Raw genomic sequence first — 144,179 nt, 5'->3', positions numbered from 1 at the left:
GTAAAAGCACACTCCCAGTGCTTCTAATTAGCTGATGTGTTCATTACCTCCGTCAAGAGAGGAGACATCCAGTCAATCAGGACGGCAGACTGAAACACGATTGTTAACGTTCCTTTCTAATGTGATTACACCAATGTTTAACTTGCGCAAGAGGCCCGAGACGTTCCTCTGATCATTGCTGCTGCTCTGCTGTTTCCATTTAAAGAAATGAAAGGTCAAGGCTTAAAAATCACTGTTTTCCTCCTTAACTTCTCCAACGTCACCTTGGTGGCTTCTATTTTTTTCTTTTTCCATGAAAGCCCGCGCAGCATTGTTTCCTTCCCACACATCATTTATAACCTTGTGGAACCAGGGAGAAATAAGAGACTCCCACCACTTAAATTCAAAAGAGGGATGTTTCAATAGCATCGGCAGGGAAGAAAAAAAAAGATGTGGCCCTCATGTATCCATGGTTACCTTGGCTTTATTGCTGTTTGTCTTGGGCAGCAGATGCAATAAAAGTGCTGGGAGAGAAATGACTGGGCAAGGGGTGTAATTGCAGAAGAAGGCACCACACAGGTGTTGGGAGGCTAACAGGAGGCTGGAATTGACCCGGAACCTTTTCTGCTCCCAAACCTTCTCAGAGCTATCTGGTTTACAAGGGCCTCATTAGCAATGATTGGACGGCCCCTGAATGTGCACTGTGCATCATATTTTAGTTTTCCAATTAAGATTTCGAGCTTCAAGGCTCTCAGATATGCTATTAAAAAAAGGGCAAATGTAAAATTAAGTGTCTCTCGCAGCAGGCTTGATCAGGCTCGGTCTCATTCGAGGAATAATGAAATATGGAGGTGGTAAGTCATGCGTGCATGGAGGAGTAGTAAAGTGGAAAAAAGAGGGAAGGAGGAGGGGAAGATTGAGTGTTGAGTTGCAAAATGTCTTTCTACAAATCATTTGTAGGTGCGTTGGAAGTCGCTCGTGTTGCACAGTTAGCCATTTACTGCTCGCTCCCCTTTTGGGCAGTGAACATGGAAAGGAAGTATCACCACCTTCTGTCACCTTGTTCATTTTTCCTCGTCGCCTCGTTTCATAATCGTACCTTCGCAGAGGGCCCGAGTGCTAAATGAAATAAAGACAGGAATCCATTCACACCTCTGTGGTCCTGATGGGGCAGCTGGGAGGGAAAGGGAAGCACATTATCTCCCATGGTGTGGCCGCCTCTGATAGATGGCCCACTGGGGCTCGGGATAGTATCCGACACACACACAAATCAACACATACACACTGACACACACATATTTGGCTTGGGCATGGGAGGATTGAACAGTCAGGTGTTGTCTGCCACTGAAATGACACTGTTTAGAAGAGACATCTGGAGAAAATAGAGCTGAAAAGGAGGGCTGTGAGGTTGTAGGAGGGAGAGATCAAACGGTTCCAGCAAATCCCCCCATACTTTTACTTTCTGCAGGGCTATAAATCATGGAAATCACTGGAGCCACCCCCCACACAGGGGGGCACGTCCCATGATGGGCCAGTTTTGAGCTGTGTAATGCTACAGTTTGCAAAGTCTTCACTCCAGCTGCTGCATGTCATTGACAGTTCCAGCGTTCTGAAACGACAGATGAATAGTGATAGCCTACACAACAGGGAATACAAAAAAGTAGACGGTGAAAAGTCAACACTCATTGAAAGATGGGCAGCTTCACACAATTAACACATTGGCACATAAAAGCCTCTACTGTCACAACTGGCGGGTGGCTAGTTATTGTTCTGGAGCTGGCTCATCAGGGAGAGTGTTGCCTTTGGGGAAGGACACCCATGGGAGCCTCAGAAGAAAGCATGATGATGACACACACAGTGCTCATCATTCAGGGACACCCCCCTGGGGCCCATAACTTCCTGATGTCGCAACAACACTGACAAGCCACCTAATCCACTTTGTGGGGATTTTTGTTTCGTACTGAACAAATATAGTTAATTAAAAGAAGTAGGGCTTCAATTTATGAGCATTATGTGTTAAAATCATCAAACCAATGTTAAAGAAAATCAGCAAACAAAACCTGCACTGTCATGGATTCAAAAACTGCATCTAAAATCCATCATTCACTCATTGACAATTCATCTTTGTAGATATTCAGTAGTTTGCTAGTAGTGTGCAGTAAATTGAAATTTTTTGACTGATGAATCGCTGACTGGTACAGGGCCACATAAATGTAATTAATGCATCTAATTTAATGAGAAGAATTGGATAATGGGATTGATCTCACTCCATTACCACTGCTTTTAATCCATTGTAGGAGGTTTTGAGAAAATTATTAAAAATAGTAAACAAATTAAACACTTAGGATTTTGGACACATAAATAGAATGAGTAAATACAGTGTGTTATATAGTAAAGAGGGAGTGATTTCGACATGACCACAAGAGTGTTTTCTGAGATCTCACCATGTTTTCATCAGTTTGACATGGCAGATGTTTAGACCTCATTCACCACCGAAAAATGTGGAAGAAGCCATAACTGTAGCAAATTCACAACAACATCGCAACTGGGGAATAAAATATTGCTCCATAGTTTCTAAATGCATCCCAAATAGACCCAGAAACTCAGAAAATGAATGCATGTTAACTGCTGCTATTTTGTCAGATTCCTACAAGGCATATTTTTGGGGTGCAGCTCGATGTTAGCGGCGCATGCTACAGAATTTTAAGCTAGTTGGTGAATGTTTCTTGCCAAAGCAGTGCTTTGAAGTTCTGGCTGGGTACTTGACATTTTGTACCTTTGGCAATACAACCCTGATTACAAAAATGTCAATTCAATCATTTGCAGCCAAACTGTGTTTACTGACCACAGTTTCACAAAGTGTTCCTGAGCCCATGCAGTAATCAAAATGGACGTAGTAAATGATCACTTTCTGTTTATTTTATGCTTTACACAGCGCCCCAGCTTTTTTAGAATCCGGGTTGTACATCAAAAAAACAGACATTTCGTGTATTGATGACACACGTTCTTCTCCATCTTAACCTTGGGAGTGTCCCTGCAAGTCACGTACCACTGTCTATGCAGAAGATCAGCATGACTTGAGGCAGTTCCTTAGACTTTGCAAATGTCCCTTAAACATTAGGACTGCTGATAGCTGCAGTAGCCTGCATCATTCATGTGAATATATTCTTGTGCGAGCTGCATCTGACAATGCGACACGTCTGTCATCTCTTAGTCTGAAGGAGTGTTCAACATATTGGAGTGGAAAAGTGTCGGTCCAATTATTTAGCAGAGTCTGAGCAGGTGCCATTACCAGCGACTGCATTGATCGCTTCAGTTCTCTTGCAGATATCAAATCAGACAAACATTGGCATCGCAGGCATACAAATGAGATGATGAAATGTGTCGGCACATCAAAATGTTCGAATCTGAGCAATCGCAGGAACAGCACAGAAATCGCTCAGGTCAATCCAAATCGGCTTTTGCCATTGATTGACTCGGGGAAAAATGGAGATTTTACTTTGAAATGAAATTGAGGAGGGAGAGTGAAAGACACAAGATGCTTTAAAAACCTCTCTTGATTCATTAAAAAGTCTCTGTCACCAGAGACGAGGGGGAATAGGCTTAATCTGTGCTCTCGGTGTATGTGTGTGTGTGAGATACAGCTGAGTGATTCTCTTCATGTCTCTGAGGGGTAATTAGCTCTGGCGTGGCCTGTCGTTGCTCCACAGGCCTCTTCAGTCCTGGGACTCGACTGGCTGTGTCATCAGAGCCGTAGAGCTCCGTCTGTGGGGAGAACAACATGCAGTGGACCTCTTTCTTTGGGGCCCGAGGGGTCACTCTCAAATAATCAGTCTGTCAGACGCCGCTCTTTGTGTTTCATACTCCCCTGTGATGTTTTCAAGTGTCCTGTTATATATTCCAATTCTTTCCCCTCGTTTTTTCTCTGCTCCTTCATTCTTTCCTATTCTTCTGTATTATTTTCTCTCTTTTCTTTCCTTTCCTCTCCTTTTCCTCTTTTCCTTTTGTTTCTGTCTTCCCTTTCCTATAATTTCCTCTCCTTCCTCTTATTTTTTCCTTTCATTTCTTTTTTCTTTTCTTCACGTCTCTTTTTCCTTCCTTCCCTGTCTTTTCTTTTCAAGTGATTAATTTAATTTTCATTTTATTTCCTCCCCTTCCCCGTCTTTTCCTTCCCCATACTATCCTTTCCTTTCCTTTTCCTTCCCTTTCTTTTCCTTTCCTTTAGCCATTCTGACAGTCACACCATGTCTCCTGCTCCAGCTTTCTTACCTTGTATTGTTGTCCAGTGTAACACCAGTGGTTGCTGAACATAACAAACCCTCTTTTTCTATCCTCTCCATCTTGTTCTCTTTTTCCATCTCTCCTCGTTCTTTTTATGACTCCTGTCATTGATTCTCCACAACAAGGAGCATGAAGCCTATCAATATTTCTAGCTGAAGAATGAAATCAATCAACAACGCCCTTCCACGAGTGGTTAAAAATGAGAGCCCACTGGTTTATTATTAAAAAGCCAGCTCCAAGCGTTCACCCAGCCATCTCCTCATGTTCTGCTTGAGCCCACGTTCACTAATGGCTGGCCCGTGACCCACCTCAATATACTCGATCGATACACTGCCTTATGTGCTTAAAGAGACAATCTACAAGTGGAGAAAGTGCTGCAGAACATCGACCTGGCCTCCAAACAGAAGGGAGTGTGTGTGTTTTGAATGAGGTATTTTTGCAGACATTTGGTTCTCTGTAGATTAAGCTAAATATAAGATATTTGTGTGGCCACCATGGAGTAGAGCCACTTACTGACAAACTAAATTTCTGTATCATATTGGAAAAACAGTTAATACCACAAAGACTCTGTTTTAACTTTTTAAAGTAGTTCTGCACTGATTGCCTTACAGCGAGCGATGGCGCTGCTCTGCCCTACCTGTCTCCAACCAGTCCATCCTCCATGCCTCCAGTTATTTACAAAACTGGATAAGTTTTTGTTGATACAGCAGTTTATTCAAGGTTGGCATTTTCTTCCACTTCTGGCTGCATGGTGCCAGCATTTTCTTCTGCTTCAGGCTGTCTGCTCAGTTGCTTTCACCTAAGAGAGGTTCCCACTAATCGCAATCGTCAGTCACAGTGTGGAGGCTCACAGAGGCCAACTGCTACATTATGGTGACAAATAAATAAAATAAATGATCTAAAAGTGGAAACGATATCTAAAAAAGAGTAGGTTACCAGTTTTGATTTTGCGGGCATTTTATGAACCATTAAAGGAGTCTTTGCTTCTCCTCTTCTGGCCACAGTGCTGCAACACTGATGATGTCTGCACAGTATCAACCTCTGAAGTGTTTATAATCATCAAACATCACTCCTTGTACTGCACAGCAGATGCCTGGAAATTTTGGATGGGCCACAGAAGTGGCATCACAGGCAACTAGCATTTCCTGTCCATGCATGTTCTGATGAAAAAGAGTGGATACCTGTTGTTTATTTTACAGGGAATGTTATGTGGAGGGCGTCATTTTTAGGAGAACGTAATGCAAAAATAAGCCTCAGAGGTCACTGAAATGGCACCATTGCTTCCTTGGTTTGATGTATTTTGTTTTGAAATGTTTGTTTTTGGTGTTGAGGGTCAGCCATTGTAGAATATAAACTAATAGAGTTTTAATCAGAAGTGCATATAGAAGAGGCAGAAAGGTGGGATTGCTAAAAGATTTGTGACGATTTTATTGGCTGGATTTTTAGCCATACAGTGATACTGATGATGAATGAATGATTGACATGTTGTACAGTAGTGTGCTTTCAACATTGTGGCAGCTGTTTGGATATGGCCCATTATTAAACCAGCTAAACATCCAGTTAGCCATAGTCATTGAGAGTGGTTTGAATACCTACATTAGCATTTACCTGAAATCACTGCTATACTTAATTACAGCCTCACAGCGCCTGTAGCATGGCAGTAGACTCTTAGTCTTGTTGTAGTTACACTTACTGTACCACTGCACTGTTTTCCAGGATGTAAGTCTTGAGTGTGCATCATATGTATGAGGATATAAATTTGCGTTTTTATAAATTAGTCTTGTGTTTGTGTCAGACACGTTCTTGCTGATCAGAAATACTCCGTTTGGTTTAGGAGCCTGGGTAGAGTCTGCAACGAAATGGAAAGCAAAATACAGGTAAGCAGAAAAGAGTACGAAGCAGCTACACGTGTTATGTCATCAACACGCGCACTCGCTGGCTGTGTGTCAGGGTAGCAGTGCGTACACTGTGACGGTGTGTAAATACGGCTAAGAAGGCTACACAGTTAAATGGTTTCTTTTTTTATCTGTTTTAATTCAGTTTATTGTTGATATATGACCTGGAGTCTGCACAGGGTGTTTTGAAAATTGACTGGATTCCATTGTATATGCCAGAATGCCGACATGCATTTGGGTATGTTCTGATATTTATGGATAAACCACAGGAAAAGTGAGGAATGGGATATGGTAGGAAAAATGTTAATTATTAGACAGTAGCGGGGTTATTGCAGTGCATCCTAATACAAGTGTTTGAGTCACGCTGTGCAGTCCTATTATTGCCCTGTGTGAATGTTAAGCCTCATTAAAAATGTGTGAGACCTTTTCTGTGCCCCACCCCTTTGGACAGATGGCATGGTCCACCATTAGAATGCTATTTAGATAATCATCAGGGCAGCACCCACATCTATACCCCAACCTCTTGATTATTGCCATACACACACACACACACACACACACACACACACACACACACACACACACCCTGCTTAAAACACACCCCACTTTAATCCATGGCATGCCTGGAGGGAAAAGGCCAAAGCTGTGGCTTTGCCAGTCAGACTCAACACAGCACCACAGGGAGCGCCTTCCTCACTGGAGAGATCTTAGAGGACCCTGGGATGGATGATGATGGGAACAGGAAGTAAGAGGGTGTTGGCCATCTGGCTGACCTTCTATGTACCGCTATCAATACTCAAAAAGTTCACAGGATTGAACTAAGCCGAACTTAACCAGAACACATAGCGTGACGATAGCTCATGTGGTTAGTTTAGCTAACATAAAGTGGACGTACATTTACGGATGGACAAGCTGAATAATCCCCTCCACTGTGCAAAGGGCGTTTGAAAAATATATGCACATATGCAATCCGTCATTACAATGGAAAGAGGAATAATTGGGCCAAATGCTGTGCATGTCAGCAGCACAGCATGAGAAATGGCAATGATCTATGAGTTTTCTTAATGGTTCCTGCTGTGGAGAGCTGCCGCGTTGAAGCCGTATAAACACCTTCAACAAAAACAACTGGAGAGGCTGTGAAATGATGGAGGAAAACCGCTCCTGTCAAAATGACATGTCACATACTGACAAACAGACAGCTGACATTTCACACTGCAGTCGACAATCCAGCCATTGTTCATTAGCGGCACAAGACTGAGGAAAAGGAAAAAAACTGTCTGCATAATGGGTTTGATGCCAGCACACACACATTTTTACATCTCTGCATGGACACATACACACACACACACACACACACACACACGCACACGCACACATACACACATACAGAAGGCTACAGTCCCGGAGGATGACCCCAGATTGGGGATCCCCGTCTCCCCTCACCCCCCTCCATCCAAGGCCTCCAGGCAATAGCATGTTCACTCATCTACATCCACTGCAAAGACAGAGAGAGGGGCTGTCCCACATCCAGACGGCTCCACATCCCTTAACGAACGTGACATTTAGCTGATATTTACATGCCATGCATGATGCTGAATTAGCATGCCAAACACTAAGCTTCAGATTAAACAAAGCTTAGCAATTACACACAATCTATCATGCAAAGATTTACTGCAGGTGACCCATGCATCTTGGCCAAGGCATTCACTTAGTAATGCCCCCCGACCCACCTCACCCCACCCCCAGCATTCATTAAAATGTTACACACACAGGGTATTTACATAGCAGTGAAGCAAAACACAGTATCTCTGCAGGGGGACTTTCAATCCTGTCCGTCTGCTCAGGTTGAAATTGCTCTGCTGACAAGAGGCAAAATATCAATCAGGAGTAATTTCTTCCTACTGCCTCGTCTGTCAGCGCCGCAGTCGAACGTTGACCCTCTGTCAAAATACATTTGTTTACCATTTACATCACTCACTACACCAACTCTAAAACGCAGAAAGATGTTATGGCACCAGCAGCAAGAGAATATAAAGCAGTAAAGGCATGGTGGATTCCTCACTGTGTCAGTCTTTCAGAAATGATCCCCCTCAACAAAAACTGCCCGAGTAAACAAGGCTGCATGCTGAAAAGGTAAATTATAAATGCCAGCTCAAAGGCAGACAGACATGTGAGGTGATAGTAAGTGCTTTTTACGTTAATCAGATGACAGTGACGGTAAGGTCCGCCATCAACACTCCTAATGGAGATGTTACCTGACTGACCGACAACTAGCGGCGGTAGAAGCGCTTATATCAGCAGGTTGGCTCCCAGACAGCCTTGTGAGGCCTGCTGGAGTGCATGTCAAGGCCTGAACTGATGGCTGTTACTGCCTGCCGGAGAATGAATGTCATTCCAGTCAACACGGTGTAAGTGAAGGTGCTTATGTATGTGTGTCTTGCGGGGTCTAACTTTTTATCCGCCTGCAGACAACAACATTGCAGCCCCTCTGAAATAATCCCCCCTCACCTCACTGTTAAACACTCTGGCAGCAGATTTGCATGGAGCCTGGATAGAAATGTCAGGCCATTAATTGCCCGTATTGCGGTTATTTCGCATTTTCTGCACCTGAGGCCCAGCAAGTCACGGTTACTTTAATTGATTTCTCACCAGGTCACCGAGGAAGGAATGCTTAAGGCCGGATGTGAACCCGGGTGACATAATTGACATTTGAAGTTAAAAGTCAAGCACTGGTGGCAGCACATTCCACAGCGAAAAAGGTAATTCTGCCAGCACAACTGTGTGACATTATAAGGATCATGTGTCATGAATAAGAAAACTGGGTGCCACAATGTGACAGCAATATTGTAAACAGCATCCCCTCGGCAAAATGCTGGAACAGCTGTCATTATATCCATTATTAGTTACAGAAAACACACTAAGTAGCAATTAGGCAAAGAAATGAGGTTTAGTCAGCCCCCGGCCTTTCATTTTCCCTGTCAGTCCATCTCTCTTTCTTCCAAATACACATATGTCTACTGTCACCTGTTTGTCTGCTTTCACTACGGCGTCCCTCAAGTGTATGTGAGTTTGCGTGTGCATGCATGTGTGTCACCCTTTCCAAGGTGTCTCGGAGCTGAGGGCCCATCTGTGGGTTTCCTCCCGAGCCTCTTGAGAGGGCCACAAAGGCTTCTAATTATCCCTGACCTTCTGGCTCTCCCTCTCTCTGCCTCCCACTCCAGGCCCCTGTGGCTCGCTCAGGTCTCCTCTCTCCCCATGCACTCCTTCCTCACTCTGTTTGCCCCCTCTCACGTTCAAAATAACCCCTCCGCTTGGCTCCAGCCGCTAATTGCTGCCATTTCAGAGACAAAGACGGTGTTTGGTGCAAGGCAATCCCGAAGGTCAGTCAAGGAGAAGGGCTCCAGTAACACCTGCGTGTCTGTCGAGGCTTGGTGGGTGTTTGGAATCACATTGCTTTGACAGGCACAACTCTTTGTTTCAAGGTGTTCCATTTGTGGAGAAAAGTGATGCTTCAAAACCGGTCATTAACAGCTGGCAAGGCAGAGAACAGGCGGGGATGACGTGGGCCCTGACAAGATTGCTTTTATTGCTAAAAACTTGTCATTTTGTGTTTACTTCATATCTATTGTATGAACACAATGCTTAAAAAAAATCTAATTACAAATAATGTTGCACGGTGGGTCTGTCCTCCAATGGGACTGATGCTCACAGTGTTTGCTGTTGGGTTACTATTGGAGTAATGGCTGGAGCAGTTGCCCTGAGTACATGGATTTACATTGAAGTGAGTGAAAGCCTGCTGAGTCTCAATGAGCATGGGTTGAAATAGCTGCCACTGTATAATTGCACGTTGTAGCGTTAAGACCTCCAAAATGGCGTTGCGGGGCCTAAGTGTTCACTTTCGTAGTTTAGCAAGTTAGCATGGGGTGCTTTTGGGGTAAAAACCAGTTGAGTTTTTTCTTTTTTCTAAATGCTTTAGTGAGCCTCAAGTACACTGCACCTGTCATATTTTAAGCATTTTTTTTTTTTTTTTTTAAATAGACAACACTTACCCGCTCTCTACTTTGTTTACAATTGTCTTGCAGTATGTAATTGTTAACCAAAGTTCACGAAATGTTTACTAATGACAGTGAACTAACATTGCCCTGGTCCTGACAGCTGATGATGTATGGGTTTGGGACAAGGTGAACTCCATTTGTTTCCCCATGCATGCTACAGCCGCTCAGAGCAGTCTCGTTCAGTTTGTGGTCATGGATGAATGGAGAAAGTGAACATGGGCGGTAATTAAGACCCAGGCTTATTGAATTTCACACTTTTCAAATTTAGATTTATCACCCAGTAAAAGGTGGCCTTGCTGCCTGCCTTGCCTCATTGTGAGGACGTTGAACCAACAAACAGTGATTAGCACGTAGAATAACTCTTCTAATTAGCCTTGAAACTCATATTCGCTATTGAACCTCAATGAGCTCTATTAAATCAGAAACTTTTGAATGTTAACATGTATTTTCTAGAAATAACAAACAATAAGGGATTTTTCTCTTTTTTCATAATAGATAATTGCTGTATTTCAAAATGTCCAGTCACTAACCTGACCAACAGCATCGCCATGGAGACTGTAATTATGTACGCCCTGATGTGAGGGGTGGAAATAGACATGGGAGAAAGGGGGTGACGCTGTAAAGCATGTCAGTGAATATCAGAGCTTGAGCCCTGCAGTAAATAATGACTCCACTGCCGCACTCTGTCTCCTGCTGAAACCTTGCTGGTCTCTCAGAGAGAGAGTTGCCAAGGAAACAGTGAAAGAAATAAATCTACAGTTTCATGTCAGAAGGTTGAGGGAGGCTTGGAGAAGCAAGACAGGCAGCCACGAGTTTACAGAGCAAATATTTAAATCTGTAATCATTTGTGTCCTGCATGCGTGTGCACATGCAGAAATAGTGATGGGTGGAAGAAGCAAAAGAAACCTTTTCTGTATGGGTAATAGGTTCTGCCATGTCATGGTACTGAGGGACAGAACACAGAACCATGATGAAAAGTAATTTTTGAGCATATTTTGAGAGATATTTTTCCTTGAAGTCTGCATCGTCTGCCCTGAAAACACAGACTCACATGGCAGAGCTGTGAGAAACTTTCTGTGAACCATGAGTGCTGGAAACCAACAACAACCTGGTTTGCTGAGCCTTGTTAGCATCTTGTTTGTGTTCAGTCGGTGTATCTGTCAGTTATCTGGCTTCTGTTGTTTTATGTCCGTGTTTCTAATTGACAAGTTGAAAGCTGTTGCCCCCGTCCTTAATCCTCCCCACAAGCATTAATTAAACATCCCTCCTCTCTTCTAATTAACAGAGCATTACGAGAGCAACAAAATAAATCAGTGCTCTGGATACATCCAACTGATAATGTATTCCAAAGTACTTATCAGGCAACACAATTCTCCTCTCTCTCTCTCTCATGTAATTAGACACTGATCAAAGTATTGCTTGATTTGATAGGATGCAAAAAAAAGAAAAAAAAAAAAAACAGATTTACCGTATAAATTATCAGCAAAATAAATGCAAGTCTGGGCTGTAGTTTGTCAATAAGAAGCATGTCAAAGAATTCCAAAGTCTAAATTTAGCAAAACACTTTGAATGAGCGATGAACCTTTCAGAACTCCTCTTTCATGTGTTCTTTGTTGTTGTTGTTGTTGCCTCCGCTGTTGCGTCAAAGTATTTAGAATCTGTCACAAACTATTTTCTAGTGGTGGAATTCTGGTTTTTGAAGAACGGCTATTTGTGGCAACCAGCTCGGCGCTGATCAAAGACGGCAGCGCCTTCCATCCCTCGCTGCAATGATAGTTCTGCTGGATCACATTTGTAATTTGAGCGCTTGCGTAGGTGGGGAGCTCTCAAACACACACACACACACACACACACACACACGCACTTCTTTTCAAAGCCCACGATTGTGCTTTAACAGCTGTAGATTTTTAGCCTTAAACAGTGCGTGATGAAAGAAGTGTCACTTTCTGTCATCCACCCACCTCTTCATGTGGTGGGTCCTGAGGAGGCAACCTGTATTGTTGTTCAGACCTCTGTAATGAAGTACTAAGATAAGATACTGTGTTTGTGTTTCAGTGGTTTAGGGTGTGAGTGCACCCTGTGTTTGGCATATGTTCAGAATGTACGCTTGTTTCTTCTTTATGCACCGATGTTGCCGCCTTGTTTCCTTCAATTACACGCGTACAACTTGCCAGCAAATTCCCAAGTTCATCTATAATGGATCAAGGGATGTTCTAGCTGCTAGTACTGGATCACCTCAGTAAGCGGGCCTCAAACAGCCCGGCATGTCCTGGCACTTGTCCCAGCGAGAGGAATGGGTACCCCAATGACATGGAGGGGGAGCTCAGACAGCGCCGAGCTGCTCAAATATTGATCAGTGCAGCTTTCTTTGAGCTGGTTAGTCTCAGCTAGTCAGTCACCCGTGGGACTCAGTGATGGGTTGAAAAGGCCACACAACAAAGAAAGAAAGAACTCACAGGCTTGTCTGACTTCTGCCACATTCGACTGGTAGATGCTGCTTCTACCACCGCAGAGATCCTTGGAGAGAAAGCGAGGAGAGCGTCACCTTTGTATCGACGTTCTGCTCAGCTTTGCTAGATGACACATCCCTGAGGATGGACCCAGGGTGGATGGTTGATCAGTGGGGGTCAAAAGGCCAAACAGGACCATTCTGTCCGGTTGCAGTGTTTTCAGAGAAAGCCACATATTCATAGAAACTGATATACTGAACTTGCCATAGTGATCAAATAAGGGATGAATGAGACACTCACAAAGTTGAAGGTTGTCCTGCAGTGCTCAAGATTGTCACTGAGTATGTGTCTATTCATCGGTTTTTATATGCATTTAGAATTTTTGGATCACTCACTTGAGTTGAAACACCAGGAAATCTACAAAAAAAGAAACACATGTTAAAGTGGGAAGTAGCAATGCAATGCCAGGATGTATCAGAGTTAATCTTGTCATAAATGCAGGTGATGAAAATATGGACTCATTTGCATTTAATTTAGCAGACATTTACAAAAAATTCTACGAAAAGTGCAGCATTTCTCCCTGTTCTGTAATATTTGCTGGATGTCATTTCAAATGACTGCCTTATCAAAAACGCTTTTTTTAAAGCCTGTGCCAAACTGCATAACAACTTCTGAACAACTGAAATAATGGAATGTGAAACGCGACATATGGATAGACCGACGTACAGGTGCAGATCAAACCAGCTGAGCCATGCTCCGTGGTGCTGAATGTTCAAAATACAACTTCTTTGGCACTGCAACTCACCTGGCTGAGTCTATAATTAAGCTGAACTTTTTGATGAGCTCTAACTTTTACTTCACCTAGGTAAGCTGTCCAGATGCCAAAGCCGATCTCGCTCGGACTCCTATCCATACTCTCAGATCCTATTTGGATGACTGCCACTGATTCCCTGCACGTCAACACAGCATCAGGTGCGTGGTTGTATTTCGACTCATCCCTTGCCCAACTTGCATCTCATCCTCATTGCTGCAGGCTGCTGAGTGGCAACGGCTGGCCGAACATCACGGCTCTGCCAGAATCCTGACACAGGCTGCAGATGCACAGAGTGGCACAGGGTCCCCTCACCCCACTGGCACTGGCCCCCGCCTGGCCATCTGGTGCCTCTAGAGCAGGTGCCAGTCACTCATCACGCCCGCCCGCCTGCCTGCAAGACACAGCCCTCCGCTGAGGCCCTCGGACCGGCTTCACAGCTCCCACTCCCACCCCCTCACCTCCCTTTCGCCAGCAGTCAGTTATCTGCTGCCCAGGACCAAGCCCATGGGACGTCGCAGCGCCAGCATGCTGTGGTTGTTCAAAATCCGTTCGCATACATGACGGGGAGCTCGTCATTTGGCTCGCGCAGAAGAAGCAGGAATGTTCGGAATAAGTGATGTGCGCTGAGACAGATTGTCACTTTGCCTGCTTGAGACAAAGAGGAATGTCGGGGGGAAAGTGCAACCAGGCAACCAGTCACTTTGTCTTGTCTGTTCAGAGCAAACTGTTGAAGAGGAATAGATGTGTCGCTAGGGCAGGCAAGCTCATGTAGGAACCCTCATCAATCCTTCCTCTGTCAATCAATGTTGGGCTGAAAGAAATCTCCCGGTCGAAGCAGCGGGGAGCAGAAGATGAAGGCGCTGATTTGACTGATGACATTTCAGTGGACATTAGCACTTCAGCCGCCTTCCCATACAGCCCATCAATATGACCGCCTCCTTCTTATAGACAGGCAGCAGTTTGCCTCAGTCCTAATTTTTTCTGTCTTTCTTTTCATTAACTCATATGTCAGCTGAAATGAGCAGCTGTTATTTGTTTGTTTGCTTTCTGATATTTCCTGTGACATGGACGATGCATCAGAGCGGCCATAATCTCTGCCCATCTAGATCGCTTCTATTTGAAAGGAGGCGCTGCTCATGATTTGACACGAGTTGCTACTAAATCCATTACCCAGCTTGTCACAGAACATCAGCGATGAAAGACTAAATGAAACTCTTCGAAATAAGGATGGGAGACGTGTGCGTCGAGAGGCTAAAATAATTCAGTTTGTGGTTTTCAACAAGATGCTTAAACTTCAATTAGTGACGGTCCTTTTGAAAGCTGATCACATGCTGTACCACTTCTGTTACTCATTGCCATACTTTAGTAAAAGACCTTTGCTTAGAAGTCTCCCAGCCACATCAAAACTTCTAAACAAACTAATTTGAGGCCAGATTGTAAACCTAGTCTGCCTGTTACACTCGGTGGTGTGTTTTGGGGTTGCGGGGAAGAGGCTGACATGAAGACAGATGTTGCTTGGGCTATGTAAATGCTAGAGTTGTTTAAGGGGTGAGCAGGAAGACAAAATGATAAATGTGTGTCAGCGAGGCACAGCATCCCTCACACAGAAGATTTTTTTGTCACGAGCGGAGGCTTGCTGCCTCGCGTTGTCTTCAAAGGGCCAAAGCGTGCCAGATGGCACGTTTTGCAAACCACAGCAGCTCTTATCTGGGAAGTCGTAAGCACTTCCAGAGGTCCTGTCTGTTTGCTGTCAGGGGTTTAATCATAAACTGGTGAATGTCCTTGTGCGCAACGGTGATCTAAGCTCTAGATGAGTCACCGTTCCATTTTTTTTCAGCTCTGGAACTTTACTCTTGCGCTGCTGCATTATTACAGAATGCTTCTGCCTTACCACATGAGCATCATAAAGGCTTCACTACACACAAACAGAAGCCTCCCTCCTCCATGCTCAGCAGGAAACCCAGTGAGATACCAGCATTCCAGCCGACATTACCCTCGTCATCGTTCTGCTGCTCTAACACCCTGTGTATCTGACCCGCTCTTCACAGATAAAGAGAAAGGCACGGTTTGCATGCACACAGTCGCTCACATACCAACACGCCGATAAATGTCACAGCACTCCCCGTTCCCCCTCTTAGATAAAGGCAAGCACAGATGAAAGCCCCAAAGAAAATATAACAGGGGGATGCATTTGTTATGTTTGATAGCATCGGCATGGAGAGGACAATAGAGATGCATGAGGAACGCTCGAGGAGCATTCACAGCAAATGCGTTACTTCAGAAGGAGCACAAACACACCACTCGATTCATCACGCCGGCAGCATCTGTGCTTCCGAGCTCTTGAATCTGAGGAAAAATCTAATCTTGGTACAGTTTAGAGGGTGTTTGCATCATTGAGAAAACACTCAAACAACTGGGTAATGTGGAACAGTCAGGGCGATTTGCAGATTTCATGGATCGACGAGTCATTCAAAGTCAGATCAGGTCGAGCCGCCTGAGTGGGAGGCGTTTGAGAAGTTGATATCAGTTTGATATTAGTTGAAGAATATGTTCATCTGTGTCTGAGCGTGATGGCACGGTTGATTCACGCTTCCACCTCAAAGCAAACAAGACTATGAAACTATTGTTCACGGTTTCCTTCAGTTTTGGTGGAGCGGAGATGATGAGCCAGATGAGCCATTTGAGAAACTTCAGCAGCCGTGCGCTGTGTGATGCCGGTGGCAGGAGTTTTCCTCTGTTCACTACTCCTGAGGTGATTTATTACTCCCTTAATAATGCCTCTTAACGCAAAATCTGAAGGAAGCAAACAAATAGCAGAGGTTTGTGTAGTCGAACGACTTCATGAATCACACTGACGTAGACACCCCCCCACCAACCTCTCCCTCGCCCCACGGGTAGTTTATTGAGCATTGGGCTATTACATTGTGGACACAGTGAAGGGCAAGCTTTTGCAAGTCGGCCAAGTTGTTATCTAATCAGATGTGATTTGTGTGTTTGCGTCTGGTAGAACTTATTAAACACTGTGAAGTCTTAATGAAAAGTGATGAGCAAAAACTGAATACAGATTGCAGGCGCTCACAGTGTGGAGAGTCAAGAGAAGCTTTGATCTCCCAATTACTCCATGAAATACAGACGCCAGCTCTCAAACATGCACTACTTACCTGTTTGTAAGTAAAACTTGGAATTGGTTTTGTTATAAGGCGAACTGCTTTATGGCTCAGCCAATGTGCTGTTGTAGTAGACAGGGTGCATGCTGGGGGGTTATGCGCCGGGCTATTGCTTGGTCAGGAACAGTAACTTGGCAACCTCACAATGACGACAGGTCTCCATGACGACACAGCAAGATTGCATGACAAAACTCCAGGAAGTTCCTCGTCTTAACTTCATATTTACCACATTAATATGAGAAGGTGTTGATGATCTCGCCTAACTGTTGATGAGACAGTGGATAGGTGCCTTTCACAAAACAATAAGGCCAAATATGTGTTGTTTCCACACTCTCCAATGTGAGAATTTGCTGGTTTATTGCTTTATGTTATTGTAATTTGAATGTGTGGTCTTTTCTGACATTATGCCCATGACAAGATTAGTCAGATGTGTTGTGTTGAGTAAAGATAGGCTTGTCTTTGCAGCAGTGGGTTTTTACAAAATTCCAGATTGTTCTTACAGCCCTTATTCCCACAATCTTTCTTGACTTCATCCCTGACTATAATTTATGGAGAGGATTATAGCCTGTGTTCTCAGTACATGTGTTTTAAAAACCAGGCATCTGTGCTTGCGTTCTTGACACTTTTAGTCATTTAACTGGAACTATCTGAAGATCTCAGCCTGACATAATGAGAGGAAAGAAGTATTTTCTATGCTCAAACCAAAAGCAACTGTTTTTCCGACTGGATTTAGAATAATTTACAATAAATTAGAGTGCTGAGGTTTAGAAGCTGATTTGTGCCCAATGAAAATGTGATACTTTTTGGCATTGCTATGACCTGAATACAGAGCACAGTCGATAAGGCTAGGAGTAGACCGAGTGAGTGATCCGTTCTTTCAGTCTACCTTTAACTCCTGGGTGATGTACATCCCCTGCCTGCTTATTGTTTTGCTTCACACTGCCTCCACAGATGCATGAAATACTGTGAGGCACTGACCACTGACCAGATAACCACATGCACTCATTCATATTCTCCCTGTATACTCCCCCGTTCGTCCAGACATATCTTACATTTTTTAGGAGGTCTGCATTATCCATGTGTACCACTGGAAACTTCAAAGAAAGCCTCCATTTGGGTAGTGCAAGAATAATAAACAGAGCAATGTGAATAAGTATAATAAAGGATTATAAGAGTTTAAACCATCATTGATTGTAATCATACTTAACAAATGCATTTTTAAGAAATGATAGCTCAGGGTGCTGTTCAACAAGTCCTAATACAATACGTAAACTACGTCTTTTACATTTACAAGCTTTTTCTGGGGCTTTCGGAAACAGAAATGCCAGAAACAGACAACATCGTCTGTCTGAGAGCACCAGGCCAAAACACAGAATTGACTAGGAAGTTGTCAGTGATCGACCAAGATCAATAACTGCCCAGAGAAAGATCAAGGAGGCCATTTACATCCAATGCCAAAGTCCATCTTTGTACATGACCAACTCTTAGCACATGAGCAAAGTTCTGCACTTAGTTCACATGCTGACATTATGTTGTCTCCCTGACAGCTGAGTAAGCTTTAGAGGTGCTGAGAGGCAGATTTAGTCGCCTTTAGACAGAGCCAGGCTAGCTGTTTTAACCTGTTTGCCATCTTCTGGCCCTGCCATCTTCAAAAACGCTCGTAATTGCCTCCAAATGACCATCCAAATATGATTCATGTCTCTGTTCTACCACCTCTGTGGTTAAGGTTAGGGAACAACAGTAGCTATGCTTAAAAGAGACCACTGTTGAGAGTCAGAAGTAGATGGATGAAAACTGCTTTGTAGGCTGCTTTGTACGGCCAGTCATCCACCACACTACACTGTACCTCATCCCTAACATGTGTGGAGCTTTAACAACTTCCACCTTTCTTCTGACTGCACATTCAGTCGCAAAATAAAAGCAGCATACATAGTAAGGACACAGTCCGCAAGCTCCTATTAAGCTTGAAAAACGTGTAGAAATATGTAAAAGGGGCAGACCTTCTTCTGAGCTCTCACAGGCTCCAAACCACCAGGAAATCATCAACATGGCTCATTTTATGCATTTTGAGAGTGATGTTGTTTTTCTGCTGAGGACACTTGTTCTGTCACAATCATATTTTGGATGAGAAAACAAAGTTATCATAATGTTTACGCATAGGTTCCTGCCAGTGGGTGATTGTGGGTGTAACAGCAATCAGCCAAGAGCCTTCTAAGTGTTGTGTTCTTGAAAATCAGCTAGCCTGTTACTTAGAATCCCTTTCATCCTTTTCTATGACAAACAACATCTGCAGAAAACACACTCAGCAATCAGCTTTTTATAGCCTGATCTCTTAAATAGCCAATTTGCTCTTTGTTTTCCCTCTGCTGTATATCAACTGAGACAGGAGTCAATTTGGTTTTCCATTTCGATCTTCAGCATCAGTCGAGAAGACTTGATTGAGCACGATAAATGAGGCACTTGGAATCATGATATTATACTTTGAATTATATTCCATGAATAAACATCAGTAGTAAACACAAAGAGGGTGGTCTCTCCTCTCGCTGGGTTTTAATTCTCACCTATTAAAATGCATAATCTCCTTTACCTCTTCACAATTGCAGCGAACAATTGCAGCCTGAGAGCCGTCTATTGTATCAACAGTATGATAGCGAGTAACAAAGGCCTAATTACTACCTGCTGGATATGATGAGGAATAATTAGCTCGATCGTGGAGAGCCACTGACGACAAGCTTGCAAGGAGCTCGCTGGTGCCCATTAATGGAGTGAAATAAATGTTTTATCGCTAATGTTTTCACATGAGTAGTCAGTTGGCTGTAAATCTTATCAGTATAGTTTGTTTATTTCTCAGGTGTTGCGCCAGGAAAACAGTTTGATTCTTTCCTAAATTGTTACTGAAACTAATTGTATTATGAAGTCAGCCGAAACACAGAACAAAGAGCTAAATAAACTCCTTAGATAACAGCCCGAGCTCCCCTCTAGGAGTCATGTTTAACAAGGTGCCATCCTCACTGCCTCATGGTAAACTACAGAGTCCAGCTGAGAGTTGACACTTGTCTCCCCCCACAGCCCTTACACACAGTCATTAAATAACTACTTCTCACTCTGCAACTGAGAGTTCAGAGCTTTTAGAGCTTCACGCTCAGGGTCAAAGTTTAATCCAGTGTGGTTCTATGTCAAAAGCTCTAGTTCCTCGACCCCTGAGGCCCTGTGAGGCCTTCCCTGGTGCTGGGGTTAACTCCCCTCCCTGTTGGTCCGTGCAACATTCCTGCTTTCTCAGGATGACCGAAGGCTGCCGCGGACCATTAGCATTGAACAAAGGGAGCAGACAAACGAGGGCTTCAGGGAGGGGGGGCAGAGTGGAGGCAGGTGTATGTCTCTGTGTACCTATGCATGTGCAGCCCCTGAAATACACTGTTAACAACTCCGACACACTGGTGTGGACGTGCTGCCATTTAGGAGAAACCTCCTCTCTCTCTCTCCCTCCATAGTTTCCCTTCCCAGATTCTGTCACGCTTTCACAGGCGGGTTTGACAGATTTTGTGTGGTTATATGTCAGTGTGTGGCCAACTATTTGTTTTCCCTCTGTGGATGTGTGTGGCCACCTCTGTCTCCTCTTTGTTACCCAAAACATTACAGATAGCTCCATAATTCAGCAGGGGCTTTAGTGTCTTTTTTTTTCCACAGTGTAATTATATTCTAAAATGCTTGCCTCTGCTCCTAATGGGAAACAGTGATTATTTCACAGAGAATTACCAAAATAAGTTATTGTAACTTATAGCTTGCACATTACCGCAAGAAAAATAAGCAACGCAATTGAATTGTGAAGGGAGACTAGCGCATGCAGATGAAATATGTTAATAAGCTGCCAAGGCATGAGCGCAACTTCTGGTTAATGGCACAACACTGCAATCTGGCCCTCCAGGGGAGAGAGAAATGAGCATCTTCATCACCACAAGTCCCCCATCTGAGAGGGAGGAAAGAGGCGCGCAGACAGACAGCATTAAGAAGCCAACGAAGAAAGACAGAGGGAGGCTGCATGTCCCTGCCTCCCATTCACATTATCCCTTCAACCAGAGGAGAGGGAATCAGTGAAGAGAGGACAATTTCTTTGAAATATCAGAATAAAGAGCACATGAAAGGAAGAAAAGGAATTAAAAAAGGGGAAATTAATTACACAAAAGTGGATAAAACATATAGCAGGGAAAGGATGTGAGGCAGTGCAGGGAATGAGGAATGTAGGATGTTAGAGAGAGCAGCGGGGGGTCGGTGTAAATGCAGTGCATCAACACAACTCAGGGAACCCGGCCGACAGATCCCATCCCTCTCAGCGTTGCATGTTGCATTACACGCACAAATGTTATGCTGTTTGAAACCCATCAGCCAGCACCTCAAAGATTCATGGTCGCCTCTCTTCTCCTCACGACTCTGCCAGAGTCCAAACTGAGAATACATTTTTGCTTTTTCTCCTCTTCCCATCAAAGGCATGACTGATACTGGAGCTATGTGAGAGGGGGCGTGACAGGCGTCTGACATCAACATCCCAACACTGTCCCAGAATGATATCACACAAGTGGGTGGGCTGACTGGGCCGCTGGGGGGTGAAAACCAGAGACGGGGCACAGCAAGGTCACGATGACAGCTCCAAGCATGATGCAAATAGGAGAGGCGAAGTTTCATGGCGGAATTGCAATCAACCAGCCAGTGTTGATTAAACCGCCACATTTGTTTTGCAGAGAGTTCCCAGCAAATGAAATGGCCTCATTAAACTGTGGTCTGTGCAGAGCTATCACAGCAGAGGAGTGATAGGGAAAAAAAAGAGAGAGAGACAATTTGACTTCCGTGTTCTTTAATGAAACATCTCACAACAACACAGAAGTGGTTTGAGTGGCAGGCTGTTTGTCAATTCAAATATTCGCACAATTCTGCAGGGGAGAATGAATGAGTAACAATTTCCCATCAAATATCCCGTTGCGATATTATATATTTTTCTTTTTGTCAACACGTCCAATGAAAAGACCGAAACCAACAATGAATTGATCCAACTAACAAGGACTGTGCGTCTTCATCCTCTGTGCTGCAGAGCTCCATTGTTGTTTAAAAAAAACATCCGTGAGCCACACTGTTGCACTGGCTGACATGTTCCTTCATTACCATGTACGCACACACACCATAGTTTATTTCAAATCAATCCCACATACACCTTCCTGTTGCCGGAAACACCCACTTGTGCGCCAAATGTGAATTGACGTGTCGTGTTTTTGCCTTCTGTTGCCTTGTTTCACAACTCCTACTCTGTGTTCCATGAAGTTTGTCCAAAGAAGCACAGAGCGCTCTTTTGTGCACAGCTGGAAACATGGCGAGTCAAAATTGGCACAATGATGTCAGTGCTGTCTGGAACAGAGAAACGGAACCTCCTCTGATCACCTATGCACATCACACAAGCTACAATTGGTCCAGGTCCAAACATGTGGTCTGCCGTGTCTCCTGGCAAGAAATTAGGCCTCTGTGATTATGCCTAAATTCTGACACCATCTTTTAAATGACGAAAATAATGAGTAATGTGTCATCTGGCATAAAATGTTGTTGGTTTTTGTCTTTTTATGGGATTTGGTCACAAAAAGAAAAACATAAAATAACACCAGCCTTATCCTTTAAGCTGTTATTAGCCAGGAAATCCCCAACTTTCTACACTTACTGCTCAATAGATGTTTTGTTAAAAGAGTACATTAGCTCTGTTTTTCAAGCTAAATTAAAGGTGAAACAAACAAAAAAAATACCTGTGGCGCTTTAAAACTCAACAACAGCCACACAGAATAAAAACAACAGAGACATCGATGCTTAGAGGATCTCACCCTTTAATTTTTGCTGTTTCCTTCCTCCTTCTATGCGCAGCCTGTTTACACTCTTACTCATTTGCACGCTTTGTTTATTTCACCCCACAGCAGCCCTCAGGTTGCCTGTGAGTGTGTGCATGCCTATTTTGCTCATGCGCATACGTGAGGGGACGCCTGACATGACAAAAAGGGTTACTTTCTGTCTTTCTAATAGATGTAGGAGATCATTTTGTCTTCCTTCTCCACAAGATAGAAGAGGCGTGCAGATGATGATACACAGCGAAGATTACAATCGCCCTGTGGATGCCTCTTCATTCCTCCCCACTTGATTGATAAGGGATGTCACCTGTGTGTGTGTGTGTGTGTGTGTGTGTGTGTGTGTGTGTGTGTGAGAGAGAGAGAGAGACAAAGAGTGAGAGCCAAGACAGTAAAAATCTAGGGCAAAAATGACATGGCTATTTAGCAGCTAGTTGTGCATAATTATGCTGCAAATGTGTTTTACGCACTTGAGTTGGCATCATAGACAATCACTTACCCATCTATTGAACACAGAGAATTACACACCACACACACACACACCCTCTCTCCCTTAATCACGTTAATAGCATTTGTTAGCAGGTCTGGTTGAAAGCGCTAGTGTTGACAAGAAAATGTTTTGCAGAGCTTTTAGAAATCAGCCTTTTTTCACTTAACGTTATTAGAATTCTATGCGCTGTCTATGCCCTTTTCCCTAATAACATTTCATGTACATGTTCTGCTACAAGGCACACGGTTGGGAATGATGAAGGGAGTGCTCCACCACAAACCCAGGCTGGCTAATCAAAAGATTTAGCAGAGCCCTGGAGTTGGAGCCCCACCACCATGTTGCACTAGTTGGAATGTGGACGTCTAATTATGTCCCGAGGACAGAGAGGGGCTTCCCTCTCTCCCACTCTCACATACTTTTCTCCTCTTCCCTCACAAATACACATGGACTGGTCCTGCTAACTATCACACACCCAGGGGTTAGACAGTTGGAGCTCCGACCCCAGCTTGTTTACCAACCCCGGACCCTCAGACAGCTCCACTCTTACCTCTTCGCACGGGAGCCAGTTTGGCCATTGAGACCAGGTGACAGATAAGCTGGTGGACACTCCACGTCCAGGGCTATAACGGCGCTGACCTTTGTAAACACAGATAATCGGTGACTCATGCGGCCCTGAATCCCAGGACCTCTGTTGTTTTGGAAGGTTATCTCCATTTTAAAATGGAGCCTGGACCCTGCAGGCATGTGGACAGGATGGCAAGCTTATGTGACCTTGTTTGCCTTTGTGTATGCACAAACCTCAAGCTGCCCCTGGTTAAAGGTTAACATTCAACATAATAAAACGGCTTTTGAAGTTGTTGACCTGTGCAAGCATGGATCTCATCACCCGTGTAAGTGTACAAGTATGTAAAGCCATGCATTCCACTGCCAAATAAGTGACAGGGAAAGCAAAGTGCTGGTTCTGTGCTGCTTCAGGGTTGGATTGTTTATATTTGGCCCCTGTACAGCTTCACAGCAGCCCAGATTATCATGACATGTAAATGTATCCAAGATATATTTTACATGCAAACAAGAACTCTGATTATTTGGAGAAATTTGTGTGTTTACTCTCACTAATGTTTGTGTTTACATGCAACTGGGTCATAATTCAGATTTCTTCGCTAGCCCTGACCTAACTTTGGAATCATGGTTTACTCACTTTTTACATATTTTAAAGGATACCAGATTGAGGCAGTTATGGGTTACTGTAAGGATTCCTCCTGCCCACACTGACGGGTGAAGTGAGCCCTTCCTAGTGCAAATCAGAGCAAAAGCCACCATCTTTGTTCAGTGCAAAAAAAATTAATCTGAAATTCAGCCAACTAATATGAGGGGTGAGCAGTCCGAGTTAGCCAAATCAAGTTTGTATCTTCCGAAGGTGAAGCTGCTCAGCTGAAATTTCTAAAAGAAATAATAATAATTTGTCTACAGTGGTGAGACAGCTCCAAAAACGTCCCAAGAAAGACACCTTGAGAGACGTTCCATAGTCACAGTTTGAGTGATGTCCAATGTTGCACATATTGTACAAACACATCCTGTTAGTACGATAAGATGCGATCAGCCTTTATTGATCCACACAGGGGAAGTTCAGTTGTTGCAGCTGCACAAGGACAGAAATAAAGACAGATAAGTAGAGAGAATAAATATTTCTCCAATAAGGACAGAATAGAAACCAAACAAGAGCATTTAAAGACAAAGTTACACGGCCAAAGTGACAGTGGTGTGATGTGATCATGTGATCTGTCAATCTTGGGACCCAGCCCCAATCGTCTGTTGACTATTTAGCCTCTGGGGGCAAGGGCCAATGTTTCAGGGCTTCCCATGTAGCCAGCAGATATCCGGATAACAGATAATGGCTATGCAGTCCAAGACTTCCTCTTCCGTGTGCTGGTCATTGTTTACAGTCTGATTCACAGCTTAAGACATTTCAGCTAATCTCTATAAACACACATCTGCATATGAATGCAGATACGTTTTACAAAAGCTAATAGAATTAGCATGAATTAGTATGGAGTATGGATTTGGGACATGCTGTGAAATTTTGGCAGATGCCCTTTCGATTTGACTAAGTCAGACAGCTGAAGCCTCACATTGCTGAACTTAATGTATTTTTGCACCGATTTAGGTATGAGGAGTTTGTCGCACATCTCTTACAGTATGCATGGAAGGAATCACTTCATGGCCAGTTTAGAGAGGAGAAGTGCAGACCAATAACTCATACTCATACGGTTTATTAAAAATTTCATAGCAATTTGACTGAGATGCTGTCTGAACTTGTCTAAACTTCGGTTTTGGAAGCTGCTTATTGTCATTTCAGATTTACAACCTTTATTCCAAAAAAGTTGGGACTCTGTGTAAAACATAAATAAAACAGAAAATTATAACTTGCTCATCTTTTTTGACATATACTCAAATGAAAACAGTGCAAAGACAATATATTTAATTTTTGACCTCATGAGCTTTCTTGATTTTGTAAATATATGCTATTCTGAATTTGATGCAAACATGTCTCAAACAGGTTGGCTCAGGAGCAACAAATACTGAGAAAGTTGTGGAATGCTCCAAAATCACCTGTTTGGAACATCCCACAGGTAAACAGGCTCATTGGTCACAGGTGATAGTGTCATGATTGGGTATGACAGGGGCATCCTGGAAATGCTCAGTCGTTCACAAGCAAGGATGGGTATGTAGCCAGAAACTCTGGTTACTTGAGTGCATGTACTGACTCCTGATTGACCAAACTCAGTCAGTGAGGCCAGATATGTGGCCTCAGACAGGTAGAACGCAGCTTTTGTATGTCTGTCTGTGACCTGCTGGCATTTCAAAATGTTGCTCAACTCCCCTGACTTAGACAGTTTGAGTGCAACATTTCAATATTTGCCCTGCCCCACAAGACAGCCTAGCTCTCTTTTCGGAGCTCTGAGTGAAATCGAGCACTCCAGATCCTATCTATTTGATTTCTCACAGTCCTAATATAACCTCTTCCACATGAGGCTTTTTATTACCGCTCAGGGAGACAAGCTTTATTTGCAAGCTGTTTGCTGTAGCAAATCGTTATTGCTCCATGGCTTTTCAATTGAATAAGATATCAAGTTATTGTGTCATTCACTGGGCCCTAGACGTGACTCCAATAGGACAATAAGATATTGAAATAGGGATTTTAATAAAGGGAGCTGAAGATATGATTCTACCTGAAGAGGGTAGGAAATATCCAACAATGGTGTGAGAAAAATAGTTTTCCCAGACTGATAGCTGTTAATCTTAAGTACTCAAAACTTCCACATGCAGAGATGGAGATTTTACTGAAAGCTCACGCACACAAATACTTTCATAACTTCACATTTCACAGTGCTCTCATGCTGTGATATGTTTAGGTACATATTTGACTATTTCCACATACTACCTTGCAACTGGTATTTGTGCCTTGTTTAAAGTTTCAGCTCATCCAATTTACCTTTTGTGGCATTTAGCTTTGCAGGTCGTTTTGACCTGTGACACCACTCCAGCACAATGGAGGTGAAATTTCATCTGTGCTGCTCAAAGCGTTGAAAAATGACATTTGAAAAAATTACTGGCAACATGCCTTTCCAGGAACAGTGGGCTTCATGCATCTCGTGTGTCACATGTGCAAACAAACTTGTTCTTAAGTGGCACAATTATGTAATATGCGAGAGCTCGTATTCACCGGTATTCAGAAGTCTCTCTTAGGCATGAAGGGAATTCATGAATGGTTCAGGTCTGTCCTCATGTACAGCTATTAGCATTATCTCTAAATGGAGTTTGATAATTTTTTTAAACTGTCCATTGTGAGTCTATGCTATAGAAGAGCAATGCTAAATCGGTGGAGTCCTCTTACATGACATCCTGTCTCAACTGTCCCAGAGTGTTTATGCATGTTGCAGTCCAGGAAAACATCCTGCATTTCATTTTTTTTAAGTCCTTTAACACCACTGTTCAAACAGCAAAATATCTTCTGATTAAGTCGGATCATTTCTGGCAGCAGGATTCAAAGCTCTGCAGGTCGTGGCTCTTCCTTTTACTTGTGGCTGTCACTTTTTGTTAATGAAACTTGCCCCCACATTGAGTAGACACAGCTAGCCTTGTAAAGCAATTTGGGGGTATTCATTGCACTAATGATCAAATCTGACCCACCCACTGATGTGGAATCAGCAAGTGGAAATGAGAAATTTAGAATCAGTTTGTGCAGCTAAGAGCATTTGCATGAATCCTACTTCACTACAGACCAGCCTCACAGAATGATAGACCGGCTTGTTGCTGATACTCTCCAATGACATGTTGTTGGAGTTGTCGACAGAGTCATTGACTTCTTCAGTTGTTTAGGTATGAGGTTATGATGGATTTGGAAGTTGTCAGACGAAAAAGTAAAGTCACGCTGTACAAAGCCTGAGGGCTCCCGGACTTATCTTTGCAAGCCTGCCCCCACCGTCGCCCTGGAAATATTTCGCCAAACCCGACCGAAATGTGTCCACCCTGGTCTGTTTGCTGCTAAAATGTCTGGGCACACACAGACACTTTCCTTTATCTGCTCGCTGTCAAAATTGTTGTGGGACACCCAGCACGCCAACGCTCACAAGCTCACATCAGGCAAGCACAGACGAACAGACAGACTCTTTTGCCATTCAAGTGACAAACATGCACACACCTGCACACACACACACACACACACACACACACAGACACACACAGACACACACACACCTTATCACAGCGGTGGGAGGTGGTTTTGAAGCTGTGACAAACTGTCCAGCCAGCAGAGGCTATCCATGGGGAGCTTTTCTGTTCTGTTGTTTGATGCTGTTTTAGTAATTAACTCAGACAAAAGCTCCAGCAGCTCCCTTCTGATGTGCACTCAACAACACACACACACACTCATAAACACACATTCCACATCTATCCTCCCTGATAAACAGGGAGTCTGGGGACATGCAGAATGTGTCAACAGCATGAACAGCTTCATTCGGAAACGGTTTCAAAATGAGCATGAGGGGATCTGTTTGCGGATTTGTTGAAGAGCGAAGAGGTTTTCATCATACTTACGCTATAGATACTAAACATTTGCCTCTCATTCATCTACAGACCCTGAAACATGAGACTTACAGCAGCAATTCGCATTCCCTGCAATGTAAAGATGTCAGCACGTGATAATTAAGGGTAAACTGTTAGAAGCATCAGTGATAAAGTGAGAAATTGTACAAAAAATTCCCTAATTTTTGGAGCTGTTTCAATGTATATGTTGCCGTCTTTCTGCTTTAAGAATAATTCATTCACAATTGCCAAAATGTTTTTTTTGTGGCTAAAGCAGACTTTAAAGAAATTGGTATTCCAATTTAGTGTTGCACTCCCTTAAAGCTGGGGGACTCACAAGAGACAGATTCTGGTCGAAATCGAAGCAGCAGAGGCCGAGAAATCCTTACTTTTAGTCCCTGGTATGGGCCAAGTTCTAGAATTGCTGGATCCTACAATTCCCACAGTGCAACTGGATAGTGTATTTCATTAAACCTCCTCTGCCCACTTCTTTCTAATCCTACACTATGTAATGCAGGCTTTCTATTAAACATTTTAAGAGACTCCCCTGATGACACGATCAGACTTAGGAGAACTCCCTCCAGAGTCACAGATATACAAGTGCAGTTGGAGTAGTACTCCTCCAGACAAGCGAACTGATGAAAAATGCAAAGAAAGCTAAATGCCAACTAAATATGTAGACATGTGGCATTTCAATTTATATGTTCTTGAGATTCAAAGTTCACTCCTAACATAACAGAAAACATTCTCACCACAAGGTCCATTTAGTAGCTTTCAATCATATCACATGATCTCCATCAGCAGATTTACTTTGCCCAGTTGTCCTATTGAAGACGTTTTTCTGAACGCCTCAGCTTTCTGAGTAATTTGGCAGCACTCATTCTCACTGCTGGCATCAGCAAGTGTGGTTTAATACTAAAGGTCTGAGAATTCTGGGGGCAGCAAACACTCCTTGAACAACTATTTGACTACAGGGAAGCAACTGGTGTATCTGTTTACAACGTAGCCAAACAAACTCAGATTGTTTTAATAAAGGACGGTGGGCAGGAGCTGGCCATTGTGCTGCACATGGTGCAAGTAGCTTTCCATGCAACAACACAGCACAGTGCGACGAGTTCGTTAGCTTGCCGTGGAAGTGGATGTTCGTCTGCTGCTCTTCTTCTAACTGCTCACCGTAGCTGCTTCTTCTTTACAGTCCCCACAATTAAAACCAGTCCTCTGATGAAAAATGCTTAAAATGACTGTTGTCTTCTTTTGTAGAGGCAGCTTTGATGAACGATTTGCAGTCAGCGCTATCTCAATAACACATACATTGCTTTTTTCCTTCTGCTGGTGAAGATCATGATCAAAAGCTTCACGACAGCCACCAAATGGAATTTGTGGTGATGTTTTTTCGTCACTTAAATGTTCCTCTTTGAAGTCGCGAGCTGCTGCCATCCCTGCTTATTTATGTAGAAGAATACAGGCGCGCTAGCTAGTTATTGGTCTCCCCTTTCTGCAAACGAGCAGCACCAATGACAGACTTTGTTGATCTTATAAAGGAACAGCATTTTCATTTGCCACTATGGAGCTCAGCAGCAACACGCAAACATGGACTTTTCAAACTTCAAACCAGAGCACTGCACTGTATTTATTTAAGTCTGCTTCTCCCCTCTCGTCTTGAGTGTTTGGTGAAATAGGAGAGCTGTGTTTTCATGTTTGGAGAGAGGGTTTCCTTGGCAAATGACTAAATATGCCTCTCATGTGGCGATACTGTGTTTGAGGAAGGTGAACCTTAATCCATGCTGTTTGGTTTCATTTTTATAAGTCATTTTCCTTCTTTGGTCTGACATCTTCCCCGCTACATTTATTGGGGGGGCTACAGTGTTTATATTCAAAGATTTTTGGAAAATTAAGCATTTGTTCCTTACAATAAACATTATCTTTAGTGGCTACATCAACCGTGAAATCATATAACCGGACTGAGCATGGGTAGCAGGAATGGACCCTGTTCAATCTTGGATTAAACAAGCAATAAAAGCACAAGTTTCCACAAGCGTCTTATTGAATCATCCAATTTCCGAGCTAAACCCTCAAAACCCACCTGGCACTCCCAGCTAAGCTTCAAACTGACCTCTCCAAAGAAAAACCCTCTCCCACATTGAAAACCTAAATAAATTCCAAGCATTGCATTGTGTAGCCCTGCCAAATAAAACATTCCACATGTATTGGTATCAGAAGAGCTTTGGGAGAGTTGTGGGTTCAGTGTTGCAGACCGTCAGAGCCGTTTCCAAAGCAGCATCATATCTAAGTGAGGTCATTTTGTCAAATCGTCCCCCGAAGCGAATTGCCTATGAGGCCCCTAATAACTTTATTACCACATATATCAAGGCCAGGCTTTGGTCTTGCTTGGATTTGTGGGAGACTTGGAAGCCATCCGTGAGCCGCTGTGCAGCTCTTCCAGTCTCTCCCCGTTCATTTGACCTACAGTCATTGCCTGCTTCTGTTTCCTTTTTTTCCCTCCGCTTTGTTTCCCTGCCTGTCTTCATTAAACTTGTCAAGTTCCTGCTGCAGCTATGCCAGCCCTGTATTATGCTCTGCTGTTCTCATCACCGTGCCCTTCAGTTGCCAGGAAACTGAGTATGACGAAGACATGTGAAGAGGCAGAGAACACCTTCTGACACAAAGTAAACACTGAACCTTGTTATATAAAGTATATGGAAAGTTTTAGAATGAAAGTGGAGAGCAATTAGAGTGGACTGCTGGGTAAATTTCCTTCTCAGTATGCATTGGTCTGTAGATGTCCTCTGCAGTTAGGTCTGTAGCTGATATTTCATTCCAGAGCACAAAAGACTGGGGACAGTTAAGATCCTTGACGTCTCAGGCAACCACGGATTGTGATTTTTTTTTTTTTTTTTTTTCGAAAATGAGGACGCCCAGACACATCTCATCAATTCAGTTCTGCAGACAGTAATGTACACTGTATAGTCGAAGCCTCCACATTGAATAACAACATACATCCTTTGTCCTCTTTGTCCTTGTTGTCCTCTTCAACAGCACATGTGTGACGCCCCTATCAGCGTCATCTGTCAGTGCCTTTCAAAAACGTTACAGATCACTGTTGAAAACAAGTTTTATGATGTGACCATGCTGTAGTTAAGGTTTTGGCGCAATAATGACTCGGTTAGGTTTTGGGAAAGATCAGGGTTTTGGATTAAAATAAGAACTCGTTAAGGTTAGGGTTAGAGGTTACCTTCGTCGTCGTGGTTCCAATAATAAGCCCGTGGTTAAGGTTAGGGAACGATCGTGATCGTGCTTCAAAAAAAACTAAGTTCACTCCCAGATAGAAACAGAAAAGGTATTAAAGGCACTTGGTTAACCTCCGCTCTATGCTTCTATAATAAGACCACACTACTTCCTCCTTTGCCATCATTACTACAGCCTCTATCACTTTTCTATCACTTGAACACAAAGATATGTTGTTTTGGGCACAAAGGTATGTAGACCAAGCTTTGGCCATGTAGTGTATGTCTGCATGACGCTAAACTTGTCCTAAAATTTAAAGGTGTGCATCCAAGTCTTTCAGTTTTCTGCAGAACGCCGGGGAGGATGTGGGCATAGCTGAAATTTCCAGTTTTATCATGAGAAAGTTATTTTATGGTCCTGGCATTTTCAGGAGATCACAAAATGGAAGCGGAGGCAGATAATTGTGGCTCGTGGAGCGAGGGGGAGCATCAGAGTGGTAATAATAATAATACCACAAATAATAAGACGGACTGTGATGTGAATTATAGTGCTATAAAAAAAGGTGTCGGTGTTTTCATTGTGACGGCACGAATCCAACAATAAACCATATGCATGTGTGTGCTCCAATGAGCTGAGGACTGATTATGTATTTATGGCTCGCTTTCACACTGTATCAAGAACTATACATCACCAAATCCAGTCGCTGTGCACACAGTTGTGAACTGCAAAGCCAGTCAGTCAAATCCCAGTCGGAATGTATACAAAACATTTACAAATATGCTATCAGACATAATGCGATGTGTTATGCTCACAGTGTTTGCACAATTTATCTTTAAGACAAATGGCACAACACGGAGCAGCACCTTCATCCATCCTGTGTGCTGTAAAATGTTCCCACCAGCACTGACAGGACTGAAGTCAGGACAGCTGAAGTAACTGCAGCAGCACAAACTAGCTGCCTAATTGACTTATTATTACCACCGGTCCAAAAACAGCAATTTGGGAAACAGAGAATGATGGATGTGACGGCAAATAATAAATGGACTCGACAGAAATGCTTTACTTGGGCTGCTGATGGTGAACAGTCACTTAAAATCAATATTTAAAAATATGTTCTCACGAGTCACAGAGAACGGATCCGTATGGGGTTTTGGGTCACAACAGAGCAGTCAGCCACTGCGTCAGTGTCCAGTCCAGTGGAACGGCAAATCGATCCATTTCGTGAGACCACATCTGCTGATCTCACTTAACATGGCCAAAGTTTGACCCTCCAACACAAGCAAGCAACAATTTCTGGAGGACTTTTGAATGATAAAATCATTCAAGTGATATTCACTTCACAAGTATTCCTACATTTCAAAATTATATATGAACCTGGAATAATTACTTTCCAATAAAGTCTAGACAATTCAATTTGGATCAGACACATTTTACATAAGGAAAACTTCCCATTGTTACACTGTGGCTTGTCATCCTTGGATGCCATTATCAACCACTTTCTTCCACTCTGTAAACTATAAATGGTCTAATTGTGATATAAAAGGTTCATTCTTAACCCTGCAAACAGCAGCTGAAAAGAAAATCTCACCGCAAGGTCCATTAGTAGTTATTCTGGAGATCACAGGATCCTTCTCTGTAGATGAAGTTTAGTCCTGGAAGTGTCAGCCTCAGCTTTTACGCCAGCGTGGATAAGAAGGCATTAAAGTGTCCACCTGGTGAGGGGGAGCAGTAAACAATCGAAGGCTCCACCACAGCTTACTAATGGACCGTGTGGTGAAATTGTTTTGTTACCTTTAAACAGTGCAGTTAAGCCATCCAATATTCAGTAATATTCAGGTTTAATAGTCAAAAACTCAGTCAGATGAGGAGCAGGAGCAGTGGGCAGACAGGATTTCCTGCCCTTCGCATACTGAGGCAGCCCTCCATCAGTTCATCATCGCCAGGCTGCCACATGTGTTGACTTTTCAAAGCAGTGACAGAACACTGTATCAGATGCCATCAGTCCTCGTTGCCGCCCATTGTATCTTGTCACTGTGTGACACACATTTCAATGCAATGCCGCATCAGGTTTTTTTAAAACCAAAACAAGGGCGGCCGGTTCGTGCATCACTGCTGCGCAGCGGCTGACATTAAATCGATGCAGGGGGCATGTATTTGTGGGTCGCTCCGCGGCCACAAAGCTAATGACAAAACAAGACAAATTAAGTGTCTGCTTAGGCGCACTTCCTCAGCTTGACAGGATGATGGGGCGGCGTAATGGGAAAAGAGGGGAAGAGCAGACAAGAAACCATATAGGTGAGAAAAACACTTCATTTTATGGGCCTCGTATGGAGAGCTGCTGGATGTGCTGCACACAGTGTGACGTGACCCTGATTACCACCAGCATGTCGAGGCAAGATAACGTCTGTTCATAGCATGTGTCATTCTGGGCATATATTTGTGTGCGTGTGTGTGTGTGTGTGTGTGTGTGTGTGGTTTGCTTCAAGGGCCCATTGTGAGGCTGTGAAGGTGGCAGAGTTTGAGAGGCACAGACCAGGACTGATAAAATAGAGAGAGGCATATCGCTACATCAGATGCTAGCAGAGAAACAAATGGGGTCAGAGAAGGTCAACAACATCACAATGTCAGTCTCAGTCTGCTGCTGGTATGACTGTTTGTCTTGCAGAAACAGGGGAGCTGATAGACCAACATCTGAGCTGACACGCTATTGCAAAGCAGACAGACAGAATAGCAGTTCATGGTCTGGCATTTGATTCATATCAGTGTGTGCGTGTGTGTGTTCGTGTGTGGTGATTTGAAAAATCCTCAGCGTCTGATTGCAAATGAAAGAAACAGTTAACAAGAATGCAGTGTGTTGGGAGCAAGTGTGTTGTTTGTGTTCTCATGCCAGGGCCCCCGTTTTTAAAGCGTTTGCTGAAACCTTGTGGCGATTACACCCAGCCATATGTCTGGTCTGTGAACACTGTCGCTTCACAGTCATCCAATCCATTTTGGCCTTTTTAAAAACAGCCACTCTCATCAAACGCTTTATAATTAACCATAAAATATGACTGGAGGAAGTGTGGTGAGCTGTCGCTTTTGTCCGCTCTCCAAAGAACAGGCCTGGCTTCCTCTGGAAGGATGATTTCATGAGTCTCTATCGCAAATTAAAACTGAGAAGCGTGGCTGTGTGTATGTGGGTGTTTATTTTCTCTATATGTGTTGTAATGAAACAATGTAAATAAGTTAAGCAAGTGACATCTATTAGAATTGCTACTTTAAAACCCCAAACTCTATCACCAGACCACAGTTTATTCTTCGGCGTGTATTTGTGTGTTTAACCCGCGCCGGTCAGCCCTCTCGCTATCTTGTGAATCGCATCAGAAAAAGTGGAAAGACCAATGTGCCACTATTTAGTAATCAGTATGACTTGTTGGAGGCCTGTACCAATAAACAAGTGCTTCTCCAGACTCAGTGCTCAGGGAGCTCATGTTCACTGGAGACCAGGATGGTTTTCTTTTTGATAACAGTCTCCCCTGTTTAAAAACCCTCTACATCTGCGGGAGCCGTGGAACTGCAAGTTTCTGTATTCCCAAGTTTCTCACTCTGTGTGTGTGTGTGTGTGTGTGTGTGTGTGTGTGTGTGTGTAGTATATATATTTATATATACTATATACTGCATTAATACACTATACATAAAAAAGAATACACAGAATGGTAAATGATACTGTGTGTAACATATTATCTGTGTAACAAGGACATGGAAATAACAATAAAATGTATGCACGCTGTTCATATTTAAGAATGAACTGAAGGAATAAATCATTATTTCTCCATTTCTTACATGCTGAACAACAAACAAACAGTCATGCAGGCCAATTAGTAGTTCTTTTTAACAGGGTTTCAGTTTAGGGTCATTATTCGTTGCTTATTTTTACATATTTGGGTCAAATGTGTAACTAGCGTAATTTCATCTTCTGCTCACCATTCAAACACGACAGTCACAGCTTTGATTTTATGCTTTTCACATATATTAAGGCATGCATTATTCTATATTATTCATTATTGTCAGCTACACTCGTTCCTTTTTAAATACTTTGCAACCCCACCCAACCCCATTTTTCTCTAACCTTCACTGAGTGCTTTGAGTGTCTAACATAACCCTTTGCAAACACTGTCAGTATGAACATTTTGGGACTTTGTGCTAATAAGTAAACATTTATTCACATTTTTCATGATGTTAATATAAACTATAACAGCTGACAAATATATAGTTTCATTGAAAAAATCGGAAATCAACCAGTTGCCGTAGATTTTAGCAAACATTACTCAAACAGCAGGAAACAGAGCAGAGTAGTGTGGGGGACTATTTTCAGCTGCGGATTAATTTAGAGTCGGAGCTCTAGTGAGTATTTACAGCAGCAGGATGTGTGTGTGGGATTCATTCAAAACAAACCGCAGAGTGTGTTCACCCAGTGCAGCGCTTCAGCTCACTGATGTCTCGTTAAAGCAATGCAGCTCTGTGGCTCAGAGGAATAAGATACGTGGGATTTGTTGACAATAAGGCAAAATCTAGACCAGTCTTTTCCTTTTTAGATTTAACAGCACTGAATATTCTGCAGCATCATTTAGTTTAGTTGATATGCATCTTATACAAAGATGTGTTTACAGTACCCTCCTCTGATATGTGACTTCCCTGCACTGTTTCTGTCTGCATCCAATTACATTTTTCCTCTCTCCCTGTCAACCTCCATTTCTCTCTCCCTCACTTTCTGTCTGCATTCAACTCCAAATCTCTCTATTTCTCCCTCCCTTGCTTTCTATTTCTCTGTCTCTGCTGAGCTCCACCTCTCCCTCTACACCCAATTCCATTTCTCACTCTTGATGTATAGAAATTCCTCACTCACTGTCCCCTCTGCTGCATCTGACTCCAAATATTTCCATCCCTTTCTCTTTCTCGCCCTGCCACTATTTGTCTGCGCCTGTCTCTTCCTCCTCGCAGTCTCTTTCCTGCTGCATCTCTTTCTCTCGCTGTCTGTCTCTATTTGTCTCAGTGGACAGGTTGGTTTCTCCGAGGGCTGCACTCTGACATGGTGAAATGGAGTTAGTTTGTTCCTGCAGTGATGGCGGCACTTTGCAGTCAGGATAACAACTCCAGATATTGACGGAGAGGAGGGGGAGGACTTCAGGGGTCACCGTGAGCTGGCAGGAAGGAGAGGTGAAGCTTCAAAGCTCTGCACACATCAGACGTAGACACAGTAGCATATACGTGAGCCTGAGATTAACTCCTATTTTCTTACTTTATATCAGGTATGATATCGTGGTACTCATCACATTCATTGCTGAAGTATGGAACATGGCAGCTTTACTGTAATAGCCAGAAGGGCCAGAGAGAGTTTAGCCGGATCATCTAAACCACTTTCTTTGGAGGTAAAGATTGTGTTCTGCCTAACACTTCCTGACGCCTGTAGTGATTGCTGAGGGTGAAGACAGCATGAAGCCATTTGAAAATCCAGTTATCTTCCCGCTTTCAGTCACACACATCCAACAAGGCCATCTGCATTGCAAACCTTCATCCAGTGAGTGAAACATTGGAAATGTTGCACCCACACAGCGGTGGTCTGCTATTCACTGATAATACAATGCTAAATAGAAGTCTGCATGTGACTCCAGATTCTATAGGATACATCCAGTTAAATTCCTACATTGAACCATAAATCACACCTATGCTGTAGGTATCTTTCGCAGGCATGTTGCGTTGAAGTTTATAATGTACAAACAGCGGTCTAATGTTAAATAGTTTGTTTTTTATGTTTATGTTAACTTGGCGCTCATTCAGATACCCCGCCAACATTTGCATCTGTGTGACTGAAGATGTAACTTGAAACATCTTCCAATAACTGACCTGTCAGACAGCTGACGATTTGAATGTGGCAGACATAAACACATAGGAAGTGAGGAAGTATCAAAGTGAATGATTCTCACTAGCAGAAAGTAACTAAGTACATTTAGTCAAGTACTGCACTACACTTTACATAAGGATTTACAGTTGACACTACTTTATACTTCGGCTCTACAGCTCAGAGGGAAATATTGTACTTTTTACTCGACTACTTCGGTTGAAATTTTTATACAAAGGAAAGTATGACAGGATAACAACACGTTGTTTTAGAAGAAACCCGTGTTTTGAAACCTTTTTTGGCTTGTGCAAAGGAAGAAGTGTGTAGTTTGGGCTCCTTCTCATGTTTCAGACGTTGTTATCAGTTCCTCCAAAGAGACATTTCTCCTTGAAACTTGTTTTTTTTATTATTATTATTTAATAGCTGCTCAAGGCTAAAAGAACTATAATGATCCAATATTTCATAAAAAAGGAAAGAAAGCAAAAAAAAAAAAAAAAAAAAAAAAAAACTGAAAACAGAATCGGGCATCACAACTTTGTTTTTTCTTCTTCCTCCTCCCATTAATCATCTCACACTCGGCCCTATGGGAACCACTGAACTAAACTAGATAACTGTACATAAAGTAGTTAAAACAAAGTGATAATGTCATATATAATATTATATCAGTCACAGTGACAAGGACTCATACTTCTATTTTGATACTTTAAATACATTTCACTGCTAATACTTCTTCATGAATCAGGATTTTCCATGCACTGCTACTTGTAATGGAGTATTTTTACATGTTGCTTTTGCACTTCTTAAGCAAAGGATCCGAATACTTCCTCCACCGCTGCTCTCAGCCACCATGAGGAGCGCTTTGGTATCACTTCTGACTAGCTGCTCTGAAACCAGCTTTGGGCCAGTGTTGGATCAGGAATCAGACCACCAAACAGGGGGTCTGACAGCCACACATTTTGGATTTTTTTCTGCCATTCTGACCACTCAGGTGGTACCGAAAATTAAAACTGCAGAACCAAGACAACGTACACAAGCCAGAATGCTCATTTTAAAGACAAAAACACTTCACAGAAGTCTACAAAGAGGAAGTAACCTTATCATAATTGAACAATATATTCCTCAATATAGCGACACCATAAAGTCCCAGTCAGCTGTGCAGGAGACCAGAGAGCCTTTTAGCTTTTCAGGGTGATTTGGATAAAGTGTTGCCCATGCACAGCCTGAGGATGATGATGATGATATATCCCGAGGCTGCATGTGATGTGACATGTGCAACCGTATGTGTGTCTTGTAGAACTCTGCAACATAAATACATCCGATATGAAAGTTCCTCTCAGTTGTTCTGCTTTCTTTTTTTTACTGATTGCTACCATTGTGCAACTACTTACTTCCAAGTTAGGCCTGAATCAAACATTTTGGTGTTCTCAGTAAATTCCAGCCTCTTAAGTCACATCCTGTCTTCGGTCACATCCTGTCAGCCTTCTGTAAACAATCCAAGACTAGATCACCAGTCCTGTCACATGATGTGGCGTTTAGTCAGCGGCAGCTTCTTGACCACAGTCAGACCTTGTGACAAAGACACAAACAAAGGCATTAAAATAGCCTCATGAAACATCAAATCTAGATCTCAGCATGACAGCGCGCATACTGTAAGAGTGCTCTGTGTCCACTCACACAAACTAACCTAACCCTAACCCCTGCAGCAACACGCACTCACCTATAAAGGCCAGTGTCTCATGTTCCTCAGAAGCCCATCTCACCATTTCAGCTAATCTTTACCATCACTGGCCAGGCCGCCATTGTTGAGGTTTCCTCCTCTTAATTACTAGGATACTATGCTTTGTGCTTACTGTGCCTGTGTTTCTGGCTCGATTTCTAACCCCGTTGTGTGTATCTTTAATCCCCTGTGAGGTTGGAGGGCCAGAGGGGCAGCCAGGTTTACCACCTGTTGTGGCAATTACTAACGGAACAAAGCATGGAAGACAGGGAGGGGCTTTATCTCACCTGTCAGTGCTTTGTATTTGACCGAGAAGGAGGAAAACTGTCAGCATTAAAGCTGTCGCAGATTTTTATAATATTTGATCACTAACTGAGAACTCACTAACTGCATCCACAGAAAGTGGTGTTTCATCCCTTCAGAGGGGAATAAGAGCTTTAATTTAATAATTTAAGGTGAACAATGACTGTATTCCACCACCTCCACCCTCACCCAGGACTTCTGTGTCTGAGACCGTGCAGTTTAATGGTTTCATGTTTCCTGATTTCTTAACAGGAGCAATGTGAACAGCATAATAAGCCTTTATTAGTTGAACGGCGTGTCCATGAGACGATTTTGAAAAACAGTTTCAACCTCGATAGGTGTGCGTCTGGGTTCAAAGCAGAAGAGAATAAAAACAGTTCAAAGAGAAAAATTAATGGAGATTTTTTTTATACACAATATTATAAGGGCTGATAAGCATTGTTTAATATTGCTCATTGTTTGAGGAGTATTGCTTTCTGTTGCTCTTGAGGAAGAGCAACTTGTTGAATGACACTCATCACCGTGCACCTGTCTTCCCAATTATCCAATCTTCCTTGAATGAATGTAAAAAATGGAACAGATGCGCTTTTATCAAGTGTAACCATCAACACAGACTTGTGCGGTTTTGTACTTTTTTCTGGCAGGTAATTCCCACAGACAGCTGTTTCAATCACACACACACCTCCTGTATTTTCTATGTTGTGAACGGTATCTATAACGATTGATCAAAGCCCCATGTTTCGCTCTGAGCTGCTGCTACTCGCCGCTCACGTCTTACTTTTGATGTGATGTTTCACATATTTCACATAGATTGCACATATTCCAAATGACCTCTTCCCAGCACACTAGCTCTAAAGAATTACATTTGTATTTAACGAATATTGTGCACTTCACCATTTGCAGGAAGTAGTGTGTCCTTCCTGCAGAGAATCTCCAGATTTCAGTTTTTGTCTCCTCCTTTTTTTAATCCACCATAAGCTTGACCATACAATACATCAGCGGCCTTGCGAAGATATTGAGGTTTTTGGAAAATTGTCCAATATCAACGCCAGGTTTGCTCTTGCTATGATTTGCTATTTAATATACACACAGTAGGAACTCATGTCAGCGTCAACAGCGTGGAAGTGGAGCTTATAACTGAAGGACACACCTTAATATAGAACTGTACGAGTAAGGTTTCTTTGAAAAACTTGGACTGACTTTAAGTGTATATATTGGCCAATATACTGTATAGATCTGTACTGTATAGATCCCCCTGAGTGCAGACGGTTTCTGCTGCAGTCCCCAAGGTGATTTTAGGAAGGGTAATCTCTCATAATTCAAGTCGGATGGATTCACCGGAAATCAAATCAGCTTCCCAGACTGTGAGCTGAGAAGGCAATATCCCAGTGCAATTCTTCATTGACCTACATAGCATTTCTCCCTGACAGTTCCCTCCTGCTCTACTCCTCCCTTCCTCCCCTCCATTGCCCTGATCTCAGGGGCTTCTCCCTGTGCGTTTGATGATGAGCAGCACAATATTCATCATCTCAGCCTCCAAACTGGAGGGGGGAAAAAAGCAAGTGGAGAAAAGAACATTAACCAAGCCGAAAAAAAAAAAAAAAAAAAATATATATATATATATATATATATATATATATATATATATATATATATATATATATATATATCTCGACACCAAAAATTGGAATTTGCCAGGCGGTTTGCTCCCTGGCTTTCCAGAAATGTAATTAAGCATCAGAGACAATCGTGAATCTGTGTGTCTCCAAAAAATGTTCGCTTGATTAGGTATCGAGGATTGGGTAATTTCCATCAGTGATGATGTGAAATTGGGGTGCTGCAAGAGTGAGTTGGATATGCGAGTGTGTGCGGGAGCCCTGAGCTCTCACACACACCCATTTGCAGTTAAATGCTGTCACATGTGCAGACACTCATACAGACCCACATGCACACCCAGAGACAGACAGTAGGCTCCCTCATCATTAATTCAGGAGCCATCACTCTCACCCCTCCTTCTGCCCCTGAGAAGCTCTCGATGCTTCCCGGCAACATTATGCATATTTATTCATACATCCCTGCTTCACTAAATGTCATTGTAAATGTTTCTACTTCTAATGAAGCCATTTCTTTATGTTTTTGTTCTGTTCCCTCTGCCCCGCCCTCCTCCTCCTTCCTCTGTGCTTCCTGTTTGAGTGAGGATATCCCTGAAAATGTTTCAGCTTCGTTGTGCTTTCTTTATTACCATAATGTCTCTAAACTTCAGAGGCGCTTGATTCAGCCCTCTGCTAATTCCATTCACACTTAGTTTCACCTCGCTCCAAACGCCTCAGAGGAGAAATGCTGCCTTTGTAGCAATTACTCCAGACCTTGATCTGACTCAGCCCCCCCCTCCCATCGCCACCTCCGCCCCTTAAGAGACAGCAGTGCAGGGATTTTTCTGGGTCTCCTCTGTTTCCCATGTCTTCACCCAGAGCCTCAGAAGTGAATGTACTTTAAAGCCTCCTCAATTTTGCCACTGTTTGTCTCACTCCTCTTTGTTCCATCTCCTCACATAACTGCACACATTCCACATTCCTGTGAATGAAAAAGCCTTGATTACAACACATCGACAGAGTTTGAAGGTGTGTCGTTTCTGCAGCAAGCCTGTTCAAGAGTATGTGAAGCATTCTTTGGCTGGTAATAATCAACAGCTGCAGAAATTGTGAAACAAGTACAGCAGCTTCTATACTGTGAGAGCTATATGGCCCCTACTCATGTGCACGATAACCTTTCAGCCTGTAGCTGTCTCACTGCGGTTGTCATGGAAGAGAAACTGGAACACAGTGTGATTTGTAGGTAACAAGGTCTTTTAAAAAGTTCATGGTCCGCACCTCTAATCCACTTTGTAATGCAGTGGAATGGGAACATGCATTTAAATATTCCTGCTGGTGGAATAAATGCCATGTCTGTCATCTCATACCAAACTCATAAGTTCAGAGAATGTGCCACAGTAATGTCCCTGATGCACTCTGTTGCAGACAGAGTAGTTGTTGTTTTTACAGAGGAAACGCTGCCAAGATGGATATGGTGTAGATCATATCAAAGGTTGGGGTTTTCGGTGCATAAATCCAATGGATTAAATGGTCCATATGACACAGCAGCAAGCAAGCTCCAGTGTCTGACTGGGATCAGTGCAACATGCATTGGATGATATGACATCAGGACTGGCATCCTGCACCCAGTCATTTGGGGCAGCAGGGCTGAAAATATCAGGTCTTTGCCTTGCAGCTGCAGTCGGAAAAAGGGCAAAATGTCCGAATGGGTGGCCCGGCATGTTCTCCCGAGGCAGCTAGCTGGTTTGATTTTCCTCTTTAGGGCGTTTTCCAACCTATAGATTGTTTGCTGTGGTTCAGATCAGAGGATGAGTTGGTAAACATGAAGCGTTTTCCCCTCACTTTGGTTTATTTCAAAAGTCAAACGAACCAAAATGCATCACTAAAAGCCATGTGAGTGTGTTCACTCAGCTCGTTGTGCTTAAACGTGGTGTGGGAGTAAGAAAGTAAATATAGGAAGATGGTCCTGAAGAAGGTTCTGAAAAGGGTCCTATCTGCCCAAATATCAAACATCAAGAGGGCAACATATTTCATTGCTAGTCCAGGTCAGACCTCCACTGGTTCTACAGTTAGCTGCTAGCAAATGTTGATATTGCTCATGGCTGTGGGAGCAGTTTAGCTCAGACTTGCAGAGTATGGCTTCTAGTTGGGTTTGACTGAGGTCGGATCATATTCCTACCGCAAACGCACCACTTCAAAATTTGTTTCTGAAGTTCAGAACTGAAGAAGCCTTTTAAACGAAAAACATCTTCTATGTCCCCTTTCTGTAACCTCTAACCCCAAGTAGCACAAAAAGTGTTACATCACGGCCAAAGACACACTTTTCAATCAGAACCTGAGGTGGAGCGCTCACACTGACTTAGTGCCAAATGGTTTGAACCTGCACATTTCACTCTGACTCACTCACTTTGGTGAATAAAGGCCAGGATAATGAAATCAAGTGCACTGCTCACAGGAGCCATAAAATGTCCGCTTTGTACCAGAACTAATTATTCATCTGGGCTGCACTAAAGATTAGTGTGGATATATATGAAGAAGCAAATCCTTTAAATGGCTCTCTCATTGTTCCCCTACAATCCCACCCCCCATTTAAGATATGGCACAGGCAGGCACCCTTGTGAAATGACTCTAAGCCATTGTTCCTCCTGTTATCCGAAAGACACGAAAGGGTAGTTAGTGCTTCCTTTGATAGAGATGCCCGCCACCATTTTAACATTTGTGTTATCAGCAAGGCAGAGAATTACCGAGGCTTGGATGGGAATAAAGCCACTCGATCCTCTGTCTCCCTCTCTCCCTCTCTAGGAATAAAATAATAATAATGTGCAGGGGTTGTAGGCTTATCTCGCTCCATTGTGTCACAAAACTTTTTAAAAAGGGGACATCTCAATATGCTATGTGCATAAAGCATGTCAACCTCCTGAACTGACAGTGCTGCTTGCATTCCTCACAGGACAACACAACGGTTTGCCAGTTCTTTCTCAGAACAAGCAGATGATTTTACTCATGAAAATTCTATTTTCACCACTGACTGAATGCTGTTAAAGCTGATGCATGGGAGGTCTGACTAAAATGTATACTGAATGTACCGATTAAGTCTGCAAAAAACTTTAATCAGCACACTTGTTCATAAACCCAGCTGTGCAATCTCAAAGACGCTACAGTAAGGTGAGGCTGAGGAGCAGTGGCTGGCTCTCACTGAGCTGCTCACCAGCTCTGATGCCCCCAACAGGACAGAAAGCTCCTAAGCACAGAGACCTGCTGCTGGAAGCCTCTGGTTATTGCAGTCAATTGAGCTAAAACAGCAGAGAACTCAGGCATCTTGTGCCAGCCTTAACCCTTGAGGCCCAGTGATGGTGGTTAGAGGAACTTCCAGCTATATGAGAAGTAGCCTGAATTTTAGTTTCTGTTCCGTTTCTGTGGAGTTGCACATTGAGAGAAAATATGAATGGATGTGTTTTGCTCTCTCTACTGGTGCCTTCCAGTTTCATAATCAGTTGCATCTAACGGCAAACATTTGTTGTGGCATTTCCTGGAATCAGTGTTTTCTGATGAGGATTTGCACTAATTTGGAGGGTCATTTGTGATTCAAATTTTGGGGACTCCTGCCCCCAAGGAGGATTGTTTCCTAAGTTAGAGCTATTTTTTGTAGATCCAGAATCTTTCCTGTCACCTCTGGTGCAGATTCAACAGTCAACACATGCCAGCAAACATTTTCACTTGACTACCATCAATCCTGAATCATTAATAATGACCAAGATTTGCTTATGTTTACATGGTTTAGTGGCTTGACATATCTGGTTGGTGTCACATATCACATCTATAATGTCACAGATGACAGGTTTATGGTCACAATGGCACATGCTGTAATTCAAGTCAGTGTGTGTGTATTTTTGCAGGCTGACGTGTGTGACAGACAGGCAGACAGATTGTCCATACAACAACAGAGAACAGCTTCTTTGTTCACTGCCACAGCACTGCACATTCAGTGGGCTCCTCTGGCCGCTATAGGCTCCAGACAACAGGGCATCAGCTCACAGCCACAGTACCTCTTATGATATGCGTGTGATATTTCTATAGGAACTGGTGCTCAGGTATTCAGCAGTGTTGTGGGGTTTTTTTTTTAACCTATGATATCACTTCAATAATCCAATATCAGGGAGAGATTTATTGTGATGTTGGTGTTGCACCCTTATATAACGTATAGAAGTACTATAGTTTCTCTTTAGGGCAAGTAAAGCTAAGAAAGATTATCTGTGCGTGATCCAAAATTTAAAAAAAAAAAAAAAAAAAAAAAACTGATCTCAGTCAAGATGGCTCACAGACGCCATCAGGTTAGCGCATTTTATGTGTAATGTGACTTTGTGATGAGCGGCCACAGGCTGGTAAAGAGAGAGAGGCAGCTGGGTGAAATCTGCATCTCGACTGCAGACACACCCCCTCCACACACTCACACACACACACATGCACGCTGACAATCACGCGCACCCGCGTACTCATCCCTCGTAAAGGGGCGTGTGGGGCTGGCAGGGACTCAAACCTTCTGCATTTGCATCTGTGACGGAGCCGAGAGCGGCGGCGTACGGAGAGACGGACCGAGAGGGAAAACTTATATTAGACCAACCAGGACTTTTCTGTTTCTCCACATTATTCACTCCATCCCTTTGATATTTTTGGGACCTTCTGTTTTCCCCTCACACTGGCCGGATTTCACTTGTGACAGCGCTGAACGAAAGGGAGCGAAACAGGGAGAGACACTAGGACAGATCAGCGGAGAGGAGACTAGTCTGTACGCGGAGAGGAGAGCGAGTCTCCGGGCATCGGCTGTGCGTCTTTGCGCGGTGGGGACCCAGGAGGGAGCAGGACTGCGCTGGACTGTTCTACCCCGGCGTAAAAAAGAAAGGGGGATTTGGGGGAAAACAACTTGACTCGCTTCTGTTGGGCTCTGGAGAAGATCAGCTGTCATTTTAACAGAATCTGAGGAAGCCTATCGGATCGTATCCTGCTCTCTGTTCCACGCATGCTGGAAGTGGAGAGAGGAGGGCTGGATGCCTGCGGGTTTGCGAGTCCTCAAGACGCAGGTGAATGCAGCTGTTTTTATTGTTCATCACCATAAGCACAGGAGTGAAAGAAATGCTGCTGAAGTGCACTGAAATTCAAATTCCTCATCATCACCCCATGCTTTCCCGTACACTTTTATAAATTTGGCTGCTATGATCCCATCATTGTTTCCCCAGTCCTTTTATTTTAATGGTTTTAAGATACAGACATTGCAACATGAATATCACAAATGAAATTTCATAACCGTGTATTGCCATGCCATGCCGTGTTTGTGCAGAGTTTTGTATGTGCCGATTGAGGTTTGCTGAACATAAGCCGGCTCCGTTCTTTTTTGTGCAGTGTGACCCAGTAAGGGCGGCCTCAAGTAAATGTCTCGAGGCTACTATAATTTACGCTTTAATTGATTTCCCCTAAATTTCAGAGTGCCAGCTTCATGCTGTCACTGTTGTGGGGCAGGCTTTAACAATTGGCGCATCTGGATAGCTACTGGTGCATAAAAGAAAATCCACAAGGACTAAGGGGGGAAAAAGCCCCACTTTCTATTATTTAGCTCCTGAGAGGAAAAAAAAAAATGGCCTATAATAAGCACTGCAGTACAGATATGCTTCCATTTGAACTGGAGGATCAGTGTTGAGAGGGACAGATGGATTGGAAGACGCAAAAGGGAACTTCTGTTGATTAGGTAGTTCAGTGTGTCAAATGAAATGATCGGTCCCAGATAGAAGCGGAAGAGGACATCCTGAGGAAATACTCCTACAGTATTCTTCATCACCCAGACTTAAAAATGTTGAAATTCAGAATGATTTATGGTGGCATATTTCCATAAAATGTGTCAGATTTGGTGTGGTGCCATCCCAAATCATGTTTTTAGATGTCAGTGTCCATGTGTTACTACAGCTTCCATTAATGCCGAACTCCTTTTTGTAAGAGATGAGAGAGGAGGGAGGGAGGGTGAGTGAGTAAAAGAGAGAGAGGGGAAGAAGAGAGAGAGTCATGTCACTTAACGGACTGCTGGTGCTCTGTGACTCAGTGTGCAGCCCCGCTTACATATAAAGACACTGGGCTTTTCCCACATAGGTTGGCTATTTGTAATCAAGCCAATCATCAACCTCTCCGACTCCCCACTCTGAGCCTATAGAAGCAAAGTGGTCACAATTTGGGGAAGGGGTGTACCCGTGCCTTTATAGGCTTGTTTGTATCAGCAACAGCGCGTTTAGACAGATTGGGGAAACGTCGAGAGCGCACGGCCGCAGCACGCCTTCCTAACCTGCTCACATCCCCGTCTATCTCTTTTCGCTCCACAGCCGAGGATTACCTCCTGCCTTGTCATTTGACGAAGTAAGAACGCCAAAAGGAGTGGGTCGTTTCTTCATATATCTCGCGCTTTGGCGTCTTTGGAGAGGATATGGCACGGGCGGCGCTGGAGAGAGGAGCGCAGCCGGCACAGGCGAGAGGAAACAGGAGCTGAATGACAGGATGCCAGCGACCTGAGCCCGCTCTCAGATCAGTTCCAGCTTCGTTAAAGGGGACACTTCTGCTTTATTTGTCGGGTTAAGAGGAGGAGAGGAGAATACTTGCCAAAAAAAATCTGTTGGAGGAGTTTAATTTCGGAGGGGTTTTTTTTTCTTTTTGTATGCGTAATTTTATTTTTTTTGTTGAGAAAACAAGGATGCATTGTGGATTAGTCTTTATCCTGTTCATGGGAATCCTTTTGGTGGTCAAGGCTTTCAAAAACGGTAAGTGAGACATCTGATATCTATATAAATAAAGCTTTTGTGTACTCTGCAAAGCTACTAATCCTAATATTTCTTTTAAAGATTAGCCTTCTCTGTTCTCCGCTGATCTTTTGGCAAACTCGCAGGGCGCTCACCTGCCTATTCTGCCAACACCTAGAGAAAACACGTCCAATGTTATTTCTACAGAGACTTAAACATTATTGCTCAATAATGACTTTAGAGACTATATCAGAGCGCTCTTTAATCTTTATTATATATCTTTTATTTATGATATTCCTCTTATATTCATGTCATGCTCTGTATGATCGTGAGTAGTGATTTTTTTGTAACCTTATTGCTGTTAAAGGCACTTTTATCTCCCATCATATCATTAAAATAATCCTAAATATGCCCTTATTTGTATTAACTCAACTACAGTTCCTTGAGAGACTTGTTACATGTAATAAACTCTTTTTTAGAACACTTGATGAGGTGGGATTTCAACTCCTTTTTGTTGGAGCAGCTATCGGTTAAAAGGTCTGTTTTTGAGCTCTGAAGTTCAAAATGTCAGCCCAAACGCTCCACTTACCCAAACTTCCCCATGCTCCATTCTTACAGCATTAGTTTCGTTTCTACTTTCTGCTCTTGCTCGTTATTCTTTCTTTTTCTTTTTCTTTTTTTTCTAATTTAACTGATTTTCTGCATTGGTTAGAGAGCAGCTGGTTTATAGTAAAAGGATGAATACAAGCAAATAAAGATAAATGTGTAAGCGGACGTCTGAAAACTCCAGGATTAATCCTTTTAATGATGGAACTCGTAGTGTTTCAGGAAGTTTCAGGGAATAGAATGAAGATGCCTCTGACTTCTGGCTTCGGCAAAAACAAAACTTCTTCTGAAGCTTCTCCATTCAGACTTTTAATTTGGATCGCGTCTACAGCTCCACCAGAACTGACCTGAGAGCTGCTCCTTTTCTTATTTTAAAGCGAGGGACTATTCCTTCTTACATCTGACATGGGAATAAACAATTGTCTGCTTCATAAGAACTCAACATAAACAACATTCTACTCTATTAGACCTATTATTAATCTTATCTCTAATAATGATACTTAATTGCAATAATAAATAAGTTCATGCAGTAACACTGGGATATTTCTGTCCAAATTAACTCTTTAACATTTATTTGTCTGGACCACTTAAATTCTGTGAAATAATGTTTTAGGATAAATTGATAGAAGTTTGTATTACAGCTGTGATAGAGACTGTCCTGCCTCTCAGCCTGGTGGAGTCCAGCTACTCCCTCTCTATAAACTGCTATAATATCAGCTAAAAGGCCAAATGTGAAAGGCCACTTTCGCTTGTTTTCACCGTATAAGATCTCTTTCCGCTTCCCTCTGCAGATAAATGTGGAGGCAACATCAGAATCTCAACCGCCAACTACCTCACGTCGCCCGGATACCCCATGTCTTATCCCCCTTCTCAGAGATGTGCGTGGGTGATATCTGCGCCCGGTCCTCACCAGCGGATCCTCATCAACTTCAACCCGCATTTCGATCTGGAGGACCGGGAGTGCAAGTAAGCGCACCGAGAGTCAGAGAGCTTGTGTTGGAGAAATAGATGTACTTTTGATCCCCAGAAAAACTTGATTTCGTTCCCGGGGAGGCCCGATCTAATCGACAGTTTATCCAAAAGTCTCTATTCCTTTATTATGCAAAAAGAAAAATTGCTGAATGAAATGACAGAACTGTCTGGGAAACTTTTTAAGATACCGATTTGGCCCCCAGAACTCACTTTGGGAACCACCTCACTATGAGGGGCTGTGCACACCGGTATGATATTATGACTGATAGCGTGAATTTATGTGTGTTTTCCTGTGAGTATGATATCGCTCCTGTGTGACACTGATTCCCCCCTTTCCCTCATGTGCTGCATATTGCACATGAAACTGCGCCATCTGGTGTCCGCAGGCTCCCTGCAACCGTGTCAGTGCAGAGCTGCTCTGGCACCGCTCAGGGCAGCAGGAATGTCCCACCCCTGCCATGTGGTTTTGGAATGTCCTCGCTTCTGTGGAATGAAGTCAGCAGGGTACAGCATTGACTCCGTCTGATTTGATCTGGAGGTCTACTTTTGCCGAGGGCACTGAAGAAGAGCTGTGGGTCCAAAGACTCACCAGAGGCCATTAACTGTGGTTCCTTTGTACACTGCAAGAAAAAGTGTCCATCTTAACAAGTCATTTACATTCATAATTCCTCTTAAAACTCCATTACTCTCAAAACGAGTGAGGAATTCCAAGAATGGGTTCAAAAGAACAAGTCTCGGCTTATTTTAATTAGGCAGTGAGTCTGTTAGTGTCAGAGTTGGAATCAAGTGAAATTATCTCACTCATCTGGGTTCTTTCACTCGCTTTGATTTCAAAACTAGTTGAAGTTGCCCTTTCAATGTGAATCTCCCAGTGACAGTTAGTTACTGATCCTTATTTGACTTGTAAGCTGCGAGCTGTCGCATCCAACAAAAGGCTAAGCAGCTAACCTGTTGTCAGATAGATAGTTTAAGCCGATGAAACCGGAGACAGACAGTAATGTGATGAGCCTGTGTCAGGGTGGGTGCCCCGAGGTGAGCCTTGCCTGGGCAGACTGCCTCTCTCTGATTGCCTGTCTGTGTGTGATTGTGTGTGGTTTTTGTGCGTGTGTCGGTGCCTCTGCCGGCTCTGTCTCAGCTGTTTGTTTACGCTGCAGGGCTCGGGAGAGAACAGGGCTTTGCTGGATCCTGTTACTGTATCCCCGCTCCACCCAAGTTCTGGACCCTGCGCTTCTTTTGTGTTCCCTCGGTGGCCGTTGTATACGTTTGCAGGGTTTGGTCTTTTAATCCCGGATTTCAATCCCACTTTAACCTTTTTCTTTACTGCTGTCGGGGATTTATGGCAGGCTGAATGCCGCTGTCTTTTAAAGGCTGGATGCTTCTTGTCACTTCTTTAGGGTCCGATTTCAGCACCAGAGGGACTATTAAACTGTCCAGGATTCTGAGTGAGAAAGAAAGAGTGAGGACGGAAGAGGGGGGTTAGCAGCAACAATGCTTGTGCTAATCAAATTAGGCAGGAATGAATTTCCTGTGTCTAACCAAATGCAGCAAAGACAGAAAAAAGAAATTTGGTCCCTCCAGGCTCACGGAAGGCCGTTTCCTTCCAGGTTGAAGCGAGGGCGGGCTTCGAGTTTAGCGATCCATCAGAGTATAATTTACAAATTAGCTCTGCTCTTTCATTTTAACAGCCACTGAATTGGCAGATTGTGGATTGCCAGTTAATTGGCTGTTCATAAATTTGTTAGCAGATGAAGTTTGTGTGGTGGATGTGTGCTTGCATCTGTCAGGGTTCCTCCCTCTCTCCCCTCCACGCAGTTTTCTTTTCTTTTGCTTTTAGCTTGCTTGCCACATTCATTATGTTCGGAGCTGACACAACCTTTGTAATACCATTAGTATGGTCAGAAGGTTGGAAAGAGCTCATCTACAGGATTCGCTAACTAATGGCACCAAGGTGGTTGTGAAACAGTCTCCGATTCATGTGGGTCACACAGAGATCGCACTGGAAAACGAGGCTGACCTGACCTACAGCTTTGTCCTATTTTTAACTTGGTGTACCGTTTCATTTTTAATGTTTTTAATGGAGTGCTTTTCATGGGACTTTAGCTCCACTTCACAATGTATTCCACCTCGTGCAGCTTATTTCGGCTTGAGCCAGCAATGACAAGCCATGAAGGGAAGTCCGTGTTCCTTTTTCCTTCTTAATTTCAAATCAAGGCACGATGTAACATGAGGGCGGGTTATTGTGCTAATCGCTGACAAAGCATGTCACAGGTAACTCGATTATGGGAGGCGGAATAGTTGCTTGTGTATCTGCAGACAGTAGTTGGGTGTAATTTGTGTTGGAACCATCGGGCTCTCTTTCGCAAACTCCACTCACCAAGTCAGCCCTTGCATAATGGAAACTGATGAGAGCCAGAATGGCTTCCTTATCTGATGGACTGGCAGAGTGGGTGGAGGTGGAGGGGGCGGGGGCTACAATGCATGCTTCAGTGCACTGCCTTGCAATCTAATTAGTGGGTAAATGGAACACACATGCACCACATGTTCCCCCAACATGGCTGTTATCAGCAAACCAAACAAGAAGCACTCAAAGTGGTGCTCATAAAAAGAAAAACAGCCTTTACTGAGTGGAGCTTGGCCACAGTGGTGTTGTTGCACGTGTGTCCTACCCTTGACAGGTTTGTTTGGGGAAGTGCAGAGGCCTGTATCCTGAGAGCTGGAGGAGGAAAACACTTCATCACAGAGATAAGGAGACTAAGTGAGCCCTGCGATTCTGAATGCAGAACGTGTTTACCTTTCACGCACCATTGTAGACTTTCACAGAGTGGAGTTTCAGGGGCCGCCCTCGCCGCTCCCGCAGCTAATGAAGTTTGAGGCGAAGGCACAGCCCGCATCAAGGCAAATATTTGAAGTCAGTTCAGCTCTGAATAGCAGTGGAATGAGCAAGCTAAGCTCAAGTGAAAAAAGTGAAGTAAATAGATATGCTTTTGCTCCGCTCCCTCCCCGCGTATGCTTTCTCTGTTTCTCTGTGATCTGATAACGCTTGTCAGGCAGCTCTGCCATCTGAATGGAAAAAGGTTTCTGTGGATTTAAATCTAAACAAGTGACAGACAGGTTTCATGTGAGGCAAATCGAAGGACAATTTATTTAATTTCTTAGACAGATGATAGTTTCTGACAGCTCGAGTGACTTTCTGTTTAGAAATCTGATAAAGTTCGAGTTTCCAGTTTTGAACAGACTCAGAGAATATTTCATCCTGAGCTGCGGGCAGTTCTCGCCATCTCCTCCTCTACTGCTGACTCGAAGAGGAGAACTGACTTTCTATAGCTATGATGCACTCCTTGACAACATTATGAATCATTGATGGCGTCGGATTTGCTGACCAAACCAAAAAACAGTTACTTCTTCGGCACACTGAAATCCCTCGCAGCCAGTCAAGGCTGCAATGTTTGTTTAGGAGGAGCAGAAGAGAGGGCTTAAAAACAGAGGGGGTAAGAAGCTGTCTCCTCTCTCTCTCTCAGCCCTCCCTCATTTCTTTGCTTTTCTCTCTGTCTGGATGGTATTTTTCTGGACCCCACAGAAATTCCAGTGTGACAGCCTGCACAGTAGATGGAGGGGGGTTCAGATTGGATGTATGGCATGGCGGTACTAGGCAGCACAGATATTTGAGGAATGCCTTCTCAAGCAGCCCTTTGTGGAGGAGATGGAGGGGAAAGTCAGCGAAAGCCTCCCGCCTTGCTGCGCTTCAAAAAGTCTGCAAGAGCCCCCCTGCGTCCAGGTGCCTGTAACTCAAAGCTTGGAGAAGCACTCTTTCCTCTTTTTAATTGTAGTCCTCCTCTTTCTGTGTCCCGCTGCCCGCTCCACTCCGACCCCCCGCTGTGCTGCCCCTGTGGAGCTGCTTGGCCTGCTGGGAAGGCAAACATTCTCTGCTGTGTACCCTCTACAATAGACATCCTGCCCCTCCTGGCATTCTTGACCAGGCCTGGACTCCACAGATGACTAACAGGAGCTTGGGGAAGGGGGAGCGGGGTATTACCCTGCCCTGGATCTATAGTTGGCTCTTTCTTTGTCATGTGGAATCCCACTAACTCCACTCATGGTGTCAGACAAAGAGTGCCACCTGTTTCTAGGAAGTGAGAGTAGAGGACAGAAGGGGCTTTAGGGAAAAGATCCACACTTGGCCACTTTCCCTAATTCCCTGTTACCCTTCCACCTGGATAGCATGCAGCAGCCCCACGATAAAAAGCAGTGGAGCTTCACAGCTGGAGAGTGAGGAGCCAAAACTCCTGGCTGGACCTGAAAGCAGCTCCCCCGTCAATCCTCTCTCACGCTCTTCGGCAAGGCAACCATGGGCAAATAAGGAGAAGTGGGCTGTGTGACCGCCTATCAGCCGTTGTCATGGAGGAAAATAAATAAGGCAGGAGCGCAACAGGACCCCTTTCTTAATTGGCCTGTGGCGGTGGAGGCTTTTAAAAAAGGGAAGTGCTGTGACCTCCATGGCTGAGAAGACGGGGTTTGGAGTGACAAGGATTGTTGGAGATACTTATGGCCTGTTTGCGGACATGTTTTTCTGCTGTCGATGTGTGCTTCTTTTCAAAGTGCATGTCAGAGAAGCATCTGCGCTGGTGGAGTTCAAAGCGGCGCTGCAAAATAGGCACAGCAAAATAAAGAGTGCGTAGGGTGGCACAGCTTCTTTTAACTACCAGGTTTGACAAAAGCAGCTGAAATTATGCACCTGGTATTTTCCACAGCAATAGACTCCCACAGCTCATAACAATGGAAATCAAATTACACCTAAAATTACATTGAAACAGTGTACCTCGAAAAGCTAGCTTGTCAGCGGCATATCAAAAGCAATCCACTTTGAATGTATCTTGTTTGCACTTCACAGCAATTATACCAAACCTTATTTTGTCAGCATGGTAAAACTTCCACAGACGAGCACTCTGCATTTTCAATCTCTATGTACAATACATCATCCCATTGTTACCTGCAAAAACATAGCCGTTAACGAGGCAGGTGAGCCATGCAAACCAAATGAAAGCGGCGGCGCTGATAAATGTTAAGTGTTCACCTTGTTAATTAAGCAGAGGGCAGAAAAGAGAGGACAGCAGACAGAGATGTTGCATCAGAAAGCAGTTGACCTTCACTCTCATTACTCTCGTTCCTCTTCTTCACCTCTTTTAAACATAAAGGGTTACTCCCTGGCTAATGAGCAGGATTAAAGTAGGTCTGTGCACATGAGGGCTTGCATGCATGCAATATGTGTGTGTGTGTGTGTCTGTGTGTGTGACCGTGGGGTTGAGGGTCTTTTTTTCTTTTTTTTTTTTTTCCATCCACCGGTGAAGTGTTTCACCTTGGCCGCGGCTTGGAAGGGCAGCCTGATTGAAAAGCTTTCTGGCCGTGGCATCTGCCATCCTCCCCGCTGCTCTGTCACCACTTTGATTCATGCACAACCTGACCACAACCGGGAGGCGAGCCACTCTACCTCACAGCGGGAGGGAGGTCCACTTCACAGCGGAGGAGTAGGAAAAGGAGGGAACGAGGGAGGGAGAGGAAGAGAGACGAGACGAGGCCCGTGCTCATAAATAACACAGTGGATTTCAAGCCTCAGTCACATATCTGCGACAGCACAAACGCATCATACGGTCTCACGTGTCTGCTTGTTTTTGTTTTTCATCCCGATGTGGGGGTTAGCGACTCGCGTTTGCTGTGGATTGAGTGTCACTAAGCTGATTCTGGCTAACGGCTGGTGAATTCTCTTTTTTTCTCCCTTTTCTTTTTCTTTCCAGCCCCAAACCAATACAAGCTTCCCTATATGGAAGTTTCTTGTGGAATGGAGCCGCGGCCCACACAGTTTAGAGATGTCAGTCGGCATGTTCTTTTACTTTTTATCCAAAGCAGATTGCTCGAAAAGGAGCTGTATGGAGATAATCATGATTAGAGGAGTACATTTGGTAATCTCAGCTCTCTATCTGGACACACATCTATTGATTGTAAGAAAATTCATACTCATTTTCCTTCCAGCGCCGATGAAAAAGCATTAAACACTGAGGCTATGATTCAATTATGCGTTTCTGTTTCCAAAGGACAGTTGGCAATAAGTACCGTCTCCCCCTCTCTCTGTCTCACATAATATAATTAGCAACAGGTTTTAGTCTCTCGCCTTTTTTTTTTCTTTCCATCAAATGCTGATTTCTCAGTTCACAATGCTGTATGGAAAATAACAAGTGACAAGGAGGGTGAGTGAACAAGGAATAATGTGAGTTCATGATATGTGGGTGGCAGAGCAGTAGTCAGGGGTGGATTGCTTATCCCAATGTCTTACTTATCCGCCCGTCCCCTGTGGACAAAGGCAAGAGAAGAGGCTGTTTAGTTGAATTGATGAGGGAGTTCTGGACACTTTAATACGGCGTGTCCAGGCTTGTCAGACATGTTTCGTTCAGTGGTCTAACCTTGAATGGGGCTCATGATTTTGATTGATGCGGCCATGGTCCTACGCGGCCTGTTTGTTGCCCTAACGCCCTGGTGCTTACAGATCCTCGAGGGGTGGCAGGTGGGGCAGGGGACTCAGCTACCACATGGTTCTTTAGTCAAACAATCAAGCAAGTCCCCAGAGGGGCTCCGGATGACGCAAAGTTTGTTTGCAGTGGGTAAGAGGAGGCAGGTAGCAAGTCAAGCCGAGGACCCTGCTGTCCCAGTCCCAGATCCCCGGGGTCATTTTCGGTCAGCGTGTTTGCACACAGCAGGCTCCCAGCATCGGCTCACTGTTTCTCCACCACTCAGCTCGCCGTGACTCGGCCAGGGCGGCAAACAGACAGTGATTGATGGGGCGGTACCCCACTGCTCTCTGATTGAGTTAGAGCCACTCACAATTCCTTGCTTTGTTTGCTCTTTGCTTGATCCCTCCTCACTAAATTGCCGACATTAGTTGTGGTCTTTCTTTTTCATTACATCCACCACTGCATTTTTTTTTTCTCACGGCTTTATTTCTTTTGTTAGATGGTAGTAATTGTCAGAAAGAATTGTAAATTCAGCCTCACAGCAACCTTTTGTGGCATTATCACAGTAGGGTAGCGCTCAAAGTGTTATTAGTAGTCCGTACCTCTGGCGCCTGTCCAGCCTCTCTGGGATGACCCCTACCTGCAGAGGGATAAGTGACAAAAAGGCCCTCTCTTCCCTGCATACTGAGACAATGGAGATGGAAATGATACTACTGGACAGACAGCCTCAAGTTGGCAGGAAAGTTTGATTGCAGGGCCAGTAAATGGAAGAGTCACCTTGCCCTCCGAATGCTGGCAAGGGCTGACTGGCCATCAGCACTTAGATCGGCCCTGTAATGCCAAGCATTCAGCCTTTCTGCCCAGCACCACGGAAGAGATGCACCACTTGGCATGAGGCCCTCACAGCACGTCCTATTTGGCTTTCAAAGTGCTGCATCATTGGAAAATCTGAGTTCTTTGCACACAGTGAGAACAATGCAGCCTTGAATGAAATAAAGGATGTGGTTTGAAACGGTAGATATTGTGTCCAAGGACTGATCCGCATTCAAAGGAAATCTGGCAATAACTGATCAACTGGCCATGCTAGCAAATATGTGCCTGTTAAAAAAAACTTCCCTTATTTATTTTTTATCACCATCCCTTTTCCTCTTCCTGTTAAGAGTCTCGTCTCACAGTTATTGTGTGATTTAAGGTCAGGTGTCGTTGCTGCTGGCTGTTTGTGCATATTGTATATACACTCAAGAGGACAATCCCAGTCCTCCACAACACTCTCTCAGGGCCTGTTCACAGTCTCCCCTGCCCCCAGCCAATTGGCTGCATGTCCAGCCAGATGACTGGGTCATGGAGTACCCAGCCCAGACTGCTCTCTGACCCCCCAGCCCTCCAGCCGCTTCCATAGACTGCAGGGAGGACAGAGAAAAGAAAGAGGAGAGAGAAGGCTAGGGGGGACGGATGGGGCGTTAAATTGAATAATTCCCAGTGCAGTTATTACTGCCATTGCCCTCGAGCTTCCTAGCCATTGTGGAGCCATGTAGAAGAATCTTAGAGAGAGAGAGAGAGCACGCTTTTGCTGGATTCATGCTGGCACCTGTTTGCCAACTACCTCTATCAGCTATTTGCACTATTTCTCTCTTTTTGTTTCTGCTCCTGTCCTCCCCTATCAACCACTGCGCTTACATTCCTTCACGCTCTTTCTCTATCTCCCTCACCAGTCTGTTTCCTTTTAACCCACCAGCACCACAACCCCACCTACCACACTCTTTCTCTCTTCCTTCCCATTGTGGAGATGAGAGTTTTGAGCTGCACCCAAAAGCCTTACCTCTAAATGACCTCAGCCTCAACTCCCCTCCTCCCTTCCCTTCCTCTTTCTCCTCTGCTCCTCTTTCCTCCTTTGAATGCGGCGTGCTCCTCGCACACACAGCTCATTACCCGGCGGGGAGCTCCGCTAGCTTCCCACAGCATCAGAAACAGAGAGATGATTGCCATTGAGTATGCCGCTCCATTTTGGGGGAGTGACATTGTTTTTTCTGTCATCAGCCTATGAAATGTGAAGTTATGTCGCATTCCTGGCTAATTTTAGTTCCATGTAAAGTTCAGTAGGTCACTAGTTCAAGGTTGTTGACAATTATCTCCATGTTTCCTCATGTTTCTTCTTGCCACATGGTTTCAGCATGCCGGACGCTAATCATGGACATCCTACACTTGTACTCATGGACAGGATGTACAGCTATAGTCTGTCCCCTAACAAGCACCTCCTTTTTGTGACATACTCAAAATAAATGGGATACTGTTCTTGGACCTTTCTGGACTAGTGTCATCCTGGTTCTTCTGAAAGTTAACTCTCTGGAGTTTCCGATCAAATTACTCAGAGGCATTTTATTTATTTTAATGGAAATGCCTGTTTCTATGTTTGGTCAGCTACAGATTCAATGGCACTATGGGAATTAATTCTGCTCCAAATGTGGTATTTAATGCACCCAAATTGAGCATTGGTCTCTCTGGGTTATGGTCTATGGTTTACACAGATTGAATCATGGGGCTTTGCGCTCTTAAATGATGTAAGCTGGGTGATGATTCAAGTAGGTGACAAGGCAAGTAATCAACCAACCTTCTCTGACAGCCCTCAGATTTGGACCTCTGCTTAAGGGCTGTAATGCATTGAGATATTTTTTGAATTCCTGCATTGTGAACTAAGTTGAGGGTTATGGATCCTTGAGTTCAAAACTTTCATTATACAGTAAGTTGAGATGAAGCTGCCCTGAGCTCTCCCCTTCCCTGCAGGGTGTGTATGTATCCATGCCACTGAGTCTCGTAGGTGCCCTGGGGGGGGTGAGTAGGTGACAAGAGCAGTGCGGGGCCAGTGCAGTTAACAAAGACAGTATACGCGTCAGCCCTGCTGTGCCACATCGCCCCCTTCCTCCCAGTGCCCTGTTATTTTTACCCTTGACTTCTCATTGTTGTAACGACGCCGTATCATCTGAGCCGTGCCACAGACCCCTGTGGAGGACTCTCTCTTCGCTCACCTCTGCCTGCCCCTCTCTCCTGTGTAATCAGAGATCCTCTCAAATGTCAAGGTGGGACAAATGGGAGCCATTCCCTCCTGTAATGGTCCCAGAAATGGGCTGGAGTGCTTCTCTTTCCCTCCCTCTCTTTCTCTCTTCCCTCTTTGAAAAAAAACACAGGCCTTTTTCATCCTTTCTATCTTATTGGCTTGCTTTCTTTCCTTGTAGTTTTTCCTGCTTTTCTTTTGTGACACTGTGTAAGTTATATCACAGAGTTTCTGGCTTTGTTGTGTTGATATGTTAAACATTTTCATGATAGGGTGTGTGACTGCCATGGTATAATAGTGCTGAGTCCAAATTATCATATAATAAGGCCATTAATACACTGTGGCTTTACTTCTATGAAGCATTTCATAGAAATGTACCCAAAGGGTTGGTTGCCTCATTTGCAAAGCATACATTCACATGTGAATATTCATATCTGCACACAATGATGCATATGGAGCGCTGCCGTACGCTAAGCATTTTCATTTCCGAAGCTCACTTAGCACAGAAAAAAATGTTGAATGTGTATTTCCATTTTGCCATGGGCGGCTTTCTAATTAACTGTACTTATTCACTCACTGTATGTATGATAACAGTATGTGTGGTAGAAAAAGAAATGTGGCTAGATGGATATTTTCAACCCTGCTCACAACTGCAGCTTTACGCACAGCTTTGATATAATCTTGAACTTAACACATCAGAAATATACTGCATATTGATGTATTTTCACTCACTGAGAACTCAATGATAATACTAATAAACTGGAATAATTTAAGAACTGATCACATTTTACATTGAATATTTTTAAGAATACTGTTTACAACATGAGGAGAATATTCAGGAAGCAGAAATCTTGGTGAAAATCCCCTTTTAGAAATACCCCTTGCAGTGCATCAGCCATTTATTGTTTCATTAGTTAGATTTAGGTATAATCAGCAGTTCATTTATCCACATTTTAGCCTTCACTTCCTATTAGCAGAAGCATTTTCTGAGCTCAGCAAGAAGGCCGTCTTCACCGTGAAATGCAGTGAACATTATCTTCTTAGAGCAGGAATCGCAGTAACTTTTGGATGCAAGTTTTAAACCAATAAAAAGCAATTTTAAGAAATATATGCATTTTTGATTGATGATAACTTAAAACACTGAGACATTTGATTAATGTATCTTCAAGGCACCAGTGTTAGGCCACAAAGACTAATGATGAAGTAACGGTACAACTGATTCCCGACTATACTCTATATTCACATCGTCATGCTTCTAATCATACGTTTAACGAGGGAAAAAGGTCAAAGTGTGCATAACAGGATGGCTGAAAATATGCACAGCTCTGCCCTGTAGACAAGTCAGCTGAACATACTTCAGCATTGCCAGGGTTCAGAGTTCACTAGGCCTTACATGTGAGGTGAACACAGGGGATTTAGACAGCCTGCTAACAGTGGCAGCTTTGTGGCAACCCCCTCCTGCCTCCCCGTCTAAGGCCTGAATATACGTCTGTACTCCTGTGTACAGACACATAGACAGACAGCTGAGAGCACCAAGGACACACAGTAGTTCTGTTGATACTAATTTCTGGAGCCCACTTGGAGGACGTGTTCCACACATGTGCAGACATATTCCGTACAGCAAATTGGAGGTACACGCAGACCCTGCGCGTACACCCTCTGACAAAATTTACATCACGAGAACCCTCGCGGATGTGGAAAGTACAATTTCAGCTTTTGTCTGCGCAGAAAGGATCCCCCCCCGGGGCGGAATGCTCCCCCTGTCAATCTGTGCTCATACTTCCAAATAAAGGATTATTGTGCATGTTGCAAAGGGAGGGGGACGTAATAATTGAGTCTAAATAGCCAAATTCATTAATTTGATTGTTGGCGACAGCAGATCTCTCGACAGTGTAATTAGGAAAGCTAATGGATGGAGGCATGCTAAATCCATCAATGCTAATGATAATTGCTGTTCAGGAAAGCGAGCATGCTTTACAAACGTGTGGCCGAGGCCGCCACAAAATCAGAAGCAGCCAGGGAATCTAAAAATATGACAGCCGAGTCTAACCGTGTGGGGGGGTGACACCCACAGAGGCCAGTTGGACGGGTGCAGCTGAGCTGTCTGGGTGGGGAACATCCATCTTTTCATCCATCTTTTTTTTTTATATCTTCCCCCCATCCATGTGGCAGGGTGGTGTTGAGCAAAGCAATCATGCCCTTCTCCCCCTCACTGACAAGGAGCCACTTCTGAACCCATCAGCTCTGATTGGTTGGTGGTTTGTCCCGCTGGGTGGGTTGCCACGTTCTGAGGCCTTCAACTCCTGCAACAATTTTCTGCAGATTCAGAAGTGGAGACACATCAGTGGAGAGGATGATCGCCTAAAAAAACTCGCCTGATTTTTTTCACGCTCCATGGTTCGAGTTTCTGCTTTAACGATGAGATCTTGACCTTCAATGAAAATCTTAATGTTAGCAAGTCAATTTGGGTTAGTGTCTCCAGCTGAAAAAAATAAGATGTAGACCCGGTTTACTGCCTTGGTTTTCCTTCCTTGTCTGTCCAGGCCAGCTGACGTTGGGGTCATTACAGTGGGTCTGGGCCCAAGGAGAGAGGGAACCTGTTATTCTAGTGCGGGTTAATGAATGTCACATGCAAGCGGGAGGCACTACGGTAGGGAAAGTAGAGAAAGAGAGACCATTTTATTTCAGTAAGGTATGTCCCCTCCAGGCTCGTAAAAAGTAAGTCAGCTTGTCTCGTGCCCCCTTGTACAAACGTTAATGATATTTTTCTGGTGCCTCAAGTGACAGTTTGTTAGCTGCAACTCGTTAACACATGAAATCTGCGGACCAGAGTTTTCTGACAGTCGACAACAAAGTCCTTTTTCCTGCTAAGTCCCCTGGGCCTCACAGAGCTGTCCCGAGTCCGTTGTTTAGGCCTTTTCACTTGTGTTACCCCAAGATGTTTTGACATGTTGTCGGTGACATGTTTTCGTGCAATAGCAAGTTAAACTGTGACAGTCGCAGAAAGAGGAATGCCAGAGAAAAGTGGCGGGCATTTGTTCGATACACAGCTGAAGCAAAGGGAGCAATAGCAAAGAAAACGCTCTTGTTCTGGGGGTTTCCACAGCATGCTTGAGCTTATAAACGGTCTGATTAAGAAATCTGACCAATTGTAGGAGGCTTATACAGTCTGTCATAGCATTATTCCATTGCCTCAGATTGTATTGCTTTTGTAGAACCATATCAAGTGGACATTTATAGAGGGAGGACAGATTATTTCCATGGGAAAGCTTCAGGCAATATAACTGTTATATTGTTAGGTTGGTGGTTTGTCGCCTTCTCTTTGGCTTTGCGAGGAGGGCTAATGTTCTTGTTTGACACTAGCGGATTGCTTTTTCTCTGTGCCTGAAGAAAGAAGGCAGGCTAATACATTTGAGTCGGTGAAGCGAAGGTCGTTGAGAATTACATTCAGCAGCCCCCCTACCCCTCTCTTTTTTCCCTTTAATTTCCCCACTGGATTGGCAAACCGTTTTCACTATTAGCAATGTGGTAGGCAGCTCACTGTGTGTGTATGTGTGTGTGTGTAATTGTCTGTGTGTGTGTTGTGGTGTGCTGCCAGGCCCACCCAGACCCAAGGCAGACTAGATGGATAAATAGGTGCATGGCTCAACTGGATTGTATTGTCATGAGGAATAAGGACAACAACAACGGCAGTGATAAAAAAAAAAAAAAAAATCACCGTAAAGTCCCCCGAGAGGAGGAATCTAAGTTTAACTTGGCAGGTCAGGAGGACATAGATGAGAGGCAGACCCCAAATCTGTTGGACGATCCGTGGCTTAAAAGTAGGTCATGTTAATGTTCTTCTTTTATGATGCGACAAAGAGGTTGTTAACTGTCCCCTGTCTTCCCCAAGCATCACTACCTTACAACACAAGTCCCCACAGGTGTTCACACCAATTGATTAGAGCTACATTTAACACGGCTGGCAACAGGAGACCCTCTCCGAGGCGTCAAACTGCCCCGCCAAGCGTTTCCCATAATGTCTTCCAGATGATAAGGGCCTGGATAGATATGTGTTAGCAGAGCAGAGTGTGTGGACCCACTGGCGCAGAACCGCTGGAGGCCTGGCTGACACACCAGCCATTTAGGCACAAATAGAGACATTTTCGAGAAGGAGGTCTCTTCTTTCTTTCCTTCCTCGCACAGAGAGCACAGCGAGGACCCCCAGGGCGTATTCTCTCTTCCATCTGCATCCTCTCTCCTGCTGCGCTGCCTTTATGAGGGCCATCCAAGCTGATGGTGTGCGATGCAGGGTAAAAATGCAATAAACAGCTTTTCTGGAGGTGTGAGTTGTCGAAAATAAGAATATTTTTAGAGAGAATATTCCTCTTGTTTGGGTGGTGAATGGGTGTGATATGAAAACATTGGTTGACTGGCATCTGTTAAAATCATGCTATACTGTACATAATATGCATAATGCTCTGCATGTACACACCTGTTTGCACACATATGGTTCATATGCACACACAGATAGCAAAAGAGCACACGCGCACACACTTGCTCTGCTCCTTCAGCTGTACTGCAGCATGCTCTTCTCTCCGTCTTCATCTCAGTGATGCATCTCAGCATCAATTTTTTAGGCGTCTGGCAATGCTCAGCTTTTGGCAGTTAGATAGCTGCAGAGACAGAGGCTCTGAGGTGAATTATAAGTCTGCTGATAGAACAGAGCAGGAACATGAAAAGATTGATGCTCTCTGTTGTGAGCTGGGAACCCAAAGATGGAGAGGAGAGGAGAGGAGAGGAGAGGAGAGGAGAGGAGAGGAGAGGAGAGGAATCAGGAGAGGTGGGAGCCTCTAAGCAGAGAAATTGATTGTACAAACATAAACAATTGGGGGAGAAATCTGACTGCTGCATCTTCCTGGATTCTTCTTTCAATTTATGTGGATGAACACTGTCCATTTGACTACAGGCAGAAACATGTAAGACTTCAACCGAAATTTAAAGTTCATTAAATTATCGAAACACCTATAACGTACCAGTATATACTGTACGCCTTCCTTTCAATAGGAAAATAAAATCGAGAGCGCAGTAACTCTAATTTCTTACTGCAAAATATAATGTTTTGGTAGCTTTGGTTAGACTTAAAATTCATTATAAATATTTCCTTTGTGATGAAACTAAACAATGACATCATTACAACAGCAAACAAAACCTGGTCCCAGCTTCAGGGCAGCCCTTTAAACTAAATAATGAGCGCCATTTAGCTGCAAAGTTGGGAGGGGGAAACATTGTAAACACCATGTGAAACTAGTATTTTTTACTGCGCTGGAGCTGATAAAGAAGCTCTAACAAAGTGCTACTTGTCTAAGCCGAGCTGGGCTGTTGCCACAGCTGGTGGCCCGCTGTGGAGAAAGAGAGAAGACCTGGTCTGAAATCACAACACAGTGAAATGAAGAGAGGCCAAACAGCTCAAGCAGGGGATTTAATGGAGGAAGCAGCAGAAAAGAGAGGACTGTATGGGTGTGGATCCTTAAAAGAAGGCTATCAGGGACTACTAGTTTATAGACAGCAGCTTTAAGTCTAGGTACCAAACCTTTAACCCGACACACTGAAAGTTTAAAGCAGAGAAAAAGAACAAGAGGAGGCACTTGATGCATGCTGACAGCTCCATATCACCTCAGATCACTCCATCCAGGCAGAAAGACCAGTGAAGTCATCCATCCACCGCACCTCCTCAGGGGACCAAATTTCAAGGAGTACCACTTCTGTCCAGTTCTACATTTAGCTACTCTCTGCCCCTCACGCTCACTAGCCGAGTCCTACTACTTTCTGTAATATTCTGCTTATGAAAACCAAGCTGACAGCCATCTCCTCCTCCCCCAGCTCACCTCTGGTAACTCAATTTTCTGGTTTACGAATGCATTTTTAAAAAATTTGAGGCAGGGGAAGGAAACCATTTTTCTCGAAAAAGGTGGCAAAGGGTGCGTGTGGATACAAGTCAGGCCCCACCTGAGGGACTCAGCCCACCCTGAGCCATCATTCAAAGTGTAAATCGCCTTTTTGTGTGAAATCCTGTGCATTAAGTGAATTCAGAATCTCTAAGGAGACGTGATGTTTTGACAGTAATTTGGGAATCAAGCAGGACTATGAAAATAGGCCTCTTTGCCCAGAAGGCACATATTTTCTGAGGAAGAGAAAGAGCATGTGTGTGAGTGAATGTTACTACACACCTGCTGTACATTACGCAGAATTTATTGCTGTATTTACAGTATGTGAAGAGCATTTTTTTTACCTGGTCTCTGATTAGGATGGAGGGCCATCGCAGCAGTTCATCAGGGTTTGGGCAGGAATATGTTCTCTAAGTGGCCCGCAGAGCTGAAAACTTGGCGTGAAGGGGCGTTATGGGTAATTAGGAGCTGTGGAAACCTGAACCGAAATCTGCTTTTGGAGCGATGCTCGGCCCGTCACTCCCAGTCAAAACACAGCACGGAAAAGTCATCTGAACCATCATGCGAACTCACATACATTCACACATACAGGCACTGGAGTGAAAACCACAACTCAAATGCGTTTAATGTACGCTCTTAACAAGTGTCTGAAAATACACACACACACACACACCGATAACCAGAGGCTGTTTAGACCACCCTCGTTGGCCAGTCACTCTAATTTCTCCTCCACCAGCTTAAGTTTCACATGCCAGAATTCCTCGTGTGTGCGCATCATGGCTCCTGTTCCCAGTCCTATTTCAAAGATGTTTTCCTCCTCTGCTCTTAAACTCTGCACCGACCCAATTAGGCGGCTGCTCCCTTCAATAGCCGTGGGTCTGAAATTCCATTTGAATGTAATGTTCGAGTGTGTGTGCGTGTGTGTTTAACAGCTTTAACACCTGCTTTCTCCACACACCACCCGAAGCCAAAGGCCAAGATATTAACACTTTCAATTCCCATCCTCTCTTATACATCAGGTACGCACACACACAATCGGTGTTCGGTTAAAGAGGAGATAAACAACTGTTCAGATGAAGTTCAGTAGTCAAAGCAGTTACCTAAACCTGACCTCAGTGCAGCTGGGAGCACATAGCCTGTGCAGTGTGTGTGTGTGCGTGTGTGTGTGTGTGTGTGTGTCTGTGTGTGTGTCCAGGTCGATATAATGAAAGCATAGCCTGCCCACCTGTTCTCAGAGTTTTAACCTGAGACCTCATTAGTACACAGTGTTTCATTTCCACTACATTACCTGCACAATATGCTGTGTTGCTCTGTGTTCATGTGGTCCTCTGAGTATCAATGTATGTGTGTTTATGTGTGTGTGTGTAACAAATCCAATTTACTTCTGCAGGAAGAGAGCAAGAGCAACTAAGAATGACTCAATGAAAACTAAATCTGAAGGAAAGAACAATGTTTTCCAAAGCGGAGTGTGACTAACACTGCTTCCTGCTCTCTTGGCTTGTTCAGGTATGACTATGTGGAGGTGCGAGATGGTGTGGATGAGAGTGGTCAGCTTGTGGGGAAGTACTGTGGGAAGATCGCTCCCTCTCCTGTCGTCTCTTCCGGAAACCAGCTCTTCATTAAGTTTGTGTCCGACTACGAGACGCATGGAGCGGGTTTCTCCATCCGATATGAGATCTTCAAGACAGGTGGGTGGCTTGACACAGCTGTAGCTTCACTGTGAAACACCATTGAAAATACAGACCTACAACCTGGTTATTATAGAATTTCCAGGTGGTGTCAAGGTATTGTTCATGCTAGTACTGTATCTGTCAGGTTTAGGACCACTTTTCTCGTTAACCTGTATATTAAAAGGCTGACAAACCTCTCCACGAGGTTCACTTAGTAGCTGTTCTGGAGCTTTCTGTCGTCACCCTCAGCAGAAGGCCTTTGTAAAGCTGTCATGCGCTTGTAGATTTAAGAGCTTTAAAGGCTTCTGAACAGCCACTAAATGGACCTGAGGTGAGTTTCTTTTCCACTACTGTTCCCAAGATCAAGAATGGATTTTCATCCTCAGATATTTGAAGTCGCTTTTCCATAGATCTTTTACTCCTTCTGCCATCTGCCGTTCCAGAAAACACTTTAGTAATCTGCACTTGAAGACCAGTGCCCTTCTCCTGCTATGTGCCAGCAGTTTCCCTGCAATGTGAAAGTGAAATACAGCATAGACACCCTATTTTATTTAATCAATTCCACTAATATCCCAAAATGAAAATGGTAATGATTTATTGATCTTTAAATGCTTGTCCTGACCTCTTAAAGTAGCTGTTGACGATTTGGTTTAAGGTTAGGAAAAACTGTTAAAAGCACCACATCACAAATGATTCCAGTCTGATTTATCTTTTGCCGAAACTATCACACATGATGATACAGTATGAAAGCCGGAGGAATAATTCATATAATGGGACAAAAAAAAGAGTCTCTCCATCTAATTTCATGGTTTGTTTGTGATTTAGTCGAGGCACCAGAGCGTCAAATTATGCAATCACAATATGGCAAGCAATATGCTCAATTCAAAACCAATGAATCATAGTCCCATATGTTCCATAAATGTAGCAGTTATATCTGGTGTGAATTACTGTACAATAAGCAAGGGCATAATTTGCCAAGCATTGATTCAACAAATGTTTTATCTGTTTGGTTTATTGTCAGATCGCAATCCACAGCAGGAGTATGAACCTGCCATTACAACCACTGATTAGCTGGCTGTGGAGAAAGCGAGTTATAGCCACTGAAGTGTTTTTAAGAACGGCTTTCACCTCCTTTTGTTTCTGAGTGGTGTCCAATCAGTTTGAGGCTCCTTCCTTCTGCTAAAAATAAGACCTTTGGGTAATTTTAGTCAGGAATCAGGTATGATAAACCACAAATATCCTCAGGGGATGTCTGTGTTATCAGAACACAGCGTAACAAGAGGGAGAATTTCCTGTTGGTTAGCTGCCTTCCTTTGTTTGGACAGGAAGGAGGAGGAGGAGGACAGCACATATCTGGAGTGTGACTCGTAGGCAGACAGGTGCTACAGGCTCCACTTTCATTAATTAACCTTAACAGCAGTCTATAGGACGCCCCCCACCAGTGACCTCCGAGACATGATGAATGGCCCCGCAAGGTCCCTCCTTCCTTTTAATCTGGCCTAGTGTGTGTTTGTGTTTGTGTGTCTGGGCTTGTGCGTGTCACCATCACGGCAGGGCATCTGGTGGAGTGTGGGTCCATTTACAAGATCAAAGTGACACTCCGCCCCGACATATGCAAGCTCATCCGCACATGCTGCCTCATCCCTCTTGATAGACCAGTTAAATCTACTACATTCTTGCCGTGATTAGCTAGGTATTTCCCAGTCTCATCCATGAGCCAGGCCTGATTATAAATGAGGCGTGTTAGGGACCCAGTGGCGATAAGAAATGAAACTGCTGAGCAAACTCTGCAAGGCGCTGAGATATGAGGAAATATGGACCTATACAGATGATAGTGCGGATAGAAAATAGAGTCAGGACTAGAGAGCTAGCTGCTAGAAGAGCTAGATGAGAATCTAGAAAGAGTTTTTGCTTATGAAATCCAAAGTGGGATCAGGACTGAGGGGGACGCTGCTATAGATTAAACCCAGGACAGAATGTCTTCGTCTGGGAGTTTCTGCACCTCCATCCCCCTGCAGACAGCAGCACCATGGGTGTGCCGTCGCTTGGATCCAGACCCTCGTTATGCTTCGAATTTACTCCGTGTTTTGACTACTGTGGTGCTGGCCGCTGCCAGGAACAGGGCTCTGAGATCAATTAACAGCCCTGTTTGTTAGAGTGAGAGAGAGAACCAAGCAGAGAGAGATTCAAAGCTAGCTGATTAGTACAGCTTATCAACAAGCAGGGTATTAGCTGGGAAAACATTGTGTTGGCTAACACATGTAACGTTAATGATGATACACAGATGCTCTGATAACGGATGGAGGAATGGGAGGCTCGCACTTGTGCATGCCAATGAAGGGAAATGCGAAGAATGCAGGCTGTTTATCATTGTGACGATAGCCCTGGAGATCACCGACAGTCAGCCTCAGGGATTGGTGCCGCCTTTCATCCGGGGTTGAATATAAGCAAAGGTCACATAGAAAGTAAATATACCCACAAGGAAGACATATGCAAACACGTCGTCCCCTCAGGAATCATATGCTAACTTATACGAGTATGTTTACATGTGCAGGTTTACCCACTTAAGCTATGAAGTATGTAAATGCACTTTCACACACACGTCAACATGCTGGCATTTGTAGCCCTGGCTTTCATCAACGGCTGCCTGCGAAGTGTCTAATTGGAAGAGAACAGGTTGTTTTGCGGCTCAGTCTCTACTCCTCTCCACTCCTCAATCCCATCCAACCATCTTAATTAGCATGGGCTATTTATTTTATAGCCTGCAAATTGGCAGCCTCGCTCCACTGGCTGAAGTCTGGCAAGTGACAGGAAGAGCAAGATGGTGCGGGAGAAAGAGATAGAGAGGAGGGATAAGTCGGTGGAGAGAGGAATATGTGAGCTGAAGGGAGCAGATTAGCAAGATGGTTGTGTTTGTGTTTGTCTCTATGGAGGCGAGGCGGTGAATAAAAAAAAAGGCCAGGCCTTTACTTGACAACAAAAATCAGTAATGTCAGCCCCAGAAAAGTTAAGTAAACTGAGATGAGGTGGGGCTACCCTCCACCAAAACCCTGCTGCCTTTGTAGAGCACTGAAGGCTGTGTTTATCCTGTCATCCGACAGTATCTCGCTTAAAATCCTCAAGTGTTTCTTGGAAGATCCATCCTCTGAAGTATACGTACATGCGCACAGGCACAGCATATGTTTTCTCTTAACAGCTCTGCAGTTTGCTTAGAGCCACATCAATGCTGGCCAAAGGCCTGTTGAAGTGGGCGAGGAGGCGGATACAGTGCCACTGTTAGCCCCCCCCCCCACACACACACACACACACACACACTTGCATGCACACACAAGCTCATCTCTGTGTCCTCACAGTTACTCAGCAGAATGATTAAGTCTATTGGATGGAGGCCTATCAAGGTTGTCTTCACGCTGAAAGCCCTGTTTATCAGGTTTTACTCTGAGCACACACCTGTGAAAACACTTTTGAGGTGTGTGTGTGTGTGTGTGTGTTGGGCCTAATGGGGGGCACGTTCTGCTTTCATGGACAGCACGCCCTGATGACATAGGTCACATCTGGCACGGAGACGTACTGTCATCACACATACGGCCCTCATGGAAACTTAAGACAACAAATCTTTTTAAAGGGAGTCAGAGGTAGACTGTGACCCTGCCCCCCACCCCTCAACACTGAGTCACTGGATGGGGGAGATGCAACGTCACAGGCACACTCAATGCGTTAAATACCATGTCAGCAGTGCAGTGCCTCAGGGCGTGTGTGGGTATGGTTAAATGCAAACCTGCCTTTCCATCTGTTTCAATGACTGACACCCCACAGGCTTCAGGTTAATGTTTGATTTAGTGAAAGAGTTAATTCTCCACCGACAATTAAACCCTCAGTCAGTGTGGCACAGGACAGACTGAAGGGGACGGGAGGTATGACAGGGGGTGGAGGCTTGGGAACTGGGCTAATGATTAGCCAGAGAGCAGGACGGAACATAAACAATCCTAATTTACTTAGCAGTCCAATAACAACACCTTCAGCCCCTATGGCTCCGGCCACGAAAAACCCCAACCAAGGAGAAATGAATAGATGGAGAAAAAAAAGAGAGAATGGATATGTGAAAAGGGAGAGAGAGAGAGAGATTTGAAAATTAAAATAGCAAGACGCTGACACATTTAGCGCCTTCCTTGGCACAATGTTGTTCTAGTGATTAACGTTCAGTCTCTGGTCTGCTTTCAGCACTTAGAGCAACAGCTTAATAGAGACATAGAGGACAAGTCATCAGGGAGACTAAGAGTTGAAAGGCGCCCTGCTCCCTTAATGCTGAAACCATATTTGTTTAATATTTATTATAGATCGCTAACACTTGCAAAGTTGAAATCAGACCTCCATTAAGTATTGTCCCGTTAAACAAACTCGAATCACTCAGTGAGCGAGTCAGACTGACATTTGTTTACTCCCCAGTCCAGAGGAGAAGGGCTCAGTGTAAACCGGAGTTAAAGGAATCCATTACTGCCAGCAGTAAATGTTTGAGCGCCTGGTTGGAGGTTGCCGGCAAATGTTGTTCATTCAAGGTTACTTCTTTTGCTCTCTCCTAACTTCCTGTCGTAAATTCAGCTGTTTGTTCCAAAGCAGCGGTTGGACGACTGGCTGCACTGTTTTATCTCAGATGAAATCAAACAATCGAAGCGTTTGTTTCCTGTCAGCCTTACCTGCGTCAAATCCCTCATATTTACAAATTCCTTTCTGCTTCACATTTTAATCTCTTTTCCCATTGGGCCGATAAATCTGCCAGGAAAGACACCAACAACTGTGGCGACAGAACAAGGCAGAGACAGAGCGCGAGTAAGAGGCAGGGAGTTAACATTTGGCTGACGACGGGATATATTTGTCTCCTGGAGCTCCTTGTCAGCGCAGATGCATTCACACGCGCCTGTACGTACGGACGCCGCCACAGAAAAGCGTGACCGCTATCGCTGAATGCCTCTCACGCAGGCATCAGCACAAAGTATCCTGGGTGTAGCGAGGGGAGCTGGGGACGGAAGGCCTCTCGCGTGTCGGCACTAGATAAAAGAGATCTGTTGGATGGTTATCTCGCCGATGGGACCAACCAGAGCGCTCTGTCTTCCACTCCATTTTGTTGTGATGTCGTCGCTCTGTCCTTTCCTTGAGGGGCTGTAAATGTAGCCAGTCACACAAAAGCTAGCTGACAATAGGGGAGTTTGTCCTTGGCTTGGCCTCAGTCATGATCAGAAAGAACACAGAAACAGGAAGACCTAATGTTTACATTGAGTTATGTTAAGTGGGAATACATACCGTCACATTTTACCCCACATTTCTCAAATGCATTTGTTAAAACATTATGGAAACATTGCATCAGCCCAGGCAGCACACTCTTTCAGTGCCGTTCTATTGCCTGCATTTTGACAGGTTTTCATAGTGAACCATCCCTGACGACCAAATCTGTTCTGGTCAACTGCTATGCTGAGATAAGGGTCATGGTGGAGACTGATGAACGGAGAGTGAGAGTTTTGAGCCAGTTTCCGCAGATATTCAACACGCTGAAGTGCACTTTGCCTATGCTGCAGCTGTCCAGAGCACTCAGGGACCATGGGCGCCCTTTTTCAAAGAAATGGCTTGCATCTATACTTTTCCTCCCCAAAATTGTCTGAAATTTCTCGGCGAGGTAAAGTGCAGAACCGCAGCATCCAGCGACCCTCTCATCCCGGGGAACACTCCCTCTTTCGACAAAATCTCTCCATTTTCTGGGAGTAAATACGAGGGGAAGCTGTGAAATTAATGGCGCCCACTGTTCTCAAAAGCCACACTTTAGCTGCTGCACTAAATGTCAGCTCTCTTTAGAGTCAAAACACTGTTCGTCGCGGCTTTCAGCTTGGAAAATCAACATGGCTCTCCCTTCCTTCACTCACTCCGCTGGTGGACAGGCTGAAGTGGGCCTGATGGTCTTGAATTAGGGGCCCAGCAAGACGTTTAACAGTGGAAAAAGCAGTTTGCCACATTCATTTAAGCTACAATGACTGTAGCACAGAGGCTCTACCTACCGATAACTCCCTGCAATTTTGGCTTCGATCAGCTCCATCTGCGCCCATCATGCCGGCTGTCAGACTAGCATGAAAATGACATTATCCTGTGCACATTTCAGCCACTAATGGCTTCAAATAATTACCCTAAATGACAGTGGTCCTCTTTTTCCTGATGTTGCACATGTGTGTGTGTGTGTTTGGGCGAAGCCAGACTTGGTAAAAATCTCAGCGTCTCAAGCATAGTGAAACACATCTTAACGTCACTTTCTGTCACTCTTTTAGAAATTTCCCTGCAGCTGTTAGTATTTTTTTTTATCATGTCACTCATTCTTAAATCATAATCTTGTGCTCTTGATGCCCTGAGAAGTGGCTAACATGGGGAACGTGTTAATGCTCCTCATCAGCTGAAAGGCAGCTCTCTGGGGAGCGTTGGATAAATATTTTGACTTTCCCTTCTGTAAAATTGTGTGTTGAAGTGTGGGTGTGCGTTGATGTATGCGCAGTCGGTGCCCTCGCCTTCCATCACTGACGCCGTAATTTTGCCTGAGCACCTCTCACATGCTTCACAGACGTGTCCTGATGTGTGTGTGTGTGTGTGTGTATGACAGAGAGAAAGTGAGAGAGAGGCAGATTTTTGCAGAGCGAATAAAGCTGTTTATTCATCATTCCTCAATTCTGTTGATTGAGGCCTTTGACTAATGATTACATCCACAGTCCAGATGTTCCAGGAGTTCCAGATTTAACACATACACACACATAGTGATGAAAGAGTGCGATGTCTGTGACCAGAGGGAAATCAAAAAAGGCACAGAACCACACAGAGGCGAGTTAAGAGACCCAGATGCAGCCTCTTGTGAATAGAGCTGTCAAGGTGGTCCCTCGTCCATGGGCCATAAACTGTCCTCCATCAATAGACCAGCTGGGAGGCAAAGCGTCTCAATACAATACAACACAAAGACGCTCACAACAGATCACTTAACCAATAGCTACTCAAAAGACTCATGCCCCGCCCTTCCTTTGTCCCTCTTTCTTCTCATCTTCTCACCTCCGATCTCGTTTCCTGCAGGTCCCGAGTGCTCCAGGAACTTCACCTCCAACAGCGGTGTCATAAAATCACCCGGTTTCCCAGAGAAATACCCCAACAACCTGGACTGCACGTTCATGATCTTCGCCCCCAAGATGTCCGAGATCATTCTGGAGTTTGAGAGCTTCGAGCTGGAGCCGGACCCGACACCCCCTGCTGGTGTTTTCTGCCGCTACGACAGACTGGAGATCTGGGATGGCTTCCCCGGAGGTGAGCGAGCAGCACCAGTCTGCTGGTGAAGACTGAAATGTGCATGAGCTGTTTGACCTGTAATTTACAGACGAAGAAGAAAGGAAATAATCTTTCTACTATTGATGAGAAGTTGAATTCATGAGCAGCAAAATACTGCCTTTCATAATTCATTACACTCATGGATTTTTCTCTTACAGCCTTACTATGGTTAGCAAGCTTTATATGAATATAGTTAGTTTGCAGACGTTATGACTCCCTCCTACATGTGCTGCTGTTACACTACATTTTAGCATATCATCAACATTTCACAACTCAGCAGGAGGCAGCTACTCTGTCATAATCATTCACTAGTGTTCTCATTTATAGTATTGCTACTCTGTCCTTTCTGATTTCTTAAACAGAAAATATCACTGCTATAAAAAACTAATAGTTGCCATTAGAGGAGTGATTGTTACAACGCTAGTATGGAAAAGACAGGGAAATGTGCATAATCTCACTGTTTCGAAAGTAGTGGAAAAAGGATAAGGTGGGCTTCAGCGTCACTGTCTGTCTGCTGTTTTTTGACAGGAAATGAACAGCTTTGCACAATGTGATGGCATTATTCGGGCCAGTGGGCTAACTGCCGTCGCCAGACTTGGCAAGGGTCCAAGGCTCGTCATGAGCGTAATGCTCCGTCATCTCTCAATGTCAAGCACTTCCTGATTACAAGGCCCTTCCTTTTTCTGTCACAGGCTGCATTGTGCTGGAGGATTTGTTCGTGTTTTGGAATTAGAGCTCTAATCTAGGATGTTATATTTAAGCTGTAGCATCTTTGCCCTGACGCATTGAAAGCACATTTTGATCTTGCAGGAAATGACTCGAAAAGGAATTTCCTTTGGATCTTTCCTTGTGTTTCCCACCAGAGAGAAATTTGAGCCAACGTCTCCTGGTTGCAGGGTTGAGCAAATGCCGCAGAACTCGCGTAGATTCACACACACAAGGAAATATTGATATAAAATAGCATCTAAAACATCAGCAGGTGAGAGACGGAGCCAGAGAGGGGGAGCGGTGTTCAAAGCAATGCTTCCATGGCCCGAGATGAGGCTTTGAAGTGAGCGAACGAAATCACCTCTTGAAGTTTTGAGTTTTTCTCCTGGCTATTCCAACACGGGGTGCAGACAAGATGAAAGCGCTTCTCACCCATCAGTGGCTGAAAATTGAAAAAATTTGATCTAGTAGCATTCAACCCGGTGCACATCAGTAATCTCTGCTCTGGCGTTCCGAGTGATAAGGTTGAAGTGTAAATCACGGCGCCTTTTCAAGTGAGTTTGCTAAAAGTTCAATATTCTCTGAGCGCACATCTCTGTAGATTTGAGCTGTGCGGAGTTGACCTTTGATTCCGCAGAGCGCTTCCGTAGCTCATTTGTACGTTGAGGTGGGACATGTTTCATTTTCAAGATCTGTGTTAATTAAGACCTGCAAAGGCTTGGAGGGCTGCGAATATGTCACATTATTATCACCTTTTAATACATGTTTTTAACAAAAAGGTACCTCGGTCATGTGGAAAGGAAAAGTTTCCTGCGCTACTTCCGACTTGTTAAAATTCAGAGATTTCTCAGTTCTTTCGGCTAAAAGTGTGACTCAAAAGAAGCAGAATAAGATACATCTGAATCTTTTTCTGGCCAACGTTGAGCCTATTCAGGGCAGAAATTGGACACTGCCACTTTGGACTGACGTAGCATCCCACCCTTCAAGTGTTGCTGTATGTGACAGACAGCCTTGTATAAAAATAAGCCATGGGAGGAAAATTGCGTGCTGACTTTTGCCAGGCAGTTCCCGTGGTGCCTGCTGGATCGATAGTGCATTAGCACAGAAGGCTGGGGGCATGTTAGATGTTGGGGTATGCAGAGGTGGGCGATGTCTGGGCAAATGCAGGCTCTGTGAATCACCGGGGGAATCACGCCTCCCTGTCTTTCCACCTCTCAAAGCACACCCCGCTGGACAGGCACTGTGGAAGACGAACCTCCACTCCCTCGTCCCTCTTCCCTGAGGAATATAGAGGCAGGCAGGACGCACACTTCATCGAGAGGCTCTTTAAAATTTCATAGAGCTGGGGAGTCATGCAGATAATCTGGGAGATGGCAATTTTTTTTGCTCAGCCCGAGCCTGAGCTGGTTTAAAAGCACACATACATTCTCACGCACATCCACCAGACACCTGGGCGATGAAGATTAATTTGAGCCATCACACCCTTGCCCTGTAAGTCCCTGTGGTCTGGCCTTTGCCTTTCATGTAGGAGCTGGGCTGGAAGGGGCATGTTTTGGATGACAGGAGGCCGCAGGGAGGCAGGACTGTCACTCGCCACTGATCACTGCATTACTAATCAGAGATAAGCTGCAGGTCCCTGCACACCAGCATGAACACATACTCACAAAGGTGCATGGATCATAGCACACATCAGAGACACAGGGCAAGGTCATTGTGCTCTCCCGCTCCCTCGTTACCCCACCACTCTTTCCCCATGTTTCTCCCCCTCCCATATTCTCCTGCTTCCACTCTGCTCACTGGAACATGTCCCTCTCGTCCTTTTATTGCTCCGTCGTTTAATGCTCCCCTATTGTCTCTGCCCTGACTTTACGTGTTTGGTCTCCTTCACAAAACTCACTCACTCATGGCTGCGTCCACCTCATGTTAAAAAAGAAAAAAAAAAAAAGGCAAGACGGGAAGTCTTAGGAATTTACAGCCAGCAAATAGACAGAGACCGTGACCTGCCCACACCACAGGTCCCTCTTCCACAGTGCTGTTTTTGTGTCCGACTGGCCAGCAGGCGTGGAATGTTGGGAGTCTTTTCTCTCTTTATGAGGTCGGGTAAAAAAAAAATGCAGCCGGTGCCATGCCTCACTGACACACTAGCTTTCACACCTCAATGGGGGGGAGTTGGTAGTTAAACCCATGTGTGACATGACTGTGGCAAAAAAAAACAAATATTGAGTTAACCCAAGTCTAACCCAAGTAACAATGTTTCTCTCCTGTTGCTTTGTGCCTGCAGTCGGTCCATACATCGGGAGGTACTGTGGGCAGAACACCCCAGGCAGGATCATCTCCTACACGGGCATCCTGGCACTGACAATCAACACTGACAGCGCCATCGCCAAGGAAGGCTTTTCTGCCAACTTCACTGTCATCGAAAGGACCGTTCCGGAAGGTGAGCTGGCATAAAAACACTGAAAATCGGACAGATTGGGGATGGCAGCCAAAGAACATAAATGTATATTGAGGTGGAAATCAAAATGAAATCACAATCAAGAGAGATTTGTTCAGTAGAAGAAAATTGGGATTGGATGAGCCTGAATAGAAGCTGGGTAGTTGCAAGAATTAGAGGGCAATAAATTAACCCCCAGAGGAATCTTACTAAAAGTAAGAAGCAGGTGTTGTCTGCAACTGAAGCCACGCATGGTCCTATTATGACAAATTCCCACACGTTTAAAAGAGCTTAAGAGTTATTAAATAAACACCTCCTGCTTCTTCATTTGGTCCACCCCCTGTGGTTTACAAGACTCTTACACACTGTGAGCCCAGACAGGCTCCAAAAGGCAGCTTCCCCACCAGTAACCACCCTGGACACACACTCACATGCACCCCTAGACCTTTTACATGCTGCAACGTCGTCACAGGGCTTGACCCCGCAACCCCATTTTGCAAAACGCTCTGACTAAACATTTCATTAAGGAAGACGAGTGCTGGTAGGAGTCGTAAATCTGTCCAGGGGCTAGACCACCCCAAACACACACAGTCAGTCTTTGAACAGGAACAGAGAAGAATGACATTTAACAAATCCACTAATCAGTTCCAGAAAGGATTTTCTCTCACCCAAAGGGAGGACAAATGTCAACAAACACACACACAGACACACACACACACAAAACAACTGAAACAACCCCTCCCTCACAATAATGGGCACACGATGACTGATGTCATTTCTCCGTAGCTTCCTCCGAGTTATTTGAGTCACTTTAATCACACATCTCAGTTCAGATTACACTAATCAACTTTTCACATTCACCATTCAGAGGCATGGTGAAATATCTGACCTGCGATCAGTAAATACCTCAATTTACATGAGTTGCTCGGTCTTACATCACCGACCGTGAGGTATCCGAGATAGGAAAAGAATCTCCAAACTTTGTCTGCGCTCCTCCAGACTTGTACCACTTGAATCATTCATAATCCCCTTATGTATAATACACGGTGGATTTTCTCGCTTCTACAAGGGGAAGAGTACACTCTAGCTGAAAGCTACTGATGAGATGTGATAAGGGGATGAAAGGAGGCCTTGTCTTTTGTTCTTACCCCGATTCTCTCGCTCACTCTGTATCACTCTCCTCACCCATCCGCCCTCACCCTATCTTCTCGGCTATCAACCCCGCTTTGGTCAGTAACCCACACGATCAGATACCATCCTTAGTGGCAGACAAACGCCTCTTTGTGTTTGTGTTGACCGTGATACAGTAATCTCGATGGTGTCGGGCTGAGTACAGAAGTTTGACAAGAACGGGCAGTCTTCTCAAAGAGAGCCGACGATGAGAGCGGAGAGGTGCGAGACAGTTTCCTCAGGCTCACACTGAGATGCCGACACACTGGCGTGCGAGCACATACATATGCAACCACGCGCTGACACTGTAAAGCACAAACACACACACACACTGACCCAGTGACTGAGGAGTGTTAGCAGTGTGGCAGATGGGGAGACCATCTGTGTTAGCTCATAGGCAGCAGCCACATAGCAGTTCCACACTGCTCTTCATCCTGTGCCCTCTGAGTGTGTGTGTGTGTGTATTAATGCACACACAAGCACAGGACTGTTTTTGGGCGACGGACCATATGTTTATGGCAGTGGACGAGAAACAGGCTTGCGACTGAAGGGTTAACGGTTTGAAACAGTGTCAAGGTGCTTTATGACCAAATTCATCCTTAGACAATGACAAAGTAAATAAACAATAAGGAGAATACGGGTCCACATGAATGTGTGAAAGTGTGCCTTCACATACCTCTGTGTTGCTGTGGTGATGTTATACGACTCCTACCCAGATCAAAAGGTCATATCATTCATTCAAACAGTTGTTCCGTGCACAACGGTGTCGGCTTGTCTGACCTCCAGGGGTTAGAGAGGCCGACCCCAATCTCACCCAGCTGAGGCTTCAGCCCGGCCTGCCTCACAACGGCTGCCCCATGTCCACACAAACGAGGGAAGTCACCTCCTACCATTGGTAGCTGGGCCAGTGAGTGTGATATATGGCCCCAAACTACAGATACTAAACTCCCCCAGGAGACCACGTTGGGAAAAATAGTCAGTGTGTGCAGAAAAGATAAACTGCCCACAGGGATGAGGGAAACAGATCTAGTCGGTGGAAGAAATAACTAGAGTTAAAGTCACTTTAACGCCTAATACCGGCATAAACTTAGCCCACACTGAATGTTTTATGAAGACATTTTAATGTGGAAGACTTCCATCCTGCTTCCATTAAAAGCTAAAGAGAGAGAAACAGAAAGGATTTACTGAGGCGTCGCTGATGTGCTGTTCTTTCCCAGCCGGCAGTGCTGAGTGCCTACCGTGTGGCGTCCTCGTCCCCAGAGACGAGCTCTGATTCTGGGGGACACTGAAAGCACATGCTGGGTACATTCTAGTGCTTTCTGTGCTCACACTTCAGCTAAGCATCTTTTACTCTCCTTTTTCATTCTTTTCTTCCTCTTCCTCCCCCCTGCAGACTTCGACTGCAGCGACCCTTTGGGAATGGAATCGGGAGAGATAACATCGGACCAAATCATGGCGTCATCCCAGTACAACCCCAGCTGGTCCCCAGAGCGCTCCAGACTCAACTACTATGAAAATGCATGGACGCCGGCAGAGGACTCAAACAAAGAATGGATACAGGTACCACTTTGCCTCTCATGTCATAGAGAGGAAATGATTCATTACGTTGATTCACATGTCACAGATAATTGTTTTAAAGGCAGTTTCAGTTACTTATTAAAGCTAGACAATACCTGAAAATGGAGCCATGGCAGCATAGAGAAATTCACCAACTGCCTGCAGTACGTTGTTGGAGGTGAGTCACAGTCTGAGGGTGAAGTGACTACTGCCTGTTTGAACACAGTAGGAGTGCTCTGTGTTTGTCCTTCACTCTCTGGAGGTGCAGTTTCTCCATAACGCTTTGACGAGACCCCACAATTTCGATGATGAATGTCAGCCATCCCGATGGACCTCCGGGTGGTTGAGTCCACGCCTCACAAAAATTGCCTGTGTCCACTCTCTCTGTCACTGTCTCCCTATCTGTCTGTGTCTGTTCTCTCCCTCTGTCTTCCTGTCCTACCTGATAACTTTCCCTTTCCTTGATAACTGCGGCTGCCTCCGGGGATGCTGGGATTTAGTCCAGGCATCCTGCCCAGACTCACACTCACACACACACACACACACACACACGCCCAAACACACAAGCAAGGCTATGTCATATTTTTCTGTCTGTCAGCTTATCTGCACAAAGCGATCATCACCCACCGGGGGAACTTTATGTGGAAAGATTAAGGATTTAGTTCTCCCATCCCCAGATGGGGATAAGTCACATATCCCAAGTCCACTCACAGCACAAACCCCCCAGTGACACAACTGTAGCAGCACTACCTAGATGCATTTGGAGCATGTTTGATTTATTAACCGAAAACCTCCGGGCCTTGTAAATGCCCAGACTGTTTTTCTTTTTCTACTGTTTTTTTCTACAGTCTTTGCTTCATTGCTGAAAGTTTGGCCCCTATATATTCCTCAGGGGATGAATAATAGAGCTGACCCAAAGCCAAATATTTGCTCGAGGAGGGCCATAAGCAAGCTTTTCCTTTATTATTGCAATGAAAATATTGTCCTAAGGGCCTCCGTTGCTCCTTCAGACTAATTTAATCAGTGTTTGAGTATGTATGCGTTCAGGTTTGGGTGCATTCTCCCATGCATGTGTGTCCGTGTGTGCATTCTTGGCGTTGTGAGTGAGTAGGAGGGTCTGGCGGGGTCCATATTGTCCTGCAGAGGAGCTCAGCATGTATCTGAGTGGATTAGGAAGAAACACGGCCTTCCTTACGACTTCCTCTAGCAGTTGGACAGTCTGTTGCATCAAAGGTCCGTCTCCTGAAAGGAAAGTCTATTGTTCATTGTCAGATATGTGTATTAAGGGTAATATAACTGATAGCTACTCTACCTTTTCCTTTTTGTCAGCGGATATTACAAGTTATCACAATGATTTGTTACCACTCAAGACTATCCCTGCTATAGTATTGATCATATTGAGGATTTGATCTGGCAGTAAAAGCTGGATTTTAAAGGGATGTGCTGTAATGGGCATGCTGATTTCCCAATACTAATCAGATCAAAACACTGAATGGGGCTCTTCTAATTTCTCATTTCAAACGCGGCGAAGGAGCCAAGTCTGTGGTTGCCACATAATTTATGTTTTCTAAGAAGTGCGATGCACTTGTGCTGAGCACTCTGAGCAGAAGCCCAATTATCACAAGTGGTATTAAAAGAGTAGAATTCTTCATTCCTCTTTCATTAAGCCTGTCCGTGGTGCTGCAACAAGCTCAGGCCCCCTCGCGGCACGTTCAAATCATCTCAGCGCGCCGTCAGATGCATAGTAATCAATTCATTATTTATTTCAATATCATTCCCTGACTGCAGTTTGAGGCCGACAGTTTTATTATTCATGACAGGCGGCCTTTTGATTCCTGGGCATTTTCCTTCGCTCTGCTTTCCCTCTTTTTTGCTGAACATAATCCCGTTTTGTCGTCCATTTTAATGCTGCCTCATTCTGATGCATGGAGAGAAGGAGGGCAAGATGCTAGAGTCTGTGTGCTCTTTTCTGGGTAATTAGATTGGTGTGGTGTGGTTCAGTATTGAGTGCTGGGTTAGCCGGGCCATTAATCTGGCCTTTGGTGTACACAGAGATGGACATATGTCCTTTGAGGGGGTTTGTGGCCTGAGGAGGGAGTAAAGAAAGCGGCAATAATCCCTCAAAACAGGCCTTCATTTCGTTTTTTCCTCGCCCCCTTCAGATCGGTTCTTTTTCACTCCTCTCAGCTTTCTTTTTTCTCCTCCGTCCTGTTGAAAATTCAGGTCTAGAGATCTACATCAAGGCAGAGGGAGATTTCTGCATATTATCTGCTTGTGTGAGCCATGGCTTTCTTTGAAGCTTAAGAAGATGAACAGCGGGGGTCTCTGCTGCAGGTTGCAGCAAGAAATAAATGAGGGTACACCCGCCGACTACCCAGCTTATAACCTGATCCTCGCTTTATGAATTCAGACTGGTTCCTCAAGGAAAACCTGAATGAAACGTAACATTGGTGAGGAAATGCCTGCCTCGGCGCAATGCGTTCGTCTCTGAGGGGAAGGTATATACGTTTTCAGACTGGTGCGTCATCATGGCCTGACAGATCCTCGGCAACCATGACAGGGGAAATTGCTAAGAAGCTGGCACAGTGCGGAGGGGTTTTGTCAAGTGTGTCGGAAAAAGGATCTGATGGCCACGGAGACCCACCGCATCATCTGAATTGGTGCAATAAAAGCAAGACTTGATCTCTGTCAGACAGCTGCCATTGATCGCACATACACACATCATGAATAATTTACACCGTCGTGGAGAGAGCCCAACTGTCAATACCTGAAAGCCTCTTTATTGAGCATCTCATAATGGCAATATACAGTACATGTACATCCCGTACACTATGTTTTTTGACCTTATGAGCTTGAGTTGATCTTTCTCTCCATATCTATGAATCGGCTGCTATGACTCTTCAGTTGTCTTGCCAGGATGCATTATCCCTGATTACTGTATTGGTATTTATGTATTCATCAGCCTCTATATGTCTCTGACCTCTAACCTAAATTGTTTAATCATAACAGGAGATAGTGGGTTTCTTTACTCTTGTCACATGAGAAACACTTTTATCTTGCTTGTTTGATGGATGAAAGCACTAAACACAAGAAGCATATCAGTGTTTGTTTGCACAATATGCTGCTTTATCTCCAGCATGTGATACTAATCTCAAGGTAAAGTCAACCATTTACAGACAAACTTGTCACAGGTTTACATTGGCGTTGCAAACTTTGGATTTCCTCATGCGAGGCGGCAAAGCAAACAGCACTGTGAAACTTCGGCCACTCTTTGCAAAGATAACAGACTTCCACCGCCTGACCAACCAAACCACCACTAATTGCACACCGTAGTGTTTATCTTTTCCGCAGCCCAGAGTGCAGAGGCTAATGTCAGACGCTGAACCAGCATGCTCCACCATATCCTGTGTTGCGTCTCATCCAAATGTGCGTTCAATTACCGCAAGTCAATGAGTTCCAGAAAAGCCCCCTTCACTGCCATTGTCTCTCCCCTCACTTCTGTCCCTGTTCCTGGGCTTACCGCCGTGCCGAGTGATGAGTAATTAGAATATGGACTGGTAATTAACAGCGGCTTCTCAGTTGATGAAGTCTAGCGAGAGCAGAGGAGCGGAGGCTGGCATGCGGCTGCCGGTGAGATCATCATCGTATCGTACAAATGGAAACAATGGATGCTGTCTGTGCCTCGTTGCTCCCAGGCCTCACTCTCAATTGGAAAATCAATGTGAGGATAGAGACCCATACTCGAGTGGAGTAGCCCAAAAGTGGGACTAGAAATCGAAACATGAAGGATGGCATGATGTAATGAAACGAAACGGTGCTGCATAAGTACCCAGAGACAAAAAACTCAGCTCAGCCGTAATCAGTGTCATTTTCAGTGTCTGCACCATAGACAAGGAAAATGCCTGAGAGCACTCTACTCAGTCGTCATCACTAAACGGTCATCCGCCGCTGTATATCCTGGGATAGTATCACCGAGCAGCTTCCAGACATGACATACCTTCAGGTCGCGCTCTTTTCCTTCCTGATGACTGTTTCTTAGTTTTAGAACCATTACTCAGAGCGTTAGTCATGTGTGTGTTGCAAGGATGGGAATGACCCTGGAGTTAGAGTCTTAAAGATGATTCAGAAGGAAGGAAACCTTAAAACATAACTGTTACACTGCTTCCTCCAACAGCTGAGACTGAACCCTTTAATCAGGCAACAGGACATATCCGAGCCTGAGCGCACTTCACACGCAACAAACCAGACAACCTTTTATTTTATTAGAGTTGTTGCTCGACCCGTATATCCCTCTTTGTCAGGGAAACAGATGATCGGCGCATGGGAAGACATGCATAATTTAATGCCACCAAAGAGGTGTCGGGGGCTAAAAATAAACTGTAATTCTGTCAGGTGAATATTGTGATAAATGGAAGGTCGCGCAAGGAGCTCATAGGTCCTGCAGCATTTGAGTAATACAATTTTCATGAAAGGAGAATTAATTACTCTTTCAGGTAATGGAGCTCTTCCCAAAAGCTTCCGCTACCAAAGTACTGCAGGTGAAATTAGTGAACAGATTGCTGAAAACTGGTTTAGAAATCCTGCATCTGGGGCTACAAACACATCTCTGTCAGTTCTCAAAAATGTCAGCGGTCTCTCATTACCATACAAAGGACATTATAATCAGATTTTGTATGCAAAAATAAATAAATAAATAAATAAAAAAAACAGGTGACCAGAGGCTCTGCATCTCTGTGATGGCACGGATTGATTCCAGGCTATCTTCCTTCTGACGATGCCATCCTTTGAGATACACAAAGCGTTTCCAGATTGTTTCCTGTTTCCGGGGTCTCTGTCTGTGTCTACCAGCTGCTCTTTGACTTTGGAACACAGAGGAGCGCTCCCTCTTCTCTCACCTTCGGCATTTCTCTTGTTGTTTTTGGTGAGGGAAAACGAATAAACTCATTCCCCAGAGGCCTCGGTTATTCAGTCTGCAGCCCACACACACACACAGATGGGAGGCTATGTCCCCCCCTCTGTCGGAGAAGCACAGAAATGGATTTAAAAGAAAGTATCCGGTAAACTTCTCCGAGTCCGGATTGCTGCATACAACTTCTTGGCAACTCAATTATAAGCCAATCAAGCAGGGAGAGATAAAGCTGTTGAGACTTTGCCGTTTCTTGAGCCCCCCGTCCTTGTAAACCGCATGTCTCCTCACTGCACCCACGCAACAATGACGAGGCTTCAGCCTCAAATACATATCATGTGGCCTTACTGCACATCTGAGTCATACAGCACAGAGACAATACACTGAGTAGTGGATAGACCTAATGATCACGCCCACAGCTGCCACTGCTGTTGAGGGATAATTGGAAAATTATCTCTTCAAACTTGTACAAACACACATAAATACACAAATACACTGCCTGTCTGTCATGCCCCATCATTTATTCCCGCACTTACACCCATACACACGCCTCATTCAAATGCCTGATGTGGATTTCAGTGTGTTGATCTAATTGCATGCACACCAGGCTTTAACTGGCTGATGTTACAAGCCTGAGCACGACTAATTCTTTTTCTGCCTCTCTGGTTTCATTAGTGTGTGAAACGACTGGAGTCGTGTACACTGGCTGTTGTTAGGCAAGAGGCTTTTGAGTCATCAGTTTGCCTCACAACAGGAAGGTAGAACAAGCCTGAAACACACACATACAGGGAGTCAAACATATTTTGGACCATGCCAGAGCAGGAAAAATTTCTGGGAGACAAGGACATGTTGAAGTCCTGCCTACGTATCCGCCTGCTGTTGCTTTATGGAAAGACTCTGAGAAGTCTGGGTGATTTCTTACCCTGCCTGGCATGTTTATGGCTCAGAGTATGTGTGTCTCCTCAGATATGAGTTACTGTGCACCAGCATGCCCAGAATGTATAGTGTCGTTTGTCTATAGGTGGGCTTCAGTCCAAACACGCACTCTCATAGTAGAAATAATACGGTGAATGTAGAACAGACACAAGTTTCATTGTGTTAGATCAGCAAAGTCTCAAAATGCAGCACATCCCTGTAGAGGCTAAATTAGGAGTCATAATTCACACCTTTCTGCACAGTGATTAAATCAGCCATTAAGCATGATTCAGCCTTTCAGGGCTCAGTGACAAATTGTTTATCATCTGAGAGTGATTTATTTTCCCAAGATCCACGGTGCACTGCTTGTGATTTCTAAATGTTGGTTATTGGTTTACTCGTATAGGTCAGCGAGTGCTGTCCGTGGCTCTGGGATAAAAGGAGTCCCACTAGTAATCATTATCTGGGCCTGTTTGTTTTCACTGTGGTCTCTGTGGTGTGGGACGGACTGTGCTTTACATCCAAGCGTCCTGGCAGCTCGTCTTCTCTCCCTGACCCGTGTAACCCCGATGTGTTAGCGCAGTCTCTGCCTCGATCCTCCGCCTCCAACAAGCAGCCATTAATAAATCATGCTTTGCTCATTACCCAGGCCCTGTTATCAGCTCGTGTCTGTGAAATTGATCTAGTCTGTGCACTTCTTCACCAGAGACCCCATGCTTCTGTCCTTCACATCTTCCAAGGCATCACTGTCAGAGCCTGGCTTGTTTCCCCTCCCGACCTTCTCCTCTTCAGTCTCCTCTTCTTCTTTCCTCTTTTCCATTCCTCCCAAACTCTTTCATCATTTTTCCCCTTGTCACACGCCATCACAGCTTGCCCTGATGCCAGTTTTGGACTCAAGTCGCATATATTCAGTATCATTAAATTTGAGATTTTGTGCCAAAACTTTAAAAAATTACAATAATTCTGTTTGCCCCAGCATCCCTGAGGTTTGCGTGGCCCTAAAACTATTGAACCACAAGTGATGAGAATATGTTAAAGTTAGAGCACCACACCCAATGGCAGAGAACCCCCTCAAGAAATTGCTACCCTTTAAATAAAAACATTAATTTGCAAAAAAAAAAAAAAAAAAAGAAAAACCTTTCCAGCTGGCCCTGAATATTGATTAAAGTCATATATCAGGCCAACCCTCTTCAAAGCACCCATATTTCAGCATACTCAGGTTCTGAGATTGTTTGAGTCTGAGCACCCATGAGTGTTCCCAATTAGCCCCGCCACTCATTTCATTCCCAGAGGCTCTTCTCCATTACACCTAATGAGATCCGTTCAGAGAAAACATCCCACGGCCAAGTCTTCCTATTAGACCTTTTTTATGTGAGCCTTTTCAGTAAGCCGCTTTGCCATTGGTCCAGAGTGGAAATGAATCAGGCTGGCCATTTGAAGACAGACGTTAAAGACCTGCCTGGGCTAATACACGCCGGAAAAGGCCTCACTGCCATCCGCTATGCTTTCTGCATCCAGCGCTGGCACATATGGCCGTTTACCCTGCAGAGGAGAATTCAGCTCCTGCGTTATTAAATGGGAACCATCTGAAGCTGAAAGGATTTGATTTTGTCTCTATTTGTGGACCCAAAAGAAATCTAGGACTTACTGTATAAGCCCCTTGAGCCTGTAGACAGGAACAAAAGTATTCTGTCTCTGTATGTGACTGTCTTTTTTGTTAGGCTCCATCCATCCAAATCCTTTGAGTAGCCAAGAGAGGGTGAGAGAATAGCTTGGTGGAACCTCATTTATTGCTCCCATCTGTTTATGTCTTTTTACTTCTGGAAGTGAATACGAGGGGCAGGAATGACCAGCATTCTGTGGCATGCAGATGTTCCTTTCCTGCTCTCTGCTGCGAGTCATTAAGTGTGCCACAGCGTTTTATGTAAGGTTGGCAGACAAAGCTGGCTGGCTCTCTGTGTGTGGAGCTCTATGGAGAATTCTGGAGGCAGATCACCCTGGATTTAATTTTCTAAAATATGTGCACGCTTCTGTTTCTGTCTGCTCACGCTCACATAAAGGATTTCACTGTTGTCGCTCTCTCTTGCACGCCCTTGCACACGCACATACCGATGATCTCCTCTGCGTCGATTCAGTAATCCACTCAAGACTCTGGTCGGCATCCATCAGAACCCGAACCCATCTCACGTCAACATCAAAGGGCTCGTCTCTCATCGTGATCTGGAAACCTGCTCCACCAACGCCCCGGCTTGCCGCATCCCTCCCGCGTTTTAGTGGCGTCTGCACGCAACTCCATTACTCCTCATTAACGTCAGCTCAGCCTGTCAAAGACGGTGTTATCGCCTGTTAAAATTAAGCATGCCGCTTCATACACCGAGGAGTTAGCATTCCTTTTAAAGCCTTTCAGTTTCACACCGCACACACGCTTTTCCTGCGTTATGGATGAAGGGATGGCGTTGCGGGGTTAAGTAGCCACCACAGAGGTCAAAGGGAGTCAATTTGTCTTCACTGGTGGTTGAAAAATTCCATGTGTGTCTCAAAGCTAGCAGCAGCTGATCTCACCTCCAGGCCCTTACAGTCTCAATGAAGTTAGCCAACAGACAGCAGCATTAACATCATCAAAAGTCAGTTTGAGGCTGTTCTTACCACAGGAACAAAAGCCAGAAGACTGTGTCTGTGTGTGTTTTCCCGTCCCTGGCAGCGATGGTCATGGTTGTGAACAGGCACGGTGGTTGGCTGTGCTGTCTGCCCAGCATCAGCTCTCAATGCAGCACACACAAGAAAAAATATAAATGCTACAGACTGCAGAACACCCAGACGCTCACTCACGTGCCTCTCTGACCCCACCGCCCCTGGTTGTCTCCTTGTGAAAATATAATAGCCCCCAGTAATGTACCACAGTTCATGATTACTTTATAAAGCCCTGCATATTTTAAAGGCACAATATTTGATATTCAATCTGTATCTCTCTTTCCTCCTGGCCAGTTTTGATAATGTGATTGCAGACCCCGCTCTATTCAACATTCACTTTTATCCAATAAGCTCTTGTCTCCCATCTCAGGAAATTAAGTTGTCATCCTGTGTCTCTTTCATTAATGTGAATATCATTTCATTGCTGTTTATTAAATTCCAGGTAGCAGCTGATGAGACTATAGCCAGAGGTGATTCTAATAGTGGGGTTATATTTTTAACTCTCCACCATGTCAGTGCATTATTAATACCAACCAAGCACTGAAAGCCTTTTCTGCAAACATTATTCATGCATTTGAACAGGCAAAGAGCACTATGTTTCAGCTCTATCAGCTCCAGTTAATCAGCATTCTGTCAGTCTTGTCATTCTTCCAGCTCTTGTGGCATTTTCTCATGATATATCATTTTCAGCAGCCTTTTCTCAGTTGTCTCCACTCTCTCCACCCTCCACAGGTGGATCTCGGATTCTTGCGCTTCGTCTCTGCCATCGGCACCCAGGGCGCCATTTCCCAGGAGACCCGGAGGATTTACTTTGTCAAGTCCTACAAAGTGGATGTCAGCTCTAATGGAGAGGACTGGATCACTTTGAAGGAAGGCTCCAAACAAAAGGTAGGAGACGCTATTCCTCAACTTTTGTTTGATGAACAAAATGGTGGTCTAATGACATCATCTCTAGGATCTATGTTATGAGGTTAACTTACTTTGCAGTGAAAAAGGTGAATTTATGTGTTTGTAGATGCTTTTACAACCCCTAACCCTACAACTCTCTTGTCAGAGCAAACTAGATAATAAAAATAGTTTATTTTTGCATCTGTCTAACCAGTGACTGGTAACAAAAGCCACCCCCGAACTTGCGCTGCACTTGGAATATCCCATCTTGGTAAAGCAGCCAGCTGAATTGAATTGTGGTCTGATCCAAGTCGCCTTTGAGCTCTACAAAAGGGGGAATACCCAGTTATATGTACTTGGGTCTCTGTCTCCTAGCATGCAATTATACTCTTTCCTTGGTATGGTAATATACCCAGCGTCTGTATAAGTGCATGGTATTTTGAGCACAGACTGCGGTGCTAATACAGCACTTCAGTCATATAGGGAGGATTATGTAAGGAATGTTGCCCCTGTTTTATGTCATGTACCCGTCAACTTGCCATAAAAGAAACAGGGATGACAAAAGACTTGACAAACAACAGTTAAAGGGGAGCGAAAGAAACATGTCATGTTTGAGCAGCTGGTAGAGGTGTGTCCAGGAGAGAGGGAAAAGAAGAAAAAGGAAGGGAGGGGTGGCATGCTTGACCGGAGCATGACAGGCTGTAACCATTGACTGCTGATCAGCCTGTCAAACAGACCAGGTTTTGTCCATCTGGAGGCAAACACACCCTCCGCTCTGGGTGTCCAGAGAGTCACACAGACATGTGTGTGTGTCTGACAGCTCTGAGTGTGTGACATGTAAATACCACAAAGCGAGGCCGCAAGTGGAACAAAAAAGTTCTCGACAACAACAGAGCATCCAAACAAGCGTGTTTGTGCTATATTGTACACATGCCCCTGGGCCTGACTATTTTATGGTCTGTCTGAAGTACACAGTCCCTTCTGTAAAGTGGGGGCTTTGGTAAGCCTGGCCTGTGTTTTTCCAGACTCTAAAGTGCTTTTTGTGCAGAGGGACACCATTTGCTACATGCTGAGCCTGCAGTTTAGCAGCCTAGCGCAGCTCTGGAAAAAGCCACTTTACAGTTAGCGAGTAGAGAAGAGACCTGGCGTGACATTTAAGAGAGTGGATGACTTGGTTGCAGGGTCCCTTAGTGACGTGGTTGACAGGTATTGCTCAGGGACTGGGTTGCAGAGGGGTATGGACTAATGGGTCAGCCTTGTTGGTGTTTTGGTAAAATTGTCATTTTTCTGTCTGTCCGTCGTGCTCCTCTCAGCTGGGTTCCTCTCTGCCCCATAGCTGCTCTGTCAGGGGGGTCAGGAGGTCATATGGTCACTGGTGTGATTCAGTTACACAGAGTGAACTGTGAGGGACTGTGGGGAGTTGTTTTGCTGGGTGGCCAGCCGCTTCGTATGGTGCTAGTAAACTGTCAACTGACCCCAGGGGAGAATAGTGACATCTCTGACCTTTAAACAAGACACTGCAGTAAAACCTGGAACTAGAGGACAGAAAAAGGCAACCTTGAGCAAGTCTGGTCTTGTCAGTGTTCCACATACTGACTCAGGTTTCACAGTCACGGGCCACGGCCTGCATGTGTCGCTACATGTGGCACAAGAGGAAGTGCTAGGGCCGGGTGACAGGGAAATAAATCTAATCAGTCTTAAAGTATGTGACCTTTGTCTAATGCTTTAAAGTTACACAGCAGATCAGCACAGATTTCCAACGCCGCCTGACTACCCTAACTCAATGCACACTAAGACCAATCGCTGAGCTCCTCACAGCATCGTAAACTCAATGAATGTGAATCTTCCCCTACCTTGGCTCTCTGTTTCTTGATTCAATGCGGCCAAGGTCTCACAGAAATTTCCACCGTGCGTCTCAGCTCAATATGCTCCGTCAATAATTTACTTTTCTTCTGCCTCTATCACAGGTTTTTCAAGGCAACACCAACCCAACAGACGTTGCCAAGACAATGCTGCCCAAAGCCACACTGACGCGCTTCGTCCGGATCCGTCCCGTTACCTGGGAAACAGGCATCGCTCTGCGCTTCGAGGTGTATGGATGTAAGATATCAGGTTGGTACTGCCTGGGATCGTCTCTGATCTGCATGCATACATACACACACATCTCAGCTCCATTCTTTGCTCACGGCTACCACTGAACACACACAACTTTTTATATTCAAACTAAATGCTGAACAGTTTAAATAAAACAATCAGATTATGCCACTGAGTCTACTTCTGATTTCTGCATATGGCCCGGTGTTGGTTTAGCTCCCTTCTTGTTACTATATACAGTATTTGGTATTTCCTATCCTGACCCCAGTTGCCGAACGCCTCACTTCTGCCAGGTGTGAGATGATGCTGTATTTCTTTTAAGCCCTGCTGTAATGCTCAAGCAAGCTGCTGCATAAGAGGAGTGGCATATGAAGGAGGATTACCTATTTATGTTACCCCATGTTTAGATGTACCTCATTTAATATAGATGGAGCCAACAGCTGGCAGGCAGAGAGAGCTGGAACTGGGTGGGATCTATATGGTCCCATCCCTCCAGCTGATCTGGTCTCAGCCGCCTCTTTTGCCACAGTCTGTCTTTTGCTTACAGAGCTTTGATTTTGGAAAAGCTCCTCTCATCTTTGGCTTTTTGTCGAAGTTATTTTAATGAGTGGTGTGTGTATGTGTGTGACTCACTTTCATATGGGTTTAGCACATCTGTTTGCATCTCTATGGGTTTATGAGCATGTGTATTGAATGTTAATTAGTGCTTGCTTGTGTGTTTTGTTCTTCTGCGCTTGGATAGAATATCTTACAAGGACAGGAAAAAAAATAAAAAATTCAGTGTTGTTAGTGCAGGATTAAGTTTTGGATTAAAGTTAGGGTCAGGATTAGTTTTAGCCAGCCAAATGTGCTCTTATGCAAAGTGTACAAGTGTTGTTGCTGTGCGTGCATGGAGTTATGTAGTTATGCATTACATATGCGTGGTTATTCATGTAATAGCAGAGACAAGGCACTGTGGGTACATCAGGGTTACAGCTGGGGCGTGTGTTTCGGGCCTGGGACCAGACCGCTGCACAGAGCGTAAACACATCACAGGATCGAAGTCACCACAGGGCCTCCGTGAGGACGTCAGCGCTCCTGGGTGCTCTGAAGACACTGCCAGCTCCACTGCATGCTAGCAGTGCAGTCGGAGAAAGAGAGAAATTGCGAGGCCCTTGAGGGCTGCATAAACTCGGTGACTCACTCCGTTCTACCTTGAGTTCGGAATCCCTGATACCAGAACTTTACTGAAAAACTTTTTGTGAAAGAAATATGGAGGGCTTTTATGGACAGCTCCACTCTTCCTGAAATGTGCCGCCATAGTAGCACCCTAAAGAGTGCACCAAAACATGACAGAAACTAGGGGTGTCGAGCAATGAGCTAGAGCAGACTGTTGCAAGGTGTTTTTCCCTAAATCATCATGGTCGCGTGCCGATGCTTACTTACTCATTAATAAAAAGATCCACCGCCCTGTTGTTTGTAAATATGCCATGGTATATAAATATCTCCAATGTACCACTGAGGCTCCACCCAAAGCCTGAATGTGGCCCATATGGCCATGTATCACCATCGACACGCTTACAGTCCACAAACACGCACATACGTACACACATGTTTGTCCCTCTGGGTGTGTCATTGCGTGCGTGCCATCTCTGAAGCTTCTGTGATTGCAGCTGAATTCGATTAAGAGCTCCAGATGAGCCGGGGAGTTCACCCAAGTGTCTAAAGTCAGATCAGACACACACACATACACTCTCAATCACACACATGTACCTTTCATATCCTCCCACTTCAAAGGCGGTCAGTGTGCAGTCCCTTGGCTTTGCTCTACCAGAGGCGAGCTCCTATGATCGCTCTCAAACAGATCTTGGCGAAAAATGAAAGAAAGCAGGAAGAAAAACCCTGAAAACAGTCAAGAGGCTTCCACGCTGCCAGCGTTTGTTCCTTGAGCTCTGATTTTCTAGAATGCAGGACCAGAGATGCGTCTCATTCCGTGAACTGCATAGGAGCTGCTTTAGATAACGAGGGAGAGAAAGACGAGTCTGAATGCGGTCTTGTTCTCCAAGTCTTTGCTCACTTTTCCCACATGCAGCTACACTCTTGAGTCCAGCAGCAGTACAGTGCGCACTTTGTCTCGTACAAACACAGAAGATGTCCGGATTTAGCTCCCCGTGGGAGCCAGATAGTAAACATGTTATTGTTTACCACAGACTCCTGACTCAGTGTCTTGAGATTAAGTTTTGGAGGAAGGTTAGGAAGAGACAGACAGGAAGATTAATACCAAATTCAAGCTGCTGTCACACTTCTGCAACACTGAGGAAACTTCTGTGAGTTCCAGTGTTTTATACTTGATTTGACAAACTGCAGAAGTGTGTCCGCAGAAATACATGGCACCGGCATCGGCATATTTTACTCCTTGAGGTGTTTCAGAAGTGTATAATATTTATTGATGATATGCTCTTTGAGCTAAAGCAAAAAATTGTACCATTAACCTTTTAGCACTCACTGTTACACCCATTGCGCACAAGAGCTGTGAAGAAATTTCACAGACTGCTAGCAGCATGAATGTTCCCTTAATATGAACAAATAATATATGTATCTATAGATTGGACTCCTTTTCAGCAATTGTGATCATTTTCAGGAAGACTGCCAAAAAACATGCCAAGAAAAATACATCAGATTCAATTCACAGCAGGGTATACAACTGAAATCTTCAGAAATATACTGTATCCCTACCTTCAGTCTCACAGTATAATAAATCCTTGAAAATGCAATGTCCTAATTCAATGTAAAACCAATATATCTGTTTGTTTTCTCTCTTACGTGGACCACCTGCAAAAGGGGGGTTGACTAAACACAAAAACTGCCACTGGTGCCCAAAAATTTGTACTTTGTGAATTAGAAACGTTCATCAGGTTGTGGGGTTCGTTCTGAAAAGTTAAAAAAGATCAGGTTTAAAAAGCTTCCAAGCTGTAGCAACAAGTTGCTTTCCTGTTCAGCTCTTGATATGGAGGGATGGCATCAAGAAGAAAAGAAAAAGAAAACAGCTGTCTCCTCTTGGAAACGAATGGGAAACACATCCAAAGATGGTGAAATGTACAGAGTTAGGACAGGGTAAGATCAGAGAAGTAGAATGAAAGGAGAAGAAAGTTTGAAAATGTGGACAGGAAACAACAAGGTGTTAAAAGACACAGTCCCACAGATGTTGACAGCTGTGAAGCAGAAGGTAGATGAGTGCAGCAGCAGATAAAACACAAAGAGAATGTGTTTTTGTGTGCGAGTATATGGGAGTCTATAGAGGGAGGAGGGGGTGGATAAGGGAGATGAAAAGAAAAAGCGCTCCCAGAATGCAGGACGTGGAAGCACCAACCGAGAGGAGGGTTTTAATTGGCTGCCTGGAGACAACCGCTTCAGGCAGAGGAATTAGTATGCATGAGATCTGCAGACAGAGAGAGAAAGAGAATAGAGGGAGAGATCAGAGTAACATCACAAAGAGTTTGGGGAATTGTCCTCCTCACTTTGACTTTCACTCCCCCTGTTGCCCCTATATGAACCTGAAACTCACCAAACTAGACTTGTGGCATGGTAAACGATGTTGAACATCAAGCCTTTGGATACAGATCAAGTCGTTTTGTACCCATCATCGCTGCAGGTTTTCATCAGCTGGTATCAAAAAGCTAAGCACCTTTTGCTGTGCCTTTTGTCTTTCAGAGTACCCGTGCTCGGGCATGCTGGGCATGGTATCAGGTTTGATCACTGACAACCAGATCACTGCATCCTCCCACACGGACCGCAACTGGGTACCAGAGAACGCTCGCCTGCTCACCAGTAGGACAGGGTGGACCCTGCTGCCCCAGCCCCAGCCCTTTACCAGTGAATGGCTACAGGTAGATCTTGGTGAGGAGAAGCTGGTGAAGGGGTTGATCATCCAGGGTGGGAAGCATCGTGAGAACAAAGTGTTCATGAAGAAGTTCCGCCTCGGCTACAGCAACAACGGCTCCGACTGGAGGATGGTGTTGGACACCAGCGGGAACAAGCCAAAGGTGAGAGGTTTTCTTTGCATGTCTTTTGTTAATCATGTGCTGCAGTGCCGTTGAACAATGCTGAAGGATATCCAGAAACACTGTTCTGTTCTGCTAACAGAAGCATAACCTTAGCCAAAGAACCCTGAATGCTTTCTTTATATTTAGGCTTTCATCATACTTAGGTAGTTCTTTCAAGGAAATGTTTTGGAATTGATGGTTTGACTCCTGACACAAACCAAAAGATTTGATTTTAAAATGATTTGGATACGTACTTCAAAAAATGTTTTAGTCAGTTTTCACCAGAGCATTGTGCCTGGCAGTTGTGAGCCATTAAGCAGTCATTGCGAGTCAATTTCAGCAGTGTTTTGAATCACATTAGGATAAGCATCTCAAGTCTCTCAGAGTCCTTTCCCACTTCTCTCCACCTGCTTTGTATTCTGCACCACACGCGGCGTTCAACCCTTTCAGTGGATAGTGAAACCTCTCCGGAGAGGAAGGAGGAGTGAAGGGAGTCAGGGGAAAACAGGGGAGGAAAGACGAGACAGGAAAGAATACGCAACATAGTGAAGTGACCCACGATTTATCTGCCAGTGTCACAAGAAGACGCACGCCGACACTCCGCTCAGTGCACGCACACGCTTACACACAAAGAATGTATATATACAAGCACATACACAACCTGCAACAGCTCGTCCCCAATTACAAGCGTCCCTGACAGGGCATAAATCTGATCCAGATGGGCTGATGGTTGATTTATGAAGGGAGTAAGGAGGATCCATATCCCCCTTGTCCTAGTTAGCCGCCTCTCTCCCCTCGCCTGAGAGGTTCCCAGCATCTAAGCTGTACCAGGTTCCTTCACGTGATCATACCCATTAGTCCACTTCCATCAATCCTCTATCTCCTCCTTTGCTTGCATCTCTTGCACCCTCATTTTTCGTTCTTTTATTTTTTTTTTGTTTGCCGAGGATCTGAGGCAGTGTTGAAGGAGCCCAAAGTTGCCTTTGACAGAGTAGTGTGTCATGCTGTCTTTTCCACTGGCCCCCTGCATCACTTGCCTAAGCTGTGCTTTAGAAGTCAGGAAGATGAGAGCGATCTTGGTCATCTTCTGTTCTTTCCTGATATCTTTCCACCTACCCAACACATGCCATCCCTCCACCCCATTTCTCTTTGTTAAAAGGCAGGAATAAGTCTGCCTCAGGGTATCTGCGTTTGGAGAGCTGCATCGGTCAAACTCCTCACAGTGACATTACCAGCAATACTGGCTCTGTCTTTTTTCACTCACTCTTTCCTCTGTCCCTCATCCTTCCACTGTCTCTCCTTTTCCCTGCAAGATATTTGAAGGGAATAGCAACTACGACACTCCTGAGCTGAGGACGGTGGAGCCCCTCCTGACCCGTTTCATCAGAATTTACCCAGAGAGGGCCACTCCTGCTGGCATGGGCCTTCGACTGGAGCTCCTTGGCTGCGAAATTGAAGGTAAGTCGCAATTCCAGTTACAACTATTAAAATCTGTTGCGTAGTCTGTGCTCTATCATCAATGACATTTCTACCTATGGTGGTGACATTTCTGCCTGTGGTGCTTTCTACCAGTAATGGTGTTTCTACCAGTCATGACAAAGTTACTACCCAGGGTGAAACCTCTTTTCCCACGCTGATGACATTTCCAGCTGTGGTGATGCTTTTAACTAGGGCAATGAAATGTTCTCTTCCTGTTGTTGATGTCACTAAACTCGGCCATTAAGTCTAACATTTTAAGTCAGAATATCAATTTTCTAGCCACACTGACAACCATACTGGGCACACCTTGACTCAGTGCAGTGCATTTACATGACACAGGTGAGCCATCTATCATCCCAACTAATAGCATGGCTGTAAGTAGCTTGCCTCACGTCTTTGCCATCGTTGGGGTTATTTAAAGATGTGCGTGAGGGCTCCCTGTGTTGAGCCCACAGCTGTCCAGCTCCTGCTCTTTATCCCTACAAGGGACAGTTGTCTTGTCTCCCTGTTACATCAAAGCTGCCTCCATAGATAGCCATTTGGAGAGGGGATCAAATGAAAACCCACCTGGCCCAGTAGGATTATTGCAGCCTGGCCCCCATCGCACTCTTCCCAACCCCTGCATCGCTTCTTCTTTCTTCTTTCAAAGGGCTGCACACACTTTGCTATCTTTGAAATTGCCCCTATTTTTTTTTTTCAAACTCTATATCTCTCTCTCACAAAGCTGATGTAGCACAGAAACAGCTCAGCGATATAAGAGTGTGTAGCACTAGCCCTAAGTGGATTTACATATTGGATTTCAGGGAGGCCCATTCTGTTGTAAGCCTCATGGACTCCCATCGGGAGCTTTAGTCAGACGATAATGCTTGTTTTCGGTGTTAATGCCAAACACACACACAGACATATACACACAGAGCAACCGCAATCACCCTGCCAAACATGTGGTTACAGGCATGTGTACACAATCACACACATACACAGGTGCTTGTACAAGTGTGTACAAGCGCGCGTGTGTGTGTGTGCATGGTGAGCCATAGCGGGAGGGCTAAATCCTCATTTCTGTGAGAGGCTCCCTTAACGCAGCGCTGACCCCGTCGCTGACCTTCCCCACCCTGAATCTGACAGGGGCTGATCTGCCTCATATTTCATCTGGCAGAGGGAGAGAACAAGAGCCTTGGCTCACACACATGCACATACATTCGCAATCTCACACACTGTACACATACATTTTTCAGGCCGGTTGCCCCTATCTGTCTATGTCTGCCTCTCCACATCTGTCCTCTTCCTTTTTCCTCCCTCTGCATTGGGGAAGCCCGATCATTACTCAATCAGTGTAAACACACACAAATGCACACACACCGCAGGACGGCTGTGCGGCAGCGAAGCGTGGAGCAGATCTAGGGCTGTGCCCACATCCAAGTGCAGCGGGCCATAATGATAGGGCACTGTGGCAGCCAGGGGCCCTGCCTATAGCCAATCCCAAGCCCTGTTTATGCATCTTTGAGTTTCTGCTGCCCAAGCCCAAAGCACCATGCTCTAACTTCAATTCTATTTATACACCCACACCTCCACAGCATGATAAAAGGAGGGATGCTAATAGCTCAGGCCTAGATTGAAGCCCAGTGTGTAAGTGTGGGCAGAACATGCTGAGCTTATGTATACATATTTCATTGTTTTTCTATTTTAACTGTAAAGCATGCTGAAAAACTTCTTCAACACCCCATGCTAGCACTCCTTACATCTTCTTTCCTAAAAAAAAACTCAAAGTACGTTTACTCTAACACTCTGAACACACTGAGGGTTTGTTTATTTGAGGGTTATTCACTTCCAGATTATGATGACAGCTAGCTTTTGTCCCTATCATGTTTAAATGCAATTAGTGTAAGTCACTGCCAAGTGAATGTAATGTAATTTAAAACCCTGCAGCACTGACCCTCTAAGTCTCTCACCTCACATGTGTCACATGAGGGGAGAGCATGATCAGACGATGAGTGGAGCAAACATCAGGGATGTATTGTTATGCTAATTTTAATAGCTAATGATCCACATGACCTTACCTTCTCTAAACAGTAAGAGAAAACATAAAAAATGATGGTTCTTCACAAGGCCAGTAAAGCTCCACCCCTGTCCATCACTGCATTTCCATGTTCAGCTTGAATTCTAATCTATGTTGTCTCCTGTCTCTCTTCTTCCTAACCTTTACAGCTCCTACACTCCCGCCGACCACACTAGTCCCAAGCACTACTCCGTCGGACGAGTGTGACGACGACCAGGCGAGCTGCCACAGCGGCACAGGTGATGACTACGACGTGACAGGTGCTAACATCGCCCTCATGAGACTGCAAGCAAACCCCCTCTCCCCCTCTTGGTCTTCCTTCTGCTATGGCTCACACTCAGTCCGCTCCACTTTCCCAGCTCCACCGCTCTCTGTCACGCTTCGACTTGATGCCGTAGTTAATCTGCCATCTACTGTGCTCACTTGCACACACGCATGCATGCACCCACGTCCGTGCTGGCATGTAAGATCTAATTAGCTGCACCTGTAGCTCCCACCCCTCAGTCAGCCCCCCTCTTACCTCCACCTCTGCAAACTCACAAGAGAGGATTGTTGCACTCGCACCCAAGATCGCCAAATGTGCACATCCACACACACCTGCTTCCGAACCTTCCAGCAGCCTCTCTTTATCCTTTCATCTCTCACCTGCTTTGTCCTCCTGCGCCTTCTTTTCCACTCACTCCTCTTGGCCTCATTTCCCACTAACCCAGTAACTCTCTCACTGCTGCCTGCACTCCCCATTAACCAGCAGTCTCCAATGATGAGCATGGCACCGTCTCAGTCACGTGTTTTGAAAGTATTACATAAGTGTTTCATGGTGGATATACTGAAACAGGGCACTGAGAAGGAAGGGGAATACAAGGCATGTGTTGATTTGCTAAATTTAGCCAGCATGGATAGATTTAGTGCATGAGTTATTTGAAAAGAAACTCTTGCCAGGGTAGCCTAACCAGTGTGTTGTGTTGTGACAGGTGGTACCACAATGCCAGAGACCACTACTACTGAAGTGGATACCATCCCAGGTGAGCATGAAATGAATATATGTTCCATTTCCAAGTGCTGAATGTAATGTCTTCAAACTTAAAAAATGTTGTTTCTTTTTTATTAATTACCGTAGATTTATCAAGAAGCGTACCTTAGCTAATGATTGCCAGCTCAAGGCGGCCTCCTCTCCTCTGATGTGTGTCTGTTATTAAAGCTGATGATATGGCCCTGAGAGGCTCCTGCTGACAGGGTGAGGGAGGTTGTGTGATGCAGGGCTAGCTGATGATTAGCACTGGTGCTCTGTTGCTGCCATCTCAGCATAATCACTAATCACTGGGCCGACAGTGACACACACTGCACACACACTAAACAGGCACATATGCACACACACGCACACAAAATGCAAAATGCAAATGACCACAGGAAATGAGGTGTGCTTCGGGGTCATGTGAGCAGACGCACACATAGTGCTGTCTCCTATAGCGGGTTGATGAGGCAGCCGCCAGCTGAGAGACTGCGCCCCAGTCTGACCTTGGCTAATGGGCCATAGGCTCCACCTAGCTCCCTTCACTCTATCAGCTGACTCTGTGGTCTGTCTGCAGTCTGCTGGGGCACCAGCTATGGTAACAGATGAGAGCTGAGGTGCAGGTGTATGCTTGTGTATGCATATTTGTGTGTGTATGAACATAACGAAATGCCTGTGTGTAAACACTTATCTGTCTGACTTTTCATTTCTAGAGTCTCAAACCATGCATGCTAATCAGTTCTGTGTATTTGTGTGTGTGTGTGTGTGTCTGCTTCGGTGTGTGTGTGTGCGTGCCATGCAGTCTAATCTCAACGGACGTAGTTTCCGTTGGCATTTGGCTCGAAAAAGTCTTTTTTTTTCTTTTCATCAAATGGCCAAGTGAGTCATGTGGCTGTGCTTCTTATCCAGAGTTTGTTGGGAGCCTCAGTCAAAGGCTCCCAAGAATGGAAAAAAAAAGCCAAAGCCATTTTAATTGGGAATGGGATGTCTCGACAAAAAAAGTGGCTTGGCGTCTGAAATGTGGTTCCACATGGGAATTCCATCCTTTGTGTTTAATGGGTAAATAGAGTTGTTGCCTGCAGAAGCTAGTCAAAATCGTTCCCATTATTAAAGTGAATATTAGCTCATATATTCTGTCATTTGGAGAGCCACCTTGTTGTATCTCTAAAGGCATCTCATGCTGGAGTTTAAGGCCATGGCTAACGTCCCAAACATCTCACTTCCTTGGAAGTATTTCTTTATCCAATTTGAAAAACACTGAAGCCTGAGCTCCCACATATTTTCTTGCCTCTACTGAGGCTTCTTCAGCGCGGCATGTGTCCATGGGGGAATGTATTGTTGGAATGGGGCCCCGGCACTGTTACCATAGCTGTCTTCAAACCTCAAGTCTCTGCTCTCATTAAAATCCTGAACTCTCTGTGGGTTGCTATGAATGTTGCTTTCTCAACTGGACACCATGTCCAGACCCCATCCTCTTTTTCCCTTGTCCCTGTCTTTGTGCTGTGTCTGTTCTTGGTCTTCCTCTGTACCTTTCTTTATATACCCTGTTAGGTTCATTAAAAGAGATCATTAACTGCAGCCAAGAAATGAGGTCTACATGAGGTCTTTGCTGTCGGTTCACTCTTTTTCTCATGTTGGAGCCATAGCTCTCCTTCTGTCCCGGTCTGTTTCCCTCCTGGTTAGCTGTTTTTATCTCCTCCAGCTGTGGGACTCCCAGCTTATGTCCCGCAGTTCTTTGCTGCCCTCTAGTGCTTGTAGCTGGTCAGGATGAGTGGGTAAATCTCCAAAGTGTAGCCCGCAGTCATTCCATGACAGGCCCCCAGGTCATTGTTCAGCAAAGCTCAAAGCTCTTGGCAATTTCTCCTTTTGTAACAAGGAGGATGATGAAATGTGATTTCCTCTGATGCATCATCTTGACCTTTCTTCATCACATTTTGCAGCTTTTCTGTGGTTTGCCTGCGACTTCGGCTGGGCCAATGACCCGTCCTTCTGCAGTTGGACATCAGAGGACACTGGCTCTAGGTGGCAGATCCAGTCCAGCGGCACCCCCACCCTCAACACTGGACCCAACATGGACCACACAGGTGAGGCCACTGTAGGGTACCTCTGATTGGGCCGTACAAAAAATGTGTGACCTCCTGATGCAGTTTTCCTTTCAGCCTCACAGTTTTTATCTGTCAGTGATACAAGTTATTTCATCCGACAGGTGGATCAGGGAATTTCATCTACACCTTAGCAACAGGTCCACAAGAGACCGAGGTGGCTCGGCTGGTCAGCCCCGTGGTCAGTTCCCCGGACTCAGACCTGTGCGTGTCCTTTTGGTACCACATGTTCGGGTCACACATTGGCACACTGCATATCAAACAGCGCAAGCAGACAGTTGACGGACCGGCTGACATCCTGCTGTGGACGGTCAGTGGTCACCAAGGTAACCGCTGGAGGGAAGGTCGAGTCCTTGTGCCGCGCACCAACAAACCTTATCAGGTAAGTCAAAATTTATTGTCATTCAGCCTGTGAATTGTTTGGGCGTTTACCACTATATCTGTGCTTTTTCCATTGTGGGATTCAAGAAAAGGTTGCCAATAAGCCACTGGTCTTTTTTCAAGGTGGTGATTGAAGGTCTGGTGGACAGAAAGAGCTGGGGAGACATTGCAGTGGATGACATTAAGGTCCTCAATGGACTCAGCATGACGGAATGTAAAGGTGAGGCTTTCACTGGCGTTCAGTTCCTGATCTGAAATATGCCAACACAGATTTGATTGCAGCTTGTTTTCTTTCACCACTGGATGTAATTCGAATATCTGTTTGAACAGATCCTGACGTTCCCACTGAGCCAATGCTGCCAGAAGATCCTCTCAATGAAATCCGTAAGTCAGTTCACATGGATTATTTATTTAACGGTATCCCTTATTCGGAAAGATTTGAAAGAGTTTGTGATATAACCAGCATCTCATGCTCCTCTTCTGCTTCTGCCTCCCCCTCCAGTTGAAGAGATCACTGAATACCCTGACTTTGTGGAGACCAACCAGATCAGCGGAGCAGGCAACATGCTGAAGACGCTCGACCCCATCCTCATCACCATCATCGCCATGTCCGCCCTGGGGGTCTTCCTGGGTGCCATCTGTGGTGTGGTCTTGTATTGCGCCTGCTCACACGGAGGCATGTCGGACAGGAACTTATCAGCCCTGGAGAACTACAACTTTGAACTAGTGGACGGTGTCAAGCTAAAGAAGGACAAACTCAATGTACAGAGTTCATACTCAGAGGCGTGAGATGGGACTGAGTGCATTTGTGTGACTTTATGAGGTGCAGAGCTCGCAGAGCATGCACAAGACTGGCTGTAGGCATATCCTCTCGTATATCTGCGAGTAGGCAGGCTAAAAGGACTGCCAGCACCCTCAACTCGCTGGATGAGGGACAGGTTCAGGAACCAATGGGAGGTTTGGACTGATCTACGCTTTTCTCAGGAGCTGCAGTAAAAAGAACCTACCAGTAGGGGACACTGTGTACAAATACAATACAGAAAAAAAAAATATGTACAGATGATTTAGATGATATTTTAATTTTCTATTTTGATTTTCATTCATTTTTACAATCGGATGCTGGTGTTGAGACCAATTTATTAATAATGTTTAAAGTATTTATCGTTTTCTGGGAAAGAAATGTTTTTTTAATTATCAGTTCATGAAGGCTGTTGTTTATTTTCACGTTTTGAAAGAGACGTATCAAAATCGTAAATGAACCATATCCGGCAAAACTGTAGATTTGCCCCATGGTGTGGCATACAGGGTGTGCCCGTAACACGTGACCCTGAAACATGTACCCTTTCCCCTTTGATCTCTATCACTCTAAAGTGAGGGTCCCATTCATGGCAATGTATGGTTCTGACAGTGCCTTTAGTACATTTTGGTTGGCCTCCTCTGTTGATCTGGGTGTTTTTTACTGTACATGACTTAAGTTATGATGACAGGAAACAGGGGCACATTATCTTAGAAATACCTGCAAAAGAGGAAAACAATCTATCACAGCGCTTTGTTTTGTTTTGTTTTGTTTTGTTTTGTTTTTTTGTTGCTTTCTGTCCAAAACTCACACAGTGTAAATAAGTTTTAATATATTTTATTGCCCTTTTTAAAGAAAGTAAAAAGGAAAAAAGCTGCAGTATCCCTTTTTTCATGGGTTTGTGTGTGTGTAAATACAATCTCCTGACTGTTTTGTGGAAGGTGCAGTGTTATTGTTTTTAGTTTCAGATTATTTGCGTGATGCTGATATTACAGCGATTTTCAATGTGCATTCAAGCCATCTGTCACTGAAACAACCACTTCATGAAAAACCACCGAAGGACGAATGAGTCAAAAGGTAACAAGAAAAAAAAAAAAACAGCCGACACGATGAACTCTTCGCTGTCTTTCTCAACTGCTCTTTCATTTCTCCATCATATCTCTGCTGTGAGTTTGACCTGTCACCAGATTGTTTTCACATGGCTTCAAACACACTCATGTCAACGGCAGAGGAGGTGGTAAAACATAGAAAATGTCTGCCAGCATACCAAAAAACCAACAATCATCATTGCTTTGCTTTTTGCTCTAAACTCTAGATTAGCTTGTCACCTCCAAACGTCACTGTGGATTGTTCACTGAAGAAGTGCTATCTGGACAATGCAGCTTGAATGCACTTTGTTACTGATTCCCTCAATGATAGGAGCCTATTAAAAGAGGGGTAGACACACTAACTGAGGAATGGTGCTATCATTAATATAACCAGACGGATTTATCTCTTGATAAACTCAGTTTGTATTGTTCACATGCTGTATTGTAGCTTCAGGCCTGTCGGGCCGCAAAGAGTTTTACGTGTTTCACGTGTAGCAGCCATAACGTTGTGATGTCAGAGCTGATGTCATTAGGACGGGACACTGGTACAGCGGGGGTTCGAGTGGCGTCACCTGAATCAGGTCACCTGGCCTCCCCTCGGTGGCTTTACCAAAGGATGGTTGCCCCCTTCTTGTTCGCTGGGGGTTCTCACCAACACACAACATATTATAAGACCACAGCTCACCAATGGTCTTCACCCACGAAAGATTTGACTACTTGCTTTGCCCTGTCAGAACACCCCCCCCCCCCCCCCCCCAGAGGAAATCAAGAGGGGGAATGCAAGGACGCTTGTGGAGAAGAGCGATGTGTGACAACCTGTTTTTCTATCTCTTTTTAAGCTCAAAAGAAGTGCAAATGTCACCTCTATGTAAACTCTTCAAATCGCTGTTGGGGTCCTTGTTTGCAGATGGACGGATGGGACAATCCCACCACTTGACACTACAAGGGGAAGGGACCCTGTGTGAACTCTGTGTTAGATCAAGAGTATCAGGACACGGGGGCCCCAAGGGACTGGAAGTCGGTGGTTTTTCCGCACCACAATCAAACAATCAAAAACTTGATCCTGAGAAGGGTGACGTCTTTTACATCCGTGTGCTTTGTATGTCGTGCCGTGGTGAACACATTCTCAGCTTGTCCATTTCAGATTTGACCTCCCACTCCTCTCAACCTCTGCACCGTAGGGTCTGCGCTTTCATAGAGGACTGTAGCTCCAGCGACATCTGCTATATTAGAGAAAAAGGATACTGTAGCGTGGACTCGAAACAAACAATGTTGCACTGATAAATATATTTAAGAGGTTTATGTGTTTATAGCGTTCATTTGCAAAAAAAAAAAACAAAAAACAGAAGAATCTGAAAAACACAAAAAAACACGTGTTCATTTCTTTCATCTTTTATATATATATATATAGTTTCAGATTATGTGATATAATTCTGAAATGTAAAAATATTGAGATGTTTTCATTATTGAAAAAGGCAAAATAGATTTTCCAACAGTAATGCCCCCCCCCCCCCCCCCCCCCCCCCCCCCCACACACACACACACACACACAGACACACACACACACCATTTACATGGCATATTAACGCTTCGTTTTGTACTGTCATACAAATTTTGTGCAGATTTGTTTTGGGTTTTTTTTTTACAAGAACAAGAAAATAAGACTTTTATTTTCAATACTGCTTCTGTAATTTGCTGTTGTAGGAAAAAATGAATAAACAGCAAGGCCTTAAAAAGAAAAGGGAATATTTGTGTTGTGATCCAGAATCCGAAACTCTAATCTTTTTGCTTTTCTTTTTTTTTTTCCCTGTTCCAGTCAGATCTACATCACAGCCGTGCTGTAAAGGGTAAACCAGCAGCCTCACAGGCAGCTCTTTGAAGCAGCATCTGTTTTTTGCATCAGAGTAATGTGAAAGCACTATTACAGCAAGACAGTGATGTACACAGTGATGTCTAGTTTTTGTCTCACGGCCATCGCTTTCCAAAGATATAAATAAAAGGCGTCTTCATATGAAGGATGTTGATCACTTATTTGGTTATTTATCTATTGCAGCGCATTTGGTCAATTTGTTAGCAGAAAAAAAGGGAACTGATTAACTGATTTATTCTGACACCAAGTAATAAATGGTGAATATGCAATGCCAGATATCAGAGCAGATGGAAACAACTCCAGTGAAGTCTCTAATGTGAGGACTCTCCACCTATCAGAGTAGTAAACAGTGGTGAAAATCATGGCACAGAGTGAAGGGCGGGTACTGACCACTAATGAGAAGCTGATGTGAGCTCCACTCAGTCACTCAGCTGGTTTTCTTGTTGGTCTATCATTAGCTGAAATTAGACTAAGTCTTCATATCCACCAAAGGATGTGGGTCTTATTTTGGCAGGACATTGACAGGAAATGAGTTTGAATACAGGCGAATATGAATGGGAATTAGCTTTATAGTTCAATTCATATTCAACATCAGAATCAAAAGTAAGAGTATTAGCAAATATCTGTGATGAGTCCTGTCTTTAAACAGTGGCACGTCTTAGATAAATAGCAGCAATGCTTCATCCCCGTTATCTTAAACAAGCAAATTAGGCTGGTAACATCATTCGTCTGCATATCCTTCACACACAATTAACTGCGAGAGATTTGTAACCAGGCAACCCCACTAGATCCTCTTCATCCCTTCTAAAACTACTTCAACCAATAATTTTGCACAGCGATACTTAGCATTAATGAATTAATCAGTGAAACGAGCAACAACGCTTCATCAATCATTTATTTGTGTTGCACACTTAATGGAGACTTGGAGCTCGTAGTGATCTACAGAAGAGTCAAAGACTTTAAAACATGACATGACACATTATACACTGAAACACGGTTTAATCATCTGCTCGGTTACTGTCAGTGGTGTATGACTGGATTCGTGACATATTTTCATTTAGTCGTATCACTTTGTAGAAATTAGTACTGCAAATAGGCTCCCTGGCACGTTGCAGATTTCCATGAGTTGTTCGAACTAGCTCCATTTCTAACAGCTACAAAAGTAAAGTGTTTATACATTGATGCTTCAGTATTAACTACATGATAATGTTATATACAATAATGTATCAGATTATATTTACATTTTGCTGAAAATTCTTTGACTTGTTATTGAGTATTTTACATTCTTTACACTGGTACTTAAATAAAAGAGGTGAATACATCTTGCACTGCTGAACAGTCACTTTACAGCAGGAGCAGCCCCTGGCTGAAGCGCACGCTCTAGTTGTAGTTCTCTGTTTCGCCACTGGATGGCTCAGTGGAGTAATGTTACTGAGTGTCTCGTGGATATGTAGTTGAAATATGACCAAACTTAAACACAAGAGAGGTTCTGCATAACCTCAAACCAGACACATACTTTGTTAGATAGTAGACAGTTATCATAAAGGAAATGGAAGCGCGTGTCGCCATCAAGCTGTTCATTCTTTTCTTATTCATTTTATATCATTCATAGAAATGATGAGTTTTTTGCAAGCATGTATTAGACTACACGTAATTACCAAAGGAAATCAATAAAATTTAGTTCATCATACATACAAACATAGTAAGCAGCCGCATGACACCGCCCCCCCCCCCCTTTTTTTTTCTTTGTCACAGAAGACGTGACAGCAGGAGAAGCGCAGGTGTAAATAGTAAAGTTAATGATGGCCGAATTCCATTTCAGTTACAGGGTCCTGGCGTCGTGAATGCTGGCTCGCTGTCACACTGTCATGACTTACAGGCACACTTAAACAGAACAGAGCCGTGTTATTGTTATTAGTAGCATCTGTGCTTTTTCTACCGTGACACGTCAAAGTGTCTGCGTGACAGTATCAGTTTGTTCTAAATGTGATGTGTTTTGTCAGGAATTTTGGATGTGAAAGGAAAAACTCAGCAAACTCTTAGTGCGTGTTTTGGGCATTTGTCCCTGTTTCCATGCAGTAACCAAAACAGACCACAGAGAGGCTCCAGAGGTCGTGTTCAGCATACAGTATGTACATCATCGCCACATGGACTCTACAAATCACACATTCATTTTTACGATTGATTACACGCTTCAGAAAGATTTAATCTCTTAAATCCTAAGAAGAAAAAAACACATTGCAATCAGAACACACACTTTTAACAAGATTATACAACTTCTGATCTTCAGCAGCCGTAAATCTGTAATCTGTGTCATGTGGGCCTCAACTCTGGATTTACTACCTTGCTTCGAGTGATGTGACATGCTCCTCTCTCAGTTTTTACATTTGACATTTTCAGTTAGAGAGGATCAGATGGTGATGCCACACGACAAACATTTAATCAGATGAGTCAGTTTCCGTGAAGTCTGCTACATCTGGGTCACTCACAGTCTGTCTGAGCCTCAGCTCTGCTCCATATCTCTCCTGTGAGATGCACGCTGTGTCCAACATTTGGCTTGCTCGGTTTGTGATATGATTCATGCACAGCAATGTCTGTGCCCTCCATTCTTGAGTAGGATTCATATTAGTGAAATCACTGCTCCATCCAGGTCTATTATAAGGAATTCCAGTCTCTGCAATACGAGGAGGCCCTCCCCGAGCTCTACTACAATTCTTAAGTGTGCTTTCTGCCTAAAAGAAATAGATTTCAGATGATACAACTAGTGCACAAGAGAGTGGACTAAATAGAGAGTTTCCATCCAGCTGGAAGCAGATTAAACTTCTCACCCATCTCAAGGGGCAGGGAGGGAGATAAAGAGCTGCATTCTCTGGTAAACACTCCCTAGAGACTAAACAGGATTCAAGGATCTTCCGGACGCAATAGTTTGTTTTCGTTCACATTTTTCCACTACGTCCCCAATGCTGAGGCAGGAATAACTTTCCACTAAGTTTAAACAAATATATAACTGGCTGGGTTGATTATTTTGACTGAAACTGGTCCAAAAACTGTTCAGTCGGCAGCTCTCGGGGTTTTATGTGGCATCAAATGCTGTGAAGAAGTGGGGAGAACTCAAACTGTTATTAGAAATGTTGTATGTATGTGTTGTGATAGTTGGAGCTTTAATACGTTTGATAAGCCCAGTGTAAAAAGGTTTTCATGTGGCTTTCTCTCTGAGGGTTGGACTGGATTTTCTGGTAACGTTTTTGTGGTAATTATTAACACATCCACCAATCACGAGGGAAGAAAACACAGTCAGAGACGCTTGAACAATGTCATTTTTAGACTATTTGTTTGATCCATTGTGAAGACAAACGTCAGCACAGATATATACTATTGTATGGCAACATGACAGTCACGTTCTTGAATGAACCTTGTTTCTGTTTATGTACAAATGATGTACACTGATGATGATGATGATGATGATGATGATGATGACGAAAAATATCCCTTTTCATGAACTTACACATTGATGTTACGTTGAATAGGCATGTTGGCATCATCTGTATAAATAGGCAATTATGTGAGCGAGGGGGTGTACTCTAGCAGTGACGTCAGCGGGAGAGTCAGATTGGAGATGTATTAAGATCGCATCTTTAAGCGAACAAGAAACAGGAAATGACAAGTAGCTGCCTTCAAAATAAGAATAGTCGAAATGCGATTCAGTTCAAAGCATTTGACAGTAGCTATATATCGGAAGACAGTGTGTGTGTGTGTGTGTGTGTGTGTGTGTCTTCTCTTTGCTGTGGTTGTATACCAAAGTAGGCTTTACACATACTGTAAGTTATATTTTTAGCAGAATGTAAAGCCACGTGTAACAGTGTCAGTGAAGCAGATTTTTTTTCTGATGTGTGTCCTCTGGTTGTCAGTAAGCCAATACCACTGATTTGTGAAAGTTAGGCAACACGTAAACCTCACGTTTTTATATTCAAAGTCAGGCATAATGTCCTTATGTTGACCACTGTGAGGAACTGGCGCGCAATTGTGTTTTATTTTGAAGGTCATAACAGGAAATGTGCTGTGTTACACTGTGTTTCTTCACCGGTGGGGTTTGGGCAGGAGGAGCGGAGCCCTCCCTGCGGGCCCGCCTCTCCGCTTTCCCCTGATTGAGAGCGAGGGGAAGGGGGTCCACACGGGAGCCGCAGGGATTTTGTTACCTTTTCCAGCCATCGAGCTGTTGCCGCATTTGGTTTTAATAAAAACTGTGTACATTTTCTCTGTGGAGGGAAGCTGGGGGGAATGAGTAGCAGGGGAAATCTGCCGTGACTTTTTCGGAGGAGAAAGTGGCTCCCGGTGCCAACAGGGCAGACAGTTGCTGCCGCTGTGCGTCTGTGCTGCTGCTAGCGGATCATCCCTGGAGCTGGAAAGAAAAGCTAGCTCAACGTCATTCCTCTGTATGTTTCCTCCGAAATAAGATCACAGCACCAAGGTAAGGATGCTTATAATATTCCCCATGCTATACTATGTGTATCCCAACCTTTTTATGTAATTTGTAGGTAATTTTTGGTTCCTACATCATTGGCAGTTGCCTATGGAGCCGAAAAGTGACTTCAGTTTACTGCTTACACGTGAAGGCATCATCATAAATGTATAGCGTTCATGTTTCAAGGTGCTACCTTCAATGAGTGTTGTTTTATTTTTTAAAAGTAATTTTTTATTATGGGATGTAGTTGTGGCTTGTACAGTTTTAAAAAGTGGTAGTAATGATGGTGGTATGAACTGTGTGTGTGTGTGTGTGTGTGTGTGTGTGTGTGTGTGTGTGTGCTATTATGGTGTCCTGTATGCTCTCTGTATTGCACTGTACAGTTATTATTAACCACTCTGCTCTGGATATTGTGAATGACATTTTGCTATCCGCCTATCCATCTTCTCTGGATCATGTGCAACAGGCTGTCACTGCGCCCCCTCCTCATTTCGTGGGGATGATCATATGAGAGGGCTTCGACAAGTAATCTCACATGATCTGTTTAAGTTGCTCAGGGATCACTTCACATGAGATGCTGACAGCCCAGAGGGAGACAGTAGGAGTTAAAAGTGCTGAAAGTCAGTGAGGTCCCAGAGAGGCAGAGAGAAGTACATCCTGAAGCCTTCTGAAGCAAACAGGAAATGGGGGTATGAAGATGTTGAGTAGGGATTAAAGCTAAGGACAGGATGCACTACAAAGACATCAGAGTACACATGGTAGCTTTCTGACACAACATGCCGCTTATTATTGCCCATGCGGTGCATGATTAACGGGGGATCCATTGATTGGATCAAGCAGAGTTGTCTGCTTCATCTGAATGAGAGCAGGCGGATGAAGGCCTTACAGATGCAGCTGACCGCGCTGGCTCCACCGTGTAGTTTAATCAAGGAAATGGAGGCAGGAAGGGAGGCAAGGGTGGAGGATAAGAGGGGGCGTAGGAAGGAGATATGGAACGTGAAGGGGGTGGAGAGAGGACAGTAAGGAGGGAGGGGGAGGAAGGCTAATTGAGGAGGAGCGTAAATGTAGGACAGTGGGGGAGCTGAAAGACGGTAGCAGAGCCGGTAGCTATCACTGAATGGATATGACCTCAGACCCCCCTGGGAACAGCTGCTGCAGCAGCAGGGGCCGGGCTCCCACCTGATTTACGAGGCCACTTAGTGCACGCAGAGGGCCACACCCAGGCCCTTCCTCTGGACATGTGACATTTGTCGTGTGTGTTGGTTTCTTTGTCGGCGACTGACGTACACCTTATGTGTGTGCTTGTCCCCTGGAGACGGAAGTGATGAATATGCACTCTGTGATTTCCCTGTGTGTGTGTGTGTGTGTGTGTGTGTGTGTGTGTGTGTGTGTGTGTGTGTGTTCGTTCCTATGGGACAGAAGTGATGAATGTGTACGATTGACCTCCGCGACGCATGCTTTGTGCCGCAGGGGTACATCTCAGGCTCAGAGGCGTAAAGTGGTACAAATAATCGCCTGTTACAGCCATTTACCTCCACCACACACACACACACACACACACACAAGTTTGAAAGCAGGTTTCCAACTGATGATCCCAGAAGAGCCGTTATCTGTGATTTGTTCGGCGGTGAATCACACGCCTGTCCAACAAGCGCAAACCTCTGCAGTCTTTCCTACATTCTGAAGGTTTCTCAACCCATGTGGTGTTTTATGGTGCAGTTAGATAAAAACAGCTAATTTAAAACTCTCAGCTATTTTCTGCACTCACACAATACTGTGCTTCCCTGCTTTTGTGCTCTCCCATTCTTCAGAAAATCATTTTTGGCGCAGATTTGTCTATTTTTGCGTCTAGATTGCGGGGTGGGCCTGTCTCTCGGTTTTGGTTTGTGACCTCCGGAGCCGCTTTGAGCCAAAACGTTTGCCTTTGCTCTTCTCTAGCCACTCTGCCTCTCCACTCTGGACTCAAATACACTTGTGGGCCTTTTTTGTTGGGGGGGGGGCCTCTTGCTTCTAAAAACAGCCTCCGGAACACCGGTGAGGAATGGCGTGGTTAAAGCTGACCTCTGCTTGCCAAAGTCTGCTGAGAAAATGAGGCTAAACATGTTATGTTGGTAGTAAATAGCAGCAGACTTTTGCTCTGTCGCACTGTGTTTATTATTGTGACAGTGTGAGGGTTGAAGTGCAAGGGCCTGCGAGCTGGAAAAGACATGTTTATGTGCCTATCATTCACAGAGTGACTCAGTTCGAGGATCTAAAAAGTTTGTGTTTTGGAAATGTGGCTTTATTCACTAACATGAAAGTTGGCTTGTTTTTCACCAACACTCACAATAACATCGCTGTAATCACAGAAATACTCACTATACTGAGGGTGAGTATCAGACCTCAGTGCTTTGGTGGTACCAGTCAGACACTGAGTATTGACCACTGGTTTTTATCTATTTTGGGGCTTTTTTGCCTTCGTTAGAGAGGAGACAGTAGAGAGGTGATGGGAAAAGAATGGAGAGGGATGGGAGACGAAATGGAAAGAAGGTCCTCAATAAGACTTGATGGTTTGGTCCGTAAAATGTCAGAAAATAGTGAAAACATTCATCACAGTGGCGTCTTTAATTGTCTGACCAACAGTCCAAAACCGAAATATTTTTGGTTTGCTGTCAGATAAGACAAAGAAAACCATCAAATCCTCACAGCTGTGAAGCGTAGAATAAGAAATATTTGGCATTTTTCTTGAAAAATGTTCTTTTTCTGTGGACTGACTAATACTCTTTGCAGCTCTAATGTGCATATTCCCCCCAAAAAATGTATGGAAAGAGAACTTGAGGACTGTAACCGCAGTAGCATTGAAAAAGAAAAAGGAAATGATGCCCAGCCTGTATTTAATATTTGATATGTGTAATGTATGATTGTCTTGATACATGTCCTGAAATATGATGGAAACCAATGACAGCATTGTCAGTCACTTCATTTAGCTGATTTCTAAGTAAAATACAGATTGTGCTGTCACACGTGATCATTTACTGAGTGCTGATCAGTTCCTATGGGCCTCCCCTCGGTGCCCTATATACATGAACACATAGAACCGACACAATGCCAACACTGTTCTCTGTTTTAGTGAACGTGCTCTGTTCGACGCTGACGTCTCAGGGGAGTTAAGCGAGTCACCAGCAGTCCGACAGAAACACACTGCAGCACTGTGGCCTCATAGACGGGCTCTTCTTTAAAGCCGCTCGTTAGAAATTCCCATAGTTGCAGATGTGCATGTCTGATATAGCCTGATCACAGGAGCTGATTGTTCTGGGCGAACCAGCCAATATTTAATTAAACTGAGGCGACGTAATTCCCTCTACAAATCGCTGAGTGTAAAACAGTAACGTTGAGCGTCCAAAAGCATGAACACTGCATACATAAACCAACAATACGCACATATTTAGCTTAATAGACACCTACCAGTTAAAAGCACCGACTGCTCCCATCAGAGCTCTGCTGCTGCTTTAAAATGGAAATGAACTGATGTGCAGCGGCGTTTGAGCAACTCTCCAGAAACAAGTGGAAGTATCTTACACTTAGGCAGACTAATGAGGCAGATCACTAGCAGCGTGTCAGGGAAATGATAGCGCACTCAAACGAAATGTAAGAACAACTTGATATTTAATTCAGTGCTTTATATTCAGCACCAGCTGTGCAGTTCAGGGACGTCAAGCTTGAATGTTGTGCGGCAGGAAGGTGCTCCAAAGGACAAGCCTCTCGCTCAGACTCTGATTAAGCACGAGAGCAGAGCGCGAATGCAGCTTTTCGAGCATGATGTTCAGTCAGTGGCCCCTAAGACCGCCTTGAGAATTGAACATGACAGATACTCCTCTGCTGTTCCTGAGAGAAATCCATGCAACTGTGGAGAGCTCACTGTTTCAACAGCGCAGTTTTCACTTTCCCATGGCAGCGGAAACGGAGGCCTTCTAGTTCAAGTGTCAGGTCTGGGGCCCTAATGAAAGACATGTGAGTGTCATTAATGTGCCAGTTTTCGAGCGTTATATGGCCTCAGCAGAAAGACGGCGGAGGTGTCCACAGCTGGCCTGCTGCTGGCTTTAAATTGGATTAAGTCCAAGCTTTGACATATCTGTCTGTGCAGCTAAAAACAGAACAGCCCAGACTTACTGCAGCAGCTTCCTCACAGTCTTTGTGACTCGTTAGCTTCTGTTGGACAGCTCGTATACTGCAGCTCGCTCTCTGTGCTGCTGGTCTCCCTTAAGATCCTGTGGCTGTTCCTACAGCGGCACCACGAAACTCACATATGTGCATCAGGTGAAATACTTCAGCTGAGCGCCAGAGACAGCTGTGCTGCTAATTAGCACATTATAAGGTAAACATTAAACCTGCTGAATGTTAGCGTGTTAGCATTGTCCCCAGATGTCTCCCGGTAGCAGCGGCTCCTTTAGTCGACTGACTTGGAACATTAGCTCTGGAGAAATGGTCCATCCTCCCAGACTGTTGAATAATGGCCTCACTTCTGTAAATATTTGTCTGAGGCTGCAGACGGCTGTCATGGATCTAAATTATTCCTCTCACCGTCTCAGTCGCGCAGGTGCTGCTCTGATTTCTGTACATCGTCCCAGAGAATTAATATCCGTGACAGGCGTTTATTAATTTCCAGTGAGGTCTTTTGGCTGTGCTGCTCGCATTGTTTGAAGCAGTTTCCAGGCTTGTTTATCTTTTCCCAGAGCTTAGATTACAGTGATGGCCTGGTTTAGGTTTAAGAATCAGACACGCTTGATTCACAAAGACAATACGCTGCCGTTTTGGCAGCTCGCAGCGTTTTCAACTCTCTGTAACAAGGCCCTTCTCTCTGTCTCGATTTTCTCTTTGTCTTCCCTTCTCTTCCTTTCTCCACTGAATGCCAAATATGTCATTTCCACGGCTTCAAGAGGGAGCCGCAGCTGGTTTCCAGGCACCGCGAGACAGGCTTCCTGTGTGATCCAGTTGAGCTTCCTGTGTTTCAGCAAAGGAAGGGCCGACTCAGCAAAGGCTGGGAGTTTGGGGAGGCTTATTGTACAGCAGATCTCAGCTCCACAGGCTGAGCCCTGGGCTCACACAGTCACAGCCAGGCAACCCCACAAGATCCCCTAAAACTAGCCTGCATTGTGGCTTTTTGGTGAGAATCGCACCCGCCGCCCTTCTCTAGATCCGCTTTCAGACGATCAGCGTAAATGGTTAAACAGATGGCTTCCTAAAAATGTCAAATTTTACAGATGCTCGAGCAAAGCTTGTTTCCTGTCAAGTTTTTGTTCTTTACTCCAAAAAATGCAACCGTACGTATAACAGAATTGGAGCACATTTCCCTGTCCGAGTCTGACAGATTGCTCTGGCGTTTGACCACTTTTATCAACTGAGAGCTCGTTGTAGGTTTTCAGATATGTCTGCGGGGTAGAGGCACGTTTGTTTTTGTGTCTCATGTGTTTTCGTCCACCTTTTGGAGTGATTGCAGAGGCCAGGTGGGGAGTCAGAAATAACTCGTCAGCAGTGCGCAGCTATTTTCAACACAAGGATGGAGCCATGAATAGTGACATGGACTTGGCTGTCATCCAGAGGTTGTGGTTTTGCCTGCATTGTTTTTAGTGCACGGCTGTGGGAGGACGTGTTGTGATGAGACGTGAATCCTGTTCAATATGAATACATTTTAGGTGCCCAGCAGAAACCAGAACTGCTTAAGTGTTATTGATTTTCTGACGGGAAAAGTCAGGAAGTCCTTCCAAGGCAGTATCCCCCCAGAAGTGTATCTTTAGCCTCCTTCATATGCATGGGGAATGTTGGCAGGCGTCTCGCCAGCATGTGTGGCGAACTGTTTTGTGTGAGAAGCAGAGCTGAATTTTCAAGACCAGCAACAAGCTGTCTGTTGAGCTGCTCATAAAGCCAGGCTGGAGCTACTACCTCAATTATTCAGTTACTATTACAGAGTGGATAATTACCACTGAACCACTTTGAAAACTGCTTCAAAATACCTGATGAACCCTTTTCACAGTGCATGTCCTGACTACATGTACCACCAAGTGACATCTCTTGCTAATTGAGCACACTCAGGGGATTCACCAGCCTTAAAGTTTAAAGTTAAAGTTTATTTCAACCTGGTAAATTTCCCATAATCGTGGCTTTTGTGGCTCCACAGCTTGTTCTTACTTGCCCTTGCCACCTGAAACAAGGACATGCGCAAACAAAGTATGCCAGGGACAGTGCCACCCTCCTGCATCTTTTCAAGTAAACATGTTTTCACATGAATTATTGCATTCCTCATCTCTGAGTTACTCTGACCACAGATGTCTCAGGGTGGTTAATGTTGGCACACTTTGCATTGTTATGTTATGGACATTGCTGGATTCGCTTTGTTGCCTTTATGACTCCTCTGCTTGTGCCGCTGTTAACATTAAACATGTCATTGATGAACATTTTAATGAATGGATGCTAATTGTCACTTTTGGACACTTTAGTGGCTGCTGATCAGCAAATGTTCCACAGTCCCACTGAACGCCTCATTCAGTGTGTGACTTTAAAGCCACCTGGAGGATTTTACACTCCACGTCTCACCTGTGGTAGAAACAGCGTGAGTAGAAGCTGATGCCTTTAAGGACCGCCGACGTGATGGAAACGTGGCATTGCTTCTCCTCATCCGCAAGCTCCACTCCAGCTCTCGCTGTTTAATATTTTCACTTCTCTTTCTATCTGACAAAACTTCTTCTATTGAGGAATCGTTTGAAAACCGGAATGCTCGTGTAATGTGGAAACTATGATGACATTTTTCTCCTCGTTTGTGCTTTCATTCCTGTCTTTCGCTCTCTTTTTTTTTCTTCTGTGGAAAGATCTCATTGGATTGTTTGGCCATATCAGTGTCCTGCAGGCAAAGGAGCAGCAAAAGATTAAAGACATTAACATGTACCTCATTGGTTTTATTTATCACACAGAGGCTCTTCTGGCAAAGAGGGGACGATGAGTGGGAACACTTGAAGGATCAGACCTTCTGTCATGGTCTCAAAGGGTAGTCTGATTCATTGCTTTTGTCTGCTATGAGAGGGTCCTCCGGGTGGTGGTGGGAGGTGGTAGTGGGGGGGTGGACAGAGACACAGACGGACACTGTTTGGTATTCTCCTTCAGTCCTGTCCGGCGGCTTGTGCGTCTCAGAGCTCAGACATGTTCCCCGCTCAGCGCTGTTTGAAGGGTATGTGAAGTCAGGGGGCCACTGGTTTGGCTTGGCTCACAGTGGAGGGAGTGAACTGAGCAATTGTGTGGGTGGTATGATGGAGGGAGGGAGGCACGGAGCGGGAGAGAGGAAGGAAACAAGGGAGCGAAAGAGGGAGGGTGGGAGTGTAGGATGCCAAAGATACAGTGCTGACAGTGGAGTGACTGGACGCATCTTGGAATGTTTTAATTAGATATTAACTAAACTCAAGGTCCTCAAAGTCTGTAGAGATGCTTCAGTCATGTTCAGTTTCACTTAGTTGCTTTTAACTTAATGAACTCATAGATATTCTATTGACCTTAAAAAGGCCTGAACAACCAGACAAATACTGTACAATTGGAGGAGGGAGGATCAGGCGAGGCGAGGAAAGTCTGCAACTTCCTTTTTCTTTGGACTTGAGGCAACCCCTTTCCTCTGCGAGTTGCACACCGCCCTTTCCTGTTTTTCCTCCTTTTCCATTCCTTACGTTCACGGTCGGAGAAGAACAGCCGTGAGTGAAGCCCAGGCCTTCTCCCGAGGAGCGCAGCGCCTCTGATCCCCCACCACTTCTTCACCGCTGCAGCGTCTCCTTCACTGTCTCTCGCTCTTTCTCTCCCTGACTCCGCCGGTCATTATTCACGGCAGTGCTTGCTGAAGTAAGTACTTCTAAGCACTTGCAAATGCGGCTCAGTTTAAAGGAAAGTAAATCCACTCATTCACAGCTAAGGATTGCGTGGCTTAATTAAGCTGGGTTTTCTTCACCAGCGGTTTTCACACAACGCTTCAGGACCCCAAAGGAGGTTCCTGGGAAGTTAAATAAGAAGTTGTATGAGTTAATTATAATGTAGGGCTGGGTGATGCATCGAATTTTAGTTGTTCCACGATGTGTGAGCAGTTACACTCTACGCGCACCTGCCACAGTTCATGAACTGCCTTGTCAGCTGATGACAAGTAGTTGGACGTCTCCGACTTGTAGTGAATTTAAAAGTCATACCTACACGAGGGACGGACTCTTGGCTCTTGGTTTGTGTGGGTCATGAGAGGTGAATCTGTTTTACTCAGTCTGCAGGTCGCTAACACTAGCTAGCAGGCTTTCTGCACGTATCAGACTGATGTGAAGAGGCACAAACGGCAAGAGCAGATGAATCAGTGTGCAGCTTTTTTCTTTAAAGCTCGTAATTAAAGTGGATGTCTGTGCTGTACTTAGCTGAAGCATTCAGGACTGACAGGCTAACTGTTTTTGTTTTTTTTGAATATGAAGTATGACAGCGTTGCAGGCAGCGCAGGTCTTTTTAATTCCTGCAGGAAGAAAATCTATTGCACAGAATAGAGCATGTACTCAATTATTAAATTAGTTCGTTAATTATAGGCCTGGAGTTAATGATTGTTTTCATTATTAATTCATCTGCTGATTTTCTTCGTCTGCTTAATTGATAGTCCATTTTTCTAATTTCCTTTGCGATAATTGAATTTGTAATGATATAAAACAGAAGGAAATAATAATTCTCATATTTCTGAATCCGTAATTAGTGAACGTTTGGCATTTTTGCTTGATAAATGATTAAAACAGTAATGGAATATCATCATTTTCGATTGAATTGATTAATTGAATATTATGATTTATCGTTTACTTAATGGATTAATAGCCACAAACTAAGGAAAGGGGATTGTGGGAATCAGGGTGTCACAAATGCAGCATCCCTTCGTCATGGCCCTCATAGCTCACATTTCTCCAAAGTGCAGTAACGCTGTTGCAGGTTACTATCCTGGTCAGCCCCTCAGGAATGCCTGAGAAGCTCGGTCCGTTTTAGTCACGCACCACAGTGTCTGCCATGCATCACCTTCTCCTGCCAACTGATAGAGCTCTGCACAGCCCATAAAACACTGGGATTCCATTAGTCACAGCTCAGGTGTGTGTGACAAGTGGACGGGCGCTGAGGAGTAAAATGTGCGTGCGTGCTGGTGTCTGACTGAGACAGGAAGGAAGAGCGTGGGAGCTACTTACACTACGTCAGTCTAAGAGAATAACCAGCGCTGCTCTGTCTTGCGATAGTCAGGAAACTGTCTGGAATTGATCATTTTTATGCTTTCCCGCAGAGAAATACATTCGAGCGTTGTGATTGTGATGCAGACGTCTCTTAATAGTCCTCATCCTTCCCTTCTGCACATGAACAAGTTTGATTCATATCCGTGTCACGACCAAAGTATTCACAGCGTTCGTGAAAGTGCGCTTTTCAAAGCTCATAACTCACTCTGACTGTATTTATAATAATGTTACTCAGTGAAACAAGACTGACTTTTCTTGGCATTATCTTGCTTGTTCGAAACACAAAGGCGGAAATTCTATGAAGTGCAGTCAGGAATTATTTCGGGTCCAATTATTCAGCGGCCTTTTATATGGCATCGGGTTTTAAGTGTTTCACTTTCCATCAAATTATTACTTTGTTAACGTGGCTCATATGATTCCGATCTCAAATTGCATTTAGGTCATTGAGGATATGTTCACTGCTTTATTTTTGACTGAGACATGACTAAGACTCTGTAGCAACAGTAGCAGCTTTGCGGGGCTGTACTGAAGCACAGCGTGTTGATTTGAGCTCGGTGCTAATGTCAGCATGCTAACATGTTAACGTTAAGCAGGCATCAGCTTCAGTATCTCCTGATAAAAAGCATGTTGCAAACTGCAGTTTTCTTATCTTCACCTCTGTTGGGTAGCTTCCTGTATAGATATAACAAAGCGCCTTCGTGCAAAAACATCAGTTATACATGATAGAAAGCATGTCCTTGGACCAGTTGTGGACTTACGAAGGCTTAGACACATTACTGCATATCAAGACATGTCTGGCTTTACTGTGAGCTTCCTAGTTTTGAAGGCACGCTTTCAAAGGCTAAACAGTTGTCCCATTGAGCACTCTTTAACCCCAAGAAAAGCTGCGGTGGAGTGGTCAATTTTCTGGTAAAGTGAACAGAAATGTGGGAAACTTTGACCACCAATAACAAAAACAATTAAAAACAGAAGCAAAAGCATAATTATCCATTTCCAGTCTTCATCACCACCAACAAAGGTTTCTTTTTAACCTTTTTCAGCAGTGTACCTGATTCTGCGCTAATAGAAAAACTTAATTTCCATGCTTGCTTTGGATCTTTCATCTTTATTCTGCCCTTTTACTTCTAAACTGGTACACACAAAGAATGCATTTATTTTAGTGCCGTGTTAACCAAAACCACCTTGAAATGCTGATGAGCTGCATGCAGGACTTCTGAACTTCTGACCTGAGCTTTAGAGGTGTACTTGAAGGCAGCTTTAGATCCTGCTCATAGGCCTTTCTTGGTCTGCTCTCTGTCCTCTGCTATATTTCACTGCACTTTTTTTTTTTTTTACCGAGCATTCCTCTCCGCAGCTGCTAAGATTCACGGGATTGAAGACAACGCGGTTATTTTTCTAACTTGACACCTCGCTGGCGTTTTATAGACGTAGTAGTTTGCATTTGAATGATTCCTCGGAGCTGAAGTCGAAACCCCAGCAAGAGTGTGTGGTTTTGTTATAAGAGGAATGTGAATCTAATTTCCTTCATTTTAAGCAGTTTTCAGTTTTAGTTTAGGTCATCACATAGACATTGTTATTCTCTTGACAGTGTGTTAGCCTCAGTATGCTGTGGTGTTGGTGTAACAGTGGCAGAGCCAGGTTAAATGTGGTATTCATGGCACATGGAAACACACACACACACCACTCATCTACAGCAGGGGAGTTTCAGGCCAGCTGATCTAATCTGGGGGGCTGTAGACAGGCCGTCTGCCCCTCTGTGTCTATATAAACGGACACACACACACACGCGCGCGCACACACAAGGACTCAGGAATGCATCGCTCAACACTGCGCACACTGAACGTCAGAGCTTCCTTTACCACAGTGTCAGGGAATGCAGTCTTTTAATGCACCCTCTATGAATAGCCAGCAACAGTCACTGGTCTAACTGAGAAGAGGAAAAGGCTTGTCACTGTATCACTGTCTATCTAGCTCTAATTTGAACCTCATGCTTTAATATCCAGTGTGGTAGACAGTAGCCATTGTGGAGATTCCCATAGAAATGACTCCCATGAGTTTGTGATTTACGGTCAAGCCAGATATTGGTCTCACAGTAAATTCCACATGTTAATGAGATTCGGCACATGCTGATCCCTCGCTGGCCGCCGCACCTGAACACAACGTCTAGCCATTGATTCGGCGTCTCTGTGCAGGAGCTTTCCCAGCTGTCGCTTATTAGAGCTGCCAATAAAAGGCGGTGAGAATCCCAAAAGTGTCAGTGCTAGCTAAATCTTTTGAGGCAGCGGCAGTGATGTGGAATTTATGACAGTGAAGGGGTCACTGAAAAATCCCATCTTCTTCACTGACAGTACAGAGTCCAAATATAACCTCAACTCTGTTCTCATGATGTTTTCTCAGGCATTTTCAGCCACGCTAGCAGCGCGGCTTGAGGGATTGCAGTTTCAGTTGACTGGTCTCAGGAAGACTAAAATATCTCTGCAGCTATTGGATGGATTTCAGTGAGATTATGCGCAGACATTCGTGGTCTCCAGGGGGTGTATCCTACCGACTTTTGTGATCTCTTAATTAGCACTATCATGAGCTTGAGCGGATTTGTTCTCGCAACACCAGCAGGGCAATGTTTTCTATTCATCTTGCAAAATATCCCAGCACAAACTTTGGCTCAGACGTTTCCCAGTGGATGGCTCCTACGTACTTTTTCTGTAACGCCACTATGAGGTTGAAATTTGTGGTTTTAGTGGAACTGAGTAGGTTGATGGGTTCATGGATGGATTGCCATGACATTTGGAAATTATGAAATTCCCAGCGGGCTTAGCTGTAATTTGTGTTTTGTGCTAATTAGCAAATGTTAGCATGCCAACGCATTAACCCAAGATGGTCAACATGATAAACATTATACCTGTTAAACGCCAGCATATTGGCATTGTCACTCTAAGTATGTTGGCAAGCCTTTGATCACAGCACTGCTATGCTTAAATACAGTCTCAGTGAGCTGCTAGCGGGCCTGTGGACTGTTCACAAATCAGCTGTTAAGTGCAGAGAAAGGTCCTTCAGTTCTCTTATGCTTAGTAGCTCATGAGCTGTGCATGTAAGAGTGGGACGCGATCCATCAATATGGCTGAGCAGAGAACCTGCACACAGACAAGGAATCAATATATACTACAAGAGAGGGGTTGACTCTTGGGAGCTGATGCTATTTACAGTAAAAGGGATTGTGGGGAAAAAGGAGGCAGCAGTCCAAGCCGGGAGCAAACCAGTGTGGTCGTCTGTGTATGTCTGGACGTGAATGTGTGTATACATGTTTGTGTGTGTGAAAGCAGTCTGAATTGAATTATCCTCCCCTTACCCTTTGACCGACTGAGCAAAGCGGAGCCCCTGCCGCTGGATAATTTATTATCTCCAGTTATAGCCAAGCCATTTACAGATTCAATCTGTCATCTCTTGGAGGCCGCCTCTGGCTCTTCTGGGCCCTTTTGTCGAGGAGATTTTGAATTCAAGCATTCAGGCCACCAAGCTGTTTTGTTAACAAAAGAAAAGGAATATCACTTTTCAGAATAACAACAACTCTTTGTTGAGACCACCACACATTTCAAAGATTTTTTTCTTCTGTGTCCTTTCAGATGTACCTCAAGCTGCTCTTGATATCTACATTGTTAGGAGTCTTTTGTTACAGTAGCGCTCAGAAAGGTAAGATTTCTCTGTCACATCCCATTTTATTAAATTGGACTGTGCGCTGTATTACTGCAACATCATTATTCTGTCATATGATGTCATTTCGTTGATGTCAGCTTGCGTAGTAAACGCACGCTTGATAATGATGACTGCCTCCCCAGAGAGAGAGGATGGCTGCTTGGTCTTAATGATGTCATCTACCTTTAGCATCGTGGAGCGTGGAGGATAATGGAAAAGATGGAATATTCCGCCTCTGTCTCCAATTACCGTCGAGCCACACAGTGTTCCACATGAACTGATGTGTAAACACGGGGGGCTTAACGGGCTGCTTACTTTGCAGGGACTGTGCTGCACCCCTGCTCCCTCTGACTCTGCCTCCTCTTCTCTCTTTTGTTTTCCATCCAGAGGGGAACGAGTGCATCAATGCCAACGCCAAATACTGCGGGGAATGCATCCAGGCCGGAGCCAAATGTGGCTGGTGTAAAGACCCAGTATGTGAATTGAAGCTGTCAGCTATAATCACTGCTGAGAAATGCAGTTTGATGCCCTCATGATGCCATTAGTCATATAGCAATAGTAAGCATGTAGCTGAGGCTCCTGCCAAATGTCGGGCAGCTTCTAATGATCATTTCTGATCATTTTTGACGGTAATTGTTTAGCCTTTGAAATGTCAAAAAATAATCAAAAAAACAGCCATCTTAAATAAGTAAAGCAATTAATTGACCTGACTATTAAGAACCAGTGAAGTCTCCATCATTGATGTTGCAGACACAATCTGTCCGGTCCAAGACATGTCAGGTCCAGTGTGGCCTGTCTGAACTTAAAAGGGTACTGCAGTAGTTGTGCTATAGTGAAAACAGCCAAAAGCTCCACAAGCAGTGGATCCTACATTTCCCATAATGCAGCTCAATAGAACCTTTTGTTCCACCCTCTCTGCCTGGTAAGCGGCCACGTCTCGCCCACAGTGCCCCCAGTTTGTAACGTAGGCTTTACATTTTAAATGTGTAGTCTCCGAGGTGAAGCCAAGACAAGTCTGAGTGAGTCCCCCTGATGAAAGCTCCTCCAGAGCCACAGAGGACATTCTGCAGTTTTCAGAGTGATGCACCTTGTGACAAATGAACTGATTTACTCTTGTAAAATTGATGGATTGTCCTTTAATTCGCTTTGTGCTACTGCTCGCAGAACTTCCTGAAACAGGGTGAGACTGTGTCGACCCGTTGCGACGAGCTGCAGTCTCTGATAAAAAGGGGCTGTGCTGAAGCAATGATCGAAAACCCCCACGGCACGCAGGATACGCTCAGGAACAAAACGGTGACAAATCGCAAAAAGGGAGCAGAGAAACTGAGGCCAGAGGACATCACTCAGATCCAACCCCAGAAACTCAGCCTCACCCTCCGATCTGGTGAGAATGTGTGTTCCTGAAGCTTTCTCTGAAGCTGTTCCTGCCTTACTTACATTACCTGAGAATTTCTGTATGTGTTAATATCTTGTAGGTGAGCCCCAGTCTTTCGACCTGAAGTTCAAACGAGCAGAAGATTATCCCATCGACCTGTACTACTTGATGGACCTGTCCTACTCCATGAAGGACGATCTGGAGAACGTCAAGAACCTGGGCACCAGTCTGATGCTGAAGATGTCAAAGATCACCTCTGACTTCAGGATAGGTGAGGATTTTCCTAATAGAGTGTGATCACATCTCTGTCCAGGACCGCTAAACATCCATAAATCTGCTATAGCTAATTCGCTAATTTTACTTTTTATGGTGCCAATTTGTCAAAATGTCTGCAAATATAAGCACCCACAGTCATCACAGCTGACTCCATGGCCCCCATAAGATGGGAACTGTTGTTCTGAAACTTCTGAAACGTATTAGCAAGACATTCATTTTTTTTTTCCTGTTGCACTGTCTATATATTTGTTGACATTACTCAGCGTGTCCTATCTGCATGGTCCATAGATATTTGTGTTGAAAACCTGTGCGCATACAGACAGACAGAATTGGGGAGGGGGTTGCACGGTATTTTCAGGTGTCCTGTTGGGCACATTAAATGCCACCCAAGTTTGAATGACCTTTTTCTGACCTGCACAAACAAACCAAAGAAGTAAACAGTCGAGAGGTCGCTGACCTCCTCTGAATTCATTCGGTGTTAGCTTACCTTAAACTCTCAAACTCAGTCTCAAACCAACACCTCATTAAGCTGTTATCCAAATAAATCTCTTAATACTTAACTTGTTTACAAGTCATTTCTGAATCCAACTGTCCTCCAAAGGCTTTGGTTCCTTTGTGGAAAAGACGGTCATGCCGTACATCAGCACCACGCCGGCCAAGCTGCTGAACCCGTGCACAGGCGACCAGAACTGCACCAGCCCGTTCAGCTACAAGAACGTCCTGAAGCTGACCAGTGATGGGAAGAAGTTCAACACCCTGGTGGGCCAGCAGCACATCTCTGGAAACCTGGACTCTCCTGAGGGGGGCTTTGATGCCATCATGCAAGTGGCTGTGTGTGGGGTAAGCAAAGGGGGGAAAGAAGAGAAAATTCCTGTTTCCCTTCAGTGATCCTGTGGGAAATAATCACGCTCAGGTTCTCAATTCGAGCTAATTTTCCCACAATTACAGCACTTGCTCGGAGGGATACAGCGGCAGTAAATGCGTTTATGTGCTGATGTGTGAAAAGGTATTTTATGACTCCTTGGTGTTTACAAGGAGATTTTTTCGGGATGCAGTGATAATGAACGGTGAATGTGTCATAGCCTGCTCAAACTCTCCCGAAGCCTTTATAGAGAGGATGAATCGCTCTTAACGGTTTTTACTCGGTTTCTTTCTCCTTCCTCAGGAGCACATTGGTTGGAGGAATGTGACTCGTCTGCTGGTGTTCTCCACTGATGCCGGCTTCCACTTCGCTGGCGATGGCAAGCTGGGCGGCATCGTTCTGCCCAATGATGGAAAGTGTCACCTGGAGAACAACGTGTATACCATGAGCCATTACTATGTAAGTCGCTTAATGTTGCTTGATCTGTTTTGAAAGGTTTCTGCCTGTGGGACATATGCTGCTGCTCGTGTTGGCTTTGAGTTACATTGTAAATCGGACCTTTCTGTTTTAAAGGACTATCCCTCCATTGCGCACCTGGTTCAGAAGCTGAGCGACAACAACATTCAGACCATCTTTGCAGTCACAGAGGAGTTCCAGCCTGTTTACCAAGTGAGTTCTCTTCTTTTCTCTATCTGACACACCTTGACTTCACTTTTAACTCTTTTGACGCACACACGCTTCATCATTCCTGTGTGCGTGTGTGTGTTTGGAAGATGCCCAGTGCGTAAAAATATCCACTTGGGCTGATACATGTGCTGCGAGTTATAGCAGCATCCCCTTGAAGCTCTGATTATTTCCTTCTGCCATGCTGTTGCTTTTCAGGCCAGCTCAGCCCATTTCCATCTGAGCTTGATAAAAGTTCATTACGTAGCCTCACAGTAGCTTCAAAGCAATAATGATTTCACCATTTCAAGGTTGGAATCGAGGTTGTATCTGTCAACCTGGAATGAAATAGTTAGAGTCTATAAAAGCTCATAGAAAAGTATTATTGATGTGTTGTTGCTGACAGATTCCAGGGATCACACCATTGACAGAACCTTGATAAAGCTTTATTCTAAACTTTTCCTCTCTTCTCAGGAGCTGAAAAACCTCATACCAAAGTCTGCAGTGGGCACTCTGTCTGCCAACTCAAGCAACGTAATCAACCTTATTATAGATGCTTACAATGTAAGTACACTGTGGAGATTGTTCTTTGATGAAAAATGATGAATTTTTGATTAAAGCGTTCAACAGCCTGACTGAGTTTGGGCCATCAGAGCTTTTTCCAAACACATATTCTCATATAATAGTCTGCTAAGCCTTTGTGTATCATTCGCTGTCAAAACAAAGCTACCAGACGACATTCCAGTGCAGGAAATACCAACATTCATTTTGTTATCTCTTGGTTTTTGGCAGTCTCTCTCGTCTGAGGTTATTCTGGAGAACAGCAAGCTTCCAGAGGGAGTGACCATAGCTTACACCTCCCGCTGTAAGAACGGGGTGGTGAGTGAGGGCGAAAATGGACGGAAGTGCTCCAACATCTCCATCGGAGATGAGGTGAGGATCAGAAAATTGCTCTTTTTGTCATATTTCACCTGTGGACGATTAAACCTGTCAGTGATCACAACACATACCACCATTCAGGTCATGAAGATTGAATTGAATTTGACTTTGTATTATCAGCAGATCCCACATTTTGAGCAGACTTGTCTTTCTTTGTTATTGTTTGTTTATACTTAGACTTGGCTGGGCACGTTTGTGTACTTTGCTTGGCAGGAAACACACAGGCACCAAGCCGTGACCTTAAGCTAGCTAACACGACACATGGAAAACGATGAATACACGGCACAGACGTGCGAGAAACCCAGTATTTCACTCTCTGACTCAGGCTTTCTTTATGCCTTCACCCCTAGGTCACTTTTAGCATCAGTGTGACGTCTAAGGGTTGTCCCAAACAAGGCAAGCCTGAGACCATCAAGATAAAGCCCCTGGGATTTACAGAGGAGGTGGAGATTACCCTCAACTTCATCTGTGAGTGTGAATGCCACAAGGATGGCGTCAAGAACAGTGAATTCTGCCATTTTGGGAACGGGACCTACGAGTGTGGAGCCTGCAAGTACGTCAACATTTCCACAGTCTGTGTTGTAACATACATGTAAAATATCCAAAACCAGCAAGTCTCATATTCAGTCCGAGTTGGATTTCTGTTTTAGTCTTCAGAAATCTGAATCACAACCTTCCCCTTGTCTCAGGTGTAATGAAGGACGTGTGGGCCGACAGTGCGAATGCAGCAGCAACGACGTGGCCACAGAGGACATGGACCGGACCTGCCGGAAAGACAACGGGACGGACATCTGCAGCAACAATGGAGACTGTGTGTGCGGCACGTGTGAGTGCAAGAAGAGAGACAACCCCGAGGAGAGGTACAGCGGCCTGTACTGCGAGTGTGACAACTTCAACTGTGACCGCTCCGGAAACAAACTGTGTGGAGGTGAATATGGCAGAGAAAGACACGATTATCAGACGAGGCTCATTAAAGCTTCCGTACTCAGACCGCTTTTTTTGTCCTCAGGGCACGGACGCTGTGAGTGCCGAGTGTGTATCTGTGACCCCATGTGGACCGGAAGTGCCTGCGATTGCTCTCTGGACAACAGCACGTGCATGGCCAGCAACAAGCAGATCTGTAACGGCAGAGGAACGTGTGAATGTGGCACCTGCAAGTGCACTGACCCCAAATTCCAGGGTCCCACCTGTGAGACTTGCCCTACCTGTCCAGGAGTCTGTACTGAACACAAGTAGGTCTGAAATGAAGATGTATTAATGAAGAAATGCTTCTAATTTATTCTATATTACATATTTTGATGTACTTTAAACAAGGTGTGGGTTCTCCCCTACTTAAAGGTCATGAAGTGATACCTTCGTTGATAGGGTGGAGGGTATGGAGGGTATCCAAAGGTCCATTTTGGCTAATGCGAGCCTTCATCAGTGTGCTTTGCCCAATCAAGTGGTTATCTTTCAAAGTCAACGTCTTTTAAGTACAAAATGTTTCCTTCCTGAAGCAGAGAGATATTTATCAGTAGTCACATGGGGGTTTGTTACACGAACACACTTTCAGAATAAACCCGCATGTGACTGCAAGGTCAAAAACACCCACTTGATTTGGAAAACAAAGGCTGATAAAGCTTTATACTTGCTTTTCCTTATCATAGGAATGTGTTTTTGCATGAAACAAAAAACTGTGGAATATGTCCTCCGTCTTTCATGATACGGTGCAATCTTTCTACAAAGGTGCTTCAAGGTCATTATGGAGAGGAGGAATGAAGCCATGACTTTTAGTGTTGCAGATGGACCTGAAAAAAATCTTTAAGGCTTCAAGGACCGTCATGCAATTTTACAATAAGTCTTGCAGTTTCTTTGCGTGTAAAAATAAACAAAATACATACTGGTTAAGACCAGTAATTTAAATTCAAAAAGGTTAAGACAAATCCAAGATTTCACAAAACGTGCTTTAAAAGGTCAGTTCACACAAAATAGGATATCGGGGTTTCTAGTTTTAGCCCTTAATAATCAAGCACCTCACTGCTCATCACTAACAACCGCACCTTGTTCCCTCCAGAGAGTGCGTCCAGTGCCGGGCGTTTGGCACCGGTGATAAGAAGGACACATGCGAGAAACAGTGCAGCTACTTCAACCTGATCAAAGTGAGGGACAGGGACAAGCTGCCCCAGCCCAACGACGCCTCTTACCCCGTGATGCACTGCAAGGAGAGGGACGCCAACGACTGCTGGTTCTACTACACCTACGCTGTCAACAACAACACGGAGAAGGAGGTCCATGTGGTCGACACGCTGGGTAAGCAGAAAGCTGGTCTAACATGGACCAGGGTGTGGAAGCTTTCTGTTAGAGAGCGCGCTAATTACAGGGATGGCGGTGGTTGGGTTGTAAAAATAGGTCATTTGTTTATTCGCATACAACCATGTGATGGTATGGTTTCACATGCTCTTGTTATTTTAAGCTCCCTAAACACTCTGCTGCACCCCGCCTTGTTTCAGACTGCCCCGCCGGTCCTGACATCATCCCCATCGTGGCGGGCGTGGTCGCCGGCATCGTCCTGATTGGCTTAGCCCTGCTGCTCATCTGGAAGCTGCTGATGATCATCCACGACAGAAGAGAATTCGCCAAGTTTGAGAAGGAGAAGATGAACGCCAAATGGGATACGGTGAGTGTTTGGAGCTTCGAGCGGCTCTGCGAAAGACGAGCGGGATAAATACTTTTGATTTTTTGGAGGACGTTCGGTTGAGTAATTTAAATGTGGAAAACAGGTGCTGTTCGGCTGCCCTGCAACGCCGGCCTCTGCCAGGGAATTGACTTGTGAAGATCATTCGTTGTTCTTAGCGGCAGATGGGATTTGCAGCCTTGCTGATATTATTACGAAGTGTCTTGTTCACATTCTGTTCAGTCTCGCAGCTGCAGAAACAGATTGAATGTGTTGCTTTTGAGCGGCGCTCAAAATAAAGAGGGAAAATGTCGGGGCCCGGGCGGACTTTTTTGGAAATGTTATGCACTGTGAGCATAGCTGGACTTTTTCCAGGGAGTGGCCACAGCTCCTCCCCTCGCTGCTTCCTCCCCTCTGTAGCATCATCAGCCAACATCAATATGACAGAAGACTGGAGCTCAGCAGCTTCATGAGCAGTAATATACCTCCACCTAGTGGTGGAATCGTGTCATAACCACAGCAGATGTCAGTTTGGTGATGCATATGTTCCAGATCGGCGCTGTGACCACTCTGGATATTCTTTTGTAGGGTCTTTCTTGGGAAGGGCAACCTTTGGCTCCAGATCCCTTTAATTTTGAGAAATGAGAGACTCTTAGTGAAGCCTTGACTACCCTGGGTGTCCTGACAAGAAAACAAGGCAAAACAACCACAAGACATTTCAAAGATACAGCATGAGCTCCTTCTCATGGTATCTGTTGTTGATGATTTCAAGGCTTGTGGCTTTTAACTAGTTAACTCACTAGTTTTAGACTGAAGCTTCAACTGCTGCTTTAAATGGAATTGCAGTCCAGCTGAAACGTCAGCCCTCATCTCTTATCTCTTATCATCTGTTTCTCACATTTCATTGCTGTCAGTGGCCTTTAGTCATATTTTGCTTCCTTTATGCTGCTTTCCTGTGTTGTTCTATTTCTTTCCTGCTAAACTCTGTCCTCATTCTCTACCTGTAGCAAGAAAACCCCATATACAAGAGTCCTATCAATCAGTTCCAGAACCCAAACTATGGACGTAAAGCTGCTGTCCTTTAAGTTTGTATTTCTTTTTCTTTCCACTTCATTTTCCTGCATGGGCTGATTATGTGTGTCTCGATTTCACTCGGCTGCTACTTTTCCTCTACTTCTCCTGTCTTTTAAAAATATCAAGTAAAACTTACAGACAAGTGGAACCTGGAGGAGCAATGTTTCGTTCATAGTTAGTAAAAAGGAGTGCATGAGTGTGCTGTGACAAACACTACAGCTGAGAAACCTGTTCAGGGTTTGACGATATTACGTGTCTTGAGGGCAGAAATACCAAAACCTGTCTGGTAAGTATGTTGTGTATTTAAATACGATCCTAACCTGTGCCTCCCGGTATTTGGTACGTTGTCACAAAAGCATGGCTGTGTGCTCAGTGTGATCTAAATAAATGACAGGGACAGGAAATGATGATGCCTCGTGTGTATTACTTGATGACTTGAACAATAACAACATGATTGTAACTTTCATTTTTGTTTTTTGCAGGGTGAAAATCCAATCTACAAAAGTGCTGTCACGACTGTGGTCAATCCCAAATACGAGGGAAAATGATGGCCTCATAGTTTTCCGTGAACTCTGCTATCAAGTATCTGACAGCTTCAGCATTTGCCGTGCGTTTGGGCTCTGAGGGGAACTTGTGGTGGAATTAATGTCATTTTCTTCCTGTCGCTTTACCATTATAATGTACCATACAGCCACTGCATCTGTATTTTACTAACAACTATGATTTATATGCATTTGTTGTGTTTTAGATGTACAGTCTACAGTCTGTGTATATACTTTTAAGTTGCATATTTGCAGAAATGATGACATGGAGGTGCTTTTTTCCTGCCACAGGACTGGTATGGGTGGAGGATTTAGCTTTTTTTTAACAACACGATGTGGACACTATGGATAAATGATATATATGTACAAGAATCCGCCAGCCTCTGTCTCTCTCTCGGACACTTGTCTGTCTTTCACGCCGTCTTCTCGTCTCTCTGTGCACTGACTTCCTGTGTGTTTCCGTGTGTTCCAGACAGGACCTGAGCTAAATATGTAAATTGTCAGCCATAGAAGCACATTATGTCGATATGTGTGTATATAGAGAAAACAACTCCCGATAGGAAATACTGAGTACTGTTTCTTATTCAACTTAGATTGGACAGTTATGTTGAATCTCAGTAGATTATGGAGTACTTGTAAATGTAGTTTTTTTGAACTGCAGCTTTGAAACATCCAGTGTTTGAGATTTTATTGCACTCTTATTGAGTACTAAAAGATGGAGAGTAATATCAACTATCGTTATTTGAATTGTTGATATGCTATCACAAAGGGACTGTATACCACTTGTTGAAATTATGAAATTGTGGCAATGTTGAACAATCGAAGCATTTCTATAGTTATGATACAAGTTGCAATTAACCAATGGAATATTGTCTTGTTTGCTAACTGCAGTAACTTTATTACTCATTCTCAGGTCCTCTCCTGTGTTTATCAAGTACGCCAAAAATATGTTTTCTGTTGTTCGGTGATGTGAGTCAATTTTGTTACTTTTTTTTTTTTTTTTTTTTGAGATTGTAAGACTGAAACAGGAGTATTTGTTCAGACGTTGTATGAATCACCTCTGAAATGCTTTCACACCCAAATGCCTCTGAGGTAACACACATTAGCCTTTACAGTATTGTTTTCAAAGTGCCTTTTATTTCAATATCACATTCTCTCCCAATGCTGTTCATGAGTTATTTATTAAATAAAGTACAAAAACAGTCTGTGTTTCTGTGTGGCTAACTATAAGGTGATCCGTTGTGTTCTTAAAAAAAAAAAAAAATACTTTTTTAATAGTTTTTTTCATTACTGGGCCAGGAACACGAGTAATGACACATCATTTCTATTTAAACAAAGTTCCTGTTAGATCAAATCAGCTACAAGTACATAGACAATCCAAGTATAGCTGGGTACAATAGTAATACTTGGATTGTCAAGGCACTGTAAGACTCTGCTGTCAGTACACAGCCTACTTCTACTAAAACATATGGAGCATAAGATCCATTCCATATCCTGCCTGGTTTGGTGGTCACAAGTGTTTTTCCTACTGAAAGGTTTATTGACAGGGCTCATTCACAGGAGAGCGGGGTATTGAGCTGTATTGAGTTGAGGACAAAATACTGCTTTGAAAGAATGTTTAGTCAAAGCAGTGAGAAGGATGGAGACAGTGTGAACAAATATCAGCCCAGTATATTTGAGGTGACTAAAAAAACAGGATGCATGTCATGTCAATAATCAGGATGAAACTGACTTTAACATGACATATATGATCATTATACACAGCGTTTATGTTACAGGAGCAGCAAAATGTATTGAAATGTGTGTGGGGGGGAAGGAAAAAGCATATGAAAAGAACCAATGAGAATCAATATAACCATTTTACTCTTATTATGTAACATGAAACGTGATGGATTCCATTTTTTTCCCCACAACGAAGTGAATCACATACATTTGAGTTACTTCTACAGTCTACAATACAACTTCAGAAGTCAACGCTAACTAAATAACGTTACACATGAATCACATGTTACAACAGTGTCGGCTTAGTTGCGTAATCAGAAAGACAAACTCGTGTACATATACCAACCGGAAGTGCCAAACAGTCATACCGGATATGGTTGGAGTGAGGCTTCTTACCAAGACGCTGTCAAACTATCTCTGCTGTAAGCTGTAAACAGGAACGCAAGTTAGGAGCGTCGTTTTCAACAGACTATTGTAGCTATCTGTCTCGAGCAACCCAAGCAAAATGGAAGAAGATATATTAACGACGCTGAAAATATTGATAATAGGAGAAAGTGGTGTTGGCAAGTCCAGGTAAGCTGACATTATCTCCAAGAAACTGATGTCGTGGCTGCTGCTAACGTTAGCTAGCGTTAGCATAGCAGCGAACCAAATAATGTGAGGTTCAAAGACGATGCAGCTTATTAAAATTACGTAGATGAATCAGCTGTGGTTGTCCTTCTTTTTTGATCATAAAAAACAGGCCACACCGTCTGTCTGTTATAAGATAATGTGGCCTGTGTGTGCTGGTTGTCTAGTTAACGTCAACTAGCCGATGGTCGCTGTATGTGACATCATCTTTGTTCACGTCTGACACAGCTGTTTGAAGATGTTGCAATCGAGACGACGATCCTCGTGGCTTTACTGCCACGGGCGCGGACAGTTACCTAAGCTGTAGCGGAAACTGTGAGTAGTTTTAGGTGAAGACGTGATGAGTAGCAACAGTCACTAATTTTGTTGTAGATAATTGTGATGGCTATGCCACAAGCAATCTCCGTTTCTGATTTTCTGTCCTGTATCTGTAGGGCTAGCTTCTCCAAGATCCAATGGTTCACACATCATTATGAACACAACAACAAATATCTACATGGAATAGTTTAATTTCAGAGGCCATGCTTGAGTAGGCTTGGCTTCTCCACAGGGAGTCAAAGGCTGTATAGCTTTTACTACACAGTTGATTTATCCATTATGTGGAAATCAGCGGTCCCTGTTAACAACCACAAATCAGCCTAATATTCAAAGCAGGGTATAATGTTTTTACCAACAGAAGTCTGGCAGTTTGTATTGTGTAGTATGCCAACAGAGAGCTGTGTCAGATTTGCTGATCTCCGTGACTGTGGTCCAGACTGCATGAAAGAATCCTGATAGCCAGCCTGAGCCATCAACCAACCATCAAATTGCAAACTCTGGTATCGAGTGCAGCGTGCGTTCCATAGTCATAGCATGGTACATAGGTAATGAGTGGCCCAAAGCTTGTTGTAAGCCTTTTCACGAGCGAACTGTCTGGCCAATAAATCATCTTTCAGCGCAGACTGATGACCAGGCCTCAGGTTCTCAAAATAACAAACCGTAACATGAACCACAAAAGGGGATTGGGCTTTTTGTGTAGTACTCACAAAATCTTCAGTCTGATCAACAAAGGAGCGAATGTAAAAGGGATTTGAGAGTACCCCTGATTTTGGATCAGTTAAGTGTTAGCCCAGAAGGTCGTAAATAATCTCAACTGTTTGTAGTAATTCTTGCTCTTTACGTCAGAGAATGTGAGCAGTTGTGTTTGCACAGTGTTTGTAGTAAGAGTTTATCGTCTGTTCTTTCTTCCTGTATTCACTTTTTTCGCATTATCCTATGCAGATAATTTATTGACGACAACACACAGCTATAAATTGACTGTCTGTTTTAGTTTTTAGGTTAGAAATGTCCTCTCTTGTTTTTCACATTTTCTCCAAGAGCGCCAGTAGTTTGCTTACTGTGATGGCAGTGCTGCATTGACCGAGCACAGAGGAGAGACTGAGTTTATACCAACACCATAACATAGACCTAGGTTTGCATATATTTCCAGAAAACAGAAGAGTTTGGTTGCCAGCTGCGCACTGCCTGCTAGTGCATCATTGAGAGCAAGGGCGGTTTCCAGAAAGCAATTTTGTATTATTATAAAATAGGCTTTTGCTTAATACAATAAACTAATTCAGACACTGATTAGTTTCAAATGTCATTATTTGAATTATCCTGAGCCAGTTGTGCTATTGTCAAGTAGCTGCACTGACTGGACTCATTTTTGAGTAGCATTCAGATATGTCATTTGTTTTCCTGCAATCTGTAGAGGCCCTTAAATCATCAGGGAGATGTCTGCCTGGCAAGGAATACACAAGTTTCATTTTACCTGAACAAATGACCTACACAGAACACATTTCTAACTTGGCCGCCGTCAAGCATTGCTCATCAGCTTATTGCTCCAGCATCTTTCCTGATGGTCCATGAGGAAAAATAAGGGAATTGCACTTGGGTCAGGGGAAAGGAGTGAGCTTATCCCCATCATCAGCATTGTGATTAAGGCCTATGCACTTGATTAGTCATTGTTCAGAAATGAACCCTGTCCTCCTGACTGCAATCTAGCAGTGATATCATTTGGAACTTGTTCGTGGAATGCAAGCGAAGGGGAAAGCGATCAATAGAAAGAGGTTGTGATACAGAATTTGATAAGTCTGGTGCTGCAGGACAGGATGTGTGAACAGAGCAAATGGAAAACTGATCCCAGACCAAACGCTCACTCAACCTGTGTGGAATAGAGTGACTGAAAAAAAAGCCATTCAGCTGTGTTTGTTAGTGATTCATAACAAGTCTTAAACTAATTATTTTGTCCATCCTGTCAACAGCCTCCTTTTGAGATTCACGGATGACACGTTTGACCCCGAACAATCAGCCACAATAGGTGAGTAACACATCTGAGCTCAGTTAACGAAAGAGTGAACTCGAAATAAGGTTCTGCATGTCAGAAGCTTGGTGGCAAGTGTCCAGTAAGTACAAATGCCTACAAATCATACACTGAGTGGCCACTCTAATAGGTACACCTGTCATATCTAATCTAAATCAACAGCTTGGCCATCAACCTTTAAAAACAGATGGTAATACTCAGTTTTGGTTGACACTCTCAAATAGTTATTTATTTTACTATGTATTGTTTATTACTGAGGTTGTAGTCGTGTTAAACTGGACTGCACTATATTGAGAAGTGTTGCAAATGTTTTGCCACACTTACAGATGTAAAGGGGCCAGATTATTAGAAACACATTTCAGTGTAATGCACTGCAGGCCACTACAAGCTTCATAAAGGTAGAGCTGTTGTTGCGCAGGGGTACCTAATAAAGTGGCCAAGGAGTGTACATTAGTGAAAGAATTACATCATAGTTATGTGCATTGTAAATTTGTTATATTTGTAAACATTATTTCTGGAGCTCTATGAATATTACAGTAACTTGCCAGTGAAGTTGGAGACGCCAGTGGTCAGACTGCACACCAAATGCTAGTGCTATTAATTCAGAGAAAGCTCATTAGGTCTGTCAGAATATTTATGCTGTCCAGTACATTGTCTGGCGTTAGAGTTTTTAAGAGCTATAAATGACTACTGCAGACAACAATGGCTACCACATTGAGTAAAGTGGACATAAATTGTTCTTCATCCTGCCTCCTGGTCTGTAGTCCCTGCTGAGGCTGTTGGCAGATGCTGCACATTGTGCTGAACTGAACAGTCCACAAAACCCTTGCTATCTGCTCCAGGACCAGATTTGGCTCAGTCACCACTTCTTGTGTCACTTGCACACCCGGTGTTTGCTGCAGATGATTTGAAACAGAAATTGAAAGTCTTTTTACTCTGGAATCAAAAATCAAGCCGAGGTCACTGTACGGAAGTGTGGCCTGTTAGGACGCCTGCTGGATGAGCTGGAAGTCAAACCACAATACCACACACCGACAGCCAGAGCACTGTTTGATTTATTTCAGACTTAATGAGGAGTTAGAAAAGCAAATCCTGTAACACACCAGATGATCCATCTTATCTGGTCAACTTTCAAAATTCTGGTGTGATGATATCAGCTTCTTTTAACAGTCTAAATCATTTGATTCACCAAGGACACACCTGCTACATTTTCAGGTGGCCTCGAGGCTGTAACAGTCTTAATGGGTTTATGTTCATTAAAACATTCAGCAACTCAATATTTATTATGTAATTGATGAGTATGAATGAAGATTTGTTTTCGACCCTAACTAATGTTAATTTCTGAAGAGCTTGTAGCTCACAATGCTGTCTTTGTTAAAAAAAAAAATGAAAAACAAAATTCGAGGTCAGGCCTTGGATCTCTTCTGCTTTGCTTGGCCAGCTGGGACTCTTTGCCAAACAGATGTCTTTATTGGAGTTAAGCCTCCCTCATTGACTCAAGTTTCTTCAGATTCAGACAGAAGTCACTTTTAATCTAGTATTACTTGATTTTAATTCATGATCACCCTCACCACCACAACTCTAATTGCTTTAAATGTAGTGTGGTGTCTTGTGATGCTCAGGGTATTTATATGACACAATGAAGGGCTGTCGGGTTGGCTCGCAGACGATCAGCGCAGCCTTGACTCGCAGCAGTAGTGGCATCTTGTTGTGATGTGATACAATAAACAGATGCTTTACGGTTTGTTCTCTGGGAAAGGCCTGTCTGACTTTGTGCTGAATTAAAGCAGGAGAGACTGGTCCAGCTTCAGGGAAATATTATGTGTAAACTCCTCTCCGCATGCGGGCGGCAGCAGCATCTGAGCAACCCCGCGAGACTGAAGGAAGAGCTCCTTGTTGTGATTGACTGTGTGAGCAGAATGTATGTTTGTGTGTAAGTGTGTGTGTGGTACACATTCTGTATGTCATTTATCCCTGGCCTGTCTTCACGTCCCTTTTTTCTTTCTGTTTGGCTCCTAAACCTCCCCTGTCCCAGATGTAAAAACAAGCCCATCACGAGTGTACATTTCCCTGGTAAATCTGTCAGTGGGTGTTAAAACTCCGGTAGATATGTCATCTAGACACTGCACACTGAGACACTGCACAAAGGCAATAGAGAAGATTTACTTGTTGAGGGTAAGGGGGGGGGGGGCAACATTGTTATTTTCATGTAAATGTCTGTTCCTTTGGGACCTGGCAGGATTTTTAGGGGTGAATCATGCTCCCTGAGCCATTTCACAGGTGGTGGATTTTTATTTTTTTTAATACAGACCTGTATTGGTTTCAGTTCAGGACATTAAACCACACCGTCCCTTTGTGGTGCATATGAGTACACTGTCATAACCATAATTTAAATATAGGACATGGGATGGGCGTAATGCCAGTCTGAAAAGCTGGGGTTAGCACAAGTTCAGAGACATTGTGTGGTGTGTATGTTTTTACAATTCATCATTGATAATTATGGCCTGTCATCGTGATATAATATTCTTGGCAGTAATTGGCCAAACTTGTAAGAGTTGCCATATTGGGATTGGAGCAGGATGAGGTAATCGTGACAGCATGATGATAGACTGGCTTTTCATTGTCTAGGTGTTGACTTCAAGGTGAAGACCATTACTGTGGACGGTAACAAGGCAAAGCTGGCAATATGGGTAAGTGGCAAACTGTTCACTCTTTTCAGTAACACTCATTAAACAAATTGTGGCTCTTGTCCGTCAGTCAGAGCAGAGGGATTTATTGTTAAGCCCCTCTCTGACTCCAATCTGTCTATTCTCTCATGTGGCCAGAAGATGGCGCTTGCGTAACACATGTTCTGGCCACACACTCCTTGAGGGACAGAGGAGTCAGACTTGTTGTTTATGTCCGTCTGCCCTGGTTTTCCTTCTGTTTGAACCACCACTTTTTCCTGCCAGTGTGTCCAGTAGTGCTGAGCTGGTTGTGTTTTGCAGGACACTGCAGGACAGGAGCGCTTCCGAACCCTGACGCCGAGTTACTACCGCGGCGCCCAGGGAGTCATCCTGGGTAAGTCAAGCTGTTGACGCCATCATTGCTCAAGCACCTGTGTGTGTCTGTGTGTGTGTGTGCCCTTTTCACTTCAGAGTCAGGCCTCTGATCGTAAAAATAAAAAAAAAAAAGAAAGAACGACAGAAAGAAAGAAAAAGTGATGGTTTTTCATCCTGTGACACTCACACACACACACTTCCCTTCTCTCTCTGGAAGTTAGTTTATACCCTTTAAGTCTGACCCCGCATATGGGCACGCATGTAGAGTATGTATATGAACACACACACAGGAACTAAGTTAAACCTCTTAAGCAGACTTCCTCTGCAGCCGATGGTTTCTGACCACTCTAATGAAGTATAGAAACACAAGGCGCCTTGCTGTAGCACTGGGATTATGAAAGCTCCCCATGTGATGCTATCAGAGGACTTCAGGCCCTTTGAGCCATGTGGTTTTAGTTGATACTATATTATTTTAGTTATTTGTTTTATCTCTGTTGTATTCTCATTTTTTCAGAAGTTAAAATAACTCAGGATTACGGGGAGTTAAGTTTTATTAGCTCTGTGCTTTTGATTAGAAGCATCAAATATGTTTTTAAGTTCAAGGCCTGTTGGACTTAATCACTCATGAAAACATTGTTTTAAAGTTAATATCATAGTCTTGCTAGTCTGTATGTGCGAATAAAAATATTATTATTGCATGATAGTATAATAATATAATGTAATAATATAATTATTCCAATGTTACAAAATTGCCCTATCGATGTATCATGGATCCAGAAGCAATGCCCATCACCTCGTCTTACTTAATACTTAAGTATGACCTGCTTTCATTCTGAGGACGTCTTGTTCATTTGGTTTGCCGCAGTGTACGATGTCACGCGACGGGAGACCTTTACCAAACTTGACAACTGGCTCAACGAGCTCGAGACGTACTGTACAAGGAACGACCTTGTGAAGATGCTTGTGGGCAATAAAATCGATAGGGTGAGTGTGTTCGTGGCCCTGTATGAAACGTTTGTGCTCTCACTAATTTGAGTTCTTCTTGCCTTGACTTGAGCTGTCATGACCAAAGAAACCCACAATTTTTAATACTTAATGCCTTCTTTTTGGACTAACTGTAAAACTTGTATCTAGAGGTGTAGAAACAGGAAGATGAAGTGACTTCGTATGAACATAAATTCCACAAAACAGGACAATATATTGGCAAAAATAAGAATCTTTGAATAAAACAATCATCTGACAGCCCGTTGACGAAGTATAGAGCTAAATAACAGTGGCAGACCCACTTTCATAATTTTGGCAGCTGGTCCTGCACCAGGACACCAGAGTCAGTCAGTGGGGATAAAAATGCCCACTAAGTAGAGCATTATGAATTTATTGTGTCCTGTTCTTTGTCTGTGAAAATCACTTTTCCTCTCTGTCCCGTGACGACCGCAGTAGCTGACAGCTCCGCCCGGCAGACCTCAAATAAGCCATTACCTCTCTTTTGTTTTAGGAAAACCACGAGCTAGACAGGGCAGAAGGGCTGAAGTTTGCAAGAAAACATTCCATGCTTTTTATAGGTAAGTCAGGAGGATTCCCTCCTCTACAAAGACCTGCTGGGCATGAGTTACAGCAGACTATTACACAGGGGAAACAGCTTTTGAAATAACTATCATACTTGCTGAGGAATTCTTGCATAGTTCTATATATAAAACAGACTTCATGTATCATCTTCAGTGCGGCCTTGTTTTTCCCCTCTTTTTTTCCAGACTTGTCAGTAAAGGACTGCTTAAAAGAGAGATACGCCTAGCTTTTATCTTCATCAAGCGCTGGAAAATGTTATTTCTATTTATTGTTTATGTAATAAAAATGAGATTTGATTTTGATCTTTCCGAGGCGTTTCCTGACATATTCATCCTGATTTGACTGAATCAGATTTATCTCTTTATCCTTCAGTTATTGCTCTTCTAATGTTTCTGGATATTGTCATGTTGTGGAGCGGGTGTTGACTATATCGCCTAATAACCTCCTAAGTTTCACTATTAGTGTATGGGGTTGACAGTTATTGTTGAGACATTTTCCACCTCGAGCCCGTCTGGTCGGGGAGCCGAGCAGATGATGACATTAAGATGCAGACGTTAACTGTTGCTGTGCCTGTATCTCATCATCTTTTCTCCACTCTTTCCATCCTACTTCTCTTTTAATCCACCTCTCGTCTTCATTTTTCTTGTTTTTCTCACTCCTTTTTGCCTCTTTCTCCTCTCCTCTGTATCTGTCCCCATCCCTTCACTCCTCCTCCTCCTCCACCCTTTATTTTCCCTCTGTTCTTGCAGAGGCGAGTGCTAAGACCAGGGACGGTGTTCAGTGCGCGTTCGAGGAGCTGGTGGAGAAGATCATCCAGACTCCCGGCTTATGGCAGAGTGAGAGCCACGGCCGAGGAGTCCAGCTCACCGACGAAGATGCAGGAGGCGGAAGCTGCGGTGGCTACTGCTCCCTGCTCTAGACAACACACACACACGAGCAAACACATTTGCACACAACGTTCAGACATACACACATGAATACCACACACGGTGTCGCACACTCAAACAGAAGCATAGACACAAACACACCCCCCCTCCCACTGTGCTGTCCTGAGCTGAGCTCCCTCCTCAGACATGAAGGCAGTGGAGGTCTGACCGTCTCCCCTCCGCTGAGCTGTAAGGGTTGACCGTCCGTCCACACACTCTCTACCTGTGTTCACACAGACACTACTTTTTGCACACTTTCTAATAATAACGCTGCGCTAGAATGCAAATGCAGCTCAGCCTTCCTCTTAATGGAATTTGAGTGAGTTTTTCTCTCTGTTTTGTTTTGAGTTCCAGTTTTGTGCAGTTTTGGGACCCTGGTCGAAATCCGAGTCGTTCTCGCGTCATGCATATGAATTAGTGATAGCAGTGAAATCAGCCTGTGAGCATAAACCAAAGTTAGTCAGGCTTGTGGCTAAATCTCTGACGTATGATAATGAGAATGGAAAGCAGTTTTGACCGAGGGTTCCCTCTTGTCTCTCGCATGCTTATTGTCCTCAGAGCGCCTTGCCTTAGCGAGCACATCTGTACCAAAGCAGGGCCGACTTTTCTCCAGTGTTTGTCTTGCCTCTGCTCTGTCCTGCGCTTAATCCTGCTCCTGCCCCTCAGACTCTATGGACTTAATGCTGCTTATGGAGAAGCTTATTAAGGCAAGCCATCTTGTATTCCGTCTCACCAGTCTCAGTCTAAGGTTTGGATCACATGTCTCTGTTGTCCACACAACTGCCTCATTTCTTCAGAATATAATAGCGTTACCAAGCGTCTGGAATGATGTTTTACTACTTTTATTGACTTGGACTTCAAACCTTTGGTGTGTTTTGAAGAGTGCATAAATCAAAGCGATTGGCACCAGCAAGCTTTCCACTGGGTGCAGAAGAAGAGGGAACCTCTTAAAATTGCCCGCCTTGGTTGTAACGAGTTGCTTTAATGGAGTGCGACTTACTGGCAGTCCCTCACTCAGACAGATAATATCAGTAATATCACATGCACTGCTCTGGTCTTTCATACACATCCCTTTGACTGGACACAGACAAAGGAAAAGTGTTCAATATTAGGGCAGTGAGTCATAAGGGTGTTTCCACTGAATTTGGAAAATCAAAGAAAAAGCTGTGTGCTCCACATTGTTAATGGATTTCACAGTGCTCCTATCTGTGTTTGTATCACAGAAGCAGTTCAAAATGTACTGTACCCCTGACCTCTGGCCATGTTTGTAGTATTCGAGTGCTGGTGTTTGTTCTGGGAAATGTAGTGCTGAGAGCTTGATCTCGTACCAGGGATGGTGAAAACGACATGGGTTCAAGCATGTCTTGTCACAAATGTATTATTATTTTTTTTTTAATCTCTTTTTAATTGCATGGGAAACTGCGTGCCATTCTTTTGTTTGTTTGTCCAGTGAACGGCCTTCAGAGGCTGTTCTACTATAAACACTTTAACTTATATTTAGCTGAAGATAAAACATTGCATACAGGGTTACCATTTGGATTTAATGGTATCGTTAAACAAAAAGGAAGTAGGCTTTTACTTATTAAACTGGTATAGCTGTCTTTTTTTGTGTTCAGGAATATGCTGAAACATGTATACCTTGTAAATTGTGTGTATTTTAGGAATTCGGTGGGGTAATTCCTGTATGGACTGTAAAGCTGAATGTATACATATTTCACTACAAACCGCCCTATGTATTAAACTAAATAAAAATCTTTTTTAAGTGAATATGGTGGTGTTAATGCGACTCCAAGCTGTGGTGTGGAGCCGCTGACATCTGTTACTCAAAGAGCCAAATGAAGAATTCAGTGAATAAGTCTTTTCAGTAATCGCTCCAATGTCCAAGTGTTGAGCAGAGATGACCAATAGGTCCGCTGTCATCGTTGCCATGTTGGAAATGTCACTGTTAGGTGATGGGTTTTTCACTCAGCGCCCCTCACATTCCTCCGTCCTCAGAATAAAGACTTGTGTTTAAACAGTGTCCGAGGAACCCGCAGACCCCAGACGTGTGATCTATCTAAATCATCTTTTTGGCAGACTTCTCAGGAAACGCCACCACAGCCATAACTCACTCTACCAGTGCTTTAACTGGGATGTGCATAATTCCTGGGCGATTATGAAAGGGTCGGGCCTGGCAGCGAGAGCGAGGACTCTTCCCTTGTAGCATATCCCTCATCTCCTGCCGCAGTCCAGGCAGCCGTCTGGAAATATGTCTCAGTCAAACAACAACGGAGGCATACGGCGTAATAATGCCTTCATGTGGTCCAACCATGTGCTGAGCTGTAGCGCTGCTGCTTCCTCATGCCTACCCTGGAAAAACATCAG

At 44.2% G+C, this 144,179-nt stretch overlaps 3 protein-coding genes across 5 annotated transcripts; all 3 read left to right on the top strand.

The window, feature by feature from the left end:
• Positions 1–45,346: 45,346 nt before the first annotated feature.
• On the top strand, positions 45,347–105,262 carry nrp1a (neuropilin 1a). 3 transcript variants are annotated; one of them, XM_076761359.1, is made up of 18 exons: positions 45,347–45,882; positions 47,167–47,598; positions 48,975–49,149; positions 66,138–66,319; positions 73,394–73,621; positions 76,632–76,787; positions 79,348–79,514; positions 88,756–88,911; positions 90,879–91,023; positions 94,696–95,027; positions 96,341–96,485; positions 98,712–98,822; positions 99,534–99,584; positions 101,512–101,655; positions 101,778–102,055; positions 102,178–102,274; positions 102,385–102,438; positions 102,557–105,262. In XM_076761359.1, exons 2-18 carry the CDS (start codon positions 47,496–47,498, stop codon positions 102,841–102,843), a joined length of 2,811 nt encoding a protein of 936 aa, XP_076617474.1. In that variant the 5' UTR covers positions 45,347–45,882; positions 47,167–47,495; the 3' UTR covers positions 102,844–105,262. The 3 variants fall into 3 exon arrangements, with proteins under 3 accessions (XP_076617474.1, XP_076617476.1, XP_076617475.1); XM_076761361.1 differs by having other exon boundaries at positions 45,349–45,882; positions 98,712–98,801; XM_076761360.1 differs by lacking the exon at positions 45,347–45,882 and having other exon boundaries at positions 46,891–47,598.
• Positions 105,263–109,933: 4,671 nt separating this feature from the next.
• On the top strand, positions 109,934–132,794 carry itgb1a (integrin, beta 1a). The gene is made up of 16 exons (XM_076761561.1): positions 109,934–110,276; positions 123,136–123,202; positions 123,593–123,678; positions 124,370–124,589; positions 124,681–124,851; positions 125,458–125,696; positions 126,022–126,177; positions 126,292–126,387; positions 126,856–126,945; positions 127,174–127,314; positions 127,671–127,873; positions 128,010–128,248; positions 128,330–128,552; positions 129,374–129,609; positions 129,810–129,976; positions 131,530–132,794. Exons 2-16 carry the CDS (start codon positions 123,136–123,138, stop codon positions 131,593–131,595), a joined length of 2,400 nt encoding a protein of 799 aa, XP_076617676.1. The 5' UTR covers positions 109,934–110,276; the 3' UTR covers positions 131,596–132,794.
• Positions 132,795–133,693: 899 nt separating this feature from the next.
• LOC143340090 (ras-related protein Rab-18) lies at positions 133,694–143,582 on the top strand. The gene is made up of 7 exons (XM_076761698.1): positions 133,694–133,884; positions 136,224–136,279; positions 138,911–138,972; positions 139,270–139,342; positions 140,189–140,307; positions 140,819–140,885; positions 141,639–143,582. The coding sequence occupies exons 1-7, from the start codon at positions 133,817–133,819 to the stop codon at positions 141,806–141,808; spliced, it is 615 nt and encodes a 204-aa protein (XP_076617813.1). The 5' UTR covers positions 133,694–133,816; the 3' UTR covers positions 141,809–143,582.
• Positions 143,583–144,179: the final 597 nt, after the last annotated feature.

Source organism: Chaetodon auriga, chromosome 21, assembly GCF_051107435.1.
Source record: "Chaetodon auriga isolate fChaAug3 chromosome 21, fChaAug3.hap1, whole genome shotgun sequence".
In the NCBI taxonomy this organism is placed as follows: domain Eukaryota; kingdom Metazoa; phylum Chordata; class Actinopteri; order Chaetodontiformes; family Chaetodontidae; genus Chaetodon; species Chaetodon auriga.
Note: the sequence above shows the minus strand (reverse complement) of the source record. Positions and strands in the feature narration are given on the sequence as shown.

Bases quoted from the DNA above. Each gene is read 5' to 3' on its own strand.
- itgb1a (XM_076761561.1), top strand. From the start codon at position 123,136: ATGTACCTCAAGCTGCTCTTGATATCTACATTGTTAGGAGTCTTTTGT. The intron at 123,203-123,592 runs GTAAGATTTCTC...TTTTCCATCCAG, and splicing joins TTACAGTAGCGCTCAGAAAG to AGGGGAACGAGTGCATCAAT. The intron at 126,388-126,855 runs GTGAGTTCTCTT...CTCTCTTCTCAG, and splicing joins AGTTCCAGCCTGTTTACCAA to GAGCTGAAAAACCTCATACC.
- nrp1a (XM_076761359.1), top strand. From the start codon at position 47,496: ATGCGTAATTTTATTTTTTTTGTTGAGAAAACAAGGATGCATTGTGGA. The intron at 96,486-98,711 runs GTAAGTCGCAAT...TAACCTTTACAG, and splicing joins CCTTGGCTGCGAAATTGAAG to CTCCTACACTCCCGCCGACC. The intron at 102,275-102,384 runs GTGAGGCTTTCA...CTGTTTGAACAG, and splicing joins CAGCATGACGGAATGTAAAG to ATCCTGACGTTCCCACTGAG.
- LOC143340090 (XM_076761698.1), top strand. From the start codon at position 133,817: ATGGAAGAAGATATATTAACGACGCTGAAAATATTGATAATAGGAGAA. The intron at 138,973-139,269 runs GTAAGTGGCAAA...TGTGTTTTGCAG, and splicing joins AGGCAAAGCTGGCAATATGG to GACACTGCAGGACAGGAGCG. The intron at 140,308-140,818 runs GTGAGTGTGTTC...CTTTTGTTTTAG, and splicing joins TGGGCAATAAAATCGATAGG to GAAAACCACGAGCTAGACAG.